At 39.8% G+C, this 144,179-nt stretch overlaps 5 protein-coding genes, 1 long non-coding RNA gene and 1 pseudogene across 11 annotated transcripts in view; 6 read left to right on the top strand and 1 right to left on the bottom strand.

The window, feature by feature from the left end:
- The window catches only part of LOC311306728, a 5,459-nt gene extending 2,526 nt beyond the window's left edge, over positions 1-2,933 (top strand). The window contains exons 1-3 of the long non-coding RNA XR_014630214.1: positions 1-1,085; positions 1,191-1,310; positions 2,375-2,933. The exon at positions 1-1,085 is cut by the window's left edge and continues 2,526 nt beyond it. This is a non-coding gene — a long non-coding RNA (uncharacterized lncRNA). The remainder of the gene's footprint in view (positions 1,086-1,190; positions 1,311-2,374) is intronic.
- A 17,464-nt stretch (positions 2,934-20,397) lies between these two features.
- LOC311286323 (uncharacterized protein) lies at positions 20,398-32,445 on the top strand. The gene is made up of 3 exons (XM_084402481.1): positions 20,398-20,486; positions 21,100-21,235; positions 28,944-32,445. The coding sequence occupies exons 2-3, from the start codon at positions 21,151-21,153 to the stop codon at positions 30,536-30,538; spliced, it is 1,680 nt and encodes a 559-aa protein (XP_084258607.1). The 5' UTR covers positions 20,398-20,486; positions 21,100-21,150; the 3' UTR covers positions 30,539-32,445.
- Positions 32,446-40,896: 8,451 nt separating this feature from the next.
- On the top strand, positions 40,897-132,722 carry LOC311276770 (pregnancy zone protein-like). 4 transcript variants are annotated; one of them, XM_084386663.1, is made up of 35 exons: positions 124,006-124,183; positions 124,954-125,040; positions 125,368-125,551; positions 125,639-125,795; positions 125,895-125,947; positions 126,081-126,101; positions 126,205-126,370; positions 126,454-126,538; positions 126,609-126,723; positions 126,803-126,923; positions 127,008-127,117; positions 127,188-127,358; positions 127,445-127,669; positions 127,761-127,973; positions 128,052-128,201; positions 128,444-128,593; positions 128,680-128,755; positions 128,981-129,128; positions 129,215-129,440; positions 129,541-129,664; positions 129,735-129,856; positions 129,938-129,989; positions 130,078-130,161; positions 130,250-130,426; positions 130,543-130,618; positions 130,703-130,859; positions 130,946-131,020; positions 131,090-131,252; positions 131,319-131,503; positions 131,572-131,790; positions 131,868-131,989; positions 132,106-132,187; positions 132,276-132,359; positions 132,437-132,542; positions 132,621-132,722. In XM_084386663.1, exons 2-35 carry the CDS (start codon positions 125,030-125,032, stop codon positions 132,659-132,661), a joined length of 4,251 nt encoding a protein of 1,416 aa, XP_084242789.1. In that variant the 5' UTR covers positions 124,006-124,183; positions 124,954-125,029; the 3' UTR covers positions 132,662-132,722. The 4 variants fall into 4 exon arrangements, with proteins under 4 accessions (XP_084242791.1, XP_084242788.1, XP_084242789.1 ...); XM_084386664.1 differs by having other exon boundaries at positions 124,954-125,085; XM_084386662.1 differs by lacking the exon at positions 124,954-125,040 and having other exon boundaries at positions 123,970-124,183.
- LOC311276794 (uncharacterized protein) lies at positions 49,800-67,685 on the top strand. Of its 2 annotated transcripts, none has more exons than XM_084386712.1 (3): positions 49,800-49,910; positions 50,560-50,692; positions 65,534-67,685. In XM_084386712.1, exons 2-3 carry the CDS (start codon positions 50,608-50,610, stop codon positions 66,958-66,960), a joined length of 1,512 nt encoding a protein of 503 aa, XP_084242838.1. In that variant the 5' UTR covers positions 49,800-49,910; positions 50,560-50,607; the 3' UTR covers positions 66,961-67,685. The 2 variants fall into 2 exon arrangements, with proteins under 2 accessions (XP_084242838.1, XP_084242839.1); XM_084386713.1 differs by having other exon boundaries at positions 49,814-49,861.
- LOC311276729 (pregnancy zone protein-like) lies at positions 81,859-91,815 on the top strand. Its single transcript, XM_084386598.1, has 34 exons — positions 81,859-82,057; positions 84,389-84,572; positions 84,638-84,794; positions 84,894-84,946; positions 85,077-85,097; positions 85,201-85,366; positions 85,450-85,534; positions 85,605-85,719; positions 85,795-85,915; positions 86,023-86,129; positions 86,202-86,372; positions 86,459-86,683; positions 86,760-86,972; positions 87,051-87,200; positions 87,453-87,602; positions 87,692-87,764; positions 87,968-88,136; positions 88,222-88,447; positions 88,639-88,762; positions 88,835-88,956; positions 89,035-89,086; positions 89,180-89,263; positions 89,350-89,526; positions 89,640-89,715; positions 89,801-89,957; positions 90,041-90,115; positions 90,182-90,344; positions 90,420-90,604; positions 90,671-90,892; positions 90,972-91,093; positions 91,202-91,283; positions 91,369-91,452; positions 91,534-91,639; positions 91,718-91,815. The coding sequence occupies exons 1-34, from the start codon at positions 81,978-81,980 to the stop codon at positions 91,756-91,758; spliced, it is 4,338 nt and encodes a 1,445-aa protein (XP_084242724.1). The 5' UTR covers positions 81,859-81,977; the 3' UTR covers positions 91,759-91,815.
- LOC311290553 (uncharacterized protein) lies at positions 98,666-102,009 on the top strand (the record flags this gene model as incomplete). The annotated part of the gene is made up of 2 exons (XM_084409105.1): positions 98,666-98,907; positions 99,456-102,009. Exon 2 carries the CDS (start codon positions 99,670-99,672, stop codon positions 102,007-102,009), a length of 2,340 nt encoding a protein of 779 aa, XP_084265231.1. The 5' UTR covers positions 98,666-98,907; positions 99,456-99,669.
- Positions 132,723-136,460: 3,738 nt separating the features above from the next.
- On the bottom strand, positions 136,461-137,811 carry LOC311298645 (annotated as a pseudogene). The gene has a single exon. The product of its transcript is annotated as an uncharacterized misc_RNA (transcript).
- Between the last annotated feature and the right edge of the window lie 6,368 nt (positions 137,812-144,179).

Genomic DNA, 144,179 nt, shown 5'->3' with positions numbered 1-144,179 from the left:
TTCACGTTGAAGGAATTAGCACTAGAGTTTTTATAGTTTTTGAGGAGCAGTTACAGCAATTGCTTCGACATTGTTCAAAGTGTGGCTCCCTTATTGTTCAGGAAGATATGAGAGAGCTACACAATGATGGATCACAATTGACATTAGAACTCACATGCATTAATTGCTGCAGTTACAGATGGCAAAGTCAGCCTCCTGGAAAACACTGCAAAGGGATAGGAAACCTGCTCTTATCAGCGTCAGTCTTCTTCAGTGGGATCCATTTTGTAAAATTTGAGCGCTTTTGTCACAATATGAACCTAAAGACAATAAGTGCTGATACATATGCAACACTGAGGAAGAGGTACGTGTTTCCTGTGATTGAAAAAACATGGAATAAAGAGCAGAGTACTGTGTTAACCACAATGACTAACCAGCAAGAAGTTGTGCTCTGTGGAGATGGCCGGTGTGACTCTCCTGGTCACTCAGCTCAATACTGTACGTACACCTTTATGGATGCACTGACTGAAAAGGTAGTGGACTTTAAAGTTGTAAGTTGCACCCAAGTGTCAAGCTCCAACACAATGGAGATCAAGGGTTTCAAAGATGCTCTGCAAACAATTGAAGAGAATGGAGTTAAGGTGAGCACCATCTCCACTGACCGCCACCCTCAAATTATGAAAGAAATGAGGGTAAACAATCCTGAAAAACATCATCAATTTGACCCATGGCAAGTGTCCAAAGGCCTATCGAAAAAATTAGCGAAGGCAGCAAAGACAAAGTAATGTGAAGGCCTGGCAGAGTGGATAACATCCATCATAAATCATTTGTGGTGGTGTGCACAAACATGTGAGGGTAATGCTGAACTGTTGAGATAGAAGTGGGTCTCCATTGTACACCATGTTATCAACCGTCATGAGTGGCCTGGGAACAGGTACTACCACAAATGTCCACACAAGCCCCTTGACGAGGCAGTCCAAAGAAGAAAGCTGTGGCTGAAGCCGGGATCTGTTGCACACAACAGTCTTGTGAAGACTGTGACAGACAAGCGGCTTTTAAAAGACTTGGATCACTTAACGGAGTGCGTCCACACAACAACACTAGAGGTATGATCAAGTATAGACATTAGATATTATAAGTAGGCATGAGTGTACATTGCCGAGTGTAATTCAATTGTAATTGTTCTCATTTCAAATTATATTTTGTTTAAGGTATATCACTCCATGTATCTGAAATACCTCCCAAAGAGAATGCATTTTGGATATGATGTGATGGTTCATGCCTCTATGCTTGCTGCCCTGGATTATAACAACAATGTGAACAAGGAACAGGTGAGTGTAATCATTCCAACTCATTGCACAGTATTTTGCACTGTGACATCAGTCTGTGGCCCCATTTACACGAAGGGAAGACACAGATATTTCCCTGCGGTTTGGCCTCTCATTTACACAAATACCCCGTTTTTATCACAGAAAACTATTATTTCTAAAAACTCCGGCCAATGTGGAGATTTCTGATAACGGCGGTTATGTGTTGTCGTGTCAACTAGGAGAAACGGGGTTTTAGGTTCTCAAACGCCACATTACGCACCAGAAAATGCTGTAACATTAACCCTATGTTTGGGTAGTTGACGTGACGTGGCTTTTTCACCGTCAGAGAAGATAAAAATAATTTATTTCAAATTTTCATCATTAAAGGGATAGTTCGCCCAAAAAAGAAAATTCTGTCATCATTTACTCACCCTCAAGTTGTTTCAAACCTGTATGAATTTCTTTTTTCTGCTGAACACAAAAGAAGATATTTTGAAAAATGTCGGTAACCAAACAGTTGATGGACCCCATTGACTTCCATAGTATTTTTTTTCCTACTATGGAAGTCAGTGGGGTCCATCATTGGTTACCGACATTTTTCAAAATATCTTCTTTTGTGAACTTCACACAAAGCCATTGTGAAATTCATACAGGTTTGAAACAACTTGAGGGTGAGTAAATGATGACAGTATTTTCATTTTTGGGCAAACTATCCCTTTAAGAACACTGTATATGGTTACACATTTTCTTGTTTTACATGAATTTGTTGTTTTAATACCCGAGTTATTTTTTTATTTTTGTACAACTTTGAGCCAAATCTTAAAATCGTCCTATGGTGTGATGGTAGACAAAATTATTTCATAAATATTTACTTTTATAAATAAAGAAAATAATGTTTAAAAATCTTAATGAACACTCCTGGCAAAATTGTGCAAGTGTCTATTTCACTAAGTGACCACCACTTTTCCTATACAAACATTTCTAAAAGTGTAGAAATTTCATAAAGTTTGTCACAGAAAAAAAATTCCTTTGGTGTTATGCAATAACCTGATATTAAGTTATTTTCCCTTTTTGTTTTTGAATAGGCTGTTCAAAACGGGGAGATGGGGAGAGCGTGGGTGAACCCAAATTCAAAATCGCTTAGAACAAAGTCCACAAGACCTTCAGAGCAAAACCTGTGATGACAGAAAAGGACTACAGCTACATGACTGCCATGATGGAAGATGTTCTCTCCTCTGATTACGATCCAAACCAGGCAGTGGACGTGAGTTTCAACCAAAGACACATCATGGCTCCACAGGTGACACTGTCAAGATCACAGATCATTTTGCAATCATTTCAGTATTCACGCTTCAAATAGCTGCGAATCTCTGGCACGTGTTTGTTTATTCAGTTATCAGTGATGTAGGAAAGCAAACCTGTATTTATAAAATATCTAAACTTGTAAATATGTACATAACAACTGTGTTCAACAGTTTGATTTGGTTTGTCTTGGTATATTAATATGTTGGTGTATAAACATCTAAATCTGTGAATATGTACATAACTGCTTTATTGTAGTATTGTGTGGACCTTGGAGGGAGGGGGAGCTGCTGATTGATACACACACCTGCTTTTGTATAGGGAATAAATTGTGATGGTCCCAAAAGAATTCTGGTCTTAAATTATTTCTCTTCATTTCACAGGAAACTTCTACTTTGAGTATGGGAAGTGTGCACTTTTGACACCTCTGATAATACACAATGAACACACCATTGTAGTTTAAATGCTCAGCTGTTTTATTTTGAATTATTTTTAGCAGTTTGTTTTTTGCAAGTTCAGTCTATGCATAGTTAAAAATTCCTCCATGCCTCCTCTACTTCTCCCTGATTGTCTGCATGTTCAAATCCTGTACAGGCTCCACTTGGTTCGGGGTAGACATTTCTTATTTTGTTCACTGCACACGAGGGAATGATTCTGCGGACTCTTCTCCCCAGCCAGCCATGCATCCACCATGTAAACTGGCGATAGGAAGAATATCTGTAAGACCTAAAGCCAAAAGTTTACACTAAATGTTATGAAAAGATGAATCAAGGTTTGACTCAAGCCAATACATGCCAGCCAATAATGTTTGCGCTGTATTATTGTCTAGATTCTTTATTGGTTACTGGAAAAACTTTCAGTGTTGGCCAAACTAAGTAAGGGATAATGTATAGCGAGGCGGTTGTTATAGCGAATAACAACCCCGACAGGCTGAACGGGACCCCGACGCGAAGCAGAGCTTGAATCAGCCTGAAGGGGTTGTTATTCGCTATAACAACCGCCTCGCTATACATAATCCCGCTTATTACATGGCTACCTACAAAATAAATAAATAATTTGACACAAATTATAGATTTAAAAAGGAGTTTATTGATTTAAAACGATTGCATTGCTTCCGCAAAAGAAAATAGTCTGTTCCGCGTCCATAGCAACGCGCTGTTTTTCATGGCAACGGTGTGTTATACTTCGCAGCGGTCTGTTATCAAGAAATAACATGTTATATAATTCTAAACAAATATGTTCATGTTAGACCTGCCTGTTAGTAACTGCATCGCGGCTGGGTAAACCAGCGCTCCATCTGTCACGGAGGCTGACGAGGGCAGCCCACAGTACATCTGGATTGAGACAAACTGCCTCAAAATTAGGATGGGCAATGATGCATGGTAAATCTGCAAACAAGTATCCTGTTCTTAGGCTATAATATGCATTTACTGTGGTAGATTACTTCAAAATTCTTCAGGCCAATATAGTTATGCTTAACCAATATAGCTACCCTAGCTACCTTACCCTGGACTGCTGCTGATATGAAGTGGAGTTCCTTACAGCAAACACTCTCCCTTTGAGTAAGCATTGGTAAACAATTGCCACAACCACACCAATGCGTGTGCCTACTCTCTCTTCCTGCTCCTCCTCACCTACGGCTACGAGATTATTATCATCCTGTGAACCTTCCTCCGTATTTGCGACACGTTCAGGCTCGAACTGAAAAGGGTGAACGGCAGACATTTCGCTTACGCGCCTTGGGCCCTATTTTAACGATCTGAAACGCAAGTGTCAAAGCGCAAAGCGCAAGTAACTTTGTGGGCGGGTCTTGGCGCTGTTGCTATTTTCCCGGCGGGATAAATCACTCTTGCGCCGGGCGCAAATCTAAAAGGGGTTGGTCTGAAGTAGCTTCATTATTCATAGGTGTGGTTTGGGCGTAACGTGAAATAAACCAATCAGAGCATCATCTCACATTCCCTTTAAGAGCAGACGCACTTTTTCCTTGGCGTATTGCTATTATAACGGCGGATTTGCCAGGCGCGCGTCAAGAGCGGTTCACAGCCGAGGAGAGCAACGCTCTCTTCACGGCCGTAAAAGAGAGAGAAGTGACATTGGGGATGGGAGAAACACACCCAAATTAGCTTTGGCTAAACAGGCATATAATAATGTGGGTAAATGTGTAAGCTAGATGTATGCTTTTATAATAAATTATTATATTTATAATAAATTATCTATCTATCTATCTATCTATCTATCTATCTATCTATCTATCTATCGTTTGTAATAATATGATTTGCAAAAATGAAAACTGCTGCTTCTGTGTAGATTAGAGAATCACAGTGTATGAGCGTTTGTGCACTCTATACATTATGGTCAAGCATGCGCCCTTAAAATAGCATAATGAACAACGCGCAACGCGCCACTGACTTTAGACTAGGTTTTTTCTGGCCAGTGGCGCAATTGTTTTATGGAACAGTAAAATAGCACCAGGGAACGTTTGCGCCAAAACACGCCTCCTTTTTTGCGCTGAACCGCCCAGAGAGCGCAAGTTCATTCCCTAGTTTAGCGACGTGCTTCTGTGGAGGGAAAAGCGCGCTTTGCGCGGGTGCAAAATAGGAATGAAACATGCGTCGGTGTACAAAGTCAATTGCGCTGGGTGCAAGATAGGGCCCCTTGTGTTTGTAGCGGCGCTGGGACCAGTCTACGTTACAGCCCAGAATGCAATGGGTAAAAACAACAATGGCGGCTTACAGGTAAAAACTTTATTTAAAAATATCTCGCTACAACGAAAACATCGGGTGTGTTATTATATCACGTTTGTGGCGCAAATGGTATCGCAAACCCAATAAGGCTAAGTTGTCAAACTAGCCGGAGATCCCTTTAAGACGCTGCTGAGACGTTACAAGTCACATCGATGTTGCATGTCTTTACGGGATTTTTACGGGTTGTGTGTGAACGCAATCTCTGATTTTTTTAATCACTGGTAGTGTTGATGAACCAAAATCAAACAAACCCAAGTCAAATCCCGGGTCACTTCATCTGTGTATTTTCCTGAATCTCTGTGTGAAAGGGGCTTTAGTTGTATATTAAGCAGGATTCTTTATAGAGCACACGAGCTGTCGGTAGCTGCAGTCATCAAGTCAAACTAAGGGAAATTTACATTATATTTTAGATACCTTTCAAAGAGGTGGCATGCAAATGAAGTACAGGGGTCAGCCCATTTCCTCAGTCCTGGTCTCATCAGCATAACAGTGTCATTCAAATACATTGAAGCTAATCAAATCAGCCTAACTATTCAACGACTGGGCCAGGGGCTCCAAGAGCCATTAAAGACAAAGGGTGAGAGTCTCAGTATTCTGACTCATTTAACTTACAATAGAGAGAACAGGACTGGCAGGAATCTCTTGCTGGACACTAGGCATAACCTTAGATGCTAAACCTAATTTACAGAACTTTCTCAGTTTATATACTATTGAATTGGAACCAAGATGTAACATTTTATAAATGTGTAATACAACATAATTGAATGTTTATACATAAAGTTACAAAGACTGAATGAAATAAGCACATTAAATAGCATTATTTGCTTCATTTTTAGTAAGAGAATCCATTGGTAATGTCTTCAATCTGGACTTGAATATGGCAACTGTTGGGGCTCATCTGGTGACACCTGGAAGTTTGTTAGAACTGCAAGTGCCTCACCACTGATCCTGCCTCACCGCTAATTGCATGATGGGGTCTACTTCCAGATAGTGTTTACTGTTTACCCATTTCAAAATGTGTCCGGAGAGCAAAGAGATGAGATAAACGCTATGTTTGCTTGCATTTTGTGAGAGGGATGCAGAACCTTGTTCTTCATGTGATTCAACTTCACTGTATCCCATCGTGGGTCCAAGAACACTATTGGCAAGATTACACTCTCCTGACGCACCCAGCTATACGTCACTTAAGGCCATTGCACACTGAGTCCGAAATTTTCGTATGCATTTTTTCGTGTTGGTCAGCCTTAAAATTCGTCACGCACAAAAACCTTGCACACTGAGTCCGATGTGTATTTATTAAACCTTTGCGGATAAAAATGCAAAAAATACAAAAATGGATTCGTCAAGCAATGAGGATGATTTTGTTGCCCTCTTTCTTCTTAAAAAGAGAAAAAGAAAGAGTAAATATTGGGTCCATCCAATCCTGAGATTGCGCCGAGAGGAAGGAGAGTTTCACCTCCTTATCAAGGAGTTGTGAAATTATCCTGAGCGATTCAAAATTTAACTCAGAATGTCAGTGGAACAGTTTGATGCTTTGCTAGCGATACTGGAGCCACATATTAAAAAGAAGACCACCAATTTGAGGTTTGAGGTTTCTACCATTTTTTCATGTTCATCACTATTTCAAAATAAAGGTCTGAACACGCCTTAGGAGTATGAAAATATTCTTGTTGCGAACTGATAAATTACGGCTCCTCTGTAATTTATTTTGAAAATCAGTCACCGAAAATGAAAACTAGAGATTGTAAACTTTCAAACGATATAGTTTGTCAAGATTAGTTAGATTTAGTCTACGATATTACTGTTTTAATGTTGTAATGGCTGTGGACCCGCCGGCGACACAATTAATTGTCTCTATTTTTGGTGTTTATTTTAAATTAGACAAATCTGACATTATTATTAATCTCCAATATGTTATGTAACAGTTGATATGGTTCTTTAATGCTCTTCTAACTAGCAGAAGACACTCGCAGGGTTTAAATCTCAGTTGTGCAGGCGGGGCATGTTGTCACACTGCGTTACAATGAGCCCCTATTAGAAATATGCTATTATATTCTATACTTTTATGAATTCTATTGAGAAAACATGAGAAAATGGTGAATAAATACTGAGAGTCAATGTTCAGAAATTATTTATTATTATTATGTTTTTAACTATGTTGTATAGCTATGGAGTAAAAAAAATTAGGATGGGAGAATTATTATTTTTTCAAATCTTTTACGTTCCCTCAAGAAACTTTGCGTTCCCTCGCAAAACCTGTTGTGAGCTCGGACAGACACTTCCTCTTTAATGTCCCGCTGGCAGTGGTTCAGAGCTCCTTTACGTTAATGGAGCGTTTCATAGTGTTTGAACTTGGACTTAAATATAAAGAAAATAAGTTTTGCGAGAGAACACAACAGTTTTGCGAGGGAACATAATAATAATAATTCCACCACCACGTCCCCTTAGGGGCTCCGTATATAGTTGTGTTTTCCGGTGTGTTCATTGTCAACCTCAATTTTTTTTTTTTAATTATTAAAATATTAAAATAATTATTTTATTTGAAAAAAAGTTAATAATAGGTTTTATTGAGAAAATATTTTAGTTATTATTGATTAAATAATAACTTATTTTATTTTATTGATTAAATCAGATAGCATTGCTGTCATAGGGTCATGCTACAATGTGCTCCACCTATGGGGCATGTTGTCACATTTCACTTCCATTCTTTTGGGGTATATCAAGAAATAAATATACACTGTAATTAATGTGGGAAAAAATAAATAATATGAACCCTAAGTAGATTTACGCAAACTGAGAAAGTAAAAAAGCATTAGTTTGTGCCCCGTCTCCTCTACATAGTAGCCAAATACCTTCAATCTGCTGACACCAATGAAATGAGCTTTAAGTGTCAATTTACAGGAGATCTGAAGACATCAGCATAATAAATGAGGTGAAAACAGGAACTATTGTCATGAAATAAAGAGTGTTTTCAGCAGATCTGTTAATATTGATGAGCCTCAGGCTATCAACACTCATTTAACAAGCCATTCAGGATCATCAGCAGATCATCTCACTTTATTCTGAGTGTTTGCTGTTAGAAACACATTATTTGAGTCAGGATCTCGAAGTAAAAGACTACTGTCATTTTTCACAACGTGACATGGATAAAACATCAATAATACAAAATACACTAATGACACAAATTACTACCATACTATGTCCATATGAATGTAAATATAGGCCTGATAGCACATGTACATCTCAGAGACCTCGACTGATTCTACTTAAGTAAAGTTTACGTGAAAAATTTCCTTAAGTAAAGTAACAAAGTATTTGTACTTCGTTACATTCCACCACTGAGGCTATGTCACGATATGTATCGTCAGGTTTTTATACCTCAAATTAAAACCCAGTGATGTCCGCAGATCTTATGGTAACAAAATAAAAACGAAACTATGATTATTCCCTGTATCATAAAGAAAAGAAAATAACTTTTATTTTGTGTTACATTTTCCTAATGGTGTTGCCTACCATATCAGTGCTAATTCAGGTTAAGTATACACTGTGGCAAGAGCCAAAAATCAATAAATTATAATAATGATGACGCATGCAAAACAGAGAGAAAAGACTACCGTAATATAGGGTAGACTGGGAACAGTTGAGACACTTTTTGCGTTTTGATTTTTCACACAAAAATAGATACTGAAAAGAAGTGAATTTCCACATGACATGCCACATGACATTTCATTAGCTTATCGACTAAGATATTATCAATCAATAATACCCAGAAGTAGTTTATATTTTCCACAATTATCTCATGAAAATAAGGTGCTTTTTGTCTCAACCTTGTCTCAACTGTACCCATATGTGGTACAGTTGAGACAGTGCATGGTACAGTTGAGACACCCATTTCTAATGATGTAAAGGTAACTAACCATTCATTCTAAATATGAAAAATAAAGACAAATAAAGAAAATAACAATTGGGCAACATTTACGTTTATTCAACCATTTATATTCATTCATTTTATTTAAATTAGCACTGGTTAAAATTGATAAAGCAGGAACAAGATATGAAACAATATTTATTAATTATCCACAGTTTAAATATCACAAATATCAAATTTTATTTTCATTTGCGTCCTATGTTGGCTAATTACGACGTTTAACCTGTTATCATAACACTGCACAACTAAGCAGTGTGTTTCCTAATAGAACTCTATCGGGGGTACAGTTGATACACGTGTGTCTCAACTATCCCCCGCTGGCCACCTCGCATATTTCTCTAGATTTTGCAATTACCTTGCATGACACAATACCATGAAATATGCCAGTTTTTAGGGCACAGAATAACGTTTGTGGTGATACCAGTTACGTTTAACAGTCATATAGGGATAGTAAGCTATTTATTGTGGAGAGTGCATGGTGAAGTGAACGTCCTACTTTAGAAAAAAAACTTTTCCCGATATTTTCGGATCGGAGATGCGTCCATTGTTAAAATTTCCCACGATCAAAGAGGACACTAATACGCATGTGCACAGCAAAAATCACAACTTGTGCTTGCTGCGAACGCAAGTTATTTAAGGTGTCTCAACTGTACCTATGTCTCAACTGTACCCAGTCTACCCTAATAATTATTCATGGTTTGCTACAATTACATGATTTCTGGTAGCTTATATGGGGGATTTTGACTGTGATCCCATGCAATAGCACAACATTAGAACTGCATCCCAATTAGACCTACTATACTATATTCATTACCATTTGCGTTCGTGATTTTCACCGCGAATCCACTTAAATTAATCGTGTAAGTCAATCACAATCCCTCTCGGAATTTCCCCACCTCATGGTGACACGCAGCGATCTGATATGATATCTCATTGTTTGGGGTTACCGTGGCTTATTCTCAGAACTTGGAGTATCGGCGAGCCAATCAGGGATGAGTTCCCTAATGAATATTCATGAGTCTTCCCCTAACACCCTGCACAAAAAAAAAAAAAAATTGCAGAAGGTGGCTGAAATCATTAGGCTTGTTTGAGATGAGCAAAATCTGCGCAGAATCGATCACCGGTGATCACCGCGAGATGCATGCCGGTTAGAAATGTGTCCGAGTGCGGTCCGCCTTGCTCTGATGTCATGCTGACGTACGTCAAAAATCTCTCGCGAGCGCAAGGCGCACGTGCCGGATTCTGCAGTCGGGCGCAGTTGCTCTCCACCGACTGCGCTGATCAAAAGCATGATGGGAAACGACTTACGCCCGTTTCACACATACTCCGTGTGCAGTGCGTGTGTGGTGCGTGTTGCAGTGCGTATGCGGTGCAGGAGCAGCACGCGCTAAAGTGCTTTCACATAAGCTGCGTTTGCAGTGCATAACTGATCCGGCTGTACCACAAACAAATTGTATTTCAAATCCATAAGTTATCAGCAAATTTCATTTAAAAAAGATGTTTTTTTTTGTCAGCATTGCGATTCTCTTTGTACATATATACTCTTTAATAGACGTATTCACGTTTAAAACAATTTAAACAAACTTCATTGCATTACTTCTATATAATTATATATTAAGTTGCTCAAGCAAGTGGCAACATATTTAACCATGTACTTATATTAAAATCGCATAGACTACATTTTAAATTAAAACTTAAAATTGACAAAAACAGCAGACTCATATAGGCTACTCTTTCTTTTGCATAATTTAAATCTTATACAATAAATCTTGCATGTCACAAAGAACTTGTTTTTCCACCTCCACGAATGAGACGAGTGTTGTTCATTATGTTGCGTTGTTGAAATATGTATTTTCCCTTGATTTACCCTGGTCTTAACGTCTCAGCATTGCGATTCTCTTTGTACACATACACTCTAATGGTGCGTTCACACCAAACGCGAATATGCGTCTGGCGCGAGTGATTTCAATGTTAAGTCAATGGTAAGACGCGTTTACGCGCGTCTGGAGGTCTTGCGGCGCGAATGAGGCGTTTAGCGCGGCGCGGTAGACGCGAATTCGCCTCATTCGCGCGAATTTAGCGTTTGGTTACGCGCGAAATTTATTAGTGCTATTTGTGCATTCACGCGTTTGACGCGAATTCGCGTCTGCCGCCCGAGTTGAAAAATCTGAACTTCTGCGTCAATTCGCGCCGCGTTAACCAATCAGGAGCCTGCTTGCTGCTGTCACGTGGTGAACTGACAGTTTATAATGTTATTTTATGTTTGGCCTCAATAAATTATTTTGTAATATGACTAAAATGCACAACAAAGCAAATAATCTTTCACATAAAAACTCGATTTCAATGAGAGATACTCATTTTGTAATGAATGCTATTTATTTCATATCTATTCTAGATTATATGAAACTTTATTAATCTAATGTAAAGACAACAAACACAATATAAAAACTTTTCAAAAAATCACAGGACAGGTTTCACTTTTGGAGGCTGGCTCCATTTATTATCAAAACAAAAATAAATGACAGATTAGGTGCGGGAGAGGGTGAACCTCGCGCCGGGCTGTACAGCGCGGGCTCGTCATGCAGAGACCACTCGAGGCCGAGGCTTTATACGGCCTACGCTGTCCTCGTCAGCGTCCTCACCGTTAGGTCCACCAAACCTACCTCCTGAAGCAAATTGTGAAACTCCTGAAACCCTCCGGAGGGTTTGGTGGACCCGAGTACAGCCACGATGTCCCCTACGCAGCTGTTTCTGCTCTCCAGAGCATATACGAGCGGTGACTCTCTCGATTAATGCTATTGCTAATGCTCGATAAACATCTAAAAAAGATGGCCGCCAACAGGTTTCGAAACTCTCGCCCCCGGAATTCGCCTTTGACGCGCGTAAATTTTGCTTTAAACTTTTGATTTTACGCGCGTCAATTTCGCTCTGACGCGCGAATGCACACAAAGTGGTCACGCGTATAACTAGACGCGGCAGGCGCGAATTTTGACGCAGATTCGCGTTTGGTGTGAACGCAGCATAATGGTGCGTTCACACCGAACGCGAATAGCGCGTCAGGCGCGAGTGATTTCAATGTTAAGTCAATGCAAAGACGCGTTTTGCGCGTAAAAAATTCCTGCGGCGCGAATGAGGCGTAGAGCGCGGCGCGGTAGACGCGAATACGCCTCATTCGCGCGTCAAGTTCGCGCGAATAGCGCGAATTGAGCGTCTAGCGCGTTAAGCGCGTTATGCGCGAATGATTTTATTAGTGCTATTTGTGCATTCACGCGTTTGACGCGAATTCGCGTCTGCCGCCCGAGTTGAAAAATCTGAACTTCTGCGTCAATTCGCGCCGCGTTAACCAATCAGGAGCCTGCTTGCTGCTGTCACGTGGTGAACTGACAGTTTATAATGTTATTTTATGTTTGGCCTCAATAAATTATTTTGTAATATGACTAAAATGCACAACAAAGCAAATCTTTCACATAAAAACTCGATTTCAATATGAGAGATACTCATTTTTTATTGAATGCTATTTATTCCATATCTATTCTAGATTATATGAAACTTTATTAATCTAATGTAAAGACAACAAACACAATTTAGTGTATAAAAACTTTTTAAAAAAAATCACAGGACAGGTTTCACTTTTGGAGGCTGGCTCCATTTATTATCAAAACAGAAATAAATGACAGATTAGGTGCGGGCGAGGGTGAACCTCGCGCCGGGCTGTACAGCGCGGGCTCGTCATGCAGCGACCACTCGAGGCCGAGGCTTATACGGCCTACGCTGTCCTCGTCAGCGTCCTCACCGTTAGGTCCACCAAACCTACCTCCTGGAGCAAATTGTGAAACTCCTGAAACCCTCCGGAGGGTCTGGTGGACCCGAGTACAGCGACGATGTCCCCTACGCAGCTGTTTCTGCTCTCCAGAGCATATACGAGCGGTGACTCTCTCGATTAATGCTACTGCTAATGCTCGATAAACATCTAAAAAAGATGGCTGCCAACAGGTTTCGAAACTTTCGCCTCCGGATTTCGCCTCTGACGCGCGTGACGCGCGTAAATTTCATTTCAAACTTTTGATTTTACGCGCGTCAATTTCGCTCTTGACGCGCGAATTAACACAAAGTGGTCAAGCGTATAACTAGACGCGGCAGGCGCGAATTTGACGCGCTATTCGCGTTTGGTGTGAACGCAGCATAATGCTGCGTTCACACCAAACGCGAATATGCGTCTGGCGCGAGTGATTTCAATGTTAAGTCAATGGTAAGACGCGTTTACGCGCGTCTGGAGGTCTTGCGGCGCGAATGAGGCGTTTAGCGCGGCGCGGTAGACGCGAATTCGCCTCATTCGCGCGAACTAGACGCGAATTGAGCGTCTGGCGCGTTTCGCGCGTTAAGCGCGAATTGTGCTTTTTGTGCATCACGCGTTTGACGCGAATTCGCGTCTGCCGCCCGAGTTGAAAAATCTGAACTTCTGCGTCAATTCGCGCCGCGTTAACCAATCAGGAGCCTGCCTGCTTGCTGCTGTCACGTGGTGAACTGACAGTTTAATGTTATTTTATGTTTGGCCTCAATAAATTATTTTGTAATATGACTAAAATGCACAACAAAGCAAATCTTTCACATAAAAACTCGATTTCAATATGAGAGATAGCCTACTCGTTTGTATTGAATGCTATTTATTCCATATCTATTCTAGATTAGCCTATATGAAACTTTATTAATCTAATGTAAAGACACCAAACACAATTAAGTGTATAAAAACTTTTCAAAAAAATAACAGGACAGGTTTCACTTTTGGAGGCTGCCTCCATTTATTATCAAAACAAAAATAAATGACAGATTAGGTGCGGGAGAGGGTGAACCTCGCGCCGGGCTTTACAGCGCGGGCTCGTCAGGCAGCGACCACTCGAGGCCGAGGCTTTATACGGCCTACGCTGTCCTCGTCAGCGTCCTCACCGTTAGGTCCACCAAACCTACCTCCTGGAGCAAATTGTGAAACTCCTGAAACCCTCCGGAGGTTTTGGTGGACCCGAGTACAGCGACGATGTCCCCTACGCAGCTGTTTCTGCTCTTCAGATCATATAAGAGCGGTGACTCTCTCGATTAATGCTATTGCTAATGTTAGATAAACATCTAAAAAAGATGGCCGCCAACAGCTTAGAAACTTTCGCCTCTTGACGCGCGTAAATTTCGCTTCAAACTTTTGATTTTACGCGCGTCAATTTCACTCTTGACGCGCGAATGCACACAAAGTGGTCACGCGTATAACTAGACGCGGCAGGCGCGAATTTTGACGCAGATTCACGTTTGGTGTGAACGCAGCATTACGTATGCACATTTAAACACAATTTAAACAACGTAGGCTATTATTCAATGCATTACTTCTACTTATATTAAGTTCCTCAAGCAAGTGGTCAAATATTTAACCATGTAGCCTACTTAGGCTATATAAAAAACAGCCGACTCTCATGCCTTTTCTTTTGCATTTAAATTAAAACAATAAATCTTGCATGTCACAAAGAATTTGTTTTTCCACCTCCACGAGTGTCGTTCATTATGTCGCCTTGTTGAGGTAAATTGTAGTTTTCCTTGCTTTACCCCGGTCTTAAAGTGAAAATAGTATTTAATTAAATACATTTATGTTAAGATTACTACATTTTATTTAATTACTCGCATTTATGGTGAAATTACTACATTTTTAGGTCAATCTGTGTTCATTTTGACCATGAAACATGCGCTGTCACTTTAATTCAGCGTTTGCAGCACAGCAAAAATAGACTCGGTGCGGAAACGATCTCTGCACTGCTGTATGCACCGCAACTGGAACGGATCGACGGACTGCAATCGCGTGCAGTGTGGAAGCTCTAACCTGTTAACATGGGTACGGAAAAAAATACGCACCGCATACGCACTGCAAACGGAGTATGTGTGAAACGGGCGTTACTGACGACACAGCTTAATGCTCATTGGTTTAAACAACTGCGATGTATTGTTGTCTTTTAAAATGTTTGATTTTAAAACTCTAATATCATGTTTTATGTCTATAGCCTATGTTATGTGTGAATATTCCCAAACTATCTGACAGTGCGATCTCTTTGGGTTATGCAATTTATTTTTTTATAAAAAAAAAATAAAAAAAAAACACATGTCTGTAGGCTATTAAAGAAAAAAATATTGATAAACATGTATTTGGAATGGAATTAAATAACAAGTACTTTGGGTGTCTTGTTCATTTTATTTATTTTCATATAGAAGCAACAGAACTTAAATTCCATCCAGTTTATTGGCAACACTGTGCACGAGCGTGAATCCCGTGAATCCCGCGATATCCATCTTTGATCTCACAGGTGTCAGATCCACTGCGTGAAGAGAGAACTGTCCGGCTTGCCTGCTATGGCGAGTGGATAATGCCACGGATAACTTACCGAAGTCTACAGTCGTGTACTTTTACGTGACAGAAGAGGTACGCCGCACCACAGACGGGTGAAACCAACGCGTGACTCCAACGTCGCATCACAGCACGTCGCACCACTGACGCGTGACTCCAAAGTCTCACCACAGCACGTCGCATCACAGACGCGTGACACCAACGTCTCACCACAGCATGACTCCAACGTCGCATCACAATAAAATAATATCTATTTTCCCCCCTAGCTTTTCTTATCTTTCCTTTGTTATCTTTCTAATCAATCATTCTTTTCTTGTATTCTGATGACATTGAAAATATCATTGATACAAATTTTGTATTGTATACAAAGTTGTGTATGTCATTAATGTCATCTCTGAATGGTTTACGAACATAGTTTTTTTTTTTTTTTTAAAATAATTCACTCACTTTCTACTGGATATGAGGGCTATGCAAATTATACACCATCAAAGTCACAATTTTTTGCACAATTATTAACAACAACTTTAAAGTTGAACAGATAAATTCATTAATTGTAATCTATAACATAGTATTCTGGAATGTGTCAGTCTGAGTTTTTACTTTTGAAGGTGGTAATAATTTTAATTTACACAGTTGACCATAATGGCGAATACACAAAATGAAACTATTCACGATATTGTTTACAGGAGAAGGTGACAAGAAAGTATTTTAATAGCCTATTATTTTCAAGAAATCAACAATGAAAAAATAAGACAGGGAAATAGTCGTTTAGTCACAAAATGCTAAACAATGTAGGTTCATGGTCAAATGTTCAAGACTAGGGCTGTCAGTGTCGACTATTTATTTAGGCTATATATTTTTTGGTCATAAAGATAGATCTGAAGTGAACAATAGCCTTTAGTATGACTTAAATACATAATTACAAATAAGGCAATATAATTGGTTCAAATAAAGTAGGGTATTAAAAGTAATTAATTATTTTATTTTATTTAACAACACTATTAAAATAGCCTACATGAAGAAATATTTAAACAATGAACATATGTATATTATGTACAAATGCCAACAGAGGGCGCAAGAGGATAACTGACGATAATTGTTACACTTTACATCAAGAGCAGTACTACGGTGACGCATAGCTGCTGCCACATACATATTATTGTTTCCCCTCAATTATGTTGTAATAACGAGATCTTATGTCGTTTTAACGTCATCTTTTCTCGTAATAACGTGATCTTATGTCGTTAAAACTACATATTTTTCTCGTAATAACGAGATGTCACGACATCTTTTTTTTTTTGCCTTTATAATCCACATAAAATTGACAGCCTATCCTTTTTCACACTTCTACGTTCAAAAAGCTTATGAAAATAGTAACAGCCCCCAATCAGGCAAAATGAATCAATGAGGCCCTTTTTAAAAATATATTTTATATAGGCCTATAATTTTTTTTTAGTATATAATATATTAATTATATATAGCCTATATTTATTTTTGTTAATAGGCTATATCTTCATTACCTATAGATAATTAAACAAAAAGTAGTCAAAACACATCTAACAGAACATAGCCTAAGTTGTTTATTTTTAACAACATTGTGTTCTTATTTTTTTTAATTAACGAAATGTCAATCTTCATCTTTATAACAGAAGATACAATACAAAAATCTTCAAGATACAGCCATATACAATCTTCACATGTATAACGTATTGTCACCTTATAAACAGTCCTTTGTGTGGTGGAATAAGCAATGCTATATAGAAATGTTACCGGTATAATTTAAACTTTATTTTATTATTTTATTTGTTCATGAACTAATTATGCTAACTCAACTAATTTAATGTAAAGAGCTTGATAAAATTACTAATTAAATAATGTCAAATATTAAATAGGCTATTGATTAGAGTTGCCATAGACTAAAGGATTTTTCTAGACTAGTAATTTATTTAAGCAATTAGGACTAATCACACGTTTATATTCAATCCTGGGTGTATATATGGCTATTCCGCGCTCAAGCGCATAAAACTTGCTGCAAAGCACCGGCAAAAGTAGGCTAATAAATGCGCCTTTCATACGGACAGGATCACATAATCAGATGGTAGCCTACCGTATTTGCTTTCGATTGGATTTTTTTTCGTTGGTGGACATTTTTATTTTATTTATAAACTTTATATAGATAGTTATATTTCTCATGTCTGTGAGGCTAACTGTTTTCGGTTCATTTTTTAGATGCGCTCCAATTCACAGAGATCATGAAAGCGCGTTCGTTTTCTTTTATTTTACAAAAGCACAACGTTTTCTTGTTGTTGAGAGTTTACACAAATAAAGTCGCGACTGATGTATTATTCTTTTCTGTATGACCAGAAATAGAGTATTTAAGTTGTTTCCACTGTTGATAGGAAAATGCGAGTGATGGCACCGGCGCGTCCATGTGTGCCATGCAGTGCGCGCTCCACACTCCGCACAAACACTCGGATATGCGCTTAATAATAGCGAACATTTATCTAGGTTAACGTTAGAGCGAGCGGCCATGCCAGACTGATAAGTCCTTCATGTTTAACAAATCAAATTCTGTTGCATTTTATTGCGCCAGTTTGAAAAGGGCGGCTGAAACACTCTACAGATAAACGCCCAATGCTGTTTTTTTTTCTTTAAACAAATTCGTTTAGTCTTTAAAATAAATATTGTTTGTGGGCTAATTAATGCCACAATAATTTGTTTATTTTATTGGCTACTTTTATTTTTCATTTTTGTTTTGCATTGAATACCATTTAAAGGAGTTGCTGTGCACCGCAATGCCATCCTCCCATAGAAAGAAACGTTAAGAGCCACCTTTATTTTCTTTATAATAAAGGGTTTCTATCGGAAAACGCTTAACGTGTAATTAAATGCATTGCGTTCATATTCTGAATCTGGGCTCATCTGCTTTTCTGTAGGATAGTATGGTTTATTAATAAGGTGTGTACAGCATTTGATCTTTATCACTGAAGTAGCCTATTAAGCCACATTAAGCTTTTTCTTTATGCTTAGCCTAATATGCAATTAAACCTATTTTTTACAGTCTATGAATTAAACACAATGTTCGTATTCTGGGCTCATCTGCTATTAATAAGGTGTGTACAGAATTTGATCTTTTAACATGAATGTCCGTTGGGGGCTGCTATTTCTTCAGCTTTTTGAACGTATGATAAAGACATGATTGGCTATCAATTTTATGTGGATAAAGGCATATTTTGTACATGACTACACACGTCCTTATAAGGCCAAGAAAATGTGTCGTTTTAATGAAATAAGATCTCGTTATTACGAGAAAAATATGTCGTTAAAACGACATAAGATCTCGTTATTACGACATAATTGAGTGGAAAAAATTATATGTATGTGGCAGCAATGCGTCACCGTAGTTTTTCATAAACTTCGATTTAAGAATAAAGAATTCTCCAAGCAAAATGATTAAGTCGACTATATATTGTACAGAGAAATTTGAGTCAGAAAAGTAAAAGAAGATATCAAAATTAGATAAATGTAGGCTATGTTTGAGCCAAGTTGTTGAAACATTGTTGTTGCCATTAATGAAACATTGTAGGCTATAGCCTATCATTCCACAGAGAAGATATATGTGAGCAATTATAGAATAAATGGTCTAACGTTTCCGTTTCCATAAAGCAAAAGCTGCATTTTTCGTCTACGGTAGGCTATACATTTAGAGATAATCTTGTTACAGGGGTAATAAATTATATTTCTTTTAATTTGTTTGTAATTAAAAATGTATGTGGGTTACTCCATGCTCTATTCCAATTAATATTTTCATACAAGGGGGACCATTTGTATCTGGAGGCAGGGATAGATTTTGCAAATAAAAGATTTTTATTACTTTGTTGTTAACTTTTCTGTCTAGAAAAGATAGACCATTTATTGAAACACTGCTGTAGAAAGACCAACAAGTTAGAGCCTGTTTATGGAATATTCACTTCTTTTTTTTATTAAATCCAAGCAATTGGGTGATGACAAATTTAAAATTAAGAGGCTTTAATATTAAACAAAAATTCACTTTAAAGAAAAGCTTCCTACAAAACAAAACAAAAATCATGTCTCCCGATATAGCCTATTGCAAATCCAATCTTACTCATGCTATTCACTTTTCGTTATCAACATCGGAAAAATAACATTAGATTGGGACGACGTGTGTACCAGGCGTCTTATTAGGCGACGTACTGAGGGACGACGTGTGTATCAGGCTTCTTATTAGGCGACGTACTGAGGGACGACGTGTGTATCAGGCGTCTTATTAGGCGACGTGCCTGGTTCAGACGTTATGATTTTTTATACATTTCTCACGTACGCCGTCGCCACGTCGCCGTAAGGTATACGTTACTACTGTGACGCCGCCGTGACGTCGCCGCCGGTCTGTCGTCTGACGTCTCTATCAATCCCATTCAAAAATAGACACGGACTGACGGCGACGGAAGGGTAGACTGCTCCTTCGCCTTCTTCAGGGTAGACTTAGAAAAGGCATTATCCGCTCGCCATAGCCTGCTCTTTTTTCACTCCTCCTCTCACTGCAGCCGCCTACTCTCGCATACATTTCAGGCGAGGCAAGGCGCATCTCAAACAAGCCTATTGACAATATAAACGGGCTGAAATGCCCCACAAGCTGGTTGCCAATCGCCGTTAAAAACAAAGAAGAAGAAGAAAAAGACAGACTTTTATTTTGGTCTGGCTATATGACATCATAAACCTGCGCCCTGCTCCTGCAACTGTTGTGGTGAGACTGAAGAAAGGTTTGTGGTTTTACGCATTTAAAGTGTCTACATCGATACACGTTGATTTGGTAGTTTTTACAAAAGGTATGTGACCATGTATTATTGAACATAGCTTTGTAATATGCTTAATATTTTAGGGTTTTTGTGAGTAAAGCGTATTCACATAACAGAAAAGTAAGAGTAACGTCTCATCTCGCGCACTATATAATTTACGAATTCGGTTTTGGTTAGTGATGGAGAAATGGAGTCAATTGAATCTAATGCTTTGCCAAATGACTCACTGATTCAAAGCGATTGAATCACCGCGCGCTAATGAATCCTGCCGCTCAAAAGTGTAAAAAAAAAAAAAAAAAAAAATGTATATATTATTAATAATGATGATACATTTTATGAACAAATCGCAAATGGTTTCTAACAATGTAATCATGTTAAATCTACAAATCAAAATATGAATTTTCTGTATAATTTATTATTATATAATTGTTTAGTGCTTGTTTTAGGTGATTTTTGTCTAATCCGTTGATTTAAAGGATTAACGTTAGTTAACTTTCAAATGAAATTCCCTGATAATTTACTCACCCCATGTCACCCAAGATGTCCATGTCACCTGTGCACTGAAGTACTGAACTAGACTGATTTATTTTTCTTTCTGTTAATTATTCTCATCTTAAACATGATACATTGTCCAAACACACAGGAAAACTCCGGGAAAAAAAACATCTGAGATCCACGTGACACTATTATAAAGATGGCGTTTATTAAAGAGGAGAGTGAAGACATAAAGATTGAAGAAGTGTTCAGCGTGAAACATGAAGATACTGAGGAACAAAAAGGTTATTTCATTCCGTCCTTATTTTAATGATCTACAGAAATGAATGATATTTATGAAGAATGTCATATGAGTGTCCTAATTAAAGTGGTTTTATTTGACGTGGAGCGGGTCTTCTCATGTGGACAGACATGTTTGTTGAGATCACATGACCAGACAAATGGAAATAAAGTGTTTCGGCATGAACTTTAGAGGACCTGTACACTTGCATTATATGGACTAGATAGATTATTTATATGGATTGTGAATCTCTATGTTGATCCAAAGAAAGGAAATCATTTGCATCTGGGATGGTGTGAGTGAGTAAATGATGAGAGAACATTCATTTTTGATGAAGTATCCCTTTAACTATCACCACAGCCCCATCAAGTACCTTTCACTAAACCAAAGATTAAAACCAAAAACAGTAATATTAATGGTAATGTTAACATGTTATGAAAGGTGGCCATTATTACAATAATACACTTAAAAACAATCAATTTTGTTGGTGAAAAAATACTTATATTGGCAAATCATGAGATTAGTTACAATTAATATTTTGACGTATTGACATCCATTTTATATTAAACCCTAAACAAGTCAGTCATTTCATTTGACATGAGATCACTGCTGTTAGCAAATGACAACAAGCCCACAATCTAAATGTTTCTAAAAAAAAAAAGCTTGTTTTTTAGGCAGTTTCACTTTATTAGTTTTCATAATTAACCTCAAGAAATGACCCACAGGCTCAACCCAGCTTTTGACTTTCCCCCTCAGACAGAGCCAGTGTGGGCTTATGCAGATATACTTAGAGGTTATGTTTTGCTATTGGCCCTGAATGTATATATTTTTGAACAATTTGCTTTCTTAAGGTGCTCTAAACGATGTTGGGTGATGCCACTTCTTGTTGACGTTCGAAGTATTGGGTCTTAGTATTAGTATTAGGACATCTCTCATCTAGTGATGTGCATGTGTCTCCTCTCCTTCATGTGCACGCCACTAACCCCTAGGGTTGCCAACTTCAGAAAAGGAAAATGCGGGGCAATCGTGGTTATTTATAGGAAAATGAGGGACACTCAAAATATTTGTACTGTATCACACAGTGTACGTCATTTCAGTGTCTGTAGTTAAGTTTGTGGTTATCAGACATAAACACATTTGTATTGCTTAACCTATTTATGTATTTAATTCTAAAAATAATTTTAATGTCATACATGAAAAAAGTCACATTACAAACAAACCATAGTTCAAAATAACAGCATTTATCTAAAATAGAAAGCTTTTTTAACATTATACACTAGGCTTACAGCTCAAAAGTTTGGGGTTAGTAAGATTATTTTTTGGGAAAAAAAATAAAGAAAGTAATTGCCTACTTTTATTCAGCAAGGATGCATTACATTAATCAAAAGTGACAGTTAAGATAATGTTACAAAAGCTTTCTATGTACTTTCTAAAAGCTTTAAAACATTAATAATAATCAGAAATGTTTTTTGAGCATATAATTCCCTCAGGTAGATTACATGTTTTCTTGCGTGGCTGGATGTTAGACTCATGAACAATAATCACGTTGTTTGCATTCGCCAAAATTGATTAGCCAAAATCAAAACGTGGACAGTGAAAGGAAATTACCGTTAGCGCGAGACGAGTCCGGCTTGAAGCGGAAGCGACCAGACGGCAGAGGATGTTCGCAAATCAAACAATGATTTGTCTCAAAACAGTGATTAAAAAAAGCTGTGATTGGATGATGACAGGTGTCGGTGATCATTCTCAAGTGTCGTGGTCAGCACTGCTGCTGTTGCTGTTGTATCAGTCAGTGGTTTATCAGCTTGTCAAAAAACGGGACACGGGAGGTCACGCACGGGACAAATAAATTAGGCCCAAAATACGGGACGTCCCGCCTAATTCGGGACAGTTGGCAACCTTACTAACCCCCCAGATAAAATATTTATATAGAAAAAAGAAAACATAGAAAACTTTAACCACAGTAATAGATGTCGGCAGCAGCTGCTGTTGAAACACATCCTTTAATCAGGATATAAGCATTCGATTTGCACCACTTCATCTCTCACAGTCACAGTTAGGCTCGCGCACTGTTAAACGAGCTCTCGGACACACTCGATCTCTCGCGCACTGTTAAAAATAATGTGATATAATTTTATTGCCATGTCATTCAAGGTTAAGCACCATTTTTTTTTCTCCTTAAACATAACGATGATAAAATTTCCCAGGAAAACGGATCGAAACAAGGCAATAATTAAGGTGAATTAGCAAATATGACTAAAATGTCCAGGTGGACACTGTCAAAACGGCAATCAATGAATTAACCGATGACTTTAACCCTCGGATGTACACATTGCGAAACATAACGCAGAATTTAGCAGTCAACACTGATTCATCGTTGATTCAAACCTTTTGGTTTAAAGCAGTCTGGACGGTGTAAAAGTTGCAGATGTCAGGTTAAAGGCTAGTGTGCACTTGCATGGACAGGAGTCGTCCCATATTCGATTTCAATTTGACGTTCAATTGTGAAGTCATTCAACTGTGCTCTCAGAGTTAGTGATATTTAGTAAGAGCCATGGAGTCATCGCTTGTCTGAAGTTTAAAATCATTGGTTACCCGTAAGCCAATCACATAACGTTTGGTTATGGCGTGTGTTATGCGCATGCTCAGCCGCATCTAACTTCCACTGTAAACGCATGTATGATGCAAAAACTAAACCATCGAGCGAAATACCGGAGTGAACATGGCTGTGAACGACTTTTGCAGATTATGTGAAGTAAATCTACGCATCCACCACGGTACAATCAGCGTCTACGTCACGGCTCTCAGCCCGCCCTCTGTTCGTTGATTGGCCGGCCGTCTGAAGGCCGTTGGAAAACTGAAAGATAGGCTGCTATCTCAGACTGACTACAGGAGCGAAATGAAATTAGCGGAAGTAGGAAGTCTGACGTAGTCAGGCTAGAACTGACCCCAAACCAGCCCAAATTTTGTCCACCCACCTAAACCCTTTTTTTACCTGCACAATCGAAATCAAAACCCACCCAATCTGGCAACACTGTTCACTTAAATTAAAGGAGAACTCTGGTCAATTTTAACATTGAGCTCATTTTTTTGTAAATTTGGAGTGCTGTCAGTACAGAAAACAATGACAAAAATCGATGTTGCCTACACCGTGTTATCCTCTTTTTAAAATTTGCACCCTGTTGACTTCAATGGGGCAAGTTTTAAACCTGCTTTTAGCCTCTTAAAGGTAGGGTAGGTAATCATTTTTCTAAAAAAAAAACATTCCAAATTTGTTTAAACTGTCTTTATATACCAATACATAATTAAAATGTAAGTACTCTGAAAAAGAAAATATAAAAATCGAGTGACTGTAGACCTTTTAATCTGCAATAAACACAGCTCATTATTTCCATTCACTCCCACCCCCTCCCTTCTGAGCTCCTTCCAAAGCCACGCCCCCAAAACACATGAACGCGCGACGCCAAACGCTCAGGCTCAGCTGGAAGACGCATTTATTACCTGAGACGAGTGGAGAGGAAGGAGCGCAGTACATACAGTGACATCATGTCAGAATCACATGTAATAAAATACCTAACTTTATCACTATGAATATAAACAAATAAGATTTCTTTTAGTACTCACTATCAAGCTAGCATATCGATAATGGTAAAGTTTCATTCGGTAACGAGCTATATTTATAAGGCAAAACTAAAAACAGGTTGCATTGATACACGTTTTTCCATTACCATCAGTTACACTGTGATGAAGGTGAATTTCGTGTAAGATTCATAACATATACGGTGTTTTGCATGTAAGAGTTTCCATGATGAAAACATTGTTGACTCTAATGAAGACTAACGTACACTCCGAGTCCGGAGACAAGTACCGCATCGTCGGTTCGAGGACAGGTCCGGGGTTGAGGGCGAAGCAGAGGAGGTCGTTCAAGAGTGCGGGCAGGGTCCGAGGAAGTAGTTTTTGCCTTGTTTGCCTTCGCTGACTGCATATGCAGGTGCTTTGAGCTGAATATTTCCGGGAACGGTGACATGTGATGAGTGCACGCAGGGCAGCGCGCGCAGTGGGGCTCGGGCACGAGACATGAAGGCATCTGATTGGTTCTTTACATTCGCACCGAATGGCAGTGATTGGTCAGAGTTTTTACTGTCCTGCAGCTGCTACAGAGGTCTGATTTTTTTCATTCCTTTTTCTAAACACATAATGTATTGACTACTATCAGGATGGAAGGACCATTTCACCCAGTATAAAAAAAAGTGTTTCTGAACAGGAACACCTACCCTACCTTTAACATCCTTGATGTGTCATTACAAGAGCTCAGCCATTGTGAGTGATTCATTCGGAGTGAACACAGTGAATCTGACTGCAGTAGATGTGAAAGATATGAATAAAAATGAAGTTAATTCAGCCAGCGCACATACCTGTATTTACATACAGGTCGAAGTCCACAGTAGTCGATTGTCGAGTTCTACACTGTTGATCACGCGCGTGAACTTGACAATTGACAGTTTACAGTTTGACAAAAGCACAATGTTGTGTTTTACACAAATATAAGTAGGCTAAACACTTTTTGCAGTTTTAATGATGTCCTGTATGAACAAAATGACGGAGTATGTTTTTATGTCTCCACTGTTCGATCGCGCCCGTGCCTCTCTCTCTGACACACACACACACACACACACACACATACACATTCCAGCATTGCAATCTTGACATCGCAGCCTGTTCATTTTGCTGCGTTCACACCAAACGCGAATAGAGCGTCAAATTCGCGTCTATCGCGTCGAGTTCGATGCGTGAACAGTTTGAATCCATTCGTGCGTCCAAAGCGAATAGGACGCACCGCACGCGTATAATGATAAAGCGAGCGTTTGAAGCGAAATGCGTATCTAACAGTAGTTCCACATTACATTAATTAATGTGGACGTGAGTTTGATTTATTTTTATACCGTGTATTATCCGTGTAAATCCTTAAACTGAACCGTGTACGAACACGTACCATGTAACGACAGCGTGTTCCAGGTCCTGCCCCCCCCCCCCCAAAAGTCTTAGATCTTTGAGTTCAGCTCATGAAAAATGGGGTCAAAAACAAAAGTGTTGCATCACGTCACGTCACGAACTCAGCTCACGAACTCTTGTTCGTCTTATCACCGGAACACGCACAGCAGCGGAGCAGCGTGTTCACAATAGCAGCTTGAGTTTTGGTCCGCTGAAGAGGTGCTTTTCTATGGCGAGCAACTTCTATGTTAGGCTTGTTCTAACTGTGGCAAGTCAAAGGTCTGAAGAAGAACGATTCAGTGTAATTGCCGTTCAATGTTGCTTTATTATTATTATTACAAAGCGCTAACCTAACCGCTATTCACGCACTTGAACGCCTTTGCAACGGCTGTTTTTTTCCCCCTTTTTTTCTGCTGATCTCCTGCGTCCCCCCTGCAGTATCTTTGCACCCACTGGGGTAAATGTTGGAAGTTGACATGTCCTTTTCTATTGACATGATGGTGGTTGTACATTTTAAGGTTTCCAACACTGGCGCAATCGCTGTCATTTTCTGCTAGTATTTATATCTCGGATCTCAAGGGTTCTGGGGTCCGTTCTTTGTACGTTGTTAACTCAGTTAGCTGGATTTGATTGTTTACGATTTTGCATGATCTTGGATTGTTTGGTTCTTCGACACTCATCCTGGACTTGCTGTCATACATAAACTTCGCCTATTAGCTCTTGCTCTGCTCTGCTCGGCTCGGAGAAAAACTGTGCGCGCTCTTTGGCCATGGTGAGCAGCCAATAGCAACATTGCTGATTAATGTTTCTACCATCAATACATATCCCCTTTTAAACCAACGCATGAACGTGCAGTTATCTCAGATAACTCAATCCAGCAATACAAATCATAAACAACAGGTGTGTTCGAAGAAGCTATTTAGCCAGATCATGAGTAGCACGATGATATCATCTTGGATGTCCCATTTGATCTCGGATATATTTAGCGACATACGAAGAACGGCCCCCTGGCTTCTTGCAGCTTTGTTACGTTTCGGTCAGACAGAACAAGAAGTCTTCCAAACACCTCACGTGCTGAGCTTCATCTTGTTTTGCACAATTGATTGAGCTGGAGTTTCGGAAATTGCATTTGTTTTTGTTTTGCCCCCAGTGCCTTGCATGTAGAGGTACTGTGGTTGAAGCTGTAATCATACCTGCAAACTTGTCGCTTTTCGGCGACAATCGCCGTTTTCTTGGTCAATTGGGTCATTTACGTGAATCGCGTAGAACCGGAGAGTTTTTTGGTGGGGGGGGGGGGGGGGGATATTGTTTCTCACAGTAACTGCCATGCAGGCTAGAATTGCGAAACATTATTGGATAATTCTTATAATTGACATTTCTCTGGGCCAATCGGAATCTTAGCACTTTTTCTCTTGGCCAATTGGAATCTTAGTTAGGACTTGCGTCAGAATCTTGAAGCACACAGCGTCAACTGAACTAAGCTGAGTTTGCCATTTGATGAGACGGCTGGCTACCGTGCGAGTCTAATGGAAACTCACGCATGAATTTTCCTGCATTTTAGCGCCCACCAAAATGATTTTTTGTCCCGCCAAAGTCTTATTTGATCGGTGAGTAATGTAGATGAACGGCTACGTTTGTGACAGGGCGTATGTTTAACTGAAAGAACGAGCAGAGAGAGAGAGAGAGCCGGTCGCGCGCGCGCACTCTCTGTGTAAACGACTTCACCGTCTCCAAACTAGGCGCTGTGTTGCTCTCTCTCCCTCGCACGCACATATTAATCAAAAATAAATCGACACGGTGGTAAAAGGTCGAAAGACCTTTTTTTTTTTTTTTGAATTACTGCTGGGTGTGAATTTTGCTAAATAAGTTTCCTTATCTTCTCTGAAAAGCGTTCTGGACATTCAGCTGACTTAAACAACACTTTAATTAAACGAAATAAAACTATACAGTGATGAAATGTTTTTTATGTTGACACAAATCTTGGATGTCAGTGTCCTAACTGCTGGGACAATCACACAGCGCGCACGACACGTCCAATTCGCGAACTAATGACTCCTTTGAACCGATTCATTTTAATGATTTAATGAATGGTTAAAACAACTGATCTTTCCAACAGTGAACTCAGGAGACGTCTGAATCGGTGTAACTAATCAGTAACACTTTACAATAAGGTTATATTTATTACATAAATTATACAAAAAAGTACAGTTTGCTAACTCAAGCTTAAACTTCAAAATAAAGAAAACCACTTGTTTAAAAAAAAAAAGAGCATATGACTAAATTTTTCCACACAGTGCTATCAAGAATCGATAAAGAATTGGATCGATAATCAGAATCGTCAGTGGCATTATTATTGATAAAATCTTATCAATTCCCATCCCTATGTGAAGACCATAAAATTATAATCAAACATTAAAGAACATACCTGTTTTTTTTAATAGGTTTTTTTTTTTAAGAGTTAAAAGATTAAAACATTTTGCTAACATGAGGTCTTATTGTGTCACTGTCAGTCTTTTTACATCAGTGCAAAACTAGGGTATGCAGATTAATTATTATTATTATTATTATACATTATTCATCAGCATGCATTGATTAATCCCATGGCATGCAGCAAAAAAAACATGCCATACACATACACACACACACACCCGATAAGCTGTGAGGTTGTCAGCTGTGTGTTTCCACTGGTGTTAACTTGTATTTGTCTTTTTTCGCTTTAGACCTGATGCCACTGAAAGAGGAGAGTCAAGAACTGAATAATATGCAAGATGAACATCATGATTTCAAGACTGAAGAGAAATCAATCATGAGACTTCACACTGGAGAAAAGCCTTATACTTGCTCTCATTGTGAACAGAGTTTTGCATATAAAACGACACTTAAAGTCCACATGAGAATTCACACTGGAGAAAAGCCGTATACTTGCTCTCATTGTGAACAGAGTTTTTCACATAAAAGCAACCTTAATGTCCACATGAGAATTCACACTGGAGAGAGTCCTTTCACCTGTCAACCATGTGGAAGGAGTTTTGCTCAAAAACAAACCCTTAAAGACCACATGAGAATTCACACTGGAGAAAAGCCTTATACGTGCTCTCATTGTGGACAGAGTTTTGCACATAACAGCAGCCTTAATTCCCACATGAGAATTCACACTGGAGAAAAGCCTTATACTTGCTCTCATTGTGAACAGAGTTTTGCATATAAAGCAACACTTAAAGTCCACATGAGAATTCACACTGGAGAAAAGCCTTATACTTGCTCTCATTGTGGACAGAGTTTTGCACATAAAAGCGGTCTTAATGTCCACATGAGACTTCACACTGGAGAGAGTCCTTTCATCTGTCACCCATGTGGAAGGAGTTTTGCTCAAAAACAAAATCTTAAAGACCACATGAGAATTCACACTGGAGAAAAGCCTTATACTTGCTCTCATTGTGAACAGAGTTTTGCATATAAAACGACACTTAAAGTCCACATGAGAATTCACACTGGAGAAAAGCCGTATACTTGCTCTGATTGTGGACAGAGATTTGCACATAAAAGCGGTCTTAATGTCCACACGAGAATTCACACTGGAGAGAGTCCTTTCATCTGTCACCCATGTGGAAGGAGTTTTGCTCAAAAACAAACCCTTAAAGACCACATGAGCAGTCACACTGGAGAAAAGCCTTATACTTGCTCTCATTGTGGACAGAGTTTTTCACATAAAAGCGGTCTTAATTCCCACATGAGAATTCACACTGGAGAAAAGCCTTATACTTGCTCTCATTGTGAACAGAGTTTTGCATATAAAACGACACTTAAAGTCCACATGAGCATTCACACTGGAGAAAAGCCTTATACTTGCTCTCATTGTGGACAGAGTTTTGCACATAAAATCGGTCTTAATTCCCACATGAGAATTCACACTGGAGAAAAGCCTTATATTTGCTCTCATTGTGGACAGAGTTTTGCACATAACAGCACCCTTAATTCCCACATGAGAATTCACACCAGAGAGAAACCGTTTATTATAAGAAAAAAAAAGTTCACATGTGATCAGTGTGGAAAGAGTTTCACACGTAAAGCAGCCCTTAATTGCCACTTGAAGATTCACTCAGGAGAGAACAGTTTTATATGTCATCAATGTGGAAAAAGTTACAGTCGTAAAAGTAACCTCAACACTCACATGAGACTTCACACTGGAGAGAAACATTTCATCTGTAAACTGTGTGGCAAGTGTTTTTCACGAGAACGAAATCTTAAGGCTCACACAAGTACTTGCACACAAGAGAGAAGCGGTTCACGTGTTAAAAATGCTGTCTTGCTGTGAAATGGTGCAATGTAACTGTTGGAAACTCAGAAGCGAAGTCCAGGAGACTTGAGCCCCTTTCACACAGCGCTTTGAACCCGGGAAATTGCTGGCAAATTGCCAATTTTCAAATGCGTTTTTTCGTGTTGGTCAGCCTTAAAATTCGTCAAGCACAAAAACCTTGCACACTGAGTCCGATGCGTATTTATTAAACCTTTGTGGAAAAAAAAAACGCAAAAAAAACAAAATGGATTCGTCAAGCAATGAGGATGATTTTGTTGCCCTCTTTCTTCTTAAAAAGAGAAAAAGAAAGAGTAAATATTGGGTCCATACAATCCTGAGATTGCGTCGAGAGGAAGGAAAGTTTCACCTCCTTATCAAAATTATCCTGAGCGATTCAAAATTTACCTCAGAATGTCAGTGGAACAATTGAACAAAAGCGATACTGGAGCCACATATAAAAAAGAAGACCACCAATTTCCGTGAACCAAACGATCCTGAACAGAGACTGGCAGTATGTCTAAGGTATGGACACACACACACACGGCCGGCGGAAGCGCTGGGCAGACAGAACAGCTGTATACAGGTTATATTTTGTACCCAAATAATACATTAGTTATCGAATTGGCTGTTCATTGAATTAGCTAATCGATCTGAAATTTCGATCAGATTGAAAGGGGAGGTTTATTCCTTTTATAATCCGATTGAGAAAACGTTGGATTTTGTCGTTCGCTTGTACGGTGGCTCTGAATTGTCAAAAAACCTATCAAAATGCTGGCTGTGGATGCGAAACGCAGAAAATCGAACCCGATCCGAATTTTTTTATTACAGACGAAACTTTTGTAGACCGTGTGCAAGCGTGATTGACATAACGTGAGGTCGAATTTTTTTTTTTTTACGTGCGCAAATTTCGGATGCGAATTTCTGACTCGGTGTGCAATGGCCTTTATACTTACCCACTACCCAGAGTTCTCAAGCTCACCTATTCCCCTTTATCCCTTCATCACAGACTCTATATCATCCCAGCAAAGAGAGACAGTCAGCGTCTGGTCTCTCCATTGTATTACCCTGTAAAATTGTACGAGTAAGACAAAAGAAAGACTCAATTTGACACTTCCAGTGTATTTATCTGGATGTTCATGTTCATTAAGGCCACATTTACACATTGCTGGGTATTTAGAGAAACGAATATTTACGAATAACGAATAAACAAATACAAATGGCCCTCAGCCATTTGCTGTCCACGAGTTCCCCAATTATCACTCCTGCCTTGTGACATGGTGGTCCATCATGCTGGAAAATGCTAGGATCATCATCAAATTGCTCCTGGGCAGAATTGAATCTTCGCAGGGAGTTTGATCGACAGGCAATCTGACCAATAATAATCCGTCAAATACAGCATTTTTGTCTGACAAAGCGGTTAGGAGAGTTAGTAGATTAACGTTGGAGGATTTGAACTTGAAATATGGTGTGTACTAACATCTTTCCACGGTTAAAACAACATTCCTTCTGATGTTCATTCATGTTTATTTTATGCTTTAAATTAACTAGAAGGAAGAGATGATCAGTTCACGAGCAGCTTTAACTGAGGCTCTTTGCAAACGGTCAATTGTGAGAGAACCCTTGAATGAAAAGCAAGCAACCACACACATAGATGGTCTCAGAATGCTTCACTGTTGGCACGACACAGGATTCATTGTAGCGTTAACCTTTTCTTCTCCGGACAATTGATTTTCCAAATGTCCCATACAGTTGGAACGGGGGCTTCATCAATTCACTACCTGTTCATCATTTCAGTTCAATCACCCAATACACAATGTGTATTTAAGTTCCTCCTTTTCATTCAGTTGTGGTCTGGTATTGTTTGTGTAGACACTGTCACATGCTTGCCTTTGGATTACCTGATTTTTTTTTATTAAAGAACTCGTTTGTAGAAAGCTGTTTGACCCTTTTTCATCATCTTCACCTGAACTAACCGTGACAGTACACTTGATAATATGAAAAATAAACCTCTGCATAGAAAAAAAATATTAATAATTCACACAAACTCTGTTTGTTTTTTGAAGACATAAAACATTCATTTAAAGTCCCCGTGAACCGGAAGTTGCAAACGACTTTTCACCAGTGTTGTGACGTATTTCCAAGTGAAACAATATTGAACAGAGGGCTTATTGAATATTGATCTCTCGCTCATTACAGACTAACGGTTTGAGGGGAGTGGTTAAGCGTTTTCAACCCAAGCCGTCAAACTGATGTCATCAGAAAAGGAACGCCATTCCAGACCGGAAGTAACTTTTCAGACTTTGATTAAAGATTACCACGGCAAACAATTGTTTTCTGTGTATTAACTTGCACGGATTAATTGTTCACCACAAGACTATTAATATGCGCTAACAAAGTAAATAGGGTAAATTTTGATTTCATGTCGACTTTAATTTCTTTTAATCATGTGGAATTAAACAAACTTTTTGTCAACAAAAACAAAATGAGCTTTACTGATAAAATTAAAACATGGAAGATTTTTTTTGATTATTCCTTAAAAAATAATGTTATGATGATAATTTGTGGAGGGACCCCTAAAATAAATATGCCTTTTTTTAAAGTATTTTAAAATATTTGAAATTTGTGCTTTTCATTTTTTTTTTTTTTTTAATGTGATATAACTACATGTTTTTGTTTCATGTCCAATGAGATAGTGTTGAATGTAAATGTACTATTGCTGGCCAGTGACTGTAGAGTATGATTAGTTTGTGTCATAACGTGAGTTACGTGAAGGAAGAGGAGCATCGCACACGGATTGAGAAGACGGTAGGCAATTTGACTGCTTGTGTTAGAAGCCTTGTTGCCAACTTAGCGATTTTGTCGCTATTTTTAGCGACTTTTCAGGCCCCTTTAGCGACTTTTTGGACAAACTTTAGCAACTTTCCAAATATCGCCAGCATTGCAAGCGTGAGGTCTTACTGAGTTCTTAGCAGGGACCAATCAGTGATCACATAACAGCTGCCTTCTCCTTTTTTTTTATTCAAACCATTTAATTTGACAGTTTTTTTCCCTCAAACTCATATACACAAGCAAAAATGCATATACACACAATATAAATTCAACTTTATTAAACATATGAACATAATATAAATATAAAAGGCGGATATATACACAAGCAAATATAAATACTAATACACACAGCTAGAACATTACAAACATTTAAAATAGCAAACATGTCACACTCTAAGGTAGATTTACAAAACAAGAAATTTAAACAGGAATTTACAGGAAAGAATGGGAGTTAATTCCTGAATTTAAGGGGTGGCTGAAGCCCTATGTGGGCAATGACACAAGGGCTTACTGTCTGTACTGCAAGACAGACATTTATTGTGCCAAGTTGTCCGATGTTAAAAAGCATGCCTCAACTCAAAAGCACAATAAAAAGTCCAAGCCCTTCAATCAATCCAAGCAAAAAATGTTAACCTTTGCTCCAAAAAATGCAGACTCTTGCAAACATGCAGAGGCAACCATGGCAATGGCGATTGCAGAGCATTGTTCCATTTTTTCTTGTGACCACATTGGTAAGGCATGCAAAGCTGCTTTTTCCAATTCTACTGCAGCCCAACATTTCCGGATGCACCGTACCAAGTGTACGGAAATGATAAATCGGGTGTTGGCCCCATATTTCATTTAAAGACTGGTGGCTGATATTGGTGACTCCAAATACAGCCTCCTCCTTGATGAGAGCAACGATGTAAGTGTCTCAAAATACCTCGAAATCGTGATTCGGTATTTTAGTGAGGAGACAGCAAATGAGTTGGCCACCTACCCAGGCCTTGTTGAGCTGGAGGGAGGGGATGCTAGATCAATAACCAGAGCTGTTCTAGCTTTTCTTGGGAAGTGTGGCCTCAAGGAGGAGAACTTGCTTGCCATTGGCACAGATAATGCATCTGTAATGACAGGAGTGTGTACACAAAATTCTTAGGGAGGAGGAAGGATTACAACATCTTGTCCTTATCCGCTGTGTGTGTCATTCACTGCAGTTAGCTGTAAGCTCTGCCTCCAAAAACACTCTTCCATGTAGTGTGGAATTTCTTGTAATACAATTGGTTCTCTATTTCTCCAAAGCGCAGAGAGCGATAAAAGGCTGTCTATCAAACAATAAACTGTGGGGAGAAGCCTTTGCTGATAAGAAAGGTCTGTGCCACTCACTGGCTTTCCATAGAGCCTGCTGTGTACAGAATTCTAGATCAGTGGGAGGAGCTAAAATTGCATTTCAGCCTTACCATTGTCAAGTGAACACTGTTACATGGCAGATGTTCAACATTCCATGTACAGTGACCCACAAAACCTTCTGTATCTCACTTTTTTTTAAAATCTATTATTAGTGAGGTGCAGTCCGCTGTTAAGGCTTTTGAGGGGGAACAGTCAGATTCGCTCAAGCTGCTTGGCTGTTTAATGAGGCTAATAAAGTCTGTTTGCAGTCGGGTCATTAACCCAATGGCAAAAATGTATGTCCTAAAAGAATCAATAGATGGCCACATTTCTCCCAAGCCATACCTTGGCTAAATATTTGAGTCCAAGGCAGCACAGCTAAACCTTTCTCCAGAGGAGGAGGACTGTGTTTGAAGGAGATGTGTGAGCTACACCATCTCCTTAGCAAATGAACTGAGAGCGAAGCTCCCAGATAATTTGGAGATACTGCAGCACATGTCTTTGTTCAATGTGGGGGAGATACTAAACCACAACAAGAGCCTGACAGACATGGTCAAATTTGCAAATCTTTTAGTATATTGCCCAGACCCAATTGATACAATTATTAATCAGTGGAGGTCTATTCACCTTCAGAAATGGGAGGAAACAACAAACATATTGGCATTCTGGGATGAAGTTAAAAAGTACAGAGATTCAGCTGGCATAAACCCATATTAAGACTTGGCTTCTGCTGCAGTTTCTGTCCTCTCCCTCCCACACCCAAACGGTGAGGTAGAAAGGCTGTTTAGTCAAATGAGTGTTGTTAAAAACAAGCTGAGGAACCGCATGTCCCTGCAGACCCTCAGCTCTATTCTGTACATCAGATATGGTTTGAGGTTGGCTGGAGAAGCATGCTATGAGCACAAACTACCTGATGAAGTGCTGCAGCTCTTTGGAACTTCAGCTGCTTATTCTTAAGTCCTGTCCAGGCTCATCCTCTGCATCCAATATCACCCCACAGGAGGAGAGCACTGAGGGTATGGATCTTGTGGATTAAGATGAATTCGGTCTCAGCATTCTAATGATGTGATCTGGAATCAATCCAAGAAAAGTTATTTTTTTAAATAATATTTTCCATTGTCTATGTACAGAATTGTGGCACTTGTGTCTGCCAAATTATCACTTATAAATGTGTGGTTCGGTTAAATTATCAGATTATAAAATTAGATTAGATTGACTGAATTGTGAGAATTTTTCTGCAAATATGTACATAGTTTGTAAATGTGCAGAGTTTTTTTGTTGTTGCAAATATGCACACAGTTTGTTTGTACATATGCACATCATTTGTAAATGTGGCCAGATTTTTTTGTAAAAATACACAGTTGATTTGTAAATGTGCACAGGTTTTTTTTAAAGTAAATATAAACACAGTTTGCTTGTAAATGTGCCCAGGTTTGCTTTTGTTTTTGTACATCTGCACATCATTTATAAATGTGCATTTTTTTTTTAATATGCACATAGTTCGTTTGTAAATATATGTAATTAATTCAACCTTTACCTTCTAGGGGCAGATTATCCTTAACGTCTCTGACTGGACCTGAATATCATTGTTGTGGCTTATAGGCCTATGCTGTGAGAGAATAAGAAACACATTCTGTGGAATCTAATTGTCTCTATGACAATATCAACGTACATGTAAACTGATAATATCACACTGATATGCTGTCTAACTGATATGTTAGCAGATATGCTGCTGTCATATCTGTCTAGCAGATCTGCTGTATTCAACTTACATGTATAATGATTTTGAACAACGACTTTTGTCAAGGTTACAAATCCGGAAATTTGTCAATGCTGTGGAAGTAACTGCTGGTTAACATGTAACGTTAGCCTAAGTGTTACAAACTGCTCCGAGACACGTAGGTTGAGATCCAAAATGCAGCTTTAAGGGGCAATCCAGACATGTAATCAAATATACAGGCAATGGGTCAAAACACAGGTAGGCCGTCCAAACAAACAAACAAAACAGGCAGGGGTCAGAGGCAAAAGAGTAATCCACGGAACAAGCAAGAAATCTAAAAGTCAAGAGACATGAAACCAGGTAAAAAACGCTCAGAAATGCAGTGCAACAACATACAAAACTTCACAGTGAGTGAATGAGTGACCATGAAATAAATAGGCTGAGACTAACAGGGTAATGAGACACAGGTGGAGTCAGAGACAAGCGCCTCTCACTGATCTCTTTGTCCGCTCCAGCTGGTTTCAGTCAGCTGGGTCTAAGCGAAAACGTGTTTTGGAAATTGAGGTAGGCTAGTGCTTTTTGTCCCTCTCTGCTATTATAGTTTTTCAAGATGGCAGAATGACATGGAAGCTTCCTGTCCCATGTAAATACAAATAAGCCATTTTTCGCTTACGAGGATAAGTCAGATCATTGGCAGAGGTTATTTTACACCAATGAGGACATATTATTTATGAATAAAGACTGAATAAATTTTAGATAATAAAATACTTTAAAAACAGAAAACAGAATTTTTCAACCGTCTTCAGAAGTCGTGTCTTCCAGGGTCAATGGGTCTCCTGAGAATATTTAATTTCCCTTAAAAAAAAAAAAAAGAAGAAGCTAAATGACACTAGTTCCCAGCTGTCTCCCCAAAATCTCATACTCTATACGATTTGTATTACACTTTTTCAAAGGATAATCTTGCTTTAAAGTTTGAAGAGCATCCGTGAATGATCATAATTTGTGTATAATCCTGAGTTTATCCTGATGGTAATGTAAAGACGTGTTCAACTCCATCAATCTTTTGTAAACAGGGTTTTTTAACCTGCCTGCCTTAGCCAGCAACCCCACTTCTAAAAAATCCCCAGAAATGACATACCCAAACTAAAACAGACACAGTTTATGAGCCCTTTGCACTAAAAGCACAAGTATGATCTCATTTGAAAACTGACTTGGCAGTTTACAGTACATTTAGAATTAATGAATGTCATACAATTATTATGATTTTTTTTTTATAAATACTTTCAAATTTCTGTAAAGTTATTTGAAATGTATTTTTATGAAATATTTTCAATTATTAAATAAAGAACATAGATTAATCATATTTTGTTGCAATCGTGTTTAATTGTCTCCAATAAGTGCATCTATCCATTATAAAATTGCATCTATTCACCATAAAAGTGCTTCACATGGCTCATGGGGGGCTAATAAAGGCCTTCTGCAGTGAAGCGATGTGTTCATGTAAGTAAAATATCCACATATAAAACTTTATCATCTTGTGGTTGAAACTGAAAAAGGTAACAATGCTTCGCTCGTGGGTTAATTTGACGCCCATTGGAATGAATGGAATGCGAAGAATGCTTCAATACAAAAAAAAAAAAAAAAAAAAAAAAAAGCTAAAAATTCTAACTAAAAATGCTAAACCTTTACCAAAAATTATTTTATAATGTCTGGATCTGTATCTGAATGCATACTGAAAAGAAACTGACATTAGCCCCAGCGGAAACTGTTCATTTGCTCCATATAGACCTATAAGTCCATTTAGTGGCATGAAATGTTAGGTTATATAATTTGTTTTTCCTCATAGGAGTTCAGCAAAGACACACAATCTGTGATTTTTTTTGAGCTGAATTAAAAGGTTTATGCATGAAATTGTGAGTTATTTTGAATGTGCAATTACTATTTATTTATTATTTATTGATCAAATCTAGTAATTTAAAGGTAAATAAAATAAAAAATAAGAAATGAAATGAAATAAGCTGTTTGAATATATATATATATATATATATATATATATACATACATATACATATTACCGTTCAAAAGTTTGGGGTCAGTAAGATTTTTTATCTGCTCACCAAGGCTGCATTTATTTGATAAAAAACAATAAAAAAACAGTAATATTGTGAAATACCGAACCTGACTGTAGAGCGTGTGTTTCAACCCTGTGATTAATTACCGGGGCTCCGCCCTAAAGATGTCCAGATTGCCTGTGAGTGCTAAATCAAGCTGTTCTGAATTATTAAGAGATTTGTGTTTGGAAATGGCTCATTTTAGCCCTTTTCCTCTTTGCTGTTGATGGACAGAAAAGGCTGTGAGTACCATGGGCTTTGAAGAGAACAGAAGCAGCCTGATGTTTATGCTGATGCAGTTTTAAAGATGGCTAAATTAATTCCCAAAGCTTTAACCATTAAGTTCATTAATCATGTTGTACTTTGTGGTCAAATGATGAATGGTGCTCACTGAGTGCTCCTAAAGAAGGCTTATGTGTCTTGTTACAAGTCATTGTTGAAATGAGTTTCTTGTTCCTCATCAACTGTCTGTGTCTGTGTCTGTTACAATTTGGTGCTCTAACATACAACCTAGAGCTGCATGATTAATCATTAAGAGATGTGATCTCGATTCAAACATGTCTTAAATTAAATGTCACTTAAGAAGCTGGTTTATTAAACTGTTGGCAAACAGAACTTTATCAAATCAGTGTTAGTGCTGCTGAGTCAGAGCACTTGTGCATGGGTATGAAATTGTTGTTTAACATTCGTCTGTAATGATAAACACCTAATGGTGTGCAGTCAAAATTTGAAGCATGTCATTGACTCATTCACGATATTCATTCAGTAATGAAACTAGTTAAAGTGTGTATGTCAGGTTAATTTTTTTTTTTAGATATATTAAATAATGTTTAGATGTCTGAGTGAAAATGTAATTATCATTAAAATTATTACTGTAATTGCCCTACAGTAAGCTTTATAGCCATTTCTGTCAAGATCATATTTTTAAAACGCCGCTGAGCTGTGACGTCATAAGAGGGAGACGTGCCAAAAAAGTTCTATTCAAGTATGGAGAGTTTTGAGTCTGAGGAGATCCAAAATCCCCCTCAAACCTACGATGGCCCACAGCCATACAATTTTGAGCCTCCCAGGCATGAGACGGATGAGGAGCCAAACAGAAATTTAACTACTTCCTATCGAAGAACCATAAACATCTGGTGTGAAGAGAACCAGTGGAGAGTTGGTCAGGTGTCTTGGTAAGTATAGGCATAACTTAGAGGTGGAACGGTACATGTAAAAGCATTGAACCGAAACGGTACGGTGCATGAATATACACTGAGAATACACGGTATAAAAATAAATAAAACTCGCGTGCAAATGAATTAATGCGGAACTACTGTTAGTCACGCGGGTTATTTAGGGACGCCAAATCTGTAGCTCCGCCTCAGCTCTGAAGCTCCGTGGCTATAATGAACAGGCTAGCCTGCGATGTCAAGATTGCATCATTGCAATGCTGGAATATGTTGGTTGGTTGGTGGGTGTGTGTGTGTGTGTGTGTGTGTGTGTGTGTGTGTGTGTGTGTGTGTGAGTGTGAGAGAGAGAAAGAGATAGGCGCGGACGCGATCGAACAGTGGAAACATAAAAACATTCTCCGTCATTTTCATTACAAATGACCGAAGTCTTGGATACGGAAGCAGCACTGAAATCAGCGCGTTTGGTCCGAACAAACTTGACCCAGGCACGGAACACAGACCTGCTTTTTGGGAAAAAGTGGACTCTGTGACCGGTTTTAACGGTGTTTTTGCACCCAGCACACCATCGTGAAAATACGCCTGCGTATACCTAACTAACTAACTTAAATAACTAACTAACTAACTTAAATAACAAACTAAATAAATAAATGTCCTAATCACTAATTCTCTCGTTCTATCACTCGTACAATTATCAACACAGCTCACAAACTTCTCCTCAACTCTGAACTGGGGAGACGTCTCCCTCTTATGACGTCAAGCGATTCGTTTGGGGGGAGGAGCAGTTTTAAGCAAGTACTGAAAAGAACGAACTTTTTCATCTTATATTCTGCCTTTAGGTATCGAAAAACATAAAAAACAATACATCAACTTGTCAAACGTGTATTTCCCCTAACTATTTTGTGTTTATCTAAAAAAAAAATGTAACCTGACATACACACTTTAAGTATTTATGAATCACTCTATCAAACTTATTTTTTTTCCTTTTTTTAATACACTATTAATGATGCTAGAACTTCTATTAAGTAACATGTTGTTTGAACATGACCTCTTCCTGGAATAAAGTGTTTATCCATAATCATGCAGCTCTAATACCACCCCAACAGGGCTATTTTTGATGCACAGACCTGGCAACCCTGTGGCAGCCACTTTCTGTGGATGTTCAACCAACATGTAAATGTTTTGACCTGATTCCCTTTGGTTCCTGAACTTCATGATGTTTACACAGGTTATTCATGGTGACGTTCCCTGCAGTGATTGAAACTGGATCTGATGCTAAATTGTGTGCAAGTCTTCTGAAACCCCAAGAGAGTCTCACAATGACAGTTTCCCTGCTTGATGAGGAAAATGGGATGACTCAACTTGTGCAGCAGGTTTCTTCAAAGCCATTTCACCAATGCTTTAGTTTCCAGGTCTGGTTTTAGATGCGTTTTTTTTCTTTTTTTTTTTTTTTGTCTGGTTTGTTGGTAACAGTTTCTCTACAGGCTCCTCAAGTAGATGGAGAATCTGTGCAGACGCTGAAGGTAGAAGTCCAAGGGAAGGTCTTCAGAGCGACTGAAGAGAGGAAAGTCATGTTCAGACGTTACCTGCCTTTGACCTTCATCCAAACAGACAAACCCATCTACAATCCAGGACAAACAGGTGAGCTATGAATGTCCCTTGGTTTAATATTAGAGGTGTGGAAAGTTCTGATCATCTTTATCTGGGCCTTTATTGCTGTTTTTGCAGTGAATTTCAGAGTTGTCACCATGGATGCCAAATTTGTGCCTATTGATCAGATGGTAAGGACTGGCAATGAACCAATTCCAATTTTATTGCAGCTTATTTTTGTGCACATCTTTTTTCTTCAATGACTTGCTGCATACATGTTTATGTTTTTTAAATGCATAATATTCCTGTCTTTGTGTTCTACACTTCAGTGACTTTTCTGTGTACATTTTTATGATTAAGTGCCTAATATTCCTGTCTTTGTGTCTTGCAGTACAATCTGGTGGTTGTAGAGGTGAGCATTTGCCTCATGCAAGTCTTTGAATGGAGCCAACACAGCTTTATGTACTTTTGCTTTGTTTGCAGTATTTCTCTGAGCTGTTCATTGTTTTAATAGGACAATAATAACCAAATTGGTCAGTGGACAAACATTTCCTCAACGGGGTGGATATTGCAGCTTTCTCACGAGCTAAACCCAGAGGCTCAGATCGGGATGTACTCAGACGACATCTGGTGATACTCTGGCAGTGGAGATCAGCTCTTATGTGCTGCTCTCGGTTCTCGCTGTTCAGCCTCTCACGACAGCTAATCTGGGTTATGCTAACCGCATTGTCAACTGGCTTGTGACCCAGCAGAATCCCTATGGAGGCTTCTCCTCCACCCAGGTGCCTCTGACTACCAAACATGAGTGCAATCATTTATGAGGAGTTTTTAATCTGGTGCTTGTTTTTAGGACACAGTGGTGGCTCTTCATGCCCTGTCGGTGTACGCTGCTCAAGTGTTCAGCTTGGACGGCTCCAGCACTGTTACCGTACAGTCCTCAGTAGTAGGAGGAGACTCTTATAGCTTCAAAGTGAATCAGGACAACAGGCTGCTGTATCAGGAGAAGCCGCTGAAGAACATTCCTGGCAAATATAGTGTTAAAGCATCAGGATCCACTTGTGTGTCTGTGCAGGTCTGTATCTTCACTCCCTCAACTTCTGTTGTGCACATCCAAATCTTACTGTGCTTTGTTTGCTCTGCACTCATACTATAGGTTGCATGTTTCTACAACATCCCAACACCTGCTGAAGTCTCCAGGACACTGAGTGTTGAAGCGCAGGTGACTGGAGACTGCCAACCGCTTGGAACAGATCTCATGGTGAACTTCACATTGACGTAAGAACCTTTCACTTTGTGTCCTGAAATCAGCTAATGTTTGACTAACAAAGATGTTCTTGATCCTGTTGATTAAACCTCTTATTTCCCCATCACCCTCATTCAGATACAATGGTGAAAAAGCAAGCACTAACATGGTTATTGTGGACATTAAGCTCCTGTCAGGCTTCACGGCAGATACGTCACTGGTTTGTATGCGTTCAAGATGATTTAGATGACTTTTCCTCAGCTTGGCTCTTCGCCCCAATCATTCGCTCCGCTTGTGGAGAGGGTTGATTCTGAAGATGATCATGTCCTAGTTTATCTGAAAGAGGTGAGCTTGTACACTGGAAATATTACTAGCTGCCATCTCAAGTGCTGTGTATGTGCTGCAGTTCTTTCTCGCAGGTTCCCAAAGGTGTCCCCATGAGTTACACTCTGCAGCTGAAGCAGGTTCTTAAAGTGAATAATCTCAAGCCAGCAGTCATCAATGTTTATGACTACTATCAGACAAGTAAGCTTTCATCCTTATCATGCTTTGCTCTGGCTGACTTGTTAAATTATCCAGTTCATTTTCATGTTCCTCTTTCAGGTGATTCATTTGAGGCAGCCTACACAGCTCCCTGTCCATGATTTGATTCAGTACTGGCTGTAGGACGTCACTTAAATAAAATTTTATACGATAGTTATCTTTGCCTCCTTTTGTTGCTGATCTGTGATTGTTTGGTGTTCATGAGTTATTTGTCATGTGACTTCAAATCCTTACAAGACTGAAGTGTTCACTCAGGCAGTGACGGTTAAATTGTTTTTGGACTTGTTTGACTTTAGACTGCAATTAAGTGCTCTTCTCCTCCTTACCAAAATGGACCATTTTTCTATAAAAGGATTCAGTTATAGACTATGCAGTAAAAAAACAACTAACAATTGCAGAATAATTTAGTTGAGTCATTATTCTATGCGCCTCAGTGAAGCGGTTTGAATTTGTTTCATGTGTGTAATCTTCATTATGGAACATTATGTCCTATTCTCAACTATCACATTAAGCTTCCCTTTTCAAATACCCGCCACGTTCAGCTTCTTGCTCACTTTACTTGTACTCATTCGCTCTTACTTGTTTTCACTACAAGTGCCTTGTTTCTATTTTTATTCAAAATTAGATGTTAGCAATATGGTCTGCCAAACACTCGTAATTTCAATTTCATTCACACTGGCAGCCAGAGGGTGCCCTTTTAGGAAATCCTTTTTATGGCATAACCTGACTATGTATAAATCAATCAAAACCCACAGCCAATCAGAACAGCATGTGGGCAGTCTTGCAACAAGTGCACAGCACCAGAGAGTAATCATGATGCCAATTGCAAAAAAGGATTAGAGGCTACAGAATCAAATTCACATATTACACCATTTAAACATTATTCAAGTACATAGGCTTAAGGAGTTAGGCTACTAAAACAATAACACTTGTTTGTTAACATTTTGAAGTGTTCTGGTTTCAATTTTTCATTTCAAAATCTGAGGTGAGTTATTGTTGCTTTTATAGTTAAAAAGCTGGTTGCACTAATATTCAGTCACATTACAAGCTTATAATATTAAAGCACAAACTCAGATAATCATTGCCACAATTTGTGTGTTCCAGTTTGACGTTGCAGAAAAATAGAAATTTTCTAAAATAGAACTGTCGTGGCTGGTCAAGACATTCTTAACATGGAAAAGATACCTTTTATCACACATCACTTTAGGACCCGGTGTTAGTCAACGAGGTTTAGTCGACCAATTTTATTAGTCGTAGAAAAACTCTGGCGAAATCGCAGGCTCTAATGGACCGATCGTTAAATGCAAAAAACTCCAAATATTTACGGATAATTTATCAACCTCATATGGCTTATCACTTGAAACATGTATCTATAGAAAATCTTAAATTTTACATTTAAATTATAATTCCAATAGAAAATAAATATTCTCAGATCTGTAATCTGATTGAAATGTGTAGGCTAAAAGGTGTGTCCATTAGCTACTGAGGAGATTACAGCAGTTGCTAATGCTACATCATTGACGTCTTGATCTTTGTGGACAAAAACACAAAACATTACCAATAAATTATTAAAATGTTTAGACAGTCTTTATTTTTTTTTCATTACGCATTCACAATCATTCCGTTTGCTGGTGTGCTGTGACAAGCTTTATGTATTTTATAAAGGCACATTATGATTCATGGCTTAACCCTCTATGCATGGTGTTGACATGGCAACATACTGTTCATTTCCTTGCCATTGTCTCATTAAGAAAACAAGTTGTTGTTGTTTTTTTTTGGAATGATGACACCTTTAGTTTAGCCAAGGATGTGCTTTGGTTAGGTCACATGACATGCAGTTTTTTTTTTTCTGTGGACTTCTGCTCCCAACCTGATCTCACAGAATTATGTGAAATGAACACGACCCCTTAAAGTTACTGCTCTCTCTTCTCAATGTCACAAATAACAAAAGTAACAATTATGATGATTTCAGTGTCTTCTAAAATGGCAAAGTCTTACAAAAGTATGGCACCAAAGTGTTACAGGATAATTATGTTAATTACAAGTTAATAATGCATGAATTATATCAGGTATGACCGGTCATTGACATTGAGTCGCACTGAGCAGTCAAATCCTCTGGAAAGACTCCCGGTCCACTTTTTTATTCGAGTCCATCCCCGATTGGGGTAATTCTCCTTAGTTACACTTCTGACATTTACTTTGCACTTTGAATAAAACTTTAACCACTGCAACAACATGTTGTTAATTGTTGTCCTCACAACACATGGACAAATACATGAGTTTAAACTGATTTTTGTTGTGGAAGTGCCACATCATACGTTAGCTAGCCAGCCACTGTCATTTGGCTGGCTAGCTAACGTAACTACTTCGGCGGGTAGCCGTGTAAATGATAATGCAACACTCACAAATTCAACCTAAACTCCAGGGATAAATCCAGCTACAACTAAAGAAATAACAGCAAAGGTTTTGCGTGCTTTTTAACAAACAAACAGCCCTTGGGTTGAGATACTGTAGTCATGTGGCGGGAGAAATGAGTGGTAAAAGCGCAGTGATTATGGGTAAGAAGCGTGCGTAAGGTGACTTATCGTTGCCGTGGTAACGACTGAAAGTCTTCTGATTCATGATAATAATAATTAATAATATTCGCTGCTATGACAGACAATACATTTGAAAACAATAAAATATCGTAAATGGTTTAATAAAGTAAAGGGAACAATCTATTTAACACCGCCTCGGGCCATTCTTTAAACCTACTCCATCTATAAATGGATAGTAATATCACAAACAATTTACTGTTATTTAGACAACAAAAATCGGAACTAATACACTACAATAAATGATAAAAGGAGGACGTTTCGTAAACTAGAAAACAACATTTACCGCTGCCCACTGTGACGTTGTTGAACCAGGGAATCCGTGTGTCCACCACGACAAATGAGCCTCATTGACTTTGTATGGGTGTTGTTTTCGTAGTGCCGACACGTAATTGTAACACATTACGTGCCACCACCACGCAAATCGGGGTTAAGGGGTCGTGTTCATTTCACGTAATTCTGTGAGATCAGGTTGGCCGCAACACTTGAGATTGATTCCCATCAATTCCCCTCACAGATCTCAAACTTTGACTCTTGACTTGACATGCAGTAGAAGTTCTCACTCCAAACATCGAAGCAATCACACAGACGAACACAAAATCGCTCAGGTCTGAATGAACTCAACATATTCTCCTCATGCTCGCTGCTGCTGCACTAAATGTTTATTTCAGTGAAAGACGCCAGAAAAGACGCACAAGTAGCGCTGTGATCGATGAAAACAATACAGAAATGAGTCTGTCGCTTAATCAAACTGTATAAAGTGTGTGTGTGATGGTTGTGTAAATATAAGAAATACCGTGAACTGCTCTCCTCACCTCAGAAGACTCGACGCTGAAACTCATTGACGGAAGAGACGGAGCGAGCGAACGGTGTATTATCGAAGACGCGCCAAATACTGTTGACAAAACATCTATAAACATCAACATAATCGCACACAAATAAAAAATAACTTGTCTTTATTCCAGCTGCTCTCTTTCTGTTGGTTGTGTAAAGCTGAGATGGAGATCATTTCAGTTTATTTTGTTAAAACTCTTTAAAGTTAATAGTAATTGTTCTGACTTCATGAAGCCTCATGGTGTGAATGAAACATCAAACTGACTCGAACAAACTCTTTGAAATGTATATATGATACTGGATATCAAGGGTGAAACTGTTAATAATGTAGACAGCAGCAATCTCATTCAATGTCAGTCATGTTTGCAGTGAAATATAATTTAGTTAAGCATTTAAAAGCTCATGAAAAGTGCAATAAGGAAACGATGCTTCATGGCTTTCAGAAATAAAAGTTATCTTGATTCAAGCAGAATCAGCAGAAAATAAAAATGGACAATACAGTTGATAAAATGAGGAAATAGTTTAATCAATTACATGAAGCAAATACAAACATTAAGTAAAAAATAAATTGAATGAGACAGATCTCTCTCTTTACTGACTAAGAGCCGACGCATCTCAATAAAGAAGAGAAGAAAAGATACATAGTTTCAAAGATACATGAAAGTTTATGTTGTATTCGCATGGAAGAGTAGAAGTGAAAGAGAAACTAGATGTTCTAATAAAAAACAATGAAGAGCGAGTTAAAAATGTATATCAGATTCATGTCTCTCTTAAAAGTGTAATGGCCTTCTTCTCCAGTGTGAATTTTCTGGTGCTCTTTCAGTTCATCTTCTGTAGTAAAGGACTTCCTGCACTGAAACACACACCGCCCTGTCTTTTCTGCTGTAATATTACGAATGAATATTCTCCTTTGAGTGAATCTTCAAGTGTTTCTTCAGGACTGATGCCCAATGAAACTGTTTACCGCACTGATCACAGTTAAATGGTCTTTCTTCAGAATGAGAGTAGATGTGATTTCAGAGCGAAAGCCTGAGCCACTTCTTCCCAGTGTGAACTCTCATGTGAATCTTCAGACTTGATTTACATGTGAAGCGTTTTGTAGACAATTAAAAAGATTACACTGTTAACCCTTGCTGTAAAAAAAGGCCAAATTCTGATAATATCATACCAGTTTCCATTAAAACAGTAATATACCGTAGAAAAGAAAACTAGCCTACAGGAATATACTGTGAATTAACAGCTCTCAAAGTCGACACTCAGAGGCTGTTTTCACAATCACACCCTATACCCTCATTAAGTTGATTTTCTTTACTGTATATTTATTTTTGGACTGATAGTGGTTAATAAAGTCAAATAATGGTATGGCAGAATGGAGTGTCAGTCATTATGTTCTTATTGGTCAGTGTTAGAGGATCTGTGTAACAACTGAGGCTTAGCCTGACAGTTAGCCAGCCCTGGACCAGGCTAGCTTCCCAGCATAAGTTGCCAGAGTAACTGAGTTTTAACTATTTCAAGTTTGCTTTATGAAATGGAATCCACCGACAATAAGTCAGACTACACTCTTAATACCAAAAAGACTGTTGTGATGATGTTTACAATTTTTTTTAAAAAATCTGTGAAGCCAAATACTTAAAAAAATGAATGTAAGACACTCACTGAACAACCACCATCAAGAAGTACTGTATATCTTCTGTGTTTTTGGGAGGTGAGGAATTGGAGTTGGTAGCCCACTTCAAGTACCTTGGGGTTGATTTAGCCAGTTTTGAACTTTTGCATTTAGTGTATTTGTAAGGCTTGTAGCTATTATCTTTGCATCTTTACCATGTATGAAGATCACAGCGTCATCCGCATACATCTGTACATTAAAGTCCAGACAAGCAGCTGGAAGATCATTAATGTACATTGAGAACAATAGAGGCCTGAGAACTGAGCCCTGCTGAACTTCAACATGATTGCTAAGTGAAGGGGATGCAACACCATCTATGTTAACACATTGTGTTCTGTTTGATAAATATGATTGAAACCATGATATAGCATCTGTAGAAAAGTTAAAATGTGTGAGTTTGGTCAGCAGTACTTGATGGTTGACTGTATCAAAAGCCTTTTTAAGGTCTAAAAATACAGCTCCTAAGGACTCTTATCCAATAAATACTTGATCTGTTCAATCAGAAAGCAATTTCAGAATATATTGAGTAAACAGCTATGGAGCCAGAATTGGCTGTTGTCATTTTTATGTTTTATATTTTACTGGAGGACATGGTGAGGATGTTTCAGCCCTGGCGCCTCCGGATCATGTACTTTCGGCTTTGCCAAGACCATGGGCAGAGCTGGTTTGCTACGTCCCAATTCAGAGGCTGCGTCCTGAATTGCTGGATTACACTTTGAACTGTTAAAGTGTTACCTTACGTAAATAATGTAATGAAATATGAAAAGAAAAGAAATATATATGTATATTTATATATAATAATAATAATATATATATACTGTATGTGTGTGTATATGACGCACCCTAGATTGTAAGCCTATAGAGAGCCTAAGTCCCGCCCCTCCGCTTCCGGCTCATGGGACTTTATTTCGGAAAAAATATGTATGGAAGTCAATGGCGAGCTGAACTCTGCCCTGAATTACACATATGATGTTTGTCAATTTAAAAGGTAATTATGAAAGTCAAGAAAGTCGCAGTTTGTCATAAAACAGAAGAGTAACGTTTAGTTTTATGTGAAAATCGCTCAATGAACTACATCCCTGTCTCCCATTATGTACGTCACAAGATCCGTTGCAAGTATGTGTGTATTCTGGCTCAAAACACTCAGGCATGACGGTGTTACGTTACGATTATAATGTAAGACTATAGAAAAAATGTCAGGCGTTAGCTTCAGTAAAGTTAGCTTCATTCATTGAGAGAAAAGGTATGACGTCCCATGTGCGCCTTCTGGGTTTGTAGTCATTACGTATTTTTCACAGTCTTATACCTCAGCAGTTTTACATCAAGCTGCGACTTTCTTGACTTTAAAATGCATCTTTTAAATTGACAAACATCATATGTGTAAATCAGGGCACAATTCAAACGAGATCAAAATATTTGTTGTCTCTTGCCATTGACTACCATACAATATTTTTCTGAACTAAGGTCGACCGGATGGGGAGGGACTTAGGCTCTCTATTGTCTGATTCACACTTCGGAGCAGAAGGTGGCGGTAATGCACCAAAAGCTGGTTGCCAACCACTATTAAAGACAAACAAGAAGACAGCAGATTGAACAGGACTTTTATTTTGGTCTGGCGATATGACATCATAAACCTGCGCTGTGCTCCTGCAACTGTTGTGATTAGACTGAAGAAAGGTTTGTGGGTTTACAGCGATACACGTCGATTTGGTAGTTTTTACAAAAGGTATGTGACCATGTATTATTGAACATATATCTTTGTAATATGATTAATGTAAGAATATCCAGGTGTTTTTTTTGTGTGTGTGTGTGTGTGTGTGTGTGTGTGTGTGTGTGTGTGTGTGTGTGAGTAAAGCGTGTTCACATAACAGAAAAGTAAGAGTAACGTTAACGTCTCATCTCGCGCAATATATCGTGTATCATTTTATCATAAACACGAATTCGGTTTTGGTTAGTGATGGAGAAATGGAGTCAACTGAATCTAATGCTTTGCCAAATGACTCACTGATTCAAAGCGCCTGAATCACCGCGCGCTGACGAATCCTGCCGCTCAAAAGTGTAAAAACAAAACGAAAACAAAAAATATTATTATTAATAATGATACATTATAATGTTTTATGAACAAATAGCAAATGGTTTCATGACAATGTAATCTGTTAAATCTAAAAATCAAAATATGAAGCGTCTGATTTAAAGGATTAACTTTAGTTAACGTTCAAATAAAATTTCCTGATAATTTACTCACCCCCATGTCATCCAAGATGTCCACGTCACCAGTGCACTGAACTGCTGAACTAGAGCTGTTTGAGACTGATTTATTTTTCTTTCTGTTAATTATTCTCATCTTAAACATGATAAATTCTCCAAACACACAGGAAAACTCCTGTAGAAACATCTGAGATCCACGTGACACTATTATAAAGATGGTGTTTATTAAAGAGGAGAGTGAAGACATAAAGATTGAAGAAGTGTTCAGCGTGAAACATGAAGATACTGAGGAACAAAAAGGTTAGTTTCATTCCATCCTTATTTAAATTATCTACAGAAATGAATTATATTTATGAAGAATATGAAGTCATATGAGTGTCCTAATTAAAGCGGTTTTATTTGACGTGGAGCGGGTCTTCTCATGTGGACAGACATGTTTGTTGAGATCACATGACCAGACAAATGGAAATAAAGTGTTTCCGCATGAACTTTAGAGGACCTACACTTGCATTATATGGACTTGATAGAGATCCATAATCCACATAAATAATCTGTTGATCTGAAGAAAGGAAATCATTTACATCTGGGATGGTGTGAGTGAGTAAATGATGAGAGAACATTAATTTTTTATGAAGTAGCCTATCCCTTTAACTATCACCACAGCCCCATCAAGTACCTTTCACTAAACCAAAGATTGAAACCAAAAACAGTAATATTAATGATAATGTTAACATTTTATGAAAGGTGGCCATTATTACAATAATACACTTAAAAACAATCAAGTTAGTGAAAAATTATTTATATTGCCAAATCATGAGATTAGTTACAATTATTATTTTGACGTATTGACATCCATTTTATTTTAAACCCTAAACAAGTCAGTCATTTCATTTGACATGAGATCAGTGCTGTTAGCAAATGACAAGCCCACAATCCAAATGTTTCTAAAAAAAAAAATCTCGTTTTTTAGGCAGTTTCACTTGTATTAAAGGAACACTTCGACTTTTTGGGACTTTGGGTAATTCACTGTATCCCCCAGAGTTAAATAAGTCCATACATACCTTTTTCATCTCCGTGCGTGCTGTAAGTCTGTTTGACGCACCCACCGCTAGCCTAGCTTAGCACAAAGACTGGATGTAAATGGCTACAGCTAGCATACTAATCCCAATAAGTGACAAAATAACGCCAACATTTTCCTATTTACATGTTGTGATTTGTATAGTCACAGTGTGTACAAATAACAAGGTCATATGAGACACAGCCATTTTTTAAACGTTTAAATACTGGGAACTATTTTCTCAAAAGGCGAAGCACTGCTACTTGGGCGGAGTGATTAGCGCAGCACCCGAGAAGCGCCGTTCTGTCAACAAAACCAACGTGACTAACTAGCTAGTAGCGAACGTGATTCGTAATCATGGCTGACTTTGAGAAATTGTCAGAGGATTTTTATTTGGTATCAAACCAAGATCCAGAACCATATCGTTTTAAGCCAGAATACACAGACGAGGAGTTACAAAACTTTGGAAGCTGATAGACAAGATGCCGAACAGACTGAGGTCGAGGGGAGAATCAGAACGGGAGTAGCCTACTATTTCACAAACAAGGTCACTGTTTCTCAAAAATAAAATCTGCCCATCCCCCCCTCCAATTCATTAGCAAGTTGAAGGCTACAGTCCTGAAAGTTATCTTTAGCGCCGCTTATTTGTTACTGGGGCGATAGAGCGCGTTTGTGACAACACAATACTAACATTACAGGAGATACATGGAGCCCGGGAACAACTGTAATAGTAGTGAGCACCCTATTCATGTAAAAGTGTCACTAAGGTTACATTACATCTAGCTAATGGCACTGTAACAGTAGGCTAGTCATCTAAAAACATAATGCAACACTTACCGCAGCCGCAGGTGATCCACTTTGTCCTGTCTTTACTATCGATGGGTAGGCCTGTCACGATAACAAATTTAGTTGGACGATAAATTGTCCAAGAAATTATCGCGATAAACGATAATATTGTCGTTCTGAGACCATTTTCATTTAATATAATTATAATGGCATAATAATGCAGGTACACCTTTTCAACGATCTATAAACTTTTATTTCTAAAGAATATTAAACATTGAAAACGGAAAACATTTTAAATATCCAAAAAAATGAACATAACAACCAAAAACAATAAAAGCAATGGACTCTTAGTGTCTGTTAACAAAATAAATGTCTGTTAATAAATAAAATGGATGTAAACAAAATTGCACGTCAAAAAATATTAAACATTAGGCTTTAGTCATAAATAGTGATACATTCCATAACAGGCAAAACTGACAGTTAGGACCTTTGTAAACAAACAAAAAAAAAAGCCTCAACAAGCCATATCGCACAATTTTGCACTGTTACTCCTGTTACTTTGTCCTCCTGTTACTTTGTCAAGTGATTGTGTACTGTCGGGAAGACGGAGACGCGCTTTATTGCGTGTATATGCTACGCACTGAAAATACTTGGTTAGGATTAGGGGTGAGGAGTGCGTGCGTATTACACGCCATAAAGAGCGTATCATATGCACGCAAAAACTATTTTTGGCGTATAAATGGCACGAGAAATAACATTCGTTTCACAACTAGCGTCTTCTCTCTCTCCCGGCAGTCGCCGCAAACAGTCCCGCCGGCGCTTTCCCACACAAAGACCATGTGACTGACAAGCGCCGCGGCGCCGCCTCCCCACACAAAGACCATGCAACTGACAAGAGAGTTCACTCCTCCTATACGCTAAAGAACCGAGAGTGGTCATCCAGTCTCTTTGGTAGAGACTGAGAGAGAGAGACGAGGAAAACAAGCATGCAAATGGAATTATCGCGGCCGGAAAAATTATCGAGCTCATTTTTTTTTATCGAGCGATTAATTGACTTATCGACTATCGCGACAGGCCTATCGATGGGATGGCCGTATCCTTCAGCACACGTTTCATGGTCCGTTTGGCAAATTCCATTTTTTCAAAATAGTCGTCCTTAATGAAATGTTCTGAGCAAACACGATAGTCCTTGATGATGCCTACAGGTGTGTTTGGATCTATATCCAGAGCAAGTAGCCATTGATTCATCAGGTCAGCGTTTTTGGTTGGAATTCTATGAAACATCATGGTATTACCTGGTCTCCCCTGTTTATTGTCGCAGCTCTTTACAATACAGCGAACACCCATGATTGTAAACTTTGCATTTACTATCTAGTAATTGCTGACTCTATTACTCCAACTCTGAGCAAACTCTCTGCTCCTCACCACGGCGCTTCACGGGTGCTGCCCTAATCACTCCGCCCAAGTAGCAGTGCTTCGCCTTCTGAGAAAATAGTTCCCAGTAGTTAAACGTTTAAAAAATGGCTGTGTCTCATATGACCTTGTTATTTGTACACACTGTGACTATACAAATCACAACATGTAAATAGGAAAATGTTGGCGTTATTTTGTCACTTATTGGGATTAGTATGCTAGCTGTAGCCATTTACATCCAGTCTTTGTGCTAAGCTAGGCTAGCGGTGGGTGTGTCAAACAGACTTATGGTGCGTTCAAGTCATCTCGTATAGATCGTATTTACGAGTTGAACGCACTTGAACAAGTTGAAGTGTTCCTTTAAAATTAACCCCAAGAAATGACCCACAGGCTCAACCCAGCTTTTGACTTTCCCCCTCAGACAGAGTCAGTGTGGGCTTATGCAGATATACTTAGAGGTTATGTTTTGCTATTGGCCCTGAACATATATTTTTTTTAACAATCTGCTTTCTTAAGGTGCTCTAAGCGTTGTTGGGTGATGTCACTTCTTGTTGACGTTTGAAGTATTAGGTCTTACACCGTGTCCTAACTACACGCGATGCCAAGATGTGCAATAAAACGTATCTTTTCCATGTTAATCAGAGATTTTGTCCTAACCAGGCGCGACGATTCTATTTTAGAAAGTGTGGCAATGATAATCTCAGGTACTGTTTATGTGCTTTATTTAATGTTAAAAGCGTGAAATTTGACTTTGAATATCATTTAGTGCTCCAGCTTTGTAGCTGTAAAAGCAACAATGGATATAATTCACCTCAGATCTTGAAATTAAACAAATCTGGAAACATGAACGTTAAACTGTGAACAAACAAGTGTATTCTTTGACAAAGATTGTTTTAGTAACTCGGTAACCTACGTAATTTTAAATGGCATTATATTTGTGAATTTGATTATGTAGCTACCTATCCATTTTCTTGCGAGTGCCGTTACTCTCTAGTGCTGTGCACTTGCCGCGAGACTCTGCCCACACGCTGTTCTGATTGGCTGTGATTTTTGATTGACGTTGTGGCGTCTCGCAGTCGCGTCGCGTCCAGTGTGGACATACGTCGGCGCTGACGGTGGTGATCCACTTTTGCGACACGACTGTCGCATGGTGTCGCGACGCCTCCCCACATTGGTACGTTGATGGGCGTTTACCGCTATGGGCGTGGTTTTGACCGAGCGGGAAATGTAGCGTATCAGAACAGAGGACCTGCGAGAGACTTCCCTCCGTCTTCATATGCTCTACTTCTATTGGTTAGACGTGTCGCGTTTAACGGAATTCATTTGCATGAAGATGGGCATCGGCCAGCTTTTTTACGTGCAGCATTTTTCCAAATGAAGCGCCGCCTTCCCGGAATGCTTTGCGGGCGCGTCAAAGTCGCTTGACGTCACCCATAGGAATATAGTGGAAAGTGGATCAGCGTCCAGAACAGAAACGACCAGGGCTGGTTTGACCACTGTGGAAGAAATTTTATCTTTAAAGGGTTAGTTCACTTTCAAAAAAAATGTTGCTGTTAATTTACTCACCCCGATGTCATCCAAGATATCCATGTCATTCTTTCTTCAGTCTTTCTAAAAGAAAAGAATTCTTTCTAAAAGAAATTAAGGTTTTTGAGGAAAACATTCCAGGATTTTTCTACACAGAATGGTCTTCAATGGCAACCATCTATCCCAATGTTCAAAAGAAGGTTCAAATGTCCGTCTCAATGCAGCTTCATAGTCTCGACATGATCCCAGTCGAGAAATAAGGGTCTTATCTAGCAAAACGATCGTCATTTTCTAATAATAAAAAAAAAATTATATACTTTTTAACCACGATTGTTTGTCTTGTGCTGGTCTGCGAAGCACCACAAACTATACACTGAACAAAATTATAAATGCAACACTTTTGTTTTTGCCCTCATTTTTCATGAGCTGAACTCAAAGATCTAAGACTTTTTCTATGTACACAAAAGGCCTATTTCTCTCAAATATTGTTTACAAATCCATCTAAATCTGTGTTAGTGAGCACTTCTCCTTTGCAGAGATAATCCATTCACCTCACAGGTGTGGCATATCAAGATGCTGATTAGACAGCATGATCAATGCACAGGTGTGCCTTAGGCTGGCCACAATAAAAGGCCACTCTAAAATGTGCAGTTTTATCACACAGAACAATTCCACAGATGTCACAAGTTTTGAGGGAGTGTGCAATTGGCATGCTGACTGCAGGAATGTCCACCAGAGCTGTTGCCCGTGAATTGAATGTTCATTTCTCTACCATAAGCCGTCTCCAAAGGCGTTTCAGAGATTTTGGCAGTACATCCAACCGGCCTTACAACCGCAGACCACATGTAACCACACCAGCCCAGGACCTCCACATTAGGGATGCACCGATACCATTTTTTTTCGGAATCGATCTGATCCGATACCAAAAATTCTGAGTATATACCGATACCGATCCGATACCAGCAGTTTTTTTAGCCTGGGTTTCCCCATGCTGCCTTGAACGCAGCGCGATTTTATTCACGCTGCTAGGCAGCCTGGATACCATGGACCAGATTTTCCCCTCAAAAAGGGAACCATCAAGAGTTCACAATTGTAAAAAATCTGAACATTTAGTGAAAAAACATTTAGTGGGGAATGAAAAAAAGAGACATTGGCCCTCATTTATCATTCTTGCGTTGAAACGGGCGTATATATTGGCGTAAGATTATGCTTACACTCCTGTCATCGCCTGATTTATGAAGCTGTGCGTACCTTTGAAATCCAGGTGTACGCAATACCTGCCCTTGATAAATGCCGCGGCTGAAAACGATCGTCATTAGAATAACACGCCCCTATATATTCAAGTCTCCGCTTCCCCCACGCCCTCATTTTACGCCATGGACACACGGAAGACGGCAAAGAAGAGAAACTTCTTTGAGAAAGAGAAAGCGAAACCAGGGAAGTGGAAAGAAACAAAATTGATTTCTAGATTTTTATTATTAATGACGCTTATTGTTATTTAGAAGAAGAATGTCGTTATTATTATTATTTGTATTATTATTATTATTTAAAAGAAGAAGAATGTCATTTTTATTATTTTGTCAGTCTGAATTATTTTTTTGGTCATTGAAAGCCTTTCATTACTAAACCCAGTCCGTGCACACCTGCCGGGCCTAACCCTGGCCTAACCATCGTTTCAAAGAATAGTACAACGGCGAGCGCGTCGAGTGTAAACGCCTCGTCCGTTTGGGGAGGTGCGCGCGCAGTCTGCGGAGACTCGCGCTGCGGAGCCAGGCGAAAGTATAAACAAGGCTTGAAACGTCAGGTAAAGCGCACAGGCTCGCAACTTAAGGAATTTGATAAATGAGGGCCAATAAGTGTAACACTAAATCTGGTAAAACGTTACACATTGCTCTTTGTATTAATGAAAAACAAGATAACAAAAATCAAAAAGATAAATTATTTTGTACTATAAAATTGAGACATTTTGTAAATGTATAGTACAGCTGTTTAATGAGGCAGCAACATATGATAGATAGGACAGAACAAAAAAAGCTGTTAATAATCTTTCATTGCGTCACTGTATTATGATATGAAAGGCTCCAATACATTGCGGCACAAAGCGCTTATGCGCATCCCGAGAACAGAATGATGCATTTGAAGCAACATGGAGTCACAGTGCTTCGAGTCCGCATTGAAAAGTTCAAAGCACAAAGGAAAGACATATTGATGCGTAGTGTATTACACTGTATCTATTTATGCAATAGTTTATTGAGCCTTTTCTTTTAACAGTTTTAAATTTCAGTTACTGTGCACGCGAAGAACAATTATAGTGCTCTGACTCTACTCTAGTGTTGTGGTCTAACAGACACCCAGTAGAAAGTAACATTATTAAGTTACAGCAATAAAGTTCAGCAAGATAAAGTTGTTTTATGTGAAACCATAGACATTTATCTACAGATCAAGTATAATAATAGTAACATTGAATCATCTTGAAGAGAGTTTCATCGTGTTGACTGTCGTAACCGAACGCGACGCGCTGTTTGAATGCTGAATGGAGAATGATTGACAGACACAGCGGAGGGAAAAGTTTACATGATATTGAATTTAATGACTTAAATATTAATTTCTATTTTTTATTCATTTTATTTAAACAGGGACAATGCACAAGTTAACATTAACCGTGTATCAAAACAAGGAGAGATGCATTGTGCCAGGTTGTAGCACAAGTGCTATTTTCCGCCTGTAGTCCCTTGGCAGGTCAATAAGACAATAAAACAAAATTCCATACAAGTAAAATACAAAACATTAATTATACAATTTTACAACCACAGTCACACTTAATTTCCACATATGCTCAATTGTTCCCCCTTCCTAAAACCAATCCCACCCCACCACACACACACACACACACACATACATTTCATAAATGTGTACAATTTTGTTGTGACAGTGACCATGCCTTTGTCAAACTCGAAAAGGTTCGAGGATTTGTACATGTTATAAGGTGTGTAGGGAGAGTATTCCACTGAGTTATGGCCAGGCCCGGATTGGCTAATCGGGAGCACCGGGAGAATTCCCGGTGGGCCGGTCTGTTTTATTGGCCAGGAGGGCCGGTGTTGTCATGGCACTGGGTTGAATGCTTTCCCTATAGGCTCCAGTCATAGCGCAGCCCCACTATTTTTTTATTATTATTTTCTCGCAGCCCCACAAAAAAAATAAATAAAGTCACTTTGTTAGAGATGTGCTAACAAAAAATAAGAGATACAAAACGAGGATAATAGCCTAGGCGCAAAGGCGGCGCTGAAAAGGCCAGAATAATAAAATATCTCTAGAAACTGAAGCGGCCAAATAGCCTACGAGTCAGGGCCGTCCGACCATTGAGGTCTCCGAGGACCGGACCTCGGTAATTTTTCCTGAGTGTATAATGAACGTTGTGAAATAATTGCCTAATATTAACTCTAATTTGGTGCTGCAATGATTCGCATATCGCGACGATAACCAACCTCATCATCTGAGCTGCTTCAGCACTCAAACACCGCTCGTCGGCAATGGCAAAATGTTTGAGATGACCGATCAAAGCAAGCGGGATTTATGTTCACAGAAGCGGCCGCGGCCGCGCGCGAATCCCAACGTGACGCTTCACGAGATAAGGTGACAGCTGTTTTAAGATAGAAATGTTAAACGACCGACATAAATAATCACGTTGCAAAGACTGTATCAATCTAAGCTCAGCTTCAGGAAGGGGAGATTTACAGGTAAAGATAAAGAGACTGAGAGAAGAAGACCGAGAGAAGGAGATGGAGATGAGAGAGGAGAGAGGAGAGCAGGTAGAGCAATAGCCTATTGCATACTGTGCCCATAATGAGAATAACTTTATTACAATGGATTCCTATTTAACACAGATGTTCTTTGGGACACTTTGGGTTGCACTTTTGGGACCTCTGTTTTTATAAAACCCTGTGTACTGATATTGCACTGAATAGAAAATTATATTTTTGAAAAATACAATGAATTACAAGGCTGTACAGAACAGTGCACTATTGCAGACTTAGACTCAATCCCAGTTCACCCCTTGCCCTTACCCCTACCCCTTGGCCCTTGACCCCTCCGTTTTGCGCGTTCCCGTGAAGGGGTAGGCTAGGGTTGTCTCGATTCTCTTTTGGTTGGAGGGGCAGCACTAGGGGTAGGGGGAAGGGCCAGATAGCCCTTGAAAGATTGGGCCTTATATACTGAGGGTTTAATTACATTATTTTAGTCAGTCGGGAACTAAAGTGGGCCGGTCTAAGGCATGAAACTCCAGGGCTGAAAATGAGTCCCACTCCGGCCCTGGTTATGGCCACAAAAGAGAAAGTTGATTTGCCAAAAGAAGTTTTGCGATTGGGAATATTGCACTCTCCTCTTGTGGCTGACCGAGTAGCTCTTTTTTTTTCTGAGTTGAGCGTAATAAATCTTTTTTAGAGGAGGAGCGACAGCACTATTAATCTTTTTTTTTTTAAGTAAGCAAACATTTGAATGCATTATCACATTTCCAAAATTTAAATATATCGTACTTAGTAATTATTTTGCAGTGGTGATATTGACATGTTTTTTTATCATGGATCTTAAGTGCTGTTTTATATAATGATTCAAGTGGTCTCAAGACTCTTACCCGCTTGAGACCAACTTGTCATGCAATACAAAAAGTCATTGGAACAATCATTGCACTTAAGTAGGTATTTGATGCCTCAATGGTAAGAGAGTTTCTAATATATCTGTAATTTATAAGATTAAATTTCAGTGTACTACTTTTAACATGTTTTATAAAACTAAGAGTTGGGTCCTGGGTAACACCCAAATATTTGAATTCATCCACATTTCATCCACCTATCTCACATTATAATATATAATGGCTTCAGAACACTTATAATATAGTGCACGAAAACTTTATGGTGCTTTATAATGTTTTGTGGCTTTTGTGGAGCTTAACAATAACACAGAATAGTATAGGCACAATATCGGATTTGGATCGGCCTCGTCTGACCGATACCCGATCCGACAAAAATGGCAGTATCAGAGCCGATACCGATACTGAGTATCGGATCGGTGCATCCTTACTCCACATCCAGCATCTTCACCTCCAAGATCGTCTGAGATCAGCCACCCGGACAGCTGCTGCAACAATTGGTTTGCGTAGCCAAAGAATTTCTGTACAAACTGTCAGAAACCGTCTCGGGGAAGCTCATCTGCATGCTCGTCGTCCTCATCGGGGTCTCGACCGGACTGCATTTTGTCGTCGTTACCGTCTTGAGTGGGCAAATGCTCACATTCGATGGCGTCTGGCACTTTGGAAAGGTGTTCTCTTCACGAATGAATCCCGGTTTTCACTGTACAGGGCAGATGGCAGATAGCATGTATAGCGTTGTGTGGGTGAGCGGTTTGCTGATGTCAAGGTTGTGGATCGAGTGCCCCGTGGTGGCGGTGGGGTTATGCTATGGGCAGGCGTATGTTATGGACAACAAACACAGGTGCATTTTATTGATGGCATTTTGAATGCACAGAGGTACCGTGATGAGATCCTGAGGCCTATTGTTGTGCCATTCATCCATGACCATCACCTCATGCCGACCCATGTTGCAAGGATCTGTACGCAATTCCTGGAAGCTGAAAAAATCCCTGTTCTTGCATGGCCAGCATACTCACCGGTCATGTCACCCATTGAACATGTTTGGGATGCTCTGGATCGGCACATACAACAGCGTGTTCCAGGTCCTGACAATATCCAGCAACTTCGCACAGCCATTGAAGAGGAGTGGACCAATATTCCACAGGCCACAATCAACAACCTGATCAACTCTATGCGAAGGAGATGTTGCACTGCGTGAGACAAATGGTGGTCACACCAGATACTGACTGTTTTTCGGACACTGATCTCCCCAGACCCCCCCCCCCCCAATAAAGTAAAACGGCACATTTTAGAGTGCCATTTTATTGTGGCCAGCCTAAGGCACACCTGTGCAATAATCATGCTGTCTAATCAGCATCTTGATATGCCAAACCTGTGAGGGGGATGGATTATTTCTAGGGGTGTAACGATTCATCAACTACAACGATGTATCGATTTATATTCTTAATGATCCAACTACATCGATCTGTGCTCGGCAAGTTATATCCATCTAGATAAATATCGATCGAACATCGTTTTAAAAGGTAATGAATCGATTGTATCGATACTATGAAATAACGCATTGGATTTAAGCACGTCAGACTTTATAAGGATGTTTTTTTCTGAGCACTTTTAATAATAAAAGTGTTAAACGTTACTCGATTCAGTCTGCCTATCTGTGACGTGATCGCCATGCGTGACGCGCCAGCAGCAGCACAAAGACAACAAGCGGCGCAAAGTCTCTCACCTCAGAAAAACGGACTTTCCTGTCCTCTCAGCTGCTATACTGCAGTAGCGCGCACTCTTCAATTGCACACGCAAATGTGGCAGCGCGCGCTGCAGGCTTATATCGTTTCACTAGCCTATATACATAAGCACAAAATAAACTACAAGCATGCAACGTCTTTACGTTTTAAATTAGAAAAAAAACGTGTTGTCCAGATTCAGTATCTGCGGTCAGATGATGTTGTCAGGCTATATGTCCGTGTCATTATTCTATCTCTATTTTCATAACTTGTAACGAAATAAAGTCTCTCACCTCAGAAAAACGAAATCTCATGTCCTGTCATCGTTATACTGTGCTCGTAGCGTGCACTCTTTAATTGCACGCGCATAATTAATTGATACCTGATTCCCTTTCAAGAATTTTTGGCTAGAAAGTCACTGAATCGATTTGAAGTCACTGAATCGTTTCGGATCGTATCGTTCTAAATGAACCAATATCGTCCCTGAATCGTATCGACAACCACGAATCGCGATACGAATCGAAACATTGTTAAAACGAATCGTTACACCCCTAATTATTTCGGTAAAGGAGAATTGCTCACTAACACAGATTTCTGAACAGTATTTGAGAGGCCTTTTGTGTACATAGAAAAAGTCTTAGATCTTTGAGTTCAGCTCATGAAAAATGGGGGAAAAAACAAAAGTGTTCCGTCACGTCACGTCACAAACTCAGCTTCTTGTTCGTCTTCTCACCGGATCACGCACAGCAGCGGAGCAGCGTGTTCACAATAGCATGTGCTCAATGCACATACACTTTGATTCTCTCATCTACACACAGACGCAGCAGTTATCATTTTTGCAAATCATACATTATTACAATAGATAGATAGATAGATAGATAGATAGATAGATTATTATAAAATCATACATCTAGCTTACACATTTACCCAAATTATCATACGCCTGTTTAACCGAAGTTAATTTGGGTGTGCTTCTCCATCCCCAATGTCCCTGACGAGAACGTCGGCCTCTTTGGCTGTAAACCGCTCCTGGTGTGCGCCTGGCAAATCCGCCGTTATAATAGGAATCCGCTTTAGAACAAGCGCGCCTGCTCTTAAAGGGAATGTGAGTTGTTGCTCTGATTGGTTTATTTCACGTTACGCCCAAACCACACCTATGAATAATGAAGCTGCTTCAGACCAACCCCTTTTAGATTTGAGTCATTTATCCCGCCGGGAAAATAGCAACAGCGTCCAAGACCCGCCCACAAAGTTACTTGCGCTTTGTGCTTGACACTTGCGTTTCAGATCTTTAAAATAGGGCCCAAAGTCTTATCTGCACAAAATGACGTGAATGCACAAGCAAACTTGACTGTGCTGGTTAGAACGTGTAATCCCTGTTCTGGACGTGCAATTCCCACAACAACGCGCTGAAATGGCAACTAAACCAAGATAATTCACAATGTTTTATTACAACAGTGTTCTCATTATAATGGCATGTATGACGTTTTAATTAAACTTTCAAATTCCGCAAAAACTTCGGCTATAAGCTCTTTTGTTCTGCTCTCCTCAGAGAAAAACTGTGCATGCTCTTTGGCCATGGTAAGCAGCCAATAGCAATGTTGCTGATTAATGTTTCTACTATCAATACATATCCCCTTTTAAACCAACGCAGGAACGCACAGTTATCTCAGATAACTCAATCCAATGATACTAATCATAAACAACAGGTGTGTTCGAAAAAGCTATTTAGCCAGATCATGAGTAGCACGATGATATCCTCTTGGATGTGCCATCTGATCTCAGATGTATTTAGCAACGTACAAAGAACAGCCCCCTGGCTTCTTGCAGCTTTGTTACCGTTCGGTCAGACAGAACAATAATGGCTCGTTTCCACTGAGCGGTACGGTACGTAACGGTACGCATTTATTTGCGTTTCCACTATCAAAAGTTGTGAATGGTACCAAAATGCCGAACCGTACCGTACCACTTTTTAGGTACCCTTCCATTGGGGTACCTAGCACAGTGGTACAGTACTAAAAGGTGGAGCCAAACTCACTGCAGGACGTTGATTGGTTGACAAAGAATCGTCACTTGCGCGTGCTACAAGAGGAATGACAACATAAGAAGCGCCATTTTTTTTAATATACAGTTTAATATAATACTACTGTTACTGTGTCACAAAATGTAATTTTAAGAGTTTTTCAGGCGAGAATGTAGTTGTTTAAAGCTCAAATCTGTGGTTTATTTATAAAGATTTTATTTATTTTTTTCGGTTGTGAGATCCATGCGATCAGCGGGCGCTCGGCGCTCATGTTTCCCGGCTGGATGAGCCTTTCCTCGGCTAGTTCTTCTGTCGTTCGCCGCTGACTCCGACGGTAGTGGTTAAACATGAGATATAATTCGTCTTGTGTAGACCTAACGGGCGATCTTTGGTCTCGTGAATATATAATTCGTTCCGTGTCAATCGTTTTGGCTGAGGGCTAAGTTTAGTTTCATATTATAGGCTATTTGTATTTAACTTTACTGTTGTAATGTTAGACTAGAGCGCTGCATTTGACTGAATTGTTTGCTTTATGTCTTATTGTATAGCTTCTTGTACCTTTTACTTAAACTTTTATATTGGCTATTATTGATAAAACTGAAATTTTACAAAAAGAAATATGGTTTCTTGTCATTTTTTTATTACAAGATTATCACTGATGTTTATTGCAACATTTGTACAAATGCATATATTGCCTGGAATATGTTTATTTTTTTTATTTTTTTTACGAAAAGAGGTAACGTTAGGGTTGTGTTTTAACTTTCGTTTTGTTATAAATAGAATAACGTATAACGTGCAGTGAATAATCAATATGCGTTGCGCATGAACCACATTTGTGTCCCTATAATGTTAAATTTATCTAAATGAAAACGAAAAGAGGCAGAGTGGTGTTTAATAACGTATTTCGTTTTATTGTTGCTTAAAATGTACATGCAGAGTAACAGAGATAACCCGGGGTAGCAGAGCGAGCTGAGTGACGCTTTTAAGAACGCGCTGTACCATTTGCATGTAGGAGTCGCACATGGCAACTACAAACTTTGCGTACTTGATATTGAGAAAAGCCTAATGTCGGCGCTTGTCTTCTTGTGACAAACATGTCGAGGAGCAAGAACAAGATCTGCTGTATGTCATCCATTGTAGTTTACTATGTTCTTCTTCGTGCGAAAATGACGTCGATCCAGACACCACGCCTATCAAGTAAGGGTAATGTTGGCAGTGGAAACGCTAGCCAGATCATGGTTAACAGACCCGAACCGTACCGTACTGTCCCGTACCGTACCGTACTGCTCAGTGGAAACGAGCCATAAGTCTTCCAAACACCTCACGTGCTGAGTTTCATCTTGTTTTGCACAATTGAATGAGCTGGAGTTTCGGAAATTGCATTTGTTCTTGTTTTGCCTCCAGTGCCTTGCATGTAGATGTACTGTGGTTGAAGCTGTAATGATAACCCGATGCACAAACGTATTAACACTATCATTAACCACCAGCTGCAGTGTATGTCCAAATCAGGCTACCGAGTCCCATTTCACCCATATGGGATAGTTTGCTGCCAGCCTGGGAAAACCTTGATGAACTTCTGGCAAATTTAAATTTGCTCTGCAAGTCTGCCCAAGAGCGCATTCAAGCCCATTTCCAATTTTTCAAAATCGAGGCACCAATCACAAACTTTGAGGCGGGCTTTACAGGATGACGATAGCTCTGATTGGTTTTACGTCTATCCAATTACGCCCAGAGGCATTTGAGCGACGTCCGTTGGTGACGCCCCTTTGGAAATGGGCTGTGAATGAACCTTCCCCAGACCCACTCTTAGTTACAATTGAGAAGGGTCTAGTGTCAACCAGGCTAGTTTGCTGCCACAATGTTTGTGAATTATCGTAAACACATGCAGACATTTTCCCAGTTAGGTTGTCAGCGGTGTGTTGCCATTAAACTGGTGTTAACTTGTATTTGTCTTTTTTCGCTTTAGACCTGATGCCACTGAAAGAGGAGAGTCAAGAACTGAATAATATGCAAGATGAACATCATGATTTCAAGACTGAAGAGAAATCAATCATGAGACTTCATACTGGAGAAAAGCCTTATACTTGCTCTCATTGTGAACAGAGTTTTGCACATAACAGCACCCTTAATGTCCACATGAGAATTCACACTGGAGAGAGTCCTTTCACCTGTCAACCATGTGGAAGGAGTTTCGCTCAAAAACAAACCCTTAAAGACCACATGAGAATTCACACTGGAGAAAAGCCTTATACGTGCTCTCATTGTGGACAGAGTTTTGCACAAAACAGCACCCTTAATTCCCACATGAGAATTCACACTGGAGAAAAGCCTTATACTTGCTCTCATTGTGAACAGAGTTTTGCTCATAAAAGCGGTCTTAATGTCCACATGAGAATTCACACTGGAGAAAGTCCTTTCACCTGTCAATCATGTGGAAGGACTTTCGCTCAAAAACAAACCCTTAAAGACCACATGAGAATTCACACTGGAGAAAAGCCTTTTACTTGCTCTCATTGTGGACAGAGTTTTGCACAAAACAGCACCCTTAATTCCCACATGAGAATTCACACTGGAGAAAAGCCTTATACTTGCTCTAATTGTGAACAGAGTTTTGCATATAAAACGACACTTAAAGTCCACATGAGCAGTCACACTGGAGAAAAGTCTTATACTTGCTCTCATTGTGGACAGAGTTTTGCTTATAAAAGCAGTCTTAATGTCCACATGAGAATTCACACTGGAGAGAGTCCTTTCACCTGTCAAACGTGTGGAAGGAGTTTCACTCAAAAACAAACCCTTAAAGACCACATGAGAATTCACACTGGAGAAAAGCCTTATATTTGCTCTCATTGTGGACAGAGCTTTGGATATAAAAGCGGTCTTAATTGCCACATGAGAATTCACACTGGAGAAAAGCCTTATACTTGCTCTCATTGTGGACAGAGTTTTGCACATAACAACACCCTTAATTCCCACATGAGAATTCACACTGGAGAAAAGCCTTATACTTGCTCTCATTGTGAACAGAGTTTTGCATATAAAACGACACTTAAAGTCCACATGAGAATTCACACTACAGAGAAACTGTTTATTATAAGAAAAAAATTGTTCACATGTGATCAGTGTGGAAAGAGTTTCACACGTAAAGCAGCCCTTAATTGCCACTTGAGGATTCACTCAGGAGAGAACAGTTTTATATGTCATCAATGTGGAAAGAGTTTCAGTCGTAAAAGTAACCTCAATGCTCACATGAGACTTCACACTGGAGAGAAACGTTTCATCTGTAAACTGTGTGGCAAGTGTTTTTCACGAGAACGAAATCTTAAGGCTCACACAAGTACTTGCACACAGGAGAGAAGCGGTTCACGTGTTAAAAATGCTGTTTTGCTGTGAAATGGTGCAATGTAACTGTTGGAAACTCAGAAGCGAATCCAGGAGACTTAAACCCCTTTCACGCAGCGCTTTGAACCTGGGAAATTGCCGGCAAATTGCCGAGTGCCTTCTGTGTGGAAATTCTGCACACTTCAGAGTGCCTTCTGCGGAAAATCACTGGTAGTGTGAATGAACCAAAATCGAACGAACCCGGGTCAAATCCCGGGTCACTTTATTTATGTATTTTCCTGAATTTCTCTGTGAAAGGGGCTTTAGTTGTATATTCAGCAGGATTCTTTATAGAGCACACGAGCTGTCAGTAGATGCAGTCATCAAGTCAAATTAACTTTATATTTTATATACCTTTCAAGGGGGGTATAGAGGTGGCATGCAAATGAAGTACAGGAGTCAGCCCATTTCCCCAGTCCTGGTCTCATCAGCATAACAGTGTCATTCAAATACACTGAAGCTAATCCAATCAGTCGAACTATTCAACGACTGGGCCAGGGGATCCAAGAGCCATTAAAGACAAAGGGTGAGAGTCTCAGTAATCTGACTCATTTAGCTTACAATAGAGAGAACAGGACTGGCAGGAATTTTGCTGGACACTACGCATAACCTTAGATGCTAAACCCAATGTACAGAACTTTCTCAGTTTATATACTATTGAATTGGAACTTAGATGTAACATTTTATAAATTTGTAATACAACATAACTGAATGTTTATACATTAAATTACAAAAACTGAATGAAATAAGCACATTGTGACAGCATTATTTTCTTCTTTTTTAGTAATAGAATCCATTGGTAATGTCTTAGAGCTGCAAGTGCCTCACCACTGATCCTGCCTCACCGCTAATTGCATGATGGGGTCTACTTCCAGATAGTGTTTACTGTTTACCCATTGCAAAATGCGCCCGGAGAGCAAAGAGATGAGGTAAACGCTATGTTTGCTTGAATTTTGTGAGAGGGATGCAGAAGCTTGTTCTTCATGTGATTCAACTTCACTGTATCCCATTGTGGGTCCAAGAACACTATTGTCAAGATTACACTCTCCTGACGCACCCAGCTATACGTCACTTAAGGCCATTGCACACTGAGTCCGAAATTTTCGTATGCGTTTTTTCGTGTTTGTCAGCCTAAAAATTCGTCACGCATAGAAACCTTGCACACTGAGTCCGATGTGTATTTATTAAACCTTTGCGGATAAAAACGCAAAAAATACAAAAATGGATTCGTCAAGCAATGAGGATGATTTTGTTGCCCTCTTTCTTCTTAAAAAGAGAAAAAGAAAGAGGAAATATTGGGTCCATCCAATCCTGAGAATGCGCCGAGAGGAAGGAGAGTTTCACCTCCTTATCAATGAGTTGCGAAATTATCCCGAACGATTCAAAATTTACCTCAGAATGTCAGTGGAACAGTTTGATGCTTTGCTAGCGATATTGGAGCCACATATTAAAAAGAAGACCATCAATTTCCGTGAACCAATCGATCCTGAACAGAGACTGGCAGTAGGCCTATGGACTTTTTGGTATTTGGTATTGTATTTTTTTACAGTCTAGACTCTATGGTATGGACAGACACATACACACACACACATGGCCGGCGGAAGCGCTGGGCAGACAGAACCGAACAGCTGGATTTTGTCATTCACTTAACCTCTCAAAATACTGGCTGTGGATGTGAAAAACGCAGAAAATCGAACCCGATCCGAATTTTTTTATTACGGACGAAAGTTTCGTAGACAGTGTGCAAGCGTGATTGACATAAGGTGAGGTCGTTTTTTTTTTTTTTTTTTTTTTTTTACGTGCGAAAATTTCGGATGCGAATTTCGGACTCAGTGTGCAATGGCCTTTACACAAAAGAAAGACTCTTCATGACCAATTTGACACTTCCAGTGTATTTATCTGGATGTTCATGTTCATTAAGGCCACATTTACACATAGCCGGGTATTTACAGAAACGAATATCCCCCCCTCCGTTAAAATTGTGCTCACAACCCGCATAAATACGCCGTTGAGCGCCATCATAACTATGCCAAACCTAGGGGCGGCAGTGTAGGAAGAAGGATAAAGCCATGCAAGCCAATAAGAATCCTCAGAATCGACAAGAGAGGATCTAAAACCCCGTTTCTCCCAGTTGACATGGCAACACATAACCGGCGTTTTCAGAAATCTCAACTTTGGCTGGAGTTTTTAGAAATAATCGTTTTCTGTGATAAAAACGGGGTTTTCGTGTAAATGAGAGGCCAAACCGCAGGGAGATATCTGCGTCTTCCCTTCATGTAAACGGGGCCTAAGATCCGGGGAGTTGCCTGGCCACAGATCCAAAATGTCAATGTAATGAACACCGAGCCATTTCATTATGATGTGATGTAACTTGACATGAAGGCCAAGTATGGTAGCCCATGCTCGGAATTTGGTCTCTGCCTTTAAACCATACAAGTTAGTCCACACACATTAGGAGTAGTGAGTAGTGAACACACACACACCCGAAGCACTCAGCCATTTGCTGTCCACGGGTTCCCCAATTATCACTCCTGCCTTGTGACATGGTGGTCCATCATGCTGGAAAATGCAAGGATCATCATCAAATTGCTGATCGGCAGAATTGACTCCACGCAGGGAGTTTGATTGACAGGCAATCTGACAAATAATAATCCACCGAATATGCCATTTTTGTCCGACAAAGCAGTTAGGAGAGTTAGTAGATTAACGTTGGAGGATTTGAACTTAAAAAACGGTGTGTACTGACGTCTATCCACGGTTAAAACAGCATTCCTTCTGATGTTCATTCATGTTTATTTGATGATATACATTAACTAGAAGGAAGAGATGATCAGTTCACGAGCAGCTTTAACTGAGGCTCTTTGCAAATGGTCAATTGTGAGAGAACCCTTGAATGAAAAGCAAGCAACCACACACATAGATGGTCTCAGAATGCATTACTGTTGGCACGACACAGGATTCATGGTAGCGTTCCCCTATTCTTCTCCGGACAATTGATTTTCCAAATGTCCCATACAGTTGGAACGGGGCTTCATCAATTCACCACCTGTTACCCCATCATTTCAGTTCAATCACCCAATACACAATGGCCCTCATTTATCAAAAGTGCGTACACCAAATTTCCAGCGTACACCCAAAACCACGGTGACTTTGAGATTTATCAATATGGACGTTGGCGTACGGCACGCTCAAATCCTACGCCAGCTCAGGAGGTGGTGTACGCACGTTTTGAGTGCGGGAATGCGCAGAAAAACAATTCCTAACACCACAAAACGCACTGACAAACTAAAAGATATGATATATTATGACCCACTGTAAAAAAACAACAACATAATTATAAACTTCAGTATTTATTTTTGTGCAACATGGACTTCAATGTTTAATTTGTGTGACTTTACCAATTGCATTTGATTTGTAGGCATATGTATTCCTTCAGTTGCGAGCCTGTGCTCTTTACCTGACGTTTCAGGGTTAGGCCTGGCAGGTGCGCATAATTATTATTATTATTTTTTTATTATTATTATTTTGTCAGTCTGAATTAAGGCTTTCAATGACCAAAAAATAATTCAGACTGACAAAATAATAAAAATGACATTCTTCTTCTTTTAAATAATAATAATACAAATAATAATAATAATTAACAACATTCTTCTTCTAAATAACAATAAGCGTCATTAATAATAAAAAGAAGAATAATAAAAAGAAGAATGTTACAAATTGTCATGCAATTATTAATTTGAATGAATGGTACTCCACATCACATCATCATCACTATTGTACACCCCAATACATGTGACGTGATACGAAATTAAATGCTAATTGTTTCAAAACACATGCTGTAAAATAATGCATTGTGATAGGTTATTTGCTCATCCAAGTTTCTCTTCTTTGCCGTCTTCCGTGTGTCCATGGCGTAAAATGAGGGCGTGGGGGAAGCGGAGACTTGAATATATAGGGGCGTGTTATTCTAATGACGATCGTTTTCAGCCGCGGCATTTATCAAGGGCAGGTATTGCGTACACCTGGATTTCAACGGTACGCACAGCTTCATAAATCAGGCGATGAGAAGTAAGCATAATCTTATGCCAACATATACGCCCGTTTCTACGCAAGAATGATAAATGAGGGCCAGTGTGTTTGGGAAACGAAGCCTTGCTTAGATGACAGAGAAACAATCGGGAGTTATTTCGCAATAAACAAACCGTCAGTAAGATTTGTTTAATGAAATTAATATTTTTATTCAACAAGGATCGATGCATTAAATTGATCAAAAGTGACAGTCAAGGGTTTTACACTGTTAAAAGAAAAATCTGCTTCATATAAATGCTGTTCTTCAAATAATTCTGCATAAAATGTATCATGGTTTACACAAAAATATGAAACTGTTTTCAACATTGATAATAATAAGAAATGTTTCCTGAGCACTGAGCAGCAAATCAGCATATTAAAATGAAATATCATCATGACTGGAGTAATGATGCCGAAAATTCAGCTTTGATCACATGAATAAATTACAGTTTACTATGGCATAAAAAAACAGATAGCCTATGTTAAATTGTAATATTAAAGTTTTTACTGTATTTTTGATCAAATAAATGCAGAAGAGAATTAAAAATCTTACAGACCCCAAACTTTTGAACAGGCTAGTTCTAGTAGGCTAGTACTATAATTAGGGTAGTTTTGTAAAAGTCACTCACTAATTACAGGCGAGTTGAGAGCACAAATCACAAAATATTTAGGCCTAGTAGTCATGAAAACGTATTCAGATTTAGCATATTAATGATGCATTCACCTCATAAATCATGACACACTGCTCTAGAACAGGAAAGTGCATACAAGTTCAAGTGCATGCTTTTAAAATGAAAAAGTATCGGTATCGATATCGGCGATACTGGCCCTGTATTTACTTGGTATCGGATCGATACCGACATTTGCAGTATCGCCCATCACTAGTCTGCTCTGTTCAGTGAGCGGCTGAGAGGAGTAGCACATTCCGTTGACTGCACGCCAGCTGACATAGACACGAATGAGCTGCGCATGTGCACGCTGTGTTAGCAGGGACCAATCAGTGATCACATAACAGCTGCCTTCTCCTTGTTTTTAATTCAAACCATTTAATTTGACAGTTTTTTCCCTCAAACTCATATACGCACAATATAAATTCAACTTTATTAAACATATGAACATAATATAAATATAAAAGGCGGATGTATACACAAGCAAATATAAATACAAATACACACAGCTAGAACGTTTCAAACATTTAAAATAGCAAACATGTCAAACTCTAAGGTAGATTTACAAAAGTACAGGAAAGAATGGGAGTTAATTCCTGAATTTAAGGGGTGGCTGAAGCCCTATGTGGGCAATGACACAAGGGCTTACTTTCTGTACTGCAAGATTCATATACTGAAATTCTAAATTAATGCATTACAATTTAACTAAACCCATTCGATTTTAGATTTAGTCGACTAAAATCTTATTGTATTTCGTCGACTAAAACTAGAGTAAAACTAAAACAATTCAGATGACTAAAATCAGGGTTGCCAACTTTGGGACTTTGGCTGGAGTGAGACTCTGTAAAACGTCAGTGTACGTGCGTGCGCGCGGAGAATTTTTTTGGTAACCCTAACCCTAATTTTAAAAATGTCAGTCCTTGTTTACTTAGTATAAACCCTGATTTATGGGGAAAAAAACGAATAGAATGGAAACGTGTTTTCAAAATGTACAATTAATTTATTGATTGATATAAAAAAAATTAAGATCGAGGTGATTAAATAACAAACATGTAAAACAACAACATCAAAACAATAAGAAATCTCAAAACAAAAGGGACACATAATAGTTACTCCACCTCCCCAGAAAACCACAACACAAGTTTCACACATTAGGCCTGTTGTAGCCTATGCCACAGTGGCAGTGTTGGCCTGCTTCACTACATCTGCAGGGTTCAATCCGTTCATGAACCGTAATGCGTCTGTCACGTGACAAATGAACGAAAGACTCGGAAGGTTAAGTAAGTATGTTCCCTGTAAATTATTTTTGACTGCATTATATTGATTTCTTAATTCAGAATATGATAAAGACTGCGTAGGTGGATGTGTTTGTGGAATTTGTCATCCAAACTTTCAAACGCGCATCAGTGGCTCCGACTCCGAACTCTCTCTCTGAACTTTTCACACGCAACTGACGTACCAGGTTTCAGCGAATCAACGATCAGAGAATACTGCACAGAGAACGTTGTAGGCAGATGTTACAGCTGTGTGCCTTAAACTCCTCTCCTGTCATTAATACGCTGTGGTCTAGTTAGTATAGTCATCAACAGAAAATGAACGGATTGAGAGGGGAGAAACGTGGATTTTGGCGTGACATTTCTTGCGTGTGCGTGAGAGCGTGAGAGCGTGAGATTGATGCTGAAAGTGTGAGTGTCACGCCATATGCGTGAGAGTTGGCAACCCTGCTAAAATATGACTTAAACTAAAATGGCATTTTAGTCAAAAGACTATGACTAAAACTAAATCAAAATTTGCTGTCAAAATTAATATGTTGTAACCAACAGAAAGGATGATGTCTCATACAGACTTGACAATCAGCTGAAATCTCAATGTGACTTTTTGGGGAGGAATCCTTTGTGGCACACACAATGTCGTGCAAAGTACACAAATCGTAAAACTGTTGACCAGAAGAGGAAAAAAGTTAAAAAGCCAGAAGGCACTTCATTTGAAGCAGAATCTAATCCGGAGCCAGACAGCAGCAGGCCTACTAAAAAAAACATGGATGTCAATGCCACAGCCCATCAAACACAAGGAAGAGTGCTTCATTTGTGGAAGAGCATGCACGAGGATAATAGATGGGAGAGGGAATAGATCCCCCATTTTGATCGCCACTTATGACAGACAGAATTCAGTATGGGAAAAAGCAAACAAACTTGAAGATGAAGAGATACTACACAAGATTAATGGTCCTGTTGGAAACAGGTTTACTGATATGATTGTTGAGGACTTCCGATACCACAAGGAATGCATGACCAACTACCTGACAAAGCGTCTTCGTTCACAGGAAAAGACTAGTACTGCCACCACTCCATATGATGCTGCACTGAACCAACTCATATCTCGGATAGATGAGCCCCTTTTCAAAGTGAATGCCATATTCTTCGTTACAGCTTTGAGGGATGAATTCCGTAAATACTTGGAAAGCCATGGAGTTCATAATGTTACCTCATATAGATGTTAGTCCTTGATTTCCCGCCTTAGAAGGCACTATGAAGTAGGTGGCAATTGTAAAATAATGGTTGTGCCACAGAAAGGATGTTCTAGCCTGATTTGCTCAGCAAAAAAATGAATGTTGGCTGCATGCTCTCAAAGTTGAAGGAACTTAAGGAGAAAACTTAAGAGGCAGAGTATGAATAAGAAAGTGATGATGAGTTGACACCAGATGACACCATAGTCTCTTCCTACAACACTGCAAAGAGAATAAAGAAGGAGCTCCAGGACCAACGTAAGCAGGCCCTGAAGGAAGCAAGAGAAGCCAGAACAGCTCAAGCCAGTGGAAGTCACCAGACGCCTGGAAGTATGACTGAAGACCCGTCACTGCAGCTAGAGATATCATACCTGGAGGCATCCCGAAGAGTGAGCTCTAACCTGTATAACCACCTGGCATGGATGATAACAGATGCATCTCCAGACTTAGGTGAGGACGGCCGGGTGAAAGTCAGTCCTAAGCAGCAAGAACAAGTTCTCAACCTTGCCCAGGATGACCCCACACCAACGGTTAGTTTACCTCTACTGAAAACCCGCCAACCAGCCCTGGAATCTTCTCAGCCTTTTCAAACCAAGGAAAGCCACCTCAATCTAAAAGATCGTCAAAAGAGTCGCTCCATGGTTGGAGTTGAAACAGAGCCTAAGCTTCCTATGTGTCTAGCAGAACCTCTTGACCACCTGAGCATCCTCTGACATTTAGTGCATAGCTGCCTTACTGTACTATTGGAGGACCTGAAACCAAGTTGTGCTGCTCCAACATGGAGTTCATTCCAAGCGTTTCTCATCCCAGATACCATCCCTGCAACTTTGATCAGCTATGGTCCCTTCTTCCCAAAGTCACCAAAAAAACCCAGATGTGGTTGAACAGTCTGTTCAGTACTGCATGGATGTGTCGAGAAAACATGGTCAAGAGGATGCCATCATCACATGTGACCAAGCAATCTATTAGGTGGTTCTGAGTCTGCAAGAGAAGAACAAAGAGAAGTATGCCAAACTTGCGCAAACATCTTGCGCAAGGGTGGCTTCCATATTGCTCAGAATTTCCTTGGAGCCATTTGGCATTTGATGCAGTCCACTGGAATCGAAGACATCATGGTCGAAGCTGATGTCTGTCTCCGTGGAACAGCAAACAAAATCATCAGTGGGAAAGACTACTATGCAATGCTGCATGCCTACACTATGGTGTATGCAGCCATGTTTGCCCTACACTGGGAAGCATTTGCCAGACCTGTAGTGCATGTGTGTGCTTAGCAACAATGTCCAGCTACTCCTTGATGCCCTGTCAGAAGAGGAGGTAGAGAATGCAACTTCTGCGTGTGCTGATGCAACTGCCGGATCCAGGCCGTATCCAGATCTGATGAAGGACCTTCGCCTGGACCCGATGACAACGCAGTGCTGAAGTGCCAACTAGTCTCTCCCTATGGAGGATCCCTTTACCACTCTACAGATAAAGCATTGTCGGGAAAATTTGTTTCGCGTACCTACCCCGAAGTGACAAAATAAAATAAAATTCTGTATCAAAATTTATAAGGAAAGACCAGTACTTTGTTTAGGCTTGGTTTGTAGGGAATTACAAACCTGCGCACATATATTCAAACACACATAACTATAGATCCAATTCCTAATGCGCATGTGAACGCCATCAGCGTTTATCACAGGTTCGCGTTTAAAGTTTGTGTAGAGAGAATGGTGTCGTCTTGGTGGCCCCTAATTTAATAGCAAATTATCGTTGCGACGGAAGCGAATCAATCAAAACTAACTTTAGCTGGAAAATAACTTTATTAAAGAACCGCTATAAAGCCAAAACAATCTCTGTTACCTTAAATTACACGTTTATCTCTGTAAAGCTGCTTTGAAACAATCTACATTGTTAAAAGCGCTATATAAATGAAGATGACTTGACTTGACTTGACTAGACCAACTGAGAAAGCTGACATGTTTGATGGCTGAGTTTGATGAAGCACGTACCTCACCTACCACAGAGCTATGGCTAATGTACATGGATATGGTGATGATTCTTTGACGGTTCATCCATGCTGAGCGTGCAGGTCTGTGGGAGGAACACCTGGCTGAAGTGGAAAAGATGTTACCATACCTTGTAGCTGCTGGCCACTACAAGTACGTATCCTGCCTGCCCTACTACCTATAAGCTATGAGAAGCTTGCCTACCCTGGCGTCAAACGTTTATAGGGAATTCAAGGATGGGAAGTTCACTGTATGTATGTATGTGACACAGTGAGCTATCTGTACAGAAGAGGAAAAAGGCGGGCCTACACAACTGCTATTAAACACCTGACAGACCTTCTGCCGCTGTGCAGGTACGGTGACCCTGAGGAAAGCCTGGATGTTCAGGAAGAGGTTATAACAGCAGCACGGCGATACATGGTGTCATTCTTTGACAGGAGTGACTTTGGTGGTACTCTAGATGCACTGTGAGCCCATCTCTTTGTGAGCATCAAAGGAGACATACGTTGCCTTCCACCAACTGAAGATGCCTTCCTATTACACCTTCGGCGACATGCGCCGAGGGGTGCATAACCCACCCTGCCGGTCTTGTTTGCTGTCTCCTCAGGTGGTGAAGGTGAAGGTCTGTCCCCAGAGCAGTATCTGCAGTGTGCCACCCTCCTGATTATCCCACCTCACAGGGACATGCACCTAGTTAATTAAAGTTATGTTAAATTATTTTGTTCCGTTAAGGTTGTAATAGTTGTCATCTGAGGCAATAAAATAATGAAAGTCATTTTGCTGTATTATATTTCTTGTGTGACACATTTCCATTGGGAGAACGGTTATGTTGAAATTAAAAAGATGCCTAGGCCATGATGCTTGTGGACATTAAAAACCATATATCCAGTTAAATATCCAGTATGTCTTTCGGAATTTTGAGACTAGCCTAAAATTCTATTGAGGTTCTAAGCCTGTTGATCAACTAGTAGTGAAATCATCACAGATCCATTGATTTTGGTTGGATTTTTATGAATTTTTCTGTGGAATGAGTATTCTGTTTGGTGAAAAGAATGACATATTGACTGATGTCATAACTTGGGGGAAAAGTTGATTGCCAATGAAGTAATAATGAAAATATTGGGAAAAAGTGAGATTTTTTTGCATTAAAATGATGCAAAATCATGTAGAAATGTGTTTTAAGAGTTATTTTTTCAGTGGATGTTGTCAGCACATGTGTTCTGTGCATCTGGAATGCATTTAAATTTAATGCATTTTTCTGATAAAAAATAAGGGGTGCATACACTAAAATGGTCCAAAAAAAATTTGCGATATTTCCGGCAGAGCAGACCCTCCAATTATTGGTTCTTAGGGTCAAAGTTAACAGAAAAAACACAAATAAAAAGTATGGCAGACCATGTCAGGTTCAACCCATTTTATTGAGCTTTTGAGACTTTGGCTCCCCGACTAGGAGGAGAACACTGAGGCTATGGATCTTGTGGATTAAGATGAATTCGGTCTCAGTATTCTAATGGTGTGATCTGGAATCAATCCAAGAAAAGTTATTTTTTTTAAATAAAAAAATATTTTCCATTGTCTATGTACATAATTGTGGCACTCGTGTCTGCCAAATTATCACATATAAATGTGTGGTTCGGTTTAAATTATCAGATTATAAAATTAGATTAGATTGACTGAATTGTGAGAATTTTTCTGCAAATATGTACATAGTTTGTAAATGTGCAGAGTTTTTTTGTTGTTGCAAATATGCACACAGTTTGTTTACATATGCACATAATTTGTAAATGTGCCCAGATTTTTTTTGTAAAAATACACAGTTGATCTGTAAATGTGCACAGGTTTTTTTTTTGTAAATATTAACACAGTTTGCTTGTAAATGTGCCAAGGTTTGCTTTTGTTTTTGTTCATCTGCACATAATTTGTAAATGTGCAGTTTCTTTTCTATTTTTTTAAATATGTACATAGTTCGTTTTTAAATATATGTAATTAATTCAACCTAAGGTTTACCTTCTAGGGGCAGATTATCCTTAACGTCTCTGACTGGACCTGAATATCATTGTTGTGGCTTATAGGCCTATGCTGTGAGAGAATAAGAAACACATTCTGTGGAATCTAATTGTCTCTATGACAATATCAACGTACTGATAATATCACACTGATATGCTGTCTAACTGATATGTTAGCTGCTAACAGTTAGCAGATATGCTGTTGTCATCCCTTACGAAAAAAAAAGTATACTTCAAGTTCATTTTATGAAGTATACTTGAGTAATGTTCAAGTATATTTTTAAGTATACTTTATGTAGTAAGTATACTAATGTCAATATGTACTAGTAGTAAACTTGTAAGTGTACTATTTTAATACAGCTTGGGACTAAATTGGCCCACTTGAAGTATATAAAAGTATATGTTTAAGTATACTATAAGTGTAACAGTAGTAAACTTTAAGTGCACAACTAGTTCATAATTATGTTTCTCATTTGTAGCCTACTGCAAGTTAACTTATGAGTGTACTAGTAGTTTACTATTTTAATACTTGTAGCAACTTTGAAGTATACTCTCAGTAAACTACTAGTTTAGTAGTTTTATACAAGTTTTCTTTAAGTGAACTTAACATCATACTTATAGTTTACCATTTATATATCCATTTTGCCTTTTTAGTGTACTCTCAGTAAACTACTAGTTTAGTAGTACAAGTTTTCTTTAAGTGAACTTAACATTATACTTATAGTTTACTATTTATATACAATTTTTGCACTTGCAGTAGGCCTATACTACTATGTTAAAATTTTATTTTTTATACTTGAAAAATACGTTTAACTGTAGCTTCATGCATCATTTTTATCAACACTTGAATGTCGGTAAGTTTCATAAAGAAAGGCAACATTTTAAACAAAATAGTTGAGAAAAATCACATTTTTGTCAAAGACTACGCCTTGATCAGATTCAGAACGATGATCAAACACAGATGGAGTAGATCGAGTCCAACACCCCCACAGCTTCAGTCGTTTTCTCTTCATGGGTTAGCCTATGTTCCATTTCATTTGGAAACATTAAGTAGTTTTGATTTACAAACTGTTTAATGTTTGATGATTACATTATTTTACATTTGAGTGAGCAATCTTCTATCACTTGTTTCAGCTTCTTCTCCTGTGTTTTGATCCGGAGATTCTGTACTAGAAGATGTGTCATAGCGCCCCCTACCGTATAACAGTGAAAACATGGATCGCTGGAAAATACAGTCAGTGGTGGGGAAAGAGTAAAGTAGAATTAGAATAAATTCCTATGTGCACTACTAGTGGACTAGCCTACACAAAAATTCAGATATGCAGAATTAGAAAATATCGGTTTTATATCATTAGTTTAATCAATATTTTCAAACAACGTTTCATAAGACTGTATATGAAAAACTATGTAAAAAAAAAGAATATTTAATAGGCTACTCGATCAAAAGAGTTAACACAACTACAAGCCAAGTATACTTTGAATAATTAACCTTAAGTATATCTCGATCAAAAGATTGAGTACAAGTATAGGCCAAATATACTTGGACTTTTCTCAAGTCAAGTACACTTAAGTGTAATTAAGTATATTTCTGAGAAGTACATAAAGTATATTTTTGAGAAGTAAATCAAATGTAGACTGAAAGTATACTTTCTTATTTTTAGTTGAAAATAAGTATACTAATAGAACACTTGAATAAACTTATTTTCCATGCTTATTTTATTTACTCTATAAACTATTCCACCTGAAAGTTTGTTACTATATAAACCTGAACATGTTAAGTTTATATGACAGTGTGTAATATGTTTTTAAAAAAAGTATTTAATAAACTACTCAATCAAAATAATAAACACAAGTACAAGCCAAGAATACTTAGAATACTTAATTTTACTTTTAAGTATATCTCGATCAACAAGTATAGGCCAAATATACTTAGACTTTTCTGTCAGTATAAGTCAAGTACACTTAAGTGCAATTTGAAGTATATTTCTGAAAAGTACATAAAGTATATTTCTGAGAAGTACATAAAAAGTAGACTGAAAGTATACTTTCTAATTTTTTTGTTTAAAAGAAGTATACTAATAGCACACTTGAATAAACTTCTTTTTCGTAAGGGATATCTGTCTAGCAGATCTGCTGTCTTCAACTTACATGTATAGTGATTTTGTCCAACGACATCGAGGTTACAAATCCGGAAATTTGTCAGTGCTGTGGAAGTAACTGCTGGTTAACATGTAACGTTAGCCTAAGTGTTACGAACTGCTCCGAGACACGTAGGTTGAGATCCAAATGCAGTTTTAATTAAGGGGCAGTCTAGACATGTAATCCAATATACAGGGAATAGGTCAAAACCCAGGTAGGCAAAACAAACAAACAAACAAACAAACAAACAAACAAACAAACAAACAAACAAACAAACAAACAAACAAACAAACAAACAAACAAACAAACAAACAAACAAACAAACAAACAAACAAACAAACAAACAAACAAACAAACAAACAGGCAGGCAGGCAGGCAGGCAGGAGTCAGAGGCAAAAGAGTAATCCACGGAACAGGCAAGAAACCCAAAAACCAAGAGACATGAAACCAGGGAAAACGCTCTGAAATGCAGTGCAACAACATACAAAACTGTGCAGTGAGTGAATGAGTGAACATGGTATAAATAGGCTGAGACTAACAGGGTAATGAGACACAGGTGAATGCAATCAGTGAAGATGAGTCCGGGCAGTGAGCAGAAGACGACCCTTCAGGCGGCCAGGGCGGAGACGACCCTTCAGGCGGCCAGGGCGGAGACGACCCTTCAGGCGGCCAGGGAGGAGACGACCCTTCAGGCGGCCAGGGAGGAGACGACCCTTCAGGAGACCAGGGCGGAGCATACGGTTCAGGGGGACCTGTGCTGCGTTCCAGTCCAAAACTGTCATGCCCTTCACTCGCAAACTTCCCTCCGTCTCGTTCACTCGGATGTACGTCATTGTGAGTGCCCACTACTGGCGGAAACTGCAATGGGCTGAACTGGAACGTCCTAAGCCCTTGATCACTTGGAATCAGCTGTGGAGTTGATTTATTATTTACATTTTTTTTTCCTTTAAGAATTTGTTTAATGCAGCATCCAAATGTTTATGTGTGTTTGGGTTGTTTTAAACAAAAAACTTATTTTTTTCCCCATAGGAGTTCGGCAAAGACACACAATCTGTGTATTTTTGAGCTGAATTAAAAGGTTTATGCATGAAATTGTGAGTTATTTTGAATGTGCAATTACTATTTATTTATTATTTATTAAAAAAAATAAGTTTAATAACAAAAAATAAGAAATTAAATTAAGCATTTTGAATATATAAATAATTATAATTTATAATTATATATATATATATATATATATATATATATATATATATATATATATATATATATATATATATATATGTGTGTGTGTATATATATATATATATATATATATATATATATATATATACGTTTCTGGTCATTTTGACCCGCGACTCCGCGAGGGAAGGATTTGTTACCAAACGCAAGGGAGAAAACGAACCTGACTGTAGAGCGTGTGTTTCAGAGTTGGCAACCCTGTGATTAATTACCGGAGCTCCGCCCTAAAGATGTCCAGATTGCCTGTGAGTGCTAAATCAAGCTGTTCTGAATTATTAAGAGCGTTTAAATAACGCTGGCATCAGTGCAGCTGATTTAGGGTTAAGCTGTAGAGCAGTGTGGATCTTAACAGAAGTACTGCAGGGTTTCTAAAAAAGACTCTTGATTTCTGTCTAGTCTTGGATGATTGCTCTTCATGGCTGTGAGGGAGATTTGTGTTTGGAAAGGGCTCATTTTAGCCCTTTTCCTCTTTGCTGTTGATGGACAGAAAAGGCCGTGAGTACCATGGGCTTTGAAGAGAACAAAAGCAGCCTAATGTTTATGCTGATGCAGTTTTAAAGATGGCTAAATTAATCCCCAAAGTTTTAACCATTTGTTAAGTTCATTGATCATGTTGTACCTTGTGTCCATCTAGTGGTCAAATAATGAATGGTGTTCACTGAGTGTTCATTAACACTTGTAATTATGTGTCTTGTTACAAGTCATTGTTGAAATGAGTTTCTTGTTACATGCATACATACATGCATGCATGCATACATACATGCATGAGATCTGATGTGTTTTCAAAGTGTTCCTCTAGTTTTTTTGAGCTATATATATATATATATATATATATATATATATATATATATATATATATATATATATATATATATATATATGCGCGTGTGTGTATGTGGTCAGTTTCTCACCCTGACAACCAGTCCCACATTACAATGTGGTGCTCTAACAACCTAGAGCTGCATGATTAATCGTTAAGAGATTGTGATCTCGATTCAAACATGTCTTATTCTTAAATTAAATGTCATTTAAGATTAAGAAGCCGGTTTATTAAACTGTTGGCAAACGGAACATAAAATCTGTGGTGCTGCTGAGTCAGAGAGCGCACTTGTGCATTGGTATGAAATTGTTGCTTCAAATAATGATTGTTTTGACTGCACACCAGTAGGTGGTGACAGACAAATGTTAAGGCTGAATCCCAATTCTCTGTCTTACCCCTTCCCCTACCCCTTCGTCTTACCCCTAGCCCTTGTCCCTCGAAACCGAGTGGTAAGCGCTAGGGTTGAAAACATACCCCTATGAAATGAGACGCCACTTGGTTACGTCATCATACATCATACTCCGGCGTCCCTGTGTGATACAGGACAGTATATTGTAACGAGTGGAAATAAGTATGGCCCCTTTAAGAGCTGCGCGCTCTCTGTTGAACGGGCTGTAATGGTATTGTGCCGTGCGACTCGAACAACCCCATGTATGTGGGTCATTTCTGTGTTGATGCTCATTATTCTTGCTTTGTTTTATTGAGTGACGCTGTGGAAGTCAAGGTGGAGCGTGTGGCAGACAGTTGCACTTGCAGGGGTTTGATTTGTCAATAAATTGCGAGTGAATAATCGCCTCCGTGAGTCTGTCTGGCCTAATACTTCAGCTGCGAGCTATCCTTATTTTGTTTCCCTCCTAACACAACGCGTTACAATATGTAAAGCACGTATCTTTTTCCTGGACATGTCGCCTGGATTTCGGGATCACCCAAAATGTCCGGGATTCGGCTTTTGCTTTCTGCCGTCGCTATTCATTATGCACAGAGTGTTGTTTCAACCGGACTGAATTCATTCAAATCGGTGAATCTGAATGTAGTGTTTAACGTACATGAACGCTAAACAAGTGATCGGTTTATGTGCGTTTTAGCATTGCTTAAATTCCTGTGTTTTCGTATCAGTCGGGATCCGTTTGAAGCTGAATACATGACCTGCAAAGCTGGCACATACGTGTCAGTGTCAAATAATGAAACGTTACACATAATGAATGGCGACTGTAGAAAACAAAAGCCGAATCCCGGACATTAGTCAGAGAAATGCGGGACTGATTGTGCAAACCAGCAATGTATCGTTAGCATAGCCTAGCGTAGCAGACCAGCGATTTTTAAAAACGTTTAAAAACGTTTCAGTTAACAACATGGTTGCAAATATATATGTACATGACTGTGTAGAGTACAAAACACGACTGTCATAATTTTTCAATCAATCATTTAAGCCGAAAATGAGACTTTCTTGATGGTATGACCGCCTTTGTTGCCGGTTGCGCAGTGCATTCTGGGTACCCCTTGGTTTCAAGTAAGCTCGCGAAAATTCTTGGTTTTAAGGGGTATCTACCCCTTCCCCTTAGCCCTACCCCTTGATCAAAATGAGAATTGGGATAGCCCTTACTCTCACGTGAACGTGCAAAACTAAGGGTAAGGGGAAGGGGTAAGACAGAGAATTGGGATTCAGCCTAAGTATGTCATTGAATCATTCAAGATATTCATTCAGTAATGAATCCAGATACGTATTCATGAATCATTCTATCAAACTTAATTTTTTTTCTTTTTTATACATATTAATGATGTTAGAACTTCTATTAAGGAACATGTTATTTGTTATTTGAACCGTGACCTCTTTCTGGAATAAAGTTTATCCATAATCATGCAGCTCTAATACCACCCCAACAGGGCTATTTTTGATGCACAGACCTGGCAACCCTGTGGCAGCCACTTCCTGTGGATGTTCAACCAACATGTAAATGTTTTGACCTGATTCCCTTTGGTTCCTGAACTTCATGATGTTTACACAGGTTATTCATGGTGACATTCCCTGCAGTGATTGAAACTGGATCTGATGCTAAATTGTGTGCAAGTCTTTTGAAACCCCAAGAGAGTCTCACAATGACAGTTTCTCTGCTTGATGAGGAAAATGGGATGACTCAACTTGTGCAGCAGGTTTCTTCAAAGCCATTTCACCAATGCTTTTGTTTCCAGGTCTGTTTTTAGATGCTTTTTTGTTCTTTTGTTTGTTGTCTGGTTTGTTAACATTTTCTCGACAGGCTCCTCGAGTAGCTGGAGATTCTGTGCAGACGATGAAGGTAGAAGTCCAAGGGAAGGTCTTCAGAACGACTGAAGAGAGGAAAGTCATGTTTAGACGTTACCAGCCTTTGACCTTCATCCAAACAGACAAACCCATCTACAATCCAGGACAAACAGGTGAGCGGTGAATGTCCCTTGAATATTAGAGGTGTTGAAATCCCTTTATGCTACAAGTTCTGATCGTCTTTATATGGGCCTGTATTGCTGTTTTTGCAGTGAATTTCAGAGTTGTCACCATGGATGCCAAATTTGTGCCTGTTGATCAGATGGTAAGTCCTGACCATGAACCAATTTTATTGCAGCTTTTTTTTTTGTGCACATCTTCCCTTTTCTTCAGTGACTTTTCTGTGTACATTTTTATGATTAAGTGCCTAATATTCCTGTCTTTGTGTCTTACAGTACAATCTGGTGGTTGTAGAGGTGAGCATTTGCCCCTATGCAAGTCTTTGAACGGAGCCAACACAGCTTTATGTACTTTTGCTTTGTTTGCAGTATTTCTCTGAGCTGTTCATTGTTTTAATAGGACAATAATAATAACCGAATTGGTCAGTGGACGAACATTTCCTCAACGGGGTGGATATTGCAGCTTTCTCATGAGCTAAACTCAGAGGCTCAGATAGGGATGTACACACTAAAGGCTTTTATTGGTGACCAAATGATCTCCCAGGTTTTTGAAGTGAAAAAATATGGTAAGCTGTTATGAACATTGTGTATATGTGCAACAGTTCAATGACAGATCTGAGGTCTTACAACATATTTACTTCTGGTTTAGTTTTGCCCAAGTTTGACGTGACCGTAAACACACCACAGACGTACAGCGTTGCAGATGTGGGACTGAAAGTGGAGGCTTGTGCCAAGTGAGTGACAGTTATTTTCTTGTTTTGTGGTTGGTCAATTCTTGATCTTGTTCCTTGTGACGTTTTCCAGATACACATATGGCCAACCTGTACCCGGTCTAGCCTTGGTGGAAGTATGTCGTGAGCCATTTCCATACGCTGTGGTTCCTGAGTTGACCCGTTGGTGCTTGAATCAAACCGCAGAGGTGTGACTCCTGACTTGCAGTGGAGGGTTTTTCTTCTGCTCTTGCTTGACTAAAATGTGACTCTTCTGCTACCAGATGAATGACACAGGCTGTGCCTCCCTTACCATCGACACGTCAGTTTTTTTCAACACCAAATTTGAAAAAAAAATGAAAGATGTGCTGCTTGTAAAAGTGAATGTCACTGAGGAGGGAACAGGTGAGCTATTGGTTGATCCGGACCAATGACATGCGTATGGAGAAGTTGACTTGTTTATTCAGTTTTTTTTTTTATATATTTTTTTTATTGTTATTTTTTTTATATAGATGTATTGATGTCAAAATCTGCAACAGTCTCCATTACGTTTGAAGTCGGCAAGGTCACGTTTGTGGACCTCCCGGATTTTGAACCTGGATCAACGATTAAAGGAAAGGCAAGTAAAAGTTCACCATTTGTCGCAGAAGCCTTCACACTTGTTCCCTTTTCTAACCTTGATTCCCAACAGATATCCGTGTCTCGTTTTGATGGGACTCCAGTCGCAAACAAAGCGGTTTATCTCCTGGATAGTAACAGCTGGCCCCACAAACTGCTGCAGAATCTGACCACAAACCAGAAAGGACTGGCCACATTCTCCCTCAGCACTGCTAGTCTTCTTAAAGCCACTCTGAATCTGATGGTTCGATTTGCTCTGTTTTGTGAAATGTAGAATTATCTAAGTTTCTTTTGCTTGGCAAGAAACCCATTCCATTCGTTGTTCCCCAGGCAAGTGCAACTCCAGCTGTTGTCAGTGGTTACAAATCGCCATACTTCACTACAGATACAAGGGTTGTTCAGCTTCTCCAACCTGATGCTTCCAGTAACCCATCTAGTGAACTGACCATAGTGAAGCTCGAGCAGCCGCTCAAATGTGGTGCTGCGTTTCCAGTGACCATAAAGTATTCTTTTGTTGGAGAGGCTGGTGACTACACTGTTGACATCATCTATATGGTGAGTGAACATTAAGTGTTTTTTTTTTTTTTTTTTTTTTAATCACCTGTTTTTATACACCCATTTGTTTTGTCAGGTCTTGTCCAGAGGATTGATCGTCCTCCATGGATTTCAGACGGTCAAAGCGAGGGCTTCTAATACAGTCACGAGTGGCTCTGTGTCGTTCCAGCTGTCTGTCAGTGTTGATGTGGCTCCAGTTGTGCAGATTCTGGTCTACTGCGTTCTGCCCAGTGAGAATGTTGTTGTTGGTAGTGCATCGTTTGAGACGGAAACGTGTTTACAAAACCAGGTGTGATTTGTACTAGCATTTACTACCTTCAAGTGGGGTAGGATGTCGTGTCCTACAGCGTGTGGGTCCTTGTTCCAGGTGTCTCTACAGTTCTCTCCTGCTACGGCTGTTCCTGCTGAGGAAAATGTTCTGACTGTCTCTGCTGAAGCAGGATCTCTGTGTGGCATCAGTGCTGTAGATCAGAGCATCTGGATCTTGGAGCCAAGAAGACGTCTGAGTGCGAAAATGGTATCCATGTGCAGTTGATTTTTAAATCCTTTTTGATCTTGATTTGACATTCAGGTTCAACTTGAGAATTTGAGTAATGCTGATGGACTAATTGGACAAACCTATGCTGTTATGCGGCTGTTATGATTGTAGCATTTTTACTGTACATTAACACCTAACACTTATAAACTGACCATAACATGCCAAACATTAATGCATATAGTTAAACAATTTTCCAGAAATGTGGCAAACAACACTGTTTTATGGTCATAGGTGTTTGACTTGCTCCCAGTGCGCTCACTATCAGGTTACCCAAACAGCATTCAGGATGAACCAGAGTGTCTAGGCATTCGACCCCGTCGAACTGTTCGGATAAATCCTCCCTACATTGCTCCTACAAATCAAGCCTACACAACCTTCAAGGTAGAAAACCGTTCATGACCATATAGTTACTAAATAATACAGAGTCATTGACTTTAAATCTGTCTTGTTTTGACTTGTCTCTCTGACAGAGCCTGGGAATGAAGATCGCAACAAATCTTGCTGTACGAGCCCCTCCGTGCCCGCTGTATCCTAGATTTCCAGGTAGTAGGTCTATGCAAATGGAGAATTCTTTCAGTGAAAACAATTCTGCATGACTTGAGTTAGTTTATTCCCTGTTCTTTGTGGATCAGCAAACTCTGTTTAATCATATTTTTATAAATTAAATGAGGGTAAGTTATGAACCTTGTTTATTGTGCAGACACCAATAATGTTCAAAGTGGGTGTAAAATTGCTTGTCTCTCCAGTGATGGATGGCCGTGTTCGTCCTATGGCTATGGCTGAAAAGCCTCGGGCTCCTGCTCCTGCTGAAATTGCTCCTCCAAAAGAGGATGTGTCACCACCAGCACTTTCTACTTATGTGACTGTCAGGACTTACTTTCCAGAAACATGGCTCTGGCAGCTTGCTCAAGTGGGGTTAGTGAAGCATTTTGTTCCTTCTAAAGCTACTTGTGCACATTTTACTTCTCCTGTTACCCTTATTTTTTCTGCTGTCCTTCAGAGACACTGGATCCACACAAGTTCCTCTCACTGTTCCTGACACCATCACCACATGGGAGACGGAGGCGTTCTGCCTGTCCTCAAAAGGTTTCGGTCTGGCTCCTCCTGCTCTGCTGACGGTCTTCCAGCCCTTCTTCCTGGAGCTCTCCCTGCCGTACTCCATCGTCCGTGGGGAGTCTTTTGAGCTGAAGGCCACAGTCTTCAGCTATCTGTCCAAGTGCATCATGGTCTCATGTTTTTTAGTTTTTTTTTATAGATAGATATATATAGATCCATTTTATATATAGATCCATTTTTATATATATAGATCCATGATGTAGATATAGATATATAGATCCCCTTTTTTTATATATATATACATTTTTATAGATATATAGAAGGTCATGTGTCTTTTCTCCATGTGCTCTTTCATTGGCAGGTTAAAGTAACACCAGCTTCATCCACGGCCTTCACTCTTAAACCATATACTGATCCGTATTCATCCTGTCTTTGTGCCAGTGGGAGAAAGACCTTCAAATGGGTTCTCTCAGCTTCGGTTCTCGGTCAGTTTTGGACGGCCTCTCTCTAAATTAGACAGGAAGTGAGCAACACCTAATATACACTTGTCACTGCAGGAACTGTCAATGTGACTATCAGTGCTTCAGCTGAAGCATCCCGATCTCGATGTGGCACTGAAGTCGTGACTGTGCCTACGAGAGGACGCATTGATGTAGTCACGCGAAGTCTACTTGTCCTGGTGAGTGTTAACCAGCCTCCTGGAGTTTGATCATGGAGCTCATGCTGCTACTGATGTGGTGTCTTATTGCTTTTATAGCCGGAAGGCGTTGAAAGGACAAACACCCAGAGTTGGTTACTGTGTCCCAAGGGTTTGTTAGCACTCAATGATTCCCCAAAACATTCTCCCTGTACAGCCAAATATCAGCCAAGTGCTATATACAGATCCCTTCTCTTGTCTGCAGGAAACGTTCTTTCTGAAGATGTGACTCTGACGTTTCCAAAAAATGTGGTTCAAGGATCAGCTAGATGCTCTATTTCAGTCCTTGGTAAAACATTTCTTTGAGTAGAAACTGACAGGTAATGTTTTGCAGAATAACTGTTTCTGATGTGGGTTTTATGTTTGACCTCGTAGGGGACATAATGGGTCGTGCGCTGAAGAATCTGGATAGGTTATTACAGATGCCGTATGGCTGTGGAGAACAGAATATGATTGTTCTTGCTCCCAATATTTACATCCTGCTGTACCTGGAAGTCACAGAGCAACTCACCGCAGCCATCCGAGAGACCGCCACAGGCTTCCTTAAGAGCGGTATGGATGACCAAATCCACTTTACCTTTATAGGAGACTAAATTCCAAAGAGGTTTAGTCCTTCTCCAGACTAACTCCCTGACCAATTTACATGTGGGTTTTGCCCCAATCAGGATACCAAAGACAACTGAACTACAGACATAATGATGGTTCATACAGCACATTTGGTTATGATGAATCGAATGCATGGTGAGTTTCGCTACTGTTGTGTGTAATCTGTTGTGGCACAGGCAGTTTTGTAAATTCAGTTTGTCACAACCTTTTTCACGAGCAGGTTGACCGCCTTTGTCATGAGGTCTTTTGGTCTAGCGAGGCAATTTGTCTTCATTGATCCACATGTCCTGCAGAGTGCAAAGGATTGGTTGATCAGCAAGCAGGGTTCAGACGGCTGTTTCATGCAGCAGGGAACTCTGCACCATATCGACATGAAGGTGCAATACATGTTTCTTAAACTATGCCCTAACCAATTGTCTTGTGAGGCCGTTCTTCTAAATCAAATGTGGTGGTGTTTTAGGGTGGTGTAGGTGACGAGGTGACCATGACTGCCTACATTGTTGCATCACTGCTTGAACTAGGCGTCCCCACAACGGTAAACGCATCTCCAGTAGTTCTGTGAGCTCCTTGCAGATTTTTCTGATATTTGTTTTGGTTTCAGGATCCCGTCATTACCAACGGTCTGTCATGCTTGAGGCCTGTCGTTGGGAATGTGGGAAACACTTACGCCACGGCTCTGCTGGCCTACACCTTCAGTCTAGCTGGAGATATCACCATTCACTCACAGCTTTTAGCTTGCTTGAACAACCTTGGCATTTCTGATGGTGAGATTTACCAGCCTCTTTGTTTGTTCATCAGGTTCTCTGTCATCAGCTTTCTCCCCTCCATCTCATCCTAAGGCTCTAAGGTCCATTGGTCTCAGACGACATCTGGTGATACTCTGGCAGTGGAGATCAGCTCTTATGTGCTGCTAGCGGTTCTCGCTGTTCAGCCGCTCACGACAGCTAATCTGGGTTATGCTAACCGCATTGTCAACTGGCTTGTGACCCAGCAGAATCCCTATGGAGGCTTCTCCTCCACCCAGGTGCCTCTGACTACCAAACATGAGTACAATCATTTGAGCAGTCTTTAATCTAGTGCTTGTTCTTAGGACACTGTGGTGGCTCTTCATGCCCTGTCGGTGTACGCTGCTCAAGTGTTCAGCTTGGACGGCTCCAGCACTGTTACTGTACAGTCCTCAGTAGTAGGAGGAGACTCTTATAGCTTCAAAGTGAATCGGGACAACAGGCTGCTGTATCAGGAGAAGCCGCTGAAGAACATTCCGGGCAAATATAGTGTTAAAGCGTCAGGATCCACTTGTGTGTCTGTGCAGGTCTGTATCTTCACTCCCGCAGCTTATGTTGTGCACATCCAAATCTTACTGTGCTGTTTTCTCTGCACTCATACTATAGGTTGTGTGTTTCTACAACATCCCAACACCCATTAAAGCCGCCAAAACGCTGAGTGTTGAAGCGCAGGTGACTGGAGACTGCCAACCGCTTGGAACCGATCTCATGTTGAACTTCACGGTGACGTAAGAACCTTTCACTTTGTGTCCTGAAATCAGCTAATGTATATGACTAACAAAGATGTTCTTGATCCTGTTGACTAAACCTCTTATTTCCCCATCACCCTCATTCAGATACAATGGTGTGAAATCAAGCACTAACATGGTTATCGTGGACATTAAGCTCCTGTCAGGCTTCACGGCAGATACGTCACTGGTTTGTATGCGTTCAAGATGATTTAGAAGTCCAAAGATGCTTGAAGCTCCTTCAGTTGTAATTTTGTATGTGGTCTTTTTCTCAGCTTGGCTCTTCACCCCAATCATTCGCTCCACTTGTGGAGCGGGTTGATTCTGAAGCTGATCATGTCTTAGTGTATCTGAAAGAGGTGAGACTCACGTTGAGGACATTACTAGATGCCATCTCATGTTCTTTGTATGTGCTGCTGTTCATCCTTTCTGTCTTGTAGGTTCCCAAAGGTGTCCCCATGAGTTACACTCTGCAGCTGAGGCAGGTTCTTAAAGTGAACAATCTCAAGCCAGCAGTCATAAATGTTTATGACTACTATCAGACAAGTAAGCTTTCATCCCAATCATGCTTTGCTCTGGCTGAATTGTTAAATTTTCCAGTTCATTTTCATGTTCCTCTCTCAGGTGATTCATTTGAGACCACCTACACATCTCCCTGTCCATGATTTGATTCAGTACTGTCTGTAGGACATATGCCTTAAATAAAACTGCTTTTAAACCAAGTTCTTTGCCTCCTTTTGTTGCTAATCTGACTTTTGTTTGATGCAGGAACTTGGTGTTCATTAGTTATTTGCCATGTGACTGTAGCGACACCAGCTCAAATGAGGGGAATGTACAATTATTGATTAATTATTAATCAATAACTAATCATACTAGCTATCACTTACATACTTTAAATCATACAAAGCCCATATATAGTATCTCTATATATAAATTAACCACAATGAATTAAACTTATGAATATACAGATGGGCTATGTCAAATTTGTGAATTCCTACAAAATTAACATCACCTCGAATAATTAGTTTGTCCGCCAAACGAATCATGTGATTTCTTATCGACTCAAGGAGGATTCTTATAAACTATCAAGAAAGGCTATTCCTCTGGCCATGAGGAAGAACGTTCTTATTTTACAAAATTATTAACTTGTAGTCTGATCACAAATACAGCTTGTAACTAAAGATTGTACACATTTAAGAGGCTTTTGTTCTGTGAGCAGCAAACAGAGACAATCAAGCATATAATGGGTTTTTAATAAATTAAACTATAAACATACAACTACATCTAATAAAGAATACATGTGTGTTTCTGCAACTACGGGCACTTTTGACTATCCCAATTTAAAAAAAAAATCAACCTCTATGAATTTCAATTTGAACCATCAGTCTATAATACATATAAAAATGTACACAAAATAGAATGTAGTCATTAAGATTTTAATCTGGAACATGTTTATTTTTTGTTTTTCGGGTCATCTTCTTAAAGTGTCCTTACCGCAACGTTACAATGTTTATTTTATACATTTTTCTTTAGTAATTTCTATTAAAAAAATTATATATTTAAATAGCTTTTTCAAATTTGATGCAGTTTTGTAAATACTGATATAAAAAAAATTATATACAAAATAGGGAATTTCATGTTTTTTTCTATGCCATGTAAAAAATGTACAGTAACCTTAGATGTCAATTGTTTCCATACACACAAAAGATAACATAATTAACTTTTTATGACAGATGTTTCAATTTCAATGTGTTAATCATCTCAACTTAAGTGTAAAAATATTTTTTTGCAAATGAAAATGTGAAAAAAAATGAAAATAGAGCAGTGCTGCGGTAATGACATATTGTGTCGGTAAGGACAAAATTAAAAAATGTTATGTAAAAAAATGGCATGTTTATATATATATATATATATATATATATATATATATATACTTCAGTACTAATAATATACTGAATATTTGTATATTAATATACAGTAAACCTTGAATTTGTCTCTACTGCAACAAGGTCTTTACCGCAACACCTAAATTTGCTGCGGTAAAGACATGTTGCAGAAATGAAATTTTTGCTAATATCTTAGCTAATTGGCAGCTAGCAAGGCCTACCACATTAGTTTTGACTCTTAGCATCTTAATATACATGAATTCAACAGTAATATACATTTATTTTTTAAATACACAATTATTAAGCTGAATGGTAAGGACGCACAATAAATACTAGAGCAGAAAAAATACCTTATTTTACCTTATTTTTTTGGTATCTTGTGAGTGAGGTAGTGTGGTGGCCCAGTCTGTCAGCAATGTGCTCAAGTGATAATTTCTGTTTCTATAGAAACTAGACTTGTTTGTGTTCGATAAAATTTCATAATAAAAGCTTTTGTTCATTGTTTCGGTAAGGACTCAAAAGTGTGGGACAGGCACATTTAGTTAAAAAAAAATCATAAAAATGATCAGTGAATAATACAAAGATTTTTAAGATGCTGTAAATGAATCTGTATATTAAACAATTCGATTTGAAATAATGTCATATTGTAAAAGAATGAGCTAATTTTAAGTATCTCAACATTGAAACCACGAGTGTGGGACATGAGCAAAAATGGTGTTTGGACCCATAAATGCTTCATAATTTTACATTAAATCATATTATTTATTCATTATTTTTTATGTCAAGGTGTGTATTGACACTACGTTTATATTTATGAAACATTAAATCACAAATTTGAACATAAATCTAAAATTTCACTCCTGGGACTTAAAAGTGCCCGTAGTTGCAGAAACACCCACATACGAATATTGAAAGGAAGAAAGAGCAGATTACAGAATGGCCAAAATATCACAAACAATGAACCTTTGAGAACCAGCAAAAGAATAAAAAACCTTAAGCAGGGGCAGATAATACACATTTAAACCTTGAAAAAGAATAATACTTGCATTGGTTTTTGTTACTGAACAGGAATGTGTGTCCGTTCTAGGTGCGCCTGTTAGTTGGATGCGTTCTTACGGAGCTCGTGTAGTTCGCGGGAGGTTCAAACGATGTACTTGTAAGAGTTGCCAGAATTTAGCTTAAAGGTGGGGTGTAATCTGCAAAACGGCCGGCAGATTTAGAAAATACACAACTCAAATGGTCCTACCTTCTTTCCTCCGACGCTGGCCCTGATTCGCGCGAGGGGGGTATGGTACGACCGTTTGATTGACGCACTTACTGTCCAATGATTCTAGGTGGTCTTGGAAATGATTGGCTGGAGTTTTTTGAGTCCTGCTTGTTCCACAGATGATTAAATTACTTAATTTTCATTTCAGTGCTTCTAACTCAGTTAGAAGAAATGGTTTGAAAAAATGGTCAAAAAAAATGACATACCCCACCTTTAAAGTTTGTTTCATTGGTAAGTAGAGATGGGTGAACATGAGACAAACTCGGCAAGGACGTAAAACAAAATGGAGAGAGAACAAACTTTAGATAACGAAACCAACTTGAAAACGAAGGCTTGAAGCAAAACGAAGAGCGACGAAAACATGAGACAAAGTGTGAAGAGACGAACAAGCAGAAGAGCCTCTGATCTTGTGGTCAGTAATCTTTAAAGTGTGAAGAGGTGACACCCTCTAGGCGTATGTAAACCAATAGAACCGTTTTCCTTTGGCGGGAACATTTTTATGACCCATTGTTCGGGCAGGCCTTTGAATCATGTAATTTGATTGGATGTTTAACACAAGAATCTTTTAGATGCTTATAATCCTAATGGGTCATGTGATGTAAATTTAACAAATGGGGAACGAAGATTAGAGTTTATAGAGACTAAACATTCCACACATATGATTTGTATAAACCATAGTATGTAAACAGGTCTGAAACATTAATCCAAAAGTTTACAAGGACACAAAGACCAAACCACATAGAAGGGAAATCATTAGATGAGATACATGTTTAGATATATTTCTCAAGTGGATATATATATATAGGATTAACATGGTTTATATATTATAGATATGGTTTATATATTTATAGATTTCTTGCTTGCAGAGAAAGTGGGTTTGACTGATAACAAAAGTCTTTGAAGCTGCAAGAGAGGAGCTTGGAGATGGTCCTGTTAAACTTTACTGGTCACAAACGTGTCAAAAGGATCAATTCAGTCCAGACTCATCGGCGCTAAGCTGTGATTTACATTTATGAGGTTAATGGTTAAAAGCATTTCTGAATCTTAAAATGACATGTCACCGTGAGATTGTCCATACGCTACATGACTTAAAATCCTTACAAGACTGAAGTGTTCACTCTGGCAGTGATGGTTAAATTGTTTTTGGACTTGTTGACTTTAGACTGCAATTAAGTGCTCTTCTCTTTACCAATCATGGTAATGGACAATTTTTCTATAAAAGCATTCAGTTTTAGACTATCCAGTGAAGCAATAACAGACAATTGCAGAATAATTTAGTTGAGTCATTATTCTATGAGCCTCAGTGAAGCAGATTTAATTTGACTTTTTTATGTGTGTGTAATCTTCATTATGGAACATTATGTCCTATTCTCGACTATCACATTAAGCTTCCCTTTTCAAATACCCATATCTCCTCCACGTCCAGCTTCTTGCTCACTTTTCTGGTGCTCATTCGCTCTTACTTGTTTTCACTACATTACAAGTGCCTTTGTATGTTTTGTTTCTATTTTTATTCAAAATGAGATGTTAGCAATATGGAGTGCGAAACACTCATAATTTCTATTTCATTCACACTGGAGGCCAGAGGGTGCCCTTTTAGGAAATCCCTTTTATGGGATAACCCGACTGAGATGTGTAAAAATCAATCAAAACCCACAGCCAATCAGAACAGCGTGTGGGCAGAGTCTTGCACAGCACCAGAGAGTAATCATGACGCCAATTGCAAAAAGAGGATAAGTAGGCCACACAATCAAATTCACAAGTATTACACCATTTAAACATTATTCAAATACATAGGTTATGGAGTTAGGCTACTAAAACAATCTGTCAAATAACACTTGTTTATTCACAGTTTGAAATTCTTGTTTCAATTTGTTTCATTTCAAGATCTGAGGTGAGTTATTGTTGCTTTTATAGCTAGAAAGCTGGGCGCACTAAATAATATTCAAAGTCACATTACACACTTTTAATATTAAAGCACATAAACAGTTACTAACTGTAAATAACAGTAGATAATCATTGCCACACTTCGTGTTTGTTCCAGCGTGACGTTGCAGAAAAATAGAAACTGTTTCTAAAATAGAACTGTCGCCGTCGTGGCTGGTCAGGACAAAAACTCTTAACATGGAAAAGATACCTTTTATAACACGTCACGTTAGGACACAGTAGACCAATTTTATTAGCCATAGAAAAAAAGTGGCGAAATCGCAGGCTCTAATGGACAGATCGTTAACTGCAAAAAAATACAAATATTCACCTATCATTTATCAACCTCAAATATGGCTTATAGAGGTTCTCTTCACGGATGAAATCCTGGTTTTCACTGTAGAGGGCAGATGGCAGACAGCGTGTATGCCATCGTGTGGGTGAGTGATGATTTTTAACGCTGATTTTTAATGGTGGCGGTGGGGTTATGGTATGGGCAGGCGTATGTTATGGACAGCCTAAGGCACACCTGTGCAATATCATACTGTCTAATAAGCATCTTGATATGCCACACCTGTGAGGTGGATGGATTACCTCGGCAAAGAAGTGCTCACTAACACAAATTTAGACAGATTTACATTTACATTTATTTACATTTATTCATTTAGCAGACGCTTTTATCCAAAGCGACTTACAAATGAGAACAATAGAAGCAGTTAAACTAACAGTAGGACAACAATATGCAAGTGCTATGACCCTTCTCAGTTTAATCTAACGCAGAACTTTTTTTTTTTTTTGTTATAGAACAGAATAGAATAGAGGGTAACACTTTATTTTGATAGTCCGTTTGTTGAGACTTTACTAGTTATTAGTAGCCATTCAGTAGCTTTTCAACAGTGCATCAGTTGACATTCAACAACACTGTTTCAACAGACAAGTAACATACGTTCAACTGACTGCCTATAGACTATAAGGTACAATTCAAGTGTTAATCTACAGATTTTACAAAAAAGTGCCTGTTGACTGTCAATGTTATTTTGCAACAGGTTATTAACCAGTTGTCGACTAACTTTCAATTGTCAACTAACTTTCTGTAGATTGAGTACCAACAACTCAATATCAATCTGTCAGTTAAAAGTAAACAGTCATGTCAGCATATGAAGTATATGATACTGTATCCTACTCAAGGGGTCTCATATGCATCAAATTAATGATTATTTTAGCTGATTTAAAACTGTTTTTAAAAAATTGTTAACCATTTGTAGATAATCTGTTGATAGTCAACTAAAGATTAGATCTGTTGCTTGTCCACAAATAAATTGTTTATGATCAGTAGACTATTAATAGACATTATCCACTAAGTGTTAGTAGATACATTTTAGGACTATCTAATTAAAGTGAAAAACAGTTTATATCAGTAGAAAGTCTATAACCTATCAACAGATTGAAAACATACTTTTTTTGTACGTTTGGATAGATGCTGAAACGTAGCCTATGATACAGACATGTCTGCAACGCAGAATTATTACGAATTCACAGCTACAAAACGTTTACGAATCATAAAGATATCTGTATCATTTCCCTTATACTGTTTTATAGATAAATGTAAGTTCCCTTAACCCTACTCCCAAACCTAAATATAAATGACTCATTTTATACAGAATATAAAAAGAATAAAACAGTTTATGGACAGAGATGTGTAGGGAAATGCCAGTTTTATTAATAGCATTAAAATATATTTTGAGCCACTAACATTAATCCTACTCCTGCCCCTAAACCTACCCATAACCATTTCTTAAAACTATGCAGGCTAAAATTATGAAGAAAAACAACAGATGTGCAGTGTAATCATAATAATTTATTGCGAAAATGTAAATCGGTACCAAAAGTCGCTCAAATGACGATGTGTTGCAGTCCTCTCTGGCAGTATATAATAGTTTTGACAGAGCAGAATTTAAGTTATTAATCCATGAAAATGTTAACCCAGCTTCCCTCTGCGTGTAGACGGCGCGCGCGCTTCTGCATTTCAATGTTGTTTCAACTGAAACACGGCATGCTGCAATCTGTGACGAAGCAGGCGAGAGCCAATGAGCGTTTGATATCACTGCCGTAAAACATGTCGTAACGCTTCTTGAGGGCGCAATTTTTGAATTTAAATTCATCACGAGCGCGGGATTTGACATTTACGGTCGCTGCTGAGAATGGAGATGGAGATCGCTGGATGTGGATGAAGGGCTGAATTTGGATCTGTTTCTTGCTTGCGTATGGATTATAAAGATTTGGATTACATCTAACTTACGTTAGCTAATAAAAATGATGTATTTTGTTAATTTATATTGTGTTTTGGTGTATTATGGTTCTATAGGAGAAAACGCCTTTTGTGTCTCACCGTAACGTTAAATAAACTAAATGTTACAAAATGGTTAAACGATTAAAGAAGGTATTGTTAAGGGTTTAAACTATAGTCTTGTCTGTTAATCCACCTGTAAAAAAGGCTATAGTTTGCCGTCAAATCTAACCTCTCTTTAAAATTTCTCCCTCTGTATTTGAGGCACACACACATGGCACCCTACCTGAGCCAATCAGCGTCCAGAAACCTTGAGCATGTGACCTCCCCCGCCCTCACAGAGACAGTATGACAATACAGCGGGACTCGGAGATTGACGCTGAAGTTACATCGGTATAAACTGTTTACATACCGCATTTCGGACGAAGTGTTGTGCGTGAATGCAAAAGTAAGTTTGTAATCCTTGATTATATACTGGATGAGTGCTGCATTCGCTCTGGGAAACAAGTCATTGTGCCCGTGATGTAACGTTATATCATAGATGTGTGTGTGTGCGTGCGTGTTTCCCCTCGTGTATTCATGCCACTCTAGCTCGTATGTTTGTATACATAACTTTATTATTATCCGGACTAGAGTTATACTTCCTTTATTATTACATGTTATGTTATTGTTTGAAGCAGAGTTTGCTGTATATTTTCTATATTTAATGGGAGAACTGTTGTGGAAAATTCGCTGCGCGCATGCGCACTCATAATCCAGTCAGAGCAGCGCTATACAATCTCCACTGCATAACAAGGTGTCAGATTACATCTGTGTTGAATATAATATAGGAGTTACAGCCTATCTTACAGTTTCTTTCAGTTTGTTTTTTATAATAATGTGCATGTTTAATTATTGATGTTAAAATATCATACTACATTATTGCTCATGTTTAATTGTTGTAATTTATCATTGTTATTATGTATATTCATGTTTATTTTACTATTTATTTTTTAGAAAACCACACAAACACAACCATACAAGCCAGTCTGTTGAGTGGTGACAATAAATGGGTTATTCCCAGAAAAGTGCATCTTCGTTTGGTCTCTAATCGGACAGTCTTTGGTGGGTCAGCACCCTGAGCTGGCAACTTGTTGTATAAGTGCTACTAATCAGAAGCATTTTTTCATGGTCCTTCGAGCCGGATTTGGACTTACCAAAGAGATAGAAGATGTCACTATATGAAGAGGATGAGCCAACTGTGCGAGTCAGGAGGAGGACTGTCCTTCCCGCACGTTACGATGAGTACGATCTCACTGGCTTCACCCTCTCTAAGCCTGTTCCAGAACCCATGTCACCACTCACTCATCCAGGCAGACTGGCAGAGAAAGGCGCAACTGGATTCACTCCAGTGCTACCAGGTTATGAAGATGACAATCTGTCACAGTGGTCCGATGATGAGCGCAAATCTGCATCAGACATCCTAAGGGAAGAGAATAAGGATCTCCGCAAAGTCCTACAAAGGATACAGCAGGAAAGGGACACAGTTCAGAGCAAAAATGACCAATATGCAAAGGAGCTTTCTCAGCTCAAGCAGCAAATGAAGCAGCTACAAATTCAGATGGAGCATCAACTTCCTGGAAGTCAGCCACTTTCGCCTGATACCCCTACGAGGCAGTCTGGCTCCAGTTCTCCTGTGCCTGCACCACGTGTCCGCCCACAGGCACGTTCTGAGGAAACTAGCTTCAGACCTGTACCAGCTCCGCGCATAAAACCGCAAAAGGAGCATCAGACCGAGGACAAGTTTCAAAGTCCTCCACACCACCCAACTCCAGCATCTGCTTACAATAGAGAACAGAGCTCTTCTTACCACTATAGGCCACAAGGGGTTCAGAGATTAGAGGCACATTACTCCCACAGACAAGAACACTCAAATTCTCCATATTGGGTCTCTCAAGACACTACAAGACATCCACAAATGCCATGCCGGTCACTTACTCCATCACCTCCCCCTGAACGAGAACTGATGTATAGAGGCCCAACCCCCACAATTCCTGATTTTATACATCCTAACCCAAGAGAGTTCTCACGACTGAAAATTGCTCTGGAAAATATCCTCCCAGCTAATGCGACAGAAAGGTTCAAATTCCAGATACTGATGGATCATCTGAAATTAGAGGAGGCTCTGCTAATTGCTGACTCGTACTGCCATTCGCAACACCCTTACACAAGGACGATGGCTGCTTTAGATCAGCAGTATGGTCAGCCACATCAACTAGCTCTACAACGGATTGCAGAGTTAATGGATGGCACAAATATAGCTAGTGGAGACCAGAAGGCCTTTAGACTTTTCGCTCTCAAGGTCCGTTCCCTGGTTGGCATGCTGGAACAATTAGGCAAGAAAGGAACTTTCGAATTACAATGTGGGTCGCATGTGTCTCGGCTGCTTGGGAAGCTTCCACATGACCTCAGATCAGGGTTTCGGAGGTTTGCACATCCACATCATGTGCCCATCCCTACACTTCTGGATTTCGCAGAATGGCTGGAGTTTGAAATCCAAGTTCAAGAGGACACTACAAGGTTTGCAAGTAATCAACGTAGAGGGCCCTTACCACGAACAAGAGAGACTTTCAGAGACTCTAAGTCAGCCGCTAAAAGCACTACAATCTTACTGAACACTGAGAAGGAGAATTCTGAGTCTATGCCATCTGCTTCACCACTTAAGACTTCTCTGAGACCCTACTGCACCTACTGTGACAACAGTAAGCACTCCCTCAACAACTGCACTAACTTCAAGCTGCTTACTAAAGACCAGAAACGAAGCTGGGTCAAAGACAACAACAGATGTTGGCGCTGTGGTAGAACTCATAAGTCAGCAGAATGTAACCTAAAAATGCGATGCAAACAGTGCAACAGTCGACACCTAATGGCTCTGCATGACATCAGTGCTTGGAAGCCAGAGAATCCAAAACCTGTTCACGATGAAACTGCTGATACCAACACCTGTCTGCTCAACACTATGAATGAGATTCTCCTGATTCATAAACCGCCCACCAGCCGGAAAGTTCTTCTTAAAATCACAAAAGTGATTCTTAGAAATGGAAAACGGAGAATGGATGCATACGCAATCCAGGATGATGGATCTGAGAGAACTATCCTCCTCCACAATGCAGCTCAGCAGTTGGGCCTCAAAGGTCAGCCTGAAGACCTACCCCTTCGAACAGTCAGGCAGGAGTTTCAAGTTCTCAAAGGTGCAGCCGTCTCATTTACAATCTCCCCAATGGCTCAGCCCATCAAACGGTATCACATCAAAGGTGCCTTTACTGCTCAACAGCTAAGTTTAGCAGAACACTCACATCCCGTGAATAATCTGAGAAAGAGATATCAACACCTTAAAGGGCTTCCACTGTATGATTTTGACGCAGTCTGTCCAGTGCTGCTCATTGGTTCTGATTATCCCCATTTGATCACTCCCGTAGAACCAGTAAGACTAGGCCCTCCAGGGGGACCAGCGGCTATAAAGACACGTCTTGGCTGGACATTACAGGGCCCAGTCCAACACTTTCGGTAGGAGATGACTGAACAGTACTGTCTCTTCACTTCGGTTTCGTTCCCAGAATCAGATCTCTACAAGCAAGTGGAGAAATTATGGCAGATGGACATACTGCCCTGGCGCAACGAAAAGATTTGCATCAGATCCAGACTGGACCAGGAAGCGGTGAACCTCTTGGAAAAGAAGACAATCAGGGTTGAGGTGGATGGTATCAAGCGTTACGCAACCCCTCTCTTGCGTGTCAAGAACATGCCTGAACTCAGGGCACCCAAAGAGGCAGTCTTATCACAGCTGAGGGCCACTGAAAAGAGACTGGCAAAGAATCCAGAGCAAGCAGCCGCTTATACTGCTGAGATTTCGAAACTGGAACAAGCAGGTTATGTTAGCAAATTGCCACAGAATGCTGAGCCAGATCCTTCCAGCTCCTGGTACATCCCGCATCACATGGTGCATCACAATGGGAAAAACAGGATAGTTTTCAACTGCTCGTTCCAATATCACGGACAAAACTTGAATGAGCTTCTGTTGCCAGGACCAGTGTTAGGACCATCTCTACTTGCTGTGCTGCTCAGATTTAGGGAACATTCAGTAGCAGTCAGCAGCGACATCAAGGGGATGTTCCACCAAATTCGACTACTTCCAGAAGACAAACCACTCTTGCGTTTCCTCTGGAGAGATCTGAATATACAGGAACAACCCAGTGTGTACGAATGGCAAGTCCTCCCATTCGGCACTACCTGCAGCCCCTGCTGTGCCGTATTTGCACTCCAGAAACACGTCCTTGATCATAGCCTGCCTGGAGATGATGTCAGCAATTCGGTGCTGAAATCCTTTTATGTAGACAACTGCCTACAAAGTTTCACTTCAGCAGAAGAAGCAAAGTGTTTCGTTGACAAAATAAGGAACCTGCTGGCAGATGGAGGCTTCGAGCTGAGGCAGTGGTCCAGCAATGTCCCTTTAACCATAAGTCACCTGCCTCACAATGCAATTTCAGACAGTGCAGAACTCTGGATTTCACAAGGCCAAACAGACACCCATGAGTCGACATTGGGGCTCCTCTGGAACCATCAGTCTGACACAATCTCCTACAAATACCGTGCCAAAGACAGTAGTGAGACTACCATGCGTAACATATATAGAATCCTAGCCAGCCAGTACGACCCATTGGGTTACCTCATCCCCTACACCACTCGCGCCAAGATCCTCGTTCAACGATTGTGGGACAAAAAACGGGATTGGGATGATCCACACTTGCCCACAGATCTGCTACAAACCTGGACCGAATGGGAGGAGGAGCTACCAGCCCTACAGAATATCGTTCTTCCTCGGTGTTACAGTAGCCCCACCAAAGACACAAAAACGAACCTAAGAGATATACATGTTTTCTGTGATGCCTCCGAACGTGCCTATGGCTCTGTGGCATATCTTCGAACAGAGGATCAACATGGGCAAACAGAGGTAGCTTTCTTAACAGCAAGATCACGTGTAGCACCAAAGAAACAACAATCTGTTCCCCGACTAGAACTGTGCGCTGCACTGACAGGAGCTCAACTTTCCAAAGTACTCAACAATGAGTTAAACCTGCCCATACGCCAAACGATCTTGTGGACCGATTCCACTACGGTCCTCACATGGTTACAATCGGACTCCTGCCGATTTAAAGTATTTGTTGGGACTCGGGTGGCAGAAATTCAGGATCTTACAGAACAACACAGCTGGCGATATGTACCCTCCGCCAACAATCCGGCCGATGACATCACTCGGGGAATGAGTCTGCGCGAGATTGGCCCGGACAAACGCTGGTGCCAAGGACCGCCTTTCTTAAAAGATCCGGCCAACCTGTGGCCTGTTTGCCCCAGTCCAATTGATATGGATGATGATGAACTTCGCAAGACTGGGTCCAGTACTCTAGTCTGCTTCACCTCCTCTGAATTCAGTCAGTTTAAGTCTTTCGAGGAACTAATCGAGTCCACGGCTCTTCAAGAGGCCAAAAATGGTGAGGCCACAGCCGATGACTACAGAAGTGCAGAGATCCGTGTTTTGCAGCAAGCACAGCAAGAATGCTTTTCATCAGACCTAGAACAACTAAGGACAGGTAAACCACTTTCACGGAACAGTCGACTAGTCGCACTGGCCCCAGAACTTGATGGAGAAACCAAATTAATCAGAGTTGGCGGACGTTTACGGCATAGTCCCTATCTTGAACCTGACAACATGCACCCTATAGTACTAGATCCAAAGCACCCCATCACGAAACTTATCATCCAAAGTTATGACTCCAAACTTTGTCATCCAGGTCCTGAGAGGGTGTTCGCTGAACTCCGCCGTAAATATTGGGTTCTACGGGGTAGAGAGGCCATCAAGCATCTGCAGCGAGAGTGTGTGCAGTGCCAGAAATGGAGGAAAAAACCAGAGGTACCTAAAATGGCAGACCTCCCCCCAGCAAGACTACGTTTGTTCCAGCCCACCTTTTACTCCACTGGTGTGGACTGCTTTGGCCCCTATACCGTTAAAGTGGGTCGACGCAGTGAAAAAAAATGGGGAATAATTTTCAAATGCCTCACCACCAGAGCAGTATACATTGACATCCTGCATAGTCTGGAAGCCGACTCCTTCCTTATGGCTCTCAGACGATTCACGGCTAGACGAGGAAAACCCCATGAGCTCTTGTCAGATCAAGGCACAAACTTCAGAGGAGGTGAAAGGGAGCTAAAGGAAGCTTTTACAGCTCTTGCTCCAGATCTGCAGAGACATCTGGCTAAACAACAAATTGAATTCCATTTCAACCCTCCTAGCTCACCCCACTTTGGAGGTTGTTGGGAGCGAGAAATTCGCTCCTTGAAAAACGCACTGATGGTGACTCTAGGAACTCAATCAGTGACTTTTGAGGTCCTTCAAACGGTGTTGGTGGAAATTGAAGGAATCTTGAACTCCAAACCACTGGGATATACATCATCTGATGTTTCTGATCCTGACCCCATTACCCCAAATTGTCTCCTAATGGGGCGGCCAGATGCTTCACTCCCCTTGACAGTATATCCCCAGTCTGAGCTGATCAGCCGACGGCGATGGCGTCACAGCCAGATCCTCGCGGACCAATTCTGGAGACATTACCTTAAATTCTACCTCCCGGGTCTTCAGAACCGTCAAAAGTGGCGAAAGGATTCTCCAGACATACAGGTTGGCACTACGGTGTTGATTATCGACCCTCAACTACCCAGAGCTCTCTGGCCTGTGGGGAAGGTATCAGAAGTATTCCCTGGAGCTGACACCAGAGTGAGGACAGCCAAGGTTCAGGTGGGAGAAAAAACATACACTAGACCAGTTGCACGACTTATACAATTACCTGCTATTCCTGATTAAAGTAATTGTAACCGACAGTAGATTAAAAAGCCTTTTGAATGTGTACATATTTCCTTACGGAAATATGGGGGCGGCTGTAAAAAAGGCTATAGTTTGCCGTCAAATCTAACCTCTCTTTAAAATTTCTCCCTCTGTATTTGAGGCACACACACATGGCACCCTACCTGAGCCAATCAGCGTCCAGAAACCTTGAGCATGTGACCTCCCCCGCCCTCACAGAGACAGTATGACAATACAGCGGGACTCGGAGATTGACGCTGAAGTTACATCGGTATAAACTGTTTACATACCGCATTTCGGACGAAGTGTTGTGCGTGAATGCAAAAGTAAGTTTGTAATCCTTGATTATATACTGGATGAGTGCTGCATTCGCTCTGGGAAACAAGTCATTGTGCCCGTGATGTAACGTTATATCATAGATGTGTGTGTGTGCGTGCGTGTTTCCCCTCGTGTATTCATGCCACTCTAGCTCGTATGTTTGTATACATAACTTTATTATTATCCGGACTAGAGTTATACTTCCTTTATTATTACATGTTATGTTATTGTTTGAAGCAGAGTTTGCTGTATATTTTCTATATTTAATGGGAGAACTGTTGTGGAAAATTCGCTGCGCGCATGCGCACTCATAATCCAGTCAGAGCAGCGCTATACAATCTCCACTGCATAACAAGGTGTCAGATTACATCTGTGTTGAATATAATATAGGAGTTACAGCCTATCTTACAGTTTCTTTCAGTTTGTTTTTTATAATAATGTGCATGTTTAATTATTGATGTTAAAATATCATACTACATTATTGCTCATGTTTAATTGTTGTAATTTATCATTGTTATTATGTATATTCATGTTTATTTTACTATTTATTTTTTAGAAAACCACACAAACACAACCATACAAGCCAGTCTGTTGAGTGGTGACAATAAATGGGTTATTCCCAGAAAAGTGCATCTTCGTTTGGTCTCTAATCGGACAGTCTTTGGTGGGTCAGCACCCTGAGCTGGCAACTTGTTGTATAAGTGCTACTAATCAGAAGCATTTTTTCACCACCGAAGCGAGTTTGCAGCAGGAACAGAGATTATTTCTTAAATGAGTAACTTATAACGTTAAACTGCATTTAATAAATTCGATTTTCTGTAAAACTTACTGTCATGAAAGGCTATATATTTATAATATTAAATTAATAATTATTGTTATTTGTTGTTTATAACTTTTGATCTTGGCGTCGGGCATTTGAAATGTAGACTATATAGAGTTTTCTCATTTGGAATGCTCAATATAATTTTTTTCACATAATCAGATGGTTCAGATGTGATCGTGATATCCTAGTAAATAATGGGTTGTATTTTATTTTATTTTTTTAATAAAAGTGATTTTTTTTTTTTTTTTTTTTGATGTGCTGGCCATAGTGTTTGTTCTACTTCAGTCAGGTTAGGTATGCAATCTGTGGATAGGTTATAGACTTTCTACTGATATCAACTGTCTTTCACTTTAATTAGATAGTCCTAAAAGATATCGGTAACCCTTTCTTTTACAATCCCCTAATTACTAGGTATTTACCTGGTAAATATATGGTAAGTTATAGTTGGTTATTGGTAATTACCACAGGTAACAAGTATGTAAATGCAGAGAAACTACAAACTAATTACTAGGTATTTACCTGGTAAATATATGGTAAGTTATAGTTGGTTATTGGTAATTACCACAGGTAACAAGTATGTAAATGCAGAGAAACTACAAACTAACTACTAAGTATTTACCTGGTAAGCATATGGTAAATTATAGTATTTTAGTGTGTAATTACTTAAGGTGATTAGTATGCAATTACAGAGAAACTACCAGGGAAAAAAACACCACTGTTAAATATCAACTCAACAAAGTACTGTGTACTTGTTACCTGTTTAGGTTGGTAATAACTCAGATTTAATTGTGTCCTTCCTCAGAATGTAGGCAGACTATTTTTAGAAACACCTGCAGTATTACCCATCAATTCAAGTTAGGTTTGTAGTTATCCTAGGGTTATGTTGGTAACAGTCCATGTTTATTTATTACTATCTTGAAATTAAGACGTAGTTTCCAATAAATTACCTTGTCTTAGTTGTTGTTCATTGCTACACCCATTTATAGAGGGTTTGTCAAATAATTGACCTTACACTTACCTGGTAACTACCCCGCAGGAACAGTTTTCCCTAATGTCATGGCACATCTTAAATACTGGGTATGTTCTTGCAAATGTTTTTACAATTTACTCAGTAAGTAAAGTGCAACTGTACTGTAAAATGAAGCCTTGTTTATTTCCATGGTATTACCGGAATTGTACCATATCATTCCCTTTTCCATAGTCACATTTCTATTTATTTGTTTTCCTAGTATGTCCTGCAACATTACCAAGGAAAACATGACAATTTACTCAGTAAGTAAAGTGAAACTGTACTGTAAAATGAAGCCTTGTTTATTTCCATGGTATTACCGGAATTGTACCATATCATTCCCTTTTCCATAGTCACATTTCTATTTATTTGTTTTCCTAGTATGTCCTGCAACGTTACCAAGGAAAACATGACAATTTACTTGGTAAGTAAAGTGTAACTGTACTGTAAAATGAAGCCTTGTTTATTTCCATGGTATTACCAGAATTGTACAATATAACCTGATCATTCCCCTTTTCCATATAGTCACAATTTTTTACCTCGTATGTCCTGCAACGTTACCAAGGAAAACATGACAATTTACTCAGTAAGTAAAGTGAAACTGTACTGTAAAAGGAAGCCTTTTTATTTCCATGGAATTACTGGGATCTTACCCTATAATCTGTTATAGCTACGTAACTGTACCTATTACAGATTATAGGGTAAGATCCCAGTAATTCCATGGAAATAAAAAGGTTTCCTTTTACAGTAACGTTCCAGTTTCACTTTACTTACTGAGAATGTTCAACGTGATCTCATGAGAATACGTGTGTATTTTTACGTAAAGTGTAATTCTACCATACGTACATTTACTTACGTTTTATACACACAGAAACGTATAGTATTTACAGCACTAAAACGTAAAATGTTTGCATAACAGCACAAAAACATAAATTATTTACATATGAACAACTATACCGACGTACATATTTGTACGCATTCTTATTTATGCATATTAAAATCGTGGCATTAATGTTTTGACTCTATTGCATTCAAATGTCTTATCAATTACGTTTTCAGTCGCATTTATGCAGTTTACTCAAGAAATAGACTAATAACATTTCGCTCTGTTCGTGCCTTCTGCTGCAAACTCGTATCGGAGGATTAGCATGCAGTTAAACAAGAATACACTTTAAAACCTTAAAAGTACCTTATTTAATCGTTTAACCATTTTAATATTTAGTTTATTTACAGTGAGACACAAAATGCGTTTTCTCCAATAGAACAATAATACACCAAAACCCAACAAATTCACAAAAGACATCAATTTTATTATAGCCTACTTGATATAATCCAAATCTTTAGAATCCATACGTTTGCAAGAAAGAGATCCAAATTCAGCCCTTTATCCAGTGAGTGATCTTCATCTCCATTCCACAGGCTTTAACAACAGCGCAGTCTGTAACTGTCAAATCCCGCCGCGGACCCGCGCTCGTGATGATGAATTCAAATTCAAAAATTGCGCCCTCAAGAAGCGTTACGACATGTTTTACGGCAGTGATATCAAACGCTCATTGGCTCTCGCCTGTTGGTCTATATTCGTCACAGATTGCGACATGCCGTATTTCAGTCGGTAAACTATATTTGAAATGGAGAAGCGCGCGCGCCTTCACACAGAGCGAAGCCGGATTAACATTTTCATGGATTAATAACTTAAATTCTGATCTGTACCTCATTCAAAACTATTATATACTGAAAGAGAGTACTGTGACTGCAACACATCGTCATGTGAACGACTGGACTTTTGGTTCCGGTTTTGACATTTTCACAATAAACATTATTGTGATTACACGTATGTTGTTTTTCTTCATAACTGTAGCCTATGTAGTTTTCTATCTTTGAAAATTACGTGTTAATACTACGTATTAACAATGAGACCAGGCTGGAATGTTTTAGTTAAGTTGCAGAACACACGGTAAAAGTTTGTGATTTCAAAAATGTTTAAGCAGTAGCAAAGGATGTGGTAAGAGTCTGGTAATACCATGGAAATAAACAAGGCTTCCTTTTACAGTACAGTTTCACTTTACTTACTGAGTAAATTGTCATGTTTTCCTTGGTAACGTTGCAGGACATATGAGGTAAAAAATTGTGACTATATGGAAAAGGGAATGATCAAGTTATATGGTACAATTCCGGTACTACCATGGAAATAAACAAGGCTTCATTTTACAGTACAGTTTCACTTTACTTACTGAGTAAATTGTAAAAACATTTGCAAGAACATACCCAGTATTTAAGATGTGCCATGACATTAGGGAAAACTGTTCCTGCGAGGTAGTTACCAGTGTAAGGTAAATTATTTGACAAACCCTCTATAAATGGGTGTAGCAATGAACAACAACTATGTAAGACAAGGTAATTTATTGGAAACTACGTCTTAATTTCAAGATAGTAATAAATAAACATGGACTGTTACCAACATAACCCTAGGATAACTACAAACCTAACTTGAATTGATGGGTAATACTGGAGGTGTTTCTAAAAATAGTCTGCCTACATTCTGAGGAAGTACACAATTAAATCTGAGTTATTACCAACCTAAACAGGTAACAAGTACACAGTACTTTGTTGAGTTAATATTTAACAGTGGTGTTTTTTTCCCTTGTAGTTTCTCTGTAATTGCATACTAATCACCTTAAGTAATTACACACTAAAATACTATAATTTACCATATGCTTACCAGGTAAATACTTAGTAGTTTCTCTGCATTTACATACTTGTTACCTGTGGTAATTACCAATAACCAACTAAAACTTACCATATATTTACCAGGTAAATACCTAGTAATTAGTTTGTAGTTTCTCTGCATTTACATACTTGTTACCTGTGGTAATTACCAATAACCAACTATAACTTACCATATATTTACCAGGTAAATACCTAGTAATTAGGGGACTGTAAAAGAAAGGGTTACCAAGATATCTACTAACACTTGGTGGATAATGTCTATTAATAGTCAACTGATCATAAACAATATATTAATCTGTTGATAGGTTATAGACTTTCTACTGATATAAACTCTTTTTCACTTTAATTAGATAGTCCTAAAATATATCTACTAACGATTAGTTGAGAATGTCTATTAATAGTCTACTGATCATAAACAATTTCTTTGTTGATAAGCAACTACATGTAATATTTAGTTGACTATCAACAGATTATCTACAAATGGTTAAAACATTTTTAAAAACAGTTTTAAATCAGCTAAAATAATCATTAATTTGATGCATATGAGACCCCTTGAGTAGGATACAGTATCATATAGGCCTACTTCATATGCTGACATGACTGTTGACTTTTAACTGACAGATTGATCTTAAGTTGTTGGTACTCAATCTACAGAAAGTTAGTTGACAATTGAAAGTTAGTCGACAACTGGTTAATAACCTGTTGCAAAATAACACTGACAGTCAACAGGCACTTTTTCGTAAAATCTGTAGATTAACACTTGAATTGTACCTTATAGTCTATAGGCAGTCAGTTGAACGTATGTTACTTGCCTGTTGAAACAGTGTTGTTGATTGTCAACTGATGCACTGTTGACAAGCTACTGAATGGCTACTAATAACTAGTAAAGTCTCAACGAACGGACTATCAAAATAAAGTGTTACCGCATAGAGTAGTAGAGATTTGTGAAAAATATTTGAGAAACATGCCTTTTGTGTACATAGAAAAGTCTTTGATCTGTGAGTTCAGCTCATAAAAAATGGGGGCAAAAACTAGTGTTGTTTATAATTAAGCTGTAACAACAACATTAATGCTAGTGATATAATGTTGATTAGTCATGTGTTTTAAGGACTGCCAAGGCATTTGTAATAAAAAAAAAAGTAAATACTCTGATACATTCAGTGTTAAGAAGCAACATGGAACCACAGAAGCCAATTATTTTAAACATGACCGACGTGTATATATGAAGAGTTCAGATGCAAAAGCCTCTAAGAGCCATCTGAAGTTTTCTTCTAGAATTATAATTTGATCACGCTTGTTTAAGTTCAGTAATTTCACTTAAATGACAATTAATAGGTAATTTTCATTGACATTTTAGTGAAATTACTGAACTTAAATATACAAGCTTGATTAATATGATCATTCTAGTTGAAAATTTCAGATGATGTTCATTGAGTTTGACACTAAGCTAAGCAAACATATTTACTATCTTACAGCTATCTCTGTTGCCAAGAGCATTGTTTTATCAATAATTTGAAAGGTAAGTTCACATAATATCATTTGAATATTTTTTAAGAAGGGCCAAATCAAAGAACGGTAAGTGAGAGGTCTGATCAAAGAAATGTGGGATTAAAATAGTTTGAATAAAAAAATGGCAGTAAAACAAAGTAGGGTATGGGTTAACATGTTAAATAAAATGCTCTTTTCTTTTGTTCTACCGAAAATATGCTGGGAGCCCGCTGTTTCTATATAAACAAGCTTCACTTTTACGTGCATCTTTTATGTGATCTTATTTCACAGTTGTTGCTCATGTTGAGGTTATTTCTGCTTTGTACAAAGTTTGCTTTGTACATTTAGTTGAACTGCGTCGCTAAGCTGAGAGTGTTAAAAATAGGCGCTGACATCTCTGCCATGATGAAAATAAAGCAAGCTCTGTAACAAAAGTATCCAGAAGTGTTCAGTGGGGTTGGCAATTTAAACACCAACCAAGTTATCTCACACATTATATCCAATAAAAGGGGGGATGTCGTGTATCAGTTTTACTAGGGTTGTTTCAAGTATCAGTCACTAGAGGGCGCTCGTAAAGTGGGGCAGTGGGAAAATCTTCAGTAAAGAAGTGAGTTCACATAGTAGAAACCTAAAAGCGTGTGTTTGTTTAATTAAGTCAGAGATGTAACACTACCTCCTAAAAATGATTTAATACATTCAGAAGTCTTTCCTCATGCTCCTCCAATGTAGCACCAAACACAACGAGTTCATCAGATACACAATCAAATTCCTTGACAATGCTAGTGCTGTTGTGTGTGGCTTGCTGTCGGACTCGTGGTCTAGTCAATAGTTTGTTTGCTTTACTCTGTTGATATTCGTATATAACAAATCAACTCTTAAGTTTACTACCTAGTGCAAACAATCTGCTGTGTCAAGCATGAAATGGCTCATATTAGTCACCTTCTTTTCTGATGCTGATACCTGCTGGCTACCTGCGCTGCCCAACTAAAGCAAACTCTGATCTCCATAATGGTGACCTAAAACGAAGCATTTTCAATAAGACATCAACAGCTAAACCTCTGTTAATTCTCAATAAGATTTTCTATAGACGTGACAGAAATAAAGTCAGTCTGGTTAGTAATAATTGAAGCTGGTAATGCTGTTCATTCGTGGAGTTGTTTAATCAGATCTTGAGAGAGTTAATGTCTTTTATCTTCAGTTCATCTAAGGTGGTGGCTAAAGCTAATTTGTAGTTTGTGTTTTTATTTCTATTTCTTTCAGTGCTTGTTCACAGCATTTGTTTGGATGATTGAAATAATGTTTCAGGAACATCACACTAACCTTTAAATAACATTCTATTAAAATTCAGGAAACTGCGACAAATCTAGCGACTTTTTGGACAAACCTTAGCAACTTTCCAAATATCGCCAGTACTGCAAGCGTGAGGTCTTACTTCCCCACTGCAGCCACATCTCTCTGCGTCTGCTCTGTTCAGTGAGCGGCTGAGAGGAGCAGCACATTCCGTTGACTGCACGCCAGCTGACATAGACATGAATGAGCTGCGCATGTGCACGCTGTGTTAGCAGGGACCAATCAGTGATCACATAACAGCTGCCTTCTCCTTTGTTTTTAATTCAAAACATTTAATTTGACTGTTTTTTTCCCATCAAAATCATACACATGCAAAAACGCATATACACACAATATAAATTTAACTTTATTAAACATATGAACATAATATAAATATAAAAGGCAGATATATACACAAGCAAATATAAATACAAATACACACAGCTAGAACGTTTCAAACATTTAAAATAGCAAACATGTCACACTCTGAGGTAGATTTACAAAAGTACAGGAAAGAATGGGAGTTAATTCCTGAATTTAAGGGGTGGCTGAAGCCCTATGTGGGCAATGACACAAGGGCTTACTGTCTGTACTGCAAGACAGAATTTTGTGCCAAGTTGTCCGATGTTAAAAAGCATGCCTCAACTCAAAAGTACAATGAAAAGTCCAAGCAAAAAACGTTAACATTTGCTCCAAAAAATGCAGACTCTTCTGCAGCCCAACATCCACATACGGAAATTATAAATGGGGTGTTGGCCCCATATTTCAATGAAAGACTGGTGGCTGATATTGGTGACTCCAAATACAGCCTCCTCCTTGATGAGAGCACCGATGTAAGTGTCTCAAAATACCTCGGAATCGTGATTCGGTATTTTAGTGAGGAGACATCAAATGTGGTGGCCACCTACCCAGGCCTTGTTGAGCTGGAGGGAGGGGATGCTAGATCAATAGCTAGATCAGTTCAAGCTTTTCTTGGGAAGTGTGGCCTCAAGGAGGAGAACTTGCTTGCCATTGGCACAGATAATGCATCTGTAATGACAGGAGTGTACAATGGTGTACACAAAATTCTTAGGGAGGAGGAAGGCTTACAACATCTTGTCCTTATCTGCTGTGTGTGTCATTCACTGCAGTTAGCTGTAAGCTCTGCCTCCAAAAACACTCTTCCACGTAGTGTGGAATTTCTTGTAAGAGAAACATACAATTGGTTCTCTATTTCTCCAAAGCGCAGAGAGGCATACAAGGCCGAAAGCCATGCTTTACGCGTTCCCTCCGGTGAAGATTCTGCCTATGGTGTTGTGCAAAATCAGGGAGGAGAGATCCTCGTGACCCCGAACTGGCCGAATCAGCCCTGGTTCGCGGACCTGAGAGAGTTAATGTGGCTCCCCCGTGGAAAATCCTCCTCAGGAAGGACCTGTTGTCTCAGGCGAAAGACACGATATGGCACCCCAGCCCCGAGCTGTGGAACCTTCATGCGTGGCTGCTGCGGGGACCCTAAATGAGCGGGACACTCTGCATTGCTGAGCACACTCAAGGAGGCACGTGCGACTTCTACCAGACGCCTCTATGCTCTGAAGTGGGGAGTTTTTGCATAATGGTGCCAGGACATCGATATTGACCCGGGGACCTGTACCGTGTCAGATGTTTTACGCTTTCTGCAGCACAGAATGGACAACGGGAGTTTGCCATCAACGCTGAAGGTGTATGTGGCCACTATTGCTGCTTTTCGTTCCCCGGTTGACGGGCAATCGATCGGTAAGCACGCTCTGGTAATCAGTTTTCTCAGGGGAGCAAGGAGATTGTGTCCTTCACAGCCGCCCTCCGTTTTGAGAGCTCTATCTCTACCACCGTTCGAGCCCCTAGCTTCGATTGCGGTCAAGGTGCTTTCCCTGAAGACGGCCTTGCTTCTCGCTCTTGCCTCGGCGAAGCACATTGGAGACTTACAAGCGTTCTAGGTGAATGCCTATTGCCTCTGTTTCGGACCTGGCGACTGCAATGTCACTCTCCGGCCGAGACCAGGCTACGTTCCGAAGTCACTCAATACACCGTTTAGAGCACAGGTTGTTTCATTGTCCGCCTTATCTGCTGAGCCTTCAGCCTCGCATGATGCCGACGCTGCTTGCCCGGTCAGGGCTTTGCGGACGTATGTGGATTGCTCAGCTGCCTTTCGTCAGGCAGACCAGCTGTTCGTGTGCTTTGGTGGATGTAATAAGGGACGTGCCGTTTCAAAACAGAGACTTTCTCACTGGATTGTGGACGCTATTGCATTGGCTTATGAATACCAGGGGAAAAATTGTCCCCTTAACATCAGAGCTCATTCTACGAGGTCGATTGCTTCCTCAAGGGCCTGGGCTAGAGGTATGTCTATCCAGGAATTATGTCTAGCTGCTGGCTGGTTTTCTCAGAACACATTCGCCAGGTTTTACAAGCTGGATGTACCCTCTGTAGCGACACAAGTACTTTCGGTGAGTTGAGATTTACTGAAAATGTATTATCTGTTAACCAGCTATGCAGTAGTTACCATAGCTGCTAACTCTGTGTTATGGTTAATAAAGTTAATAAAGTCACCGCAATCGCCGTCGACACTGCATTTAACTCTCATGCTTGAGTGCTTATTGTGTTGTGTCTGCCCTATTCAGTGCAGCCTTCAGTTTCATTGCTTTGAGATATGCACATTTTGATAGGGTCAGAGCAGGCGTTTCATTGATCTAGTTCCTCCTATCAGATGAGAGCGCTCTTAGCGACGCGGCTATTGGCTAGAACTGTCTTGCTACGTGTGAAGGTGTGTTTTTTACCCCGTTCAGGGCTTATCTTCACTGCTCTCACGACGGAATTTAATATAGTTCCCATATACGTCATGCTGACGTTATGTTGAAGTTACCGCCTTGAAAGGGAACGTCTCCGGTTACCATCGTAACCTCGGTTCCCTGAGAGGCGGGAACGAGACATTATACTTTAGCTGCCGTGCTCGCTGTTTGGTCAGATGTGCTAGCGTTCATTTGTATTCTGACATAATTGTCGCGTCCATGCATTTTATACTGCCCGCGAAACTGTCAGTATTTGCATGCTTCACGCTGTCCCCAGCTGGCGTTAACCCATAAGATTTCAGTGAAAGGGGAGAAGGGAGGAGTTCCCATATACGTCACGCTGACGTAATGTCTCGTTCCTGCCTCTCAGGGAACCAAGGTTACAATAGTAACCGGAGACGGTTTGTGATTTGTCAGGTTGCGGGATGCGAGCATACATCTCCCAAATTACTCGGCACAGTGAAAAGTCACGCCTGATCCTCTTCCTATTGACAGAAGTGAGAGGAAGAGGATCAGGCGTGACTTTTTACTGCGCCGAGTCGAAGTACTCCAAAAAGTGCTATTCCGCCATACATTATAGTCATCCTTTTTAACCCGCTTAGAAAAGCGCCACATTTTATTTTGTGTCACCATACTTGGTCGTATAACTACTCGTGTAACTGTTTTTAAATAGGGAAAATGTTGATGTGTTTGGTCACTTCTAAATTAGATACCATTGAATATACTGGGCTAAGCTAAGTGCAATCAAAGTGTCACCACGCGTCAGAGCGATTAAGTGCACGCACTGAGATGAGAGAGGTATGTATCAATTCATCTTAGTTAAGGGAATAACATAGTTTAATATGAAAAAAATGGTGGAGTATCCCTTTAAAACAAACCTTAACGTTCGTTTTCAAAACTGTGCAACTCACCGAGTGGTTAGTGGTGTTCGTTGATGTTCCAAAACAAGTAGCGTAGCGAAATATAAATGAAAAAATTTAAAATCCCATTGATTTCTGTTGGAGGACTCATTGCTCATGGATATTACTGCACTTCAGACTCAAATATCGAGTGGAAGTATATACGCGGTTGTGAGGTGTCTGAAAAAATAGTTCCACTATAGCAAATAACACGGATTGAAATCATACATTGCGCCGATATACAGTATTTGTTTTTAATCAACGAACACCACTAACCACTCGGTGAGTTGCACAGTTTTGAAAACGAACGTTAAGGGTTGTTTTAAGGACTTGTTCGTGCATGCCGGTAGATTGGAGAGGCGATTCTAAATGAGTCAAAAAGTCGAGACAGGACCCATCGTTAAATCTAATTATATCTGATTGGATTATGAAATAATAGATGGTTAAAGGTCTCCTGACAGTGGAATAAAAAAAATAAATAATTGAATTTGATTTAAGAAACAAAAAGTTAGTTCCATCCCTGTGACCCAATGCATATAATATCCATCTTAAATAGTATGTGAGATTAGAATAAGTGTGTCCCAAATCATAGTATGTTGAAAAAAGTATGTCAAAAGTCCCTGGATGGTCTACTCTTTCTGGTAGATTTTCAAAGTGTGGATCTGTGCTCACTATAAAGGCTAATAGTAACCCATTGTGCTTTGGAGGAGGAACTACAAACACAAGTAAAAAGTGTTAAAGGTGGGGGTGCGCGACTGACGGTTAAGTAGAGCGGTTTAGATAAAGGGATTTGACTGACTGATAATCAACATTTAACCTGATAAAAATATTTATTTAATGTTATGTGTGTTATATTTCATATGCCACAACAATGTTAACTTTTATAAAGATCCGTTTGGCTATTAACTTTTAAATGCATCACTATGCAGACATAGTGAAAGACCCATGACTGGCAGATCAGTGTGCCTCTGCTTTTCTCTCCAATACGGTAGGAAATTAAATTAAATGAAACGTGGAGGATTTTAACAGTGACAAGATGATTGTCACAAATTAAATAAATAAGTAAATAATTTAACATAATTTCTAAGCTGTTTTGCGCGCGCACGCGCGCGCACACACACAAATCCGCCAGAATGGGCGTGGCCGGTCCCCCCCCCCGCGTGACTCACATGACGCTCTCTTATTGTTCACGCTGACTGAAAGTTTATGTCATATTGCAGCTGAGCTCGCGGCCAGCTTTCTTACGTACAGAAAGCGAACCCACCCCTCGTGCCCTCCCATTAAAATGGCGGGGTTCGAGTATTATGAGCGTTTTAAACATATGAGCCCACGCCGGTTCCCCCCCGCGTGACTCACATGACGCTCTCTTATATGCTCACGCTGACTGAAAGGTTATGTCATTTCCCCCTGTGGCTCAGTGGCGAAATCTAAGGCTTTTGCGCCAGAGACCCATGTTCGATCCCAGCTCTGGCGGCAGTTAAAACTTATGCTGTTTTCCTCTGAGCTCGCGACCAGCTTTCTTACATACAGAAAGTGGACCCGCCCCTCCCGTTCAACGGCGGGGCTCGAGTACTATGAGCGTTTTAAACATATGAGCCCACGCCGGTGCCCCCCGCGTGACTCACATGACGCTCTCTTATTGCTCACGCTACTGAAAGCTTATGTCATTTCCCCCCTGTGGCGAAATCTAGGCTTTCGCGCCAGAGACCCGTGTTTTAATCCCGGCTCTGCGGCAGATATAAATTATACTGCGCTCTTCCCCGAGCTCGCGGCCAGCTTTCTTACTTACAGAAAGCGAACCCGCCCCTCGCGCCCTCCCGTTCTATGGTGGGGCTTGAGAATTATGAGCGTTTTTAACGTGAGTCCACGCCGGCCCTGCCCCCTGCTTCGCTCTCACAGTTCCCACAGCAGAGGTGACTGGAGGAGTGTATTTTGCAGCCAACGAGCCCGTTATACAATCTGCTTGCCTGTACCCAAACGCCGTTTTCACGGCAACCCAGATAAATCTCATTATGTCTGTTGGTCCGGCTCACGCCAGAAGTGTTGGCTCACACCGATGGTGTTATAAATGTAGGTTCTGTGCCCACTTCCCAGCGCTCACTCTTACACAAAAGCACGGCCCGTTCAGTGTTGCACACTCATTCACGGCCCACATCAATAAAACCGGCTCACCCCGCGTGTGTTTTAAATGTGGAAAAGGTGCCTGCTTTACAGTGCTCACCCCTACTCACAAACACGGGTCGTTCTGTGACACACACTCACTCAGAGCCCCCGTCAATAAACACAAAATGCGTTCTGTGTGCAGAGAACCCATCAATAAACACAAATTGTGTTATGTGTGTGAAGAGCGCACACGCCTCCATGAGCGCACTCTCACTAGCAAACACTGTATGCTATGTACCACACACAGTGACCAGAGCCCGAACACCATTCTCCCTCTAGCTTTAAGCATAAACGCATGGGAGATGATCCCGGGCGTGTCAGATTGGGTACTGAACACTATAGAACGAGGCTATTCACTGCAGTTCGCTCGCAGACCCCCACGCTTTCGAGCCAGGGTCGAAACCACGGTGAAAGACGAAGTGGCACACCTACTTCGCACCGAGATTGCGAAACTGCTGAAGAAAGGGGCTATAGAAACCGTCCCTCTGACACAGAGCGAGTCAGGTTTCTACAGCAGGTATTTCCTCGTCCCAAAGAAGGATGGCGGTCTCAGACCCATCCTAGATCTCAGACGGTTTAACAAAGCCCTCATGCAGAGATCGTTCAAAATGCTCACGACCAGACAAATTCTCGCGCAAATTCGCCCGAGAGACTGGTTTATCTCTGTGGATCTGAAGGACGCCTATTTTCAGATTCAAATAACGCCCCATCACAGGCCTTTCTTGCGATTCGCCTTCGAGGGTCAGAGCTATCAGTACACCGTCCTGCCGTTCGGTCTATCTTTGGCACCTCGTACATTCACGAAGTGCATGGACGCGGCGCTCGCTCCCCTGTGACATCAGGGGATGCGAATATTGAACTTTTTGGACGACTGGCTGATTATAGCGCAGTCAGAGGCAGAGCTGATAGCCCACAAAGCTTTATTACTCGACCATTTACAGGATTTGGGTCTCCAAATCAACTGGACCAAGAGCTCGCTGTCTCCCAGCCAGAAAATTTTCTTTCTGGGGACAGATTTAGACTCTGTGTCAATGACAGCGCGGCTGACGTCACAGCGCGCACTGCAAATTCAACGCTCAGTAGCGTCTTTCAAGGTCGGCAGCATCTTTCCTCTCGAGAGTTTTCAGAGGATGCTGGGTCTTATGGCTTCGGCCTCGGCAGTGCTTCGACTGGGCTTGCTTTCACGCGCCCTCTCCAGCACTGGCTGAAAACGTGGGTCCCGCTTCGAGCATGGACCTCCGGCCGCGTTCACCTCAGGGTGACTCAGAACTGTGTTCCCCCCGGGGAATGGTGCCTGCACCCTCAGGTAGTCCAGTCACTATGGGACACCTTCGGCAGAGCGGAAATCGATCTCTTTGCGTCAGCAGAGATCGCGCACTGCTCAATATTTTCATGAAACACAGGGACGCGCTGGCCCGCGACTGACCCAGCTGCCCGCTCTATGCGTTTCCCCTGATCGCGCTATTACCACAGGTGATCAAGTCAATCGGGGAGAACGAATGCTCTGTGCTCCTTGTGGCGCCGTTCTGGAGGAACCAAGTTTGGTTTCCGGAGCTGATGCAGCTAGCGAGCACGACCCCATGGCCGATTCCGGTGAGGAAGGATCTCCTCTCCCAGGCCAGAGGCGCGATTTGGCACCCGCGCCCCGACTTATGGGCCCTGCATGCATGGGCCATCAACGAGTACCCGCTGATCTCCCAGCGGAAGTGTTGAACACAATTACACAGGCTTGAGCGCCCTCTACTAGACGGCTCTACGCTTCTAAGTGGTCAGTGTTTGCTGGCTGGTGCTCGGCTCAAAACACGGATCCAGGATATTTGTATGGCGGCAGGCTGGGCCTCTCCGTCTACATTTATGAGGTTTTATAACCTGGAAGTTCCCGCCTTGCAGACTAAACTGTTGTCAGTCTAAACATAACACATACTGTTCTGCTCGACTCAGATCTGCGCAGACTGTATATTATGAGCGTGCTGCCGGCACGGAAACTAGATCAACAGATCAGGCTGATTGTCCCTCCTGACTGTAAATATACACTCACATCTGTCCCTCTGGCTCAGATGTCTTCTGACTGACAAAGGTGTTATTTATCATTCTTATGAGGTTCAGGCCCACAGATGTCTATCCTGGCTGTTATACCGTACTAAGCACCCATTCCCCCTACTCAGGGATGGTTATTTTATTCTTAGGCCCACTTCGGTCGGCCTAGATATTACCACTATTATGTGTATCCCCGGGCACGTGCCCTTGGGAATATATGTGTGGATGTTATTAGCACGCACAGCGTTTTACATTGGGTTTCCGTAGCGAAAGCTAGCTTACGCAACACGAGAGTACTCTCGTAAGAGAACGCTCTCGGTTACTAACGTAACCTCGGTTCTCTCTAGATGAGGGAACGAGTGTTGCGTAACCCTGCCGTGCTTGTGCTACTTTCTGGTTTCGCTTCAGTATGAAAAACCAAAGAACAACCTATCTGGACTCTGCTTATATAGTCTTAAGCCATGCCCATTCTGGCGGGACGTGACGTGCACAGGCGCCCGCGCCCTCATTGGTGCTTCGTCACGGGCAGTCCCTCGATAGGTTGCAGCAGTTGCTGCAGAGCAACCAATAGGTGTGCGAGCTGCCTCGCCTAGGTCTGCTTATGCAGCAATGCATTTTAAATTAATGCAAAAATTAAGGATAATTTTTTGGCTTCAGTATTCTCGAGAAAAAGGGATTTTCCCATAGCGTAAGCTAGCTTTACGCAACACTCGTTCCCTCATCTAGAGAGAACCGAGGTTACCAACTCCACATTGCTCTTATTTAGACTAAGTTGTATCATTTGGAAAATCACCACACAATTTCAGAGACGCAGTGTGTGATAAGTAAAGTTTGTATTGAGCGAATATTAAATTTTACTCATCTTAATTCAAAGCATGATCTTACTGGTAGCTATGATCTATTACACATATAAGATATCTTTTACTTGTATCTCCTGAACTATCCTTAATCAGTGTGGAAACACACAGGGTGAAACCCTTTACTGAGAATATACTATCGGTTATCTACTCAAAATATTTGTAGAAGTTTAAAATGTTAGCATTTGTTGATGCGACAGGCTGTCTGTCTGTTGGCCTCATGAACAGACTTTGGGGAGAGCTGATGATTCTATAGCAGAAATCATGCCCTTTGACCTCCTCGATTTTGGAGGCTTTTTTTGTTGAGGACCCTACAAGTTAGTCCTTAAAGGTATGGTGTGTAAGAATGTCTCCCATCTAGCGGTAAAATTGTATTTTGCATTCAAACGAATAGTGCTCTCTAGCGCCTCGCTTTTTCAAATGCGTGTTGCAACTACGGTAGCCGTTATGTGCCAAGAAACTATGACAACATGTCTTCCAATAGCACATCATCAAGTTTAACTATACATGTTCTACTGTTATGCTGCCTATACAATGATTTACACAACAGATTATTGGCAGAGGTAATTTTACACCAATGAGGACATATTTATAAATAAAGACATTGATTTTAGCTAATAAAATACTTTTAAAAAACTACCGTACCTTTCATTTCAGATGTGTAAATTACAAAACAGAATTTTTCAACTGTCTTCAGAAGTCGTGTCTTCCGGGGTCAATGGGTCTCTTGAGAATATTTAATTTCCCTTAAAAAACAAAACAAAGATGAAGCTAAATGACACTAGTTTCCAGCATTTCCCCCAATTTGTATTACACCTTTTCAAAGGATAATCTTGCTTTGAAGTTTGAAAAGCATCTGTGAATGATCATATTTTGTGTATAATCCTGAGTTTATCCTGATATAATGTAAAGAAGTGTTCAACTCTTCAAATCTTTTGTAAACAGGGTGTTTTAACCTGCCAGCAGTTTACAGTAAATTTAGAATGAATGAATGTCATAATTACATTTTTTTTTTTTATAAATAGTTTCAAAATTCTGTAAAGTTATTTGGAATGTATTCTTTTTTTAAATATCTTCAATTATTAAATAAAGAACATAGATTAATCATATTTTGTTGCAATCGTGTTTAATTGTCTCCAATTATTCCATCTATCCATTATAAAATTGCATCTATTCATCATAAAAGTACTCCACATGGCTCATGGGGGGCTAATAAAGGCCTTCTGAAGTGAAGCGATGTGTTCATGTTAGAAAAATATCCACATATAAAACTTTATCGTCTTGTGGTTCGCTCGCGGGTCAATTTGACGCCCATAGGAATGAATGGAATGCGAAGAATGCTTCAGTACACATAGAAAAACCTGAAAAAGCTTAAAATTCAAACTAAAAATGCCAAAAATTTACCAAAAAAAATATTTTATAATGTCTACATGTGTATCTGAATGCATACTGAAGAGAAACTGACTTTAGGCCCAGCGGAAACTGTTCATTTGCTCCATATAGACCTATAAGTCCATCTAGTGGCAAGAGTCATGAAATGTTAATATATTTTTTCACCCACAGGAGTTCGGCAAAGACACACAATCTGTGTTTTTTTGAGCTGAATTAAAAGGTTAATGCATGAAATTGTGAGTTATTTTGAATGTGCAATTACTATTTATTTATTATTTATTGATAAAATCTAATAATTTAAAGGTAAATAAAATAATAAATAAATAAAAAATGAGAAGAAATGAAATGAAATAAGCTTTTTGAATATGTATATATATAATTTTAGGGTTTCTGGTCATTTTGACCCACGAGGGAAGTATTTGTTACCAAACGCAAGGGAGAAAACGAACCTGACTGTAGAGCAGGGATAGGCAACTCCGGTCCTGGAGGGCCACTGTCCTGCAGAGTTTAGCTCCAACCCTAATTAAACACACCTGAACAAGGCAATCAGTGTTTTCAGGATTACTAGATAGATACAGGCAGGTGAGTTTTTATCAGGGCTGAAGCTAAACTCTGCAGGACAGTGGCCCTCCAGGACCAGAGTTGCCTATCCCTGCTGTAGAGCGTGTGTTTCAGAGTTGGCAACCCTGTGATTAATTACCGGAGCTCCGCCCTAAAGATGTCCAGACTGCCTGTGAGTGCTAAATCAAGCTGTTCTGAATTATTAAGAGCGTTTAAATAACGCTGGCATCAGTGCAGCTGATTTAGGGTTAAGTTGTAGAGCAGTGTGGATCTTAACAGAAGTACTGCAGGGTTTCTAAAAAAGACTCTTGATTTCTGTCTAGTCTTGGATGATTGCTCTTCATGGCTGTGAGGGAGATTTGTGTTTGGAAAGGGATCATTTTAGCCCTTTTCCTCTTTGCTGTTGATGGACAGAAAAGGCCGTGAGTACCATGGACTTTGAAGAGAACAGAAGCAGCCTAATGTTTATGCTGATGCAGTTTTAAATATGGCTAAATTAATCCCCAAAGTTTTAACCATTTGTTAAGTTCATTGATCATGTTTTAACTTGTGGCCATCTAGTGGTCAAATGATGAATGATGTTCATTGTGTAATTATGTGTCTTGTTACAAGTCATTGTTGAAATGTGTTTCTTGGTCCTCATCAACAAAATGTTGGTGTATGGCAACTCCAGTCCTGGAGGGCCACTGCCCTGCAGAGTTTAGCTCCAACCCTAATTAAACACCTGAACAAGGCAATCAATGTTTCAGGATTACTAGATAGATAGATACAGGCAGGTGAGTTATCAGGGCTGAAGCTAAACTCTGCAGGACAGTGGCCCTCCAGGACTGAAGTTGCCTATCCCTGGTGTATGGTGCTCTAATACTGTGGTTCCCAAACCTGTTCTGAAGGACCCCCAACAGTGCACAACAGTACACCTGGTTCAATTCATCAGCTTGTTAACCCATGCGATAATGAGCTGAATCAGGTGTGTATGATTAGGGAGACAAAGAAAATGTGCAGTGTTGGGGGTCCTCCAGAACAGGTTTGGGAACCACTGCACATGCATCCTAGAGTGGCATGATTAATCATTAAGAGACCGTGTTCCTGGTCAAAACAATCATTGTTTGAAGCAACAATTTCATACCCATGCACAAGTGCTCTCTCTGACTCAGCAGCACTAACACAGATTTGATGTTCTGTTTGTCAACAGTTTAATAAACCATCTCCTTAAATTCCATATTTAAAGAATAAGACGTGTGAATCAGTACACCAATAGGTGGTGACAGATGAATGTTAAGTATGTCATTGACTCATTCAAGATATTCATTCAGTAATGAAACCAGTTAAGTATTTATGAATCATTCTATCAAACGTATTTTTTTCCTTTTTTTTTTTTTGAATACACTACTATTAATGATGTTAGAACTTCTATTAAGAAACATGTTGTTTGAATAAAAACATTGTTTATCCATAATAGTGCAGCTCTAATACCACCCCAACAGGGCTATTTTTGATTCACAGACCTGGCAACCCTGTGGCAGCCACTTCCTGTGTATGTTCAACCAACATGTAAATGTTCTGACCTGATTCCCTTTGGTTCCTGAACTTCATGATGTTTACACAGGTTATTCATGGTGACATTCCCTGCAGTGATTGAAACTGGATCTGATGCTAAATTGTGTGCAAGTCTTCTGAAACCCCAAGAGAGTCTCACAATGACAGTTTCTCTGCTTGATGAGGAAAATGGGATGACTCAACTTGTGCAGCAGGTTTCTTCAAAGCCATTTCACCAGTGCTTTAGTTTCCAGGTCTGGTTTGAGATGCTTTTTTTTTGTGTGTTGTTTTTTTTTTTTTTTTTTTTTTTGTCTGGTTTGTTGGTAACTGTTTCTCCACAGGCTCCTCGAGTAGATAGAGAATCTGTGCAGACGCTGAAGGTAGAAGTCCAAGGGAAGGTCTTCAGAGCGACTGAAGAGAGGAAAGTCATGTTCAGACGTTACCAGCCTTTGACCTTCATCCAAACAGACAAACCTATCTACAATCCAGGACAAACAGGTGAGCTGTGAATGTCCCTTGAATATTAGAGGTGTAGAAAGTAATTTATGCTACATGTTCTGATCGTCTTTATATGGGCCTTTATTGCTGTTTTTGCAGTGAATTTCAGAGTTGTCACCATGGATGCCAAATTTGTGGCTGTAGATCAGATGGTAAGGCCTGACCATGAACAAATTCCAATTTTATTGCAGCATCTTTTTGGGCACATCTTCTCTTTTATTCAATGACTTCGCTGCATACATGTTTATGCTTTTTAAATGCCTAATATTCCTTTGTGTCTTGCAGTACAATCTGGTGGTTGTGGAGGTGAGCATTTGTTCCTATGGAAGTCTTTGAACAGAGCCAACACAGCTTTTTGTACTTTTGCTTTGTTTGCAGTATTTCTCTGAGCTGTTCATTGTTTTAATAGGACAATAATAATAACCGAATTGGTCAGTGGACAAACATTTCCTCAACGGGATGGATATTGCAGCTTTCTCACGAGCTAAACCCAGAGGCTCAGATAGGGATGTACACACTAAAGGCTTTTATTGGTGACCAAATGATCTCCCATGTTTTTGAGGTGAAAAAATATGGTAAGCTGTTATGAACATTGTGTATATGTGCAACAGTTCAATGACAGATCTGAGGTCTTACAATGTTTTTATTTCTGGTTTAGTTTTGCCCAAGTTTGACGTGACCGTAAACGCACCACAGACGTACAGCGTTGCAGATGTGGGACTGAAAGTTGAGGCTTGTGCCAAGTGAGTGACAGTTATTTTCTTGTTTTGTGGTTGGTCAATTCTTGATCTTGTTCCTTGTGACGTTTTCCAGATACACATATGGCCAACCTGTACCCGGTCTAGCCTTGGTGGAAGTGTGTCGTGAGCCATTTCCATACGGTGTGGTTCCTGAGTTGACCCGTTTGTGCTTAAAGCAAACCGCAGAGGTGTGACTCCTGACTTGCAGTGGAGGGTTTTTCTTCTGTGTGTGATCCACTTAAATGTGACTCTTTGTTCTGCTACCAGATAAATGCCACAGGCTGTGCTTCCCTTTCCGTCGATACATCAGTGTTTTTTAACACCAAATTTGAAAATAATATGAAAGATGTGCTTCTTGTAAAAGTGAATGTCACTGAGGAGGGAACAGGTGAGCTATTGGCTGATCTGAACCAATGACATGCGTACGGATTAAGTTGACTTGTTTATTCAGAGCGTTTGTTTTTTCCCCCAGATGTATTGATGTCAAAATCTGCGACCGTGTCCATTACGTTTGAAGTCGGCAAGGTCACGTTTGTGGACCTCCCGGATTATTTTGAGCCTGGATCAACGATTAAAGGAAAGGCAAGTAAAAGTTCACTTTGTCGCAGAAGCCTTCACATTTGTTCCCTTTTATAACCTTGATTCCCAACAGATATCCGTGTCTCGCTTTGATGGGACTCCAGTCGCAAACAAAGCGGTTTATCTCCTGGATAGTAACAGCTGGCCCAACAAACTGCTGCAGACTCTGACCACAAACCAGAAAGGACTGGCCACATTCTCCCTCAGCACTGCTAGTCTTCCTAAAGCCACTCTGAATCTGATGGTTCGATTTGCTCTGTTTTGTGAAATGTAGAATTATCTAAGTTTCTTTTGCTTTGCAAGAAACCCATTCCATTCGTTGTTCCCCAGGCAAGTGCAACTCCAGCGGTTGTCAGTGGTTACAAATCGCCATACTTCACTACAGATACAAGGGTTGTTCAGCTTCTCCAACCTGATGCTTCCAGTAACCCATCTAGTGAACTGACTATAGTGAAGCTCGAGCAGCCGCTCAAATGTGGTGCTGCGTTTCCAGTGACCGTGAAGTATTCTTTTGTTGGAGAGGCTGGTGACTACACTGTTGACATAATCTATATGGTGAGTGGACATCAGGTGTTTATTTTTTATTTTTTTTATATAAACATTGCTCTCACCTGTTTTTGTACACCCATTTGTTTGTTTTTGTCAGGTCTTGTCCAGAGGATTGATTGTCCTCCATGGCTTTCAGACAGTCACAGCGAGGGCTTCTAATATAGTCACGAGCGGCTCCGTGTCGTTCCAGCTGTCTGTCAGTGTTGATGTGGCTCCAGTTGTGCAGATTCTGGTCTACTGTGTTCTGCCCAGTGAGAATGTTGTTGTTGGTAGTGCATCGTTTGAGACAGAAACGTGTTTACAAAACCAGGTGTGATTTGTACTAGCATCTACTACCTTCAAGTGGGGTAGGATGTCGTGTCCTACAGCGTGTTGGTCCTTGTTCTAGGTGTCTCTACAGTTCTCTCCTGCTACGGCCGTTCCTGCTGAGGGAAATGTTCTGACTGTCTCTGCTGAAGCAGGATCTCTGTGTGGCATCAGTGCTGTAGATCAGAGCATCTGGATCTTGGAGCCAAGAAGACGTCTGAGTGTGAAAATGGTATCCATGTGCAGTTGATTTAAATTCTTGTTGATCTTGATTTGACATTCAGGTTCAACTTGAGTGAGTAATGCTGATGGACTAATTTGACAAACCTATGCTATTATGCGGCTGTTATGATTATAGCATTTTTACTGTACATTAACACTTAAAATTTATAAACTGACCATAACATGCCAAACATTATTGCTTTTAGTTAAACAATTTTCCAGAAATGTGACAACACTGTTTTATGGTCATAGGTGTTTGACTTGCTCCCAGTGCGCTCACTATCAGGTTACCCAAACAGCGTTCAGGATGAACCAGAGTGTCTAGGCATTCGACCCCGTCGATATGTTCGGATAAATCCTCCCTACATTGCTCCTACAAATCAAGCCTACACAACCTTCAAGGTAGAAAACCGTTCATGACCATGTAGTTACTGAATAATGCAGAGTCATTGACTTTAAATCTGTCTTGTTTTGACTTGTTATAACAGAGCCTGGGAATGAAGATCGCAACAAATCTCCCAGTACGAGCCCCTCCGTGCCCACTGTATCCTAGATTTCCAGAAAGTAGGTCTATGCAAATGGGGAATTCTTTCAGTGAAAACAAAATTCTGCATGACTTGCCTTGAGTTAGTTTATTCCATGTTCTTTGTGGATCAGCAAATTCTGATGTTGTCTGATATGATTCAAATTCATACTTTTATAAGTTAAAAGAGGGGCAGTTTTGGACCTTGTTTATTGTGCAGACACTAAGAAAGTTCAAAGTGGGTGTAAAATTGCTTGTCTCTCCAGTGATGAACGTTCGTCGTCCTGTGCCTGAAAGGGCTCCTGCTGAAACTGCTCCTCCAAAAGAGGATGTGTCACCTCCAGAACTTTCTGCTTATGTGACTGTCAGGAATTACTTTCCAGAAACATGGCTCTGGCAGCTTGCTCAAGTGGGGTTAGTAAAGCATCTTGTTCCTTCTAAAGCTACTTGCGCACATTTTACTTCTGTTCCCCTCATTTCTTTTTTCTGCTGTCCTTCAGAGACACTGGATCCACACAAGTTCCTCTCACTGTTCCTGACACCATCACCACATGGGAGACCGAGGCATTCTGTCTGTCCTCAAAAGGTTTCGGTCTGGCTCCTCCTGCTCTGCTGACGGTTTTCCAGCCCTTCTTCCTGGAGCTCTCCCTGCCGTACTCCATAGTCCGTGGGGAGTCTTTTGAGCTGAAGGCCACCGTCTTCAGCTATCTGTCCAAGTGCATCATGGTCTGTAATGGTTTATTTTGTATTTTTTTTTTATATATAATCTTTATATTTATATAGAAGGTCATGTGTCTTTGCTCCATGTGCTCCATTTCATTGGCAGGTTAAAGTAACACCAGCTTCATCCACGGCATTCACTCTTAAACCATATACTGATCCATATTCATCCTGTCTTTGTGCCAATGGGAGAAAGACCTTCAAATGGGTTCTCTCAGCTTCTGTTTTAGGTCAGTTTTGAACTGCCTCTCTAAATTAGACAGGAAGTGAGCAACACCTAATATACACTTGTCATTGTAGGAACTGTCAATGTTACTGTCAGTGCTTCAGCTGAAGCATCCCGGTCTCGCTGTGGCACTGAAGTCGTGACTGTGCCTACGAGAGGACGCATTGACGTAGTCACTCGAAGTCTTCTTGTCCTGGTGAGTGTTAACCAGCATACTGGAGTTTGATCATGGAGATCATGCTGCTTTACTGATGTGGTGTTTTTGTTGCTCTTATAGCCTGAAGGAGTTGAACGGACAAACACCCAGAGTTGGTTACTGTGTCCCAAGGGTTTGTTAGCACTCGATTCCCCAAAACATTCTCCCTGTACAGCCAAATATCAGCCAAGTGCTAAATACTGATCCCTTCTCGTCAGCAGGAAGCGTTCTTTCTGAAGACGTGACTCTGACGTTTCCAAAAAATGTGGTTCAAGGATCAGCCAGATGCTCTGTGTCAGTCCTTGGTAAAACATTTCTTTGAGTAGAAACTGACTGAAAATATTTAGCAGAATAACTGTTTCTGATGTGGGTTTAATGCTTGACATCTTGTAGGCGACATAATGGGTCGTGCGCTGAAGAATCTGGATAGGTTATTACAGATGCCGTATGGCTGTGGAGAACAGAATATGATTGTTCTTGCTCCCAATATTTACATCCTGCTGTACCTGGAAGTCACGGGGCAACTCACCGCAGCCATCCGAGAGACCGCCACAGGCTACCTTCAGAAAGGTATGGATGACGACCAAGTCCACTTTACATTTGTAAAACTAAATTACAAAGAGGTTTAGTCCTTCTCTTCAGACTAACTCCCTGACCAATTTACATGTGGCTTTTGCCCCAATCAGGATACCAAAGACAACTGAACTACAGACATGGTGATGGTTCATACAGTACATTTGGTTATGATGAATCGAATACATGGTGAGTTTCGCTACTGTTGTGTGTAATCTGTTGTGGCACCAGCAGTTTGTAAGTTCAGTTTTTCACAACCTTTTTCACAACCAGGTTGACCGCCTTTGTCATGAGGTCTTTTGGTCTAGCAAGGCAATTTGTCTTCATTGATCCACATGTCCTGCAGAGTGCAAAGGATTGGTTGATCAGCAAGCAGGGTTCAGATGGCTGTTTCATGCAGCAGGGAACTCTGCACCACATCGACATGAAGGTGCAATACATGTTTCTTAAACTATGCCTTAACCAATTGACTTGAGATGAGGCCATTCTTCTAAATCAAATGTGGTGGTGTTTTAGGGTGGTGTTGGTGATGAGGTGACCATGACTGCCTACATTGTTGCATCACTGCTCGAACTAGGCGTCCCCACAACGGTAAACGCATCTCCAGTAGTTCTGTGAGCTCCTTGCAGATGATTTTTCTGATATTTGTTTTGATTTCAGGATCCCGTCATTACCAACGCTCTGTCATGCTTGAGGCCTGTCGTTGGGAACCTGGGAAACACTTATGTCACGGCTCTGCTGGCCTACACCTTCAGTCTGGCTGGAGAGACCACCATTCACTCACAGCTTTTAGCTAGCTTGAAGAACCTTGGCATTTCTGATGGTGAGATTTACCAGCCTCTTGATTTGTTCATCAGGTTCTTTGTCATCAACTTTTTCCCATCCTAAGGTTCTAAGATCCATTGGTCTCAGACGACATCTGGTGACACTCTGGCGGTGGAGATCAGCTCTTATGTGCTGCTAGCGGTTCTCGCTGTTCAGCCTCTCACAACATCTAATCTGGGTTATGCTAACCGCATTGTCAACTGGCTTGTGATCCAGCAGAATCCCTATGGAGGGTTTTCCTCCACCCAGGTGCCTCTGACTACCGAACATGAGTGCAATAATTTATGAGGAGTTTTTAATCTGGTCCTTGTTTTTAGGACACTGTGGTGGCTCTTCATGCCCTGTCGGTGTACGCTGCTCAAGTTTTCAGCTTGGACGGCTCCAGCACTGTTACCGTACAGTCTTCAGTAGTGGGAGATTCTTATAGCTTCAAAGTGAATCGGGACAACAGGCTGCTGTATCAGGAGAAGCCGCTGAAGAACATTCCTGGCAAATATAGTGTTAAAGCGTCAGGATCCACTTGTGTGTCTGTGCAGGTCTGTATCTTCACTCCTTTTCTGTTGTGCACATCCAAATCTTACTGTGCTTTGTCTGCTCTGCACTCATACTATAGGTTGTGTGTTTCTACAACATCCCAACACCTGTTAAAGCCGCCAAAACGCTGAGTGTTGAAGCGCAGGTGACTGGAGACTGCCAATTGCTCGGAGCCGATCTCATGTTGAACTTCACGGTGATGTAAGAACCTTTCACTTTGTGTCCTGAAATCAGCTAATGTTTATGACTAACAAAGGGAAGCTGTGTTCTTGATCCTTTTGACCTAAACCTCTTATTTCCCCATCACCCTCATTCAGATACAATGGTGTAAAAGCAAGCACTAACATGGTTATCGTGGACATTAAGCTCCTGTCAGGCTTCACGGCAGATACGTCACTGGTTTGTATGCTTTCAAGATGATTTAGAAAGTCCAAAGATGCTTGAAGCTCTTCAGTTGTAATTTTGTATGTGAATGGTCTGTCCTCAGCTTGGTTCTTCACCCCAAACATTCGCTCCGCTAGTGGAGAGAGTTGATGCTGAAGATGATCATGTCTTAATGTATCTGAAAGAGGTTAGACTCACCCTTAGCACCTTACTAGATGCCATCTCGTTCTTTGTATGCGCTGATGTTCATCCTTTGTCTTGTAGGTTCCCAAAGGTGTCCCCATGAGTTACACGCTGCAGCTGAAACAGGTTCTTAAAGTGAACAATCTCAAGCCAGCAGTCATAAATGTTTATGACTACTATCAGACAAGTAAGCTTTCATCCTAATCATGCTTTACTCTTTCTGAATTGTTAAATTATCCAGTTCATTTTCATGTTCCTCTTTCAGGTGATTCATTTGAGACCACCTACACATCTCCCTGTCCATGATTTGATTCAGTACTGGCTGTAGGACATGTGACTTAAATAAAACTGCTTTTATACAATAGTTATCTTTGCCTCCTTTTGTTGCTAATCTGTTAGCTTGAAGCAGAAACTTGGTGTTCATGAGTTATTTGTCCTGTGACTCCAAATCCTTACAAGACTAAAGTGTTCACTCAGGCAGTGACGGTTAAATTGTTTTTGGACTTGTTTGAATTTTAGACTGCAATTAACCCTCTGATGGTCCTCGGTCATTTCTGACCGAATAATTTTCTGTTTTGAATTTCTAAAAATCTCAGCTTCATCGGAAGGCTATGATACTTGGTGACTTTTATGGCATTAGGTATGTGAATACAAAAAAAAATTGAGGTCATGATCCGAGCATGCTAAGTGGTCGTAAAAATAGTCACACTCGTGGTCTTCGGTCAAAAATGACCGACCCATAGGAAATGAATGGGAAATTTACAAAAACACAATTCTCTGAATTTTTGTCTGTACAATCTACAAATCAGCCACGATTCTAAAAAAAGTACACCGCAGTAAAGGGGTGACACTCTACAACATCAAGAGTGCAAAAAATTCACACCCACACACAAAAACACACTTTTGTGTGAACACACAAAAAAATTGAGTTCATGATCCGAGCATGCTAAGTGGTCGTAAAAAAAAATTGTCACGATTTTGGTCTTCGGTCAAAAATGACCCCCATAGGAAATGAATGGGAAATTGACACACACAATTCTCTACAAATCAGCCACGATGCAGAAAAAAAGTGCTCAGCAATGAAGGGGTGAAACTCTAAAACATCAAGAGTGAAAACATAACATAATTAATAACTTTAATAAAATTATTAATGTTATAAACCTTGGCAAAAAGTATTTGAGAATTTCTAAAAAAAATACATTCAATCCACATCTTAAAAGTAATTTGTTATAACATGATTTATTTAATTTTATGTTTAATAAAAAAAAATTTTTCTTTTTTTTCCAGAAAGCCTAGTCTCTATTTTCACCAAAAATACTGCGTAAAAAAAAAAAAAAAAAAAAAATTTAAACAATTTTTTCCATTATTTTCATTGGCAAAAAATGGACTATAAATATTAATAAGTTCAATCAAATTGTCTCAAAATACTAAATTAAAACGAATAAATATTATAGAACAAAAATAAATTGCATTGGTTTTTACTGGGATGGAGGAAGTTTCATTTTAAGGTGTCTGGTCACTTCTGACCGGGAAGGCCAAGAACGTGACTCCTAAACGAAGACCATCAGAGGGTTAAGTGCTCTTCTCCTTACCAATCATGGTAATGGACAATTTTTCTATAAAAGCATTCAGTTATAGACTATCCAGTGCAGCCAGTTTTACTGTAACAAACCAAAAATCAAGACAATTGCAGAATGATGTAGTTGAGTCATTATTCTATGAGCCTCAGTGAAGGTTTTAATTTAACTTTAAATCTGTTGTTACATTGTGTGTGTACTGTCGATTGATGTTCTCAACCCTGGTCCTCAAGGGCCACCGTCCTGCAGAGTTTAGCTCCAACCCTAATCAAACTCACCTGAACCAGCTAATTAAGCTCTTCAGGATTACAGGCAGGTGAGTTTATCAAGGTTGGAGCTAAACTCTGTATAAGTGACCCTCGAGGACCAGGGTTGGGAACCCCTCTAATGTAATCTCGTATCATTGCAATGACAAATTAATGCTTTATGTGCCAAAATAAAAAAATCTTTACTTCCATATAGATTTGTCTTCATGAGTAAGATTCATGTGTTGATCTGTGGAAGTGAAGATTTATTTATTTTTTTGGCACGAAATATTGACATTGCCATAAAATTGGGATTAAACCTCTGGAGTCACATGGATAACTTTTCTTTATGAATGTTTGATAGTTTAGGATGAATAGTTTTTAAATGGAAAGATGGAAATCTCTCAGGTTTCATTCAAATATCTTAAGTTGCGTTCTGAAGGTGAACAAGTTTCTTATGGGTTTAGAATGCCTTGATGGTGAGTGAATGAAGGCAGAATGTTCATTTTTGGGGAACTAACCATTTAAAGTTCTTTGTTTTATACTAAGTAGACTTGGGAAGATCCAGTCAAATGTCTTTTAAATGTTTTATACCAAAAATCAGACTGACTCTTGCATTGTAATGCCATGAGTTGCTTATAGCATGTTTATTACTATTACACTGACCAATCTTTATTTTTTTTACCCATTTGAAATGTAAAATGTTGTCTAACCTCTTTTTGTATGGAACCGGCCATTGTGTATTACCAAATACATTTTCATTGAGGACAAATGTTGTAAAGTTTTTTTTTTTTTTTTTAATCTAGTGTTTTGTGTAAAATATTATTCACGGTATTAGTGCTATAATTCCACAGGGTCTTAGTATTTATTCATCCGATGTATAGGGAGTTTTCATGTAAAGTCATCAATTTAAAGGACTATATTATCTTTAGGCTGCAGTGAACAAGGCTGTCTAGGAACACAACTTCATTAGAAATGGAGGAGAAATAACCATGGGACAAACAAGATCTGGAGTTTCAGATCTTCATTGGATCCACAGCCTGTCAATCTTCATTATGGAAAATGATGTCCTGTTCTCAACGATCACATTAAGCTTCCCTTTTTTCAAATACCCATCTCCTCCACATCCAGCTTCTTGCTCACTTTGCTGGTGCTCATTCACTCTTACTTGTTTTCACTACATTACAAGTACCTTTTGTATATTTCATTTTCTATTTTTATTCAAAATGAGATGTTAGCAGTATGGAGTGCCAAACACTAGTAATTTCTATTTCATTCACACTGGAGGCCAGAGGGTGCCCTTTTAGGAAATCCCTTTTATGGGATAACCCGACTGTGCAACATGTAAAAATCGATCAAAACCCACAGCCAATCAGAACAGTGTGTGGGCAGACGCTTGCAACAAGTGCACAGCACCAGAGAGTAATCTTGACAACGCCAATTGCAAAAAAGGATAAGTAGGCTACACAATCAAATTCAAAAATATTACACCATTCAAACATTATTCAAATACATAGGCTACGGAGTTAGGCTACTAATACAATCTTTGTCAAATAACACACTTGTTTATTCAGTTTGAGATGTTCTTGTTTCATTTCAAGATCTGAGGTGAGTTATTGTTGCTTTTATAGCTAGAAAGCTGGGCGCACTAAATAATATTCAAAGTCACATTACACACTTTTAATATTAAATAAAGCACTTAAACAGTAACTCAGATAATCATTGCCACACTTTGTGTTTGTTCAGCGCGACGTTGCAGAATAATAGAAATGGTTTCTAAAATAGAACTGTCACCGTCGTGACTGGTCAGGACAAAAACTCTAAACATGGAAAAGATACCTTTTATCACACGTCACGTTAGGACACGGTGTTAGTCAACTAGGTTTAGTCGACCAATTTTATTAGTCGTAGTTGTATTTATTAGTCGAAAAAAAAAACTCAAAGTGGCGAAATTGCAGGCTCTAATGGACAGATCGTTAACTGCAAAAAATACAAATATTCACCTATCATTTATCAACCTCAAATATGGCTTATCACTTGAAACATGTTAGTATCTATAGAAAAGCTTAAATTTTACATTTAAATTAACATTCCAATAGAAAATAAATACTTATTCTCAGATTAAGTAATCCGTATGAAATGTGTAGGTTAAAAGGTGCGTCCATTAGCTACTGCGGAGATTACAAATCAGCATCATTGACTTGATCTTTGCGGAAGAAAACACAAAACATTACCAATAAATTATTAAAATGTTTAGACAGTCTTGTTTTTTTCATGACGCATTCACAATAATTTTATTTTCCGGTGTACTGTGGCAAGCGTGAAGGAGAAGATGAGTGCGCTTCCAACCGCACAACCTCGAAGTACCCAGTCCCACCAGGTATATGCAGTCTGTGCTGATCGGGTAGATGAGCTAGACAGGATCTGTGCAGTCTTTCGCGCCAAGTTTGTCTCTACTTGCGCTTGAGAGAGGTGGTACTCTGTTTGGAGAATTACGTTCTGTACCAGGTCCATCGTGTCGACCAAAGCTTGTGTTCCGTGTTCATAGAAGGTGTCGTCCCACCATGGGGAGACCTCAGCGTCTGTTGGCATCCTTCCGAGGATGTCGATCTGGCCCATAGAAAAGTCCTCTGTCACCTCCAAGCAAAATGAGTGATTAGCAGGACAGGTCAGCCCTCCATAGGTGAATGAATTCATCTCACTGACGATGCACCACTGTGTATGAGACACCTGAACAGCATTTGAATGGCCATGCAACGATTCAACATTTATGAGTTTGCTATCATTGGAAGAGAAAGGCTGCAATGTGTTACACGTACAGACAACATAATTATGAGTTTCATGACAACAAGTGCGACTGGTAAACAAGGTCTCAGTACCCTTCAAAGTCATGTATCCAGTGAGGTGATCCCATTTAATTACCTGATCTTTAACTACCACTCCAATAGAGCGAATAGTAGTGGAATTTGGATAAACTTGATCTGGGTGGATTAAAGGAAAAGTGGCAAAAAATCCAATGCAACCAATACATTCGTTTCCAGTATACATCATAATTGTGGATAACAGTTCTGAATATTTGACATTTTTAATTTTTTTCTGAAGAGAACCATCTATGCAAATCTAAAACCTCAATTAGATCATTCAAAACATGTCTCGGGGTCTTGTGAAGACGAAGGTCTAAAATTTCTTGTCTTGTTGCAGTGAACAAATCTTGTGCATATGATCTGCAGGCTAAGTCACGTTCGATGGTACGGGTCTGATTGAACAATGTGTGGCTAATCGTTAGAAGCGCCTGCGCCTCGGAACGAACCGCTTTGATAATGTTATCATTGCTATTGGTGATGTGTTGAAAACCAGTGGCCATCTGATCTGTCAACCATGTGGAGAATTGGGATTGTTTGGTTATTTTATAGGTGTTGGCTGCTGAATTAATTGATCCGAACAAGCCAGCTATACTGCCTAGCAAGTCTCGTTTTGAGCGAGCAGGTGGAATTTGGACGGCAAGTCTGTCTTTGTAATCAGAAATTAAATCATCGATTCGTGACTGTAGCCATGCATATGACTCATCATTAGCATTGCAATGTTTTGTATAGGCAGAGAGTATGTTTGAAATGTTGTATGTCACATGTGTCATTACCAAATTTACGTCATGTAATAAAGTTTTGTTGATGTTTCCTCTAATCAGTCCACCAGGAGGAATTGAGTGCAATTCCGGACACTTTTTGGGTTTAGTGTATCCGCAGGTGGTCAAATTAAAACAATATGTAACAGTCCATGAACAGTTGTGTGGATTAGTGAAATTGTCTATGCTATGTGAACATTTTCCGACACAATACGTTCCTTCCTTTCGGTTGGTCCACACAAATGTTTTTGGTTTTTGCTCGTTAGGTGTGTAAGATGTGAGATCGAACATTAATTCTGTGAATCTCATGTGTATGTCATTGTGTGTTTCTGTATGTGTGCACCTATATGTTGCAGGTTCCAAATTTTTAACATTATAGCACAATTTTGGGTCTATGCCATTGTTGTTGTTTTCGTGTAGAGTGTTCATGTCACCTATTGTTTCACCTGAATCTATTTTAAGTTGATACCAGGCAGTGAGGTTGTGCATGAATTTTGGTGCTCGAGTGTATCCTGAAATGTTTTCTAAAGGTGGGTGGGTGCTACCTGAACTACAGCAAATTTGTGGTGTGCAATTTGGATCCGGTACTATACCGGGAGGCCATGTAGCTGTCTCTTTGGGTGCGACTGTGATTTTTGGTGTGAAAGGCCCCTTGGAGTATTTCCACACCCACCTCCCACATTTCAGGTTGTGTGTGAGTGAAACCCTTTGGCCCAGTCTGATGCACGTGGGCCCGGACACTTTTCTTTCATCCGGCCTCCATGGGATCGCTGCAGTCGACCTGGAAGGCAGAAAGAGAAGACAGTGACAGTTATTTATTTATTCTGTGTACCTTTAAATGATTTGCACTGAGACATGTGATACCATCGCAGTTTCCCTTTTATGGTCGTGGCCACACAGCTGTTGCATACAGCTTTTATCTCATATGGGCCATGCCATCTGGGTGTGAATGCACCTTGCTTCACAAAAACACGTATCATTACCATGTCTCCTTCTGAGAATTTCACCTCAGAGTTTGGGTTGAATTGTGCATCATTTGTTAGGTCTGATTGCTGTTGTTTCAGAGCGGCATGTGCATGTAGTACTTCCAGCCATGGGCGTCAGTTTGGTTTGAAATGTGCTGGGGACAGAGACGCATTCGGAAGTGCATTTTCAGAAGTGCTGGGTACAATGACGCATTCATTTTTTTCTCTCTTTCGCGCAGGTTATGTTTTGGAAGACGATGTCCTGTAGCTCAGGCACGGCCCCACTTTTCAACAGGCCCACCCAAAAAAAAAAAAAAAAAAAAAAAAAAAAAAACTTTTACTAGGCTATATTCTAATTTTGTCAATAATTATAAAAAAATCGCCAATGAGCTCATAATTTGTGCTAAAATAGTGTTTAGTTTTAAAAAACATTTTAAAAAGCTGGTTATATTTTGATGTTTCTGCGCAAGTTCAGCAGACAGTGAGGTTCGGGTTTGTTCCGATCAGAGCTCGTGAGTGGAGAGCGCATTTCTGAATATTCCGCTCCGCTCGTCCACTTCGTAAAAGTAATGATTATGAATGATTGTTAATAGGCTATATCTTCATAGAGATATAATTAAACAAAAACTAGTCAAAACACATCTAACAGAACATAGCCTAAGTTGTTTATTTTTTACACCTTGTGTTTTTATTTTGTTTAATTAACGAAATGTCAATCTTCGTGTTTATAACAGAAGATACAATACAATACAAAAATCTTCAAGATGTGTAACGGATTGTCACCTTATAAACAGTCCCTTTTTTAATGGAATAATACACCCTTATAATAAAGAAAAAGCTTCAGTGATAAAGAATATGAACGCAATGCATTTAATTATACATTAAGCGTTTTCCTTTTAGTAGAAACCCTTTATTATAAGGAAAATAGGTGGCTCTTAACGTGTCTTTCTATGGGAGGATGGCATAGCGGTGCATAGCAAATATTCAATGCATTCAATGAAAATATGCAATGGTATTCAATGCAAAACAAATAAAATAAATAAATTATTGTGGCATTAGTTAGCCCATAAACAATATTTATTTTAAAGCCTAAACGAATTTGTTTAAAGAAAAACACCAGCGTTGGGCGTTTGTCTGTATAGGCTAAGTGTTTCAGCCGCCCTTTTCAAACTGGCGCAATAAAATGCAACAGAATTTGATTAGTTAAACATGAAGAGGATTATCCGTCTGGCATGGCCGCTCGCTCTAACGTTAACCTAAATAAATGTTTGCTATTAGGAAGCGCATATCCAAGTGTTTGTGCGGAGTATGGAGCGCGCACTATAGCCTATGTGGATGGAGGCGCCGGTGCCATCACTCGCATTTTCCTATCAACAGTGGAAACAACTTAAAATACTCCATTTCTGGTCATACAGAATATAATAATACATCAGTCGCAACTACTTTTATTTGTGTAAACTCACAACAACAAGAAAACGGTGTGCCTTTGTAAAATAAAAGAAAACGAACAGGGCGCGCTTTCATGATCTCTGTGAATTGGAGCGCGCCTCAAAAATGAACTGACAAACAGTGTATAGACAAGCCTCACAGACATGAGAAATATAACTATAAAGTTACTAAAAAAAATGTCCACCAACGAAAAAAAAAATCCAATCGAAAGCAAATACGGTAGCTACATCTGATTATGTAATCCTGTCCGTATGAAAGGCGCATCTAGGCTACATTACAGCGGAGATGTGGAGATAAGTATGCAGGCAGCCTACATTGATTTAGAAAAGACTAGTTCATTAATAAACAATTAAAATGCATAGTTATTTTAAAACGACATAAGATCTCGTTAGTAGACATAATTGAGGTGAAAAAATAATATGTATGTGGCAGCAATGCGTCACGTATGATTCTGCTATATTTACTTTTTATAGCTATATTAAATCCATTGGTTCATGAAACATTGATTAAAATTAAGATATAATTAATACAAAACGAAATTCACTTTAAAGAAAGACAGCTGTTCTGTTTGAGGTCTCTGTGAAAGTTTTAAAGCAGTCTTTTAGTGCCGCTTTCAGAGCGCTCTGGTCCGTAACCTAAACTGACACGTTGTTTTTTCCCTCATAAATGCGAACACGGAAAATAAAATAAAATGAATATTATAATGTTTTTTTTGTTGGGTCAGACAATGATTACCAAATTTCTCTCTCATATTGCTCCTCACAACCACTGAAAACGGTCAAAAAAATCGAACCAAAAGTCAAATTAATATGGACGGAAGTTAAAAGTGGTGGGTACAAAATGACTCATGACGAAATCTGGGGGGTACGCGTCCCCCCGTCCCCCCCGAAATCGACGCCTATGCTTCCAGCCTTTCTCGTAATTGTTTCAACACAGACTGTTGAGTTGCGACCACGAGAGGCCCCAGGTCTGCTGGGGTAATTTCTGGGTCGATGGGCAGCTTCATGACTCTTCCAGTCATGAGTTCGAATGGACTGATACCTGTGGCTTTTGAAGGAGTTGCCCGCAGTATTGTTAGAACTGTGGGCAGAGCATCAATCCATGGCTTACCTTGGTTAATGGTTGCACATACGATGCATGTGTCACACCATCTTTGAATGTCTGATGCCATTTGTGGCCACCAGAAGTTCTATCAGCTGTTGTGTTTTGGGAGCTGATACATGTGCATAATCATGGTACAACTTTATCACTGGTTTCTGGAGGGCTTCTGGAACGATGTATTTATCGTCTCTCAAAATCATGCCTTCAGTGACCTTGACTAGTTGGTCCTGCTGCAGGTGCGGTGTCAGCTCTCCATCAGAACTCCACAGTTCTTGCTGGTACTGTTTCAAGTCAATAGGAGCAGTCTGAAATGCACTCACAGCAGAAACAATCAGTCTGTCAGGCTGCCATTTATCTCCCTTTTGTGCTGCTAATTTGGCTAATTGATCTGCAATGTTATTGTTTTTCTCATGTTCATCTGGATTTTTGCTGATATGTGCGCGCACTTTGACGACGGAGAGTGTGGAATTGCGTGCTTTGACTTCCTGCCAAATTGAAGTTATGATGTTAAAATGTTTAATTGGCGTTCCGGCAGATGTGAGGAATTTTCTCAACTGCCACTGTGCCATAAAATCATGGACTGCACCAAATGCGTATCGGCTATCAGTGTATACACACAGCGGCTCGTGATGTGATCTGATTGCTTCGAGTAATGCAATAAGTTCAGCTTCTTGCGCAGATGTGTTTTCGGATAGTTTGATTAGCAATTGGTTAGTGTCTGAATTGGGAGAGTGAGGAGCCCACACCGCACAACCTGAGTGGAATTTGCCATCATGCCAATATCGGGAACCATCAATGTACACTCGTGTCTGATTTGGAAGTTCTTGGTCATGAACTGGGCTCTGAGCTTCCGGTTTGGTTTCGCATGTGTGTGGGTTGCCCTCTACATCTCCCAATAAATGAGGTAATATTCGGTCGTTCACTGTTGTGATGTCACGTGCCTGTATGTCTGCTAGCCATCTTGCTAACCTTTGCGACGACACGCCTTTTATTCGGCCCTGCAACAGCATTTGTACTGGCGTGTGCACTGTATGCGCAACAATAGGTTGAAAACCTACAATTGGTTCAGTTGCTGTTAACATCCAGTGAACCGCCAGCACGTGCTGAGTGCATGGGTCGAATCCCTGTTCGACCGTGGATTTTTTTCGGCTGTAATAGGCGATCGGACGCAATTTTCCCCCATGTTCCTGAGCTAAAACGCCACTTAGAGTGTTTTCATTTGCGTCCACCTGTAGGTGGAAAGCTTTTTTAGGGTTAGGCAGACCGAGTGCGGGAGCACTGCACAAATTTTCTTTTAGACTCGTAAAAGCTTTTTCGTGTTCCTCTGACCATTCAAGGACGTCAGAGGGCTTTGATTTTCCTTTTAAGAGGGAATACAATGGCGTGACGACATTCGCAAAGTCTGGAATGAAATCTCTTAAGTAGTTTGCTGTTCCCAGTACTTTCTGTAACGCGTTCAGCGTGTGCGGTCGGGGAAGTTCAGCAATGCATTTCCGCCTATCATCGGTTAATGCTCGGTGGCTTTGCGTTATCGTATAACCCAGGTACTGGACCTCGTTTTGTGCGATTTGAGCTTTCTCTTTGTTTAATTTGAAGCCAGCTTTACCGAGCGTTAGCAGTACCTCATCAACGAGCAGCAAATGATCATCAAATGATCCCTCAGTCGCAATAAGTATATCATCAACGTAGTGGATCACGTTTCCGGTCCCTGTCAATGGATTAAGCGTGTCTTCTAATGCTCTGTGAAAAATCGCAGGACTGTTATGGAGGCCTTGTGGCATTCGCTCCCAAGTATACTGGATTTGGTTCACAGTGAAGGCTAATTTCCACTGATCCGCGCGTTTGATTGGGATGGACCAGAAACCGTTCTTTACGTCGAGCACTGTAAACCAGGACGCTTGTGTTGAAATCTGCGATAATAACGTAGACGGATTTGCCACTATAGGTGTAGCCTTGGGCAAAACTTTGTTGAGACGCTGATAATCAATACAAAGACGCCATTTACCGTTCGATTTTGGTACTGGTAAACACGGAGAGTTTGTGGTCGAACTACAACGACGGACTATTCCTCTGATTTCAAGTTGCTGTACAATTTCATGAACAGCTGACTCGGCTTCTGGTTTGATGCGGTATTGTTTTTGTGGGGGAGGGGGCTCCCCCTCAATGCACACAACAAAGTCAATGAGGCCGCAATCATGTTCATTTGTAGCCCAAATGTAATCGTGTTTGTTCAACATCTGATGAACGGGATCTGGTGTGGATATGGACATAATGCTTGTTGTGTTTTTTGGTAGGCATTTTTTTACTGTTTTGTCTGTTTTCAACTCAATTTGCTTTTCAAAGCAGTGAATTACAAAGCCATACTTTCGCATAATGTCCATTCCCAGCACAGTCCCCTCACTGTTATCAGGTAAATACCAGAGAGGTTCTTTCAAAACAGTCATGCCTAAATCGAGTTCAATTGGCTGTGTTTTTGTCGCAATCATTAACGTGTCGCCGATGCCTTTTACCTGAATGGTTTCGTTGGTTAAAGGAAATTGAATGTCGGTACAGGAGCAAGATGCGCCAGAATCAATAAGTACGTCCGCTAACCGGCCTCCTAAATTAGCTCTTATTTTTATTCGGTTTCCGCTCTTAATTATGCTCCCTACGGCGATGGAGGCCACGTATCCCTATTGGTGATAGTATTTTTCAGTTGTTCCGGTCGTGTTGTGGGCCGCGCCATTTTGGCTTTGTTGTTTTTGATACTCGGCAATGAAATTGGTGAACTGTTTGTATAAGTTTGCGTTTCCGCTAGATGGCGATTTTTGGCAATGATCGTCTAGCTCTTTTAAATCTCTCTCCCTCTTTTTGCAATCTCTCCTG

The sequence above is a fragment of the Rutilus rutilus genome (genome assembly GCF_951802725.1).
Source record: "Rutilus rutilus genome assembly, chromosome: 1".
NCBI classification, from domain to species: Eukaryota; Metazoa; Chordata; class Actinopteri; order Cypriniformes; family Leuciscidae; genus Rutilus; species Rutilus rutilus.
The sequence above is the reverse complement of the archived record's forward strand: the minus strand, read 5'-3'. Positions and strand labels throughout refer to the sequence as shown.

Coding starts and splice junctions, on each gene's coding strand:
- LOC311286323 (XM_084402481.1), top strand. CDS start 21,151: ATGGCGTTTATTAAAGAGGAGAGTGAAGACATAAAGATTGAAGAAGTG. Junction 21,236..28,943: donor AGATACTGAGGAACAAAAAG/GTTATTTCATTC, acceptor TTTTCGCTTTAG/ACCTGATGCCACTGAAAGAG.
- LOC311276770 (XM_084386662.1), top strand. CDS start 124,104: ATGGCTGTGAGGGAGATTTGTGTTTGGAAAGGGATCATTTTAGCCCTT. Junction 128,202..128,443: donor GACGTCTGAGTGTGAAAATG/GTATCCATGTGC, acceptor TTATGGTCATAG/GTGTTTGACTTGCTCCCAGT. Junction 130,427..130,542: donor CACAGGCTACCTTCAGAAAG/GTATGGATGACG, acceptor TGCCCCAATCAG/GATACCAAAGACAACTGAAC.
- LOC311276794 (XM_084386712.1), top strand. CDS start 50,608: ATGGTGTTTATTAAAGAGGAGAGTGAAGACATAAAGATTGAAGAAGTG. Junction 50,693..65,533: donor AGATACTGAGGAACAAAAAG/GTTAGTTTCATT, acceptor TTTTCGCTTTAG/ACCTGATGCCACTGAAAGAG.
- LOC311276729 (XM_084386598.1), top strand. CDS start 81,978: ATGGCTGTGAGGGAGATTTGTGTTTGGAAAGGGCTCATTTTAGCCCTT. Junction 84,947..85,076: donor TTGTGCCTGTTGATCAGATG/GTAAGTCCTGAC, acceptor TGTGTCTTACAG/TACAATCTGGTGGTTGTAGA. Junction 85,720..85,794: donor GCTTGAATCAAACCGCAGAG/GTGTGACTCCTG, acceptor TTCTGCTACCAG/ATGAATGACACAGGCTGTGC.